We start from the raw sequence: 143639 nt of genomic DNA on the forward strand, positions 1-143639 counted from the left end.
ACTTTGTTCACAATTTAAAGCTATTTCATGAGAAATGCAAACCACCTTTCAAGTAATCATGCAAGAGTGTGTGTGTTATGACATGTTTTAGGGGAACAATTGGTTACAATATTCGATTCATTCAAGATTTATTAATGTCACGGGAAATCCCCACATTTACCAGAATGTTCACTGCATTGCACAAGATGAAAATCCATTAGCTATTTAGGGTTTTTGTTAGTATATAAAGAAAAGGAATATATGTATCTTCAAAATAGAAGTACCTGTGAGCCAGTTATTTTGCATAGCCAAATAATGGGCTATTTATACAGCAATAATGAAGGAGATTTTGAGCACATGAAAGTGTTCGTCCTCCCCAAGGGAATAATATCCTTCTGTCGACTTGCTGGAGTCTGGTTTATAAAGGTCTGGTCAATAAAGTGGATCAGTGCAGAAAAAAAAGCATATTTCCTGGAGAAAATGATTGACTGGTTAAAGCAGCGCCATTTTGGAAATTGTCATCTGTGCGAGGATTTTATACGCAAAGGATATATAAATTTAAGTCTACAGTAGACTTCCGCTGAACAGTGATCTTCGCAGGACAAGTTTGAATTAGGAATATACATCAGTTGTCCGGAATATTGAGTGCAACAGAACTTTGTAATCTGCAAGAAGAAGACTGTCGGATAAGTAATAAGCGTTAGAGTGATTTATAAAGTGAATACATATAGTACATTATATGTTTATGTTGCAGAATCATTGTAAATCATATTATACTTTTCATTAAAGATTCAGATTTTGTTAACTTAATCAAACAGTGTATTATTGTTCTGCATTCGTGTGATTTTGCCCTTGAGTCATTAATCCGCACGCCTCAGCATGCTTTATAAGCTTTTACAGGAATTCTCTGACCACTTACTGTGGCCCAAGACCCACCATAAATCAATTATCAAAAGTCACCCATATCACGCAAACACATCTACTCCTTCCCCCTGGTACAAATGCGCGAAGTGCGAGAAAGGTTTGCCATATTGAAGCTAAAATGGTAATATATGGTGCAAAAATAGAACAAATTCAAAATAGAAAAACGTGTGGAAGAAATCACTTTCTTCATCCCTGTTCTACCAAATCACACCACTATACGCATTTATATCAAGAAATTGTGCTCACAAGCTCGGACGGACGTTGGACGGACTGACTGCCAACGGAAGAATGACGGACAATCAGGAAACGTAATAATGAAACAGTTTGATTGATACAGTCCTAGTCATGGACCAAAGGGGAGGGTGAACTTATTCTGTCGCCAAAAGGTGCTGAATTCACAATACTTCAAGAAAAAATTTCCAACCCCTGCATGTTAAAATGAAATCTACGTCACTGTCCGAAACCATTGACTTTAAAATCAATTATCCATTGTAAGTCCATACTGAACATAGTTGTCCAGTTTCGTCTTATGAACTCTATAATATTAATAATGACTTGCAATCCGTGGCATATATATTATGACATCATAACGATAAAATTCCTGCGGATCTATCTATATTTATTCCTGATCATTATTTTTCAAAACCAGAAAAGTATATACATGTAGGTAAATGCCAGCAAAGGACCGTACCAAATTCACTGACCCATATAACTCTATAATAATGACTCATCATGCGTAGTAATTATAAGTATAGTATTTTGTTAAAGTTGTAGCTGAACAATGAACTTGAAAGCTTATAGGCATGTATCATCGCTGTTGTCACTATAATACCAGGCAGACGATCACATCAGCAATCTTAAATTGGATTAACAATTCGCGCAATTATTTTGGATTTATTTAAAAGGTAAGTATGATAATGGTATTATTATTATTAGTTATGTTATAATAATATAGAACTTATATATTGGTATGACTCTGGTAGCAGGATCAAATTTAAATGCGTGGTAGAAGCCCGGGTAGAAGATACAACTCTGAATGTGTGATAGAAGATAAAACTCTAAACTAGTAAATGATTAAACTCTATGCGTAGGGTAAAAGCTTCAAATCTAAATGCGTGGTAGAAGATTCAAATCTAAATGTTCGGTAGAAGATTCGACTCTAAATGTGTGGTAAAAGGTTAAACTCTAAATATGTGGTAAATAATTCAACTCTAGATGTGTGGTAGAAGATTCTCTAAAAGTCTAAATGCGCAGTAAACCATTAAACACTATGCGCAGAGTAAAAGCTTCAAATCTAAATGTGCGGTGGAAGATTCAAACCTAAATGTACGATAGAAGATTCACCTCCAAATGTGTGGTAAAAGATTAAACTCTATACGCGTGATCGAAGCTTATACGGTATATCATTATAATGCTTTTAAACATAATACATTACAGGCCTACCGTTGATATTCTCACTATAAAATTGCGTTTTGTTATGATCATGATTAAGCTTTTGCAGTAAAAGCATTTTGAACGTTTACCTAACATTCTGATTTTGTGGGTTCTTGAAGTTGAGTGTACCTACACCAGGCACAAAAAGAAACTCGTCATCCTTGCTGTTCAACAACCTGATAATTTTGGATTAATACATTTTGTTAATTGGACTTTGTTTCCTCATTTGACACTCTGTTCGTGAAAATCAAGCAAGAATTGACCAAGATATGCGCCTCCCTCAAACCTCAAAATGAAAACTTGCAATTTTAACGATGCAATTGTGCATGTTACATTGTGTACTGGGAACGATGCGTTCCCAGTAAATTTTTGATTTTGGAATTTGAGGCTTTGGATGCGCATATCTTGGTCAATTCTTGTTCGATTTTCATGAACAGGGTGTCAAATGAAAAGGCAAAGTCCAATTAACAAAATTCATATTTCAGAATAATCCAAAATTATCAGATTGTTGAACAGCAAAGATGACTAATAACTGACGAGTTTCTTTTTGTGACTGGTGTATTCAATTGGCACCGTCCATGACGTCGACCAACTTCTATACCCTTGGCACTGTCTGTCTAAGGTTAGGTGATATGATTTAAGGTTAGGGACTTAGGGATAAGGTTTAGGATTAGGGTTAGGATTTATAGTTAGTTTGTTTGTTTGTTTACCCAGGTTGATCCGTGAGGAATGTAAGAGTTCTATTAAAAAGGGTATTCTATAATTAATAAGGGTCACCACGAGCTTCATACTAAAAAATAATATTTATTTTGTCAGTTTCGTCAAAATTGCATGTCATGGCGCAACAACAGCCGCCTCAACAGTTTATTGTCCAGTCTCCAGCGTCTAACCAACCTCAGTCAAGATCTCATGGATATAACCAGACTGGGGGAAAGGTTACTGGGGCTATTCAGCTAGTGTGCGGAGTGGCTACCATTACATTTGGCGTACTTTCTTTTCCTGGAATTTTACCCATTGAAGACCACATAGATGGTGGTAGTCTCTTTCTCGGTCTTGTTTTTACTGTTTTTGGTGTCGCCTTTTTGCCTATGATAGCTGGAGTGGTAAGTTATTTTGATTTTTGCATGATATGTTAGTTTACAAAAGTACATTACAATCAACAGAAAAAAAAAATTAAAAACAGAAACTTGAGGGCGTCCTCCTCAGCAAATGTTACGGCTTTAATATCCTTTGGTTTGAATGCTTTTGAAGTATACCCTTTGAGCATGTTGTGTTATTTTACTTGTTTCAATTTTCTTCTCAAGTTTTTCATTGTGTCTGGAAGTCTTGGTACTGCATCAAAGAAGGGCAATGGTTGTTTGGTAAGTTATAAATAAAAAGATAAATAAATAAATAAATAAATAAATAAATAAATAAATAAATAAATAAATAAATAAATAAATAAATAAATAAATAAATAAATAAATAAATAAATAAATAAATAAATAAATAAATAAATAAATAAATAAATAAAAATAAACATTTTTGCAAATTCATAATACACTCGTTCTTGATTCTCCTTCAGATTGGTACATACATGGCGTTTTCGATCATATCTATCGTTTTTGCAATTCCTCCATTAATATTTGATAGTATTTTGGCGATTGCGTACAAGTGCAGAGATAATGGATATGATGATGAGGATTGTCCACAGGTAGGAACCCGTAAATGTGACCCCTTCTCATAAGACCCGTAACAGGTCGGCAAACTTGTATAATGTTCGCAGATCTGTTACTTGCATGCTGTTTTAAAGATCGGTATTTTCAGAGCGAACGATGTGATACAGTTCTTGCAGTATTTATTTTTGACATTTTACCAGAAATTATCGTATGTGGTTTTGTGCCAAAATGTAATTTGTATTGGAAACTACGATGGTTTTATCATAAAAAAATCACTGGTGCGTTGCGCTACGCGCTAAATCGTATTTTAAAAGCTATGCGCGGGGTTCTGAGACAAACTTTTTGGCCTTATAATAATATTGTATTCTTCACACACAGATCGAGATTTTCTATGGTATGCACGTTGCGCTTGTCATCTCGATAGTGGTTGAGATCATTGTGGCATTAGCTGGGTCTATCATTTGCTGCCAAGGAGTATGTTGTTCTTCATCGACATCAAACGCCTCTTCAACAACTGTAAGTCTGCTAAGTAATGATCTAGGGCATTTAATTATTGTTTGCATTCATTAATTTACTGGGCGGGCAGATGTAAACGGGCATCCACGCATGTTGATTTTCAAAATGTAGTCCTGTTTTAGTGAAGAAATCGACTTACATTAAAAAGTAGATTTTACCCCTGAATATACATTTTTATATATCTTCTCAAAAAATGGACACTATGCGATTGTCAAATATTGTTTTCTGTTGACAAGGGGCGGTCTTCAGTAGACGGCTCTTTTACGGCCACCAAACCTTTAAATTTAGCAAATAGGCGAGGTCTGCTGGTTTTCAGAAGATAAAGGGCAGTCTTCAGTGAACGGCTCTTTTAACATTTTATGTTATTTTTGATAATTGGGTGTGAAAAAGATTAGAATTGATTTCAATATTTTGGTGTATGTGTACAATGTTTTCACTGTTCATTGCCAAAACATTTGCAAGATCTCCCGATTTAATATCCCCACAACTACAGTATAAGATCTTACAATAATTTGTCAACCGTGATTCTTTTAATGTGCAATCTTTAAAAAAAACACCTTTAAAACAGATCATTTTCCAAAAGAATAGGTCTTTGTTTATATTAAAGATGCTAGATACTGTATCTTATTTAGGAAGGGCAAATATCACAAAATGATCACGTGCTTGTTTCATCACATATGTAGGTGCAAACTGTGCAAACTGTGCAGTATGTTCAGTCTCAACCACAGCCTAATGTGCAACTTCAAACCACCTCATCATATCCACCATTGGACCAACCACCACGTATGTATCAGTATGCCTAACGAGTTTTAGTTTAGAGGTGGAGTAGATGCACTTAGCGGATACGTACGTCATATCGTATTCAACCAGTGTACTGGTGCGGATGCGAGTAAAAAACCTATGATCGATAACGTTATTGAAGCGTGACAATACTATCGCTGTCGAAGTGACGTAGTAAATCGGATTAACTATCATAGCAATAGATGAATACAATTTTGACTATATCGCCCCGCACTACAACGTTTACGCGGTACCGATGCATTGAACCATAGATGTCAAAGAAAGGCTGATCACTTGCACCTGTAAGATAAGTATCTTTGAAAAGAGCGGTATTGTATTCAATCTATGTTTGCTGACATACACAAATACAATCTATTAAAAAATTGTATTAATCTATTGCTATGGTAGTTAATCCGATTATGACGTCACTTCGACGTCGAACAGGCCCCTCCTTGATAGGCTATGTCTTATGAGTTGTTATACGTAATCCGTCATAGTACATCCACTACGCCTTTTAACTGAAACTCGTGACTAATCTTTTTGTTGTTACATGTATACTTCAAATAAGTTTGAGTGAGATACGAAATTAGGTGTATTAGGTCTACATTAAATAAAAAGGTCGGTAGCCACTTTGACTATAATACAAGCGATGTCAGAAAATAAGGAATAAGGAAAATGTTAGTAGTTGTTTTGCAAGATGAAACATACTTCAATGGGAGTATATAAAACGGGGACCTACTTCGGGAGTATATAAAACGGGGACCCCGAAAACGGGGACCCCAAAACGGGGACCTCGAAAACGGGGACCCCTAAAATCACCCCATAAAGCTACTGACAAATTTCTAGGGGTCCCTGTTTTTCAACTTTGGGGTCCCTGTTTTACAGATTGACCCAGGGACCCCTATTTTTTCACTCTATTTTAGGACTGATGAGTCTCCAAATCTCGACAAAATATTCACCATGGATATACTAATATTACAAATGTAATTTATGAAAGTAGTAAGCACTTCTTATATAATTGTCCAATATACACAATTTTGGGGTCCCCGTTTTAGGGTCCCCGTTTTACAGATTGACCTAGGGTAATCTGTAAAACGGGGACCCCAAAAACGGGGACCCTTAAAATCACCCCATAAAGCTTCTGACAAATTTTTAGGGGTCCCCGTTTTTGGGTCCCCGTTTTACAGATTGACCCAGGGTAATCTGTAAACAGGGACCCAAAAACTGGGGACTATTTTTCTATTTTAGGACTGATGGTCTCCAAATCTCGACAAAATATTCACCATGGATATACTAATTTTACAAATGTAATTTATGAAAGTAGTAAGCACTTCTTATATAATTGTCCAATATACAAAATGTTAGGGGTCCCCGTTTTAGGGTCCCCGTTTTACAGATTGACCTAGGGTAATCTGTAAAACGGGGACCCCAAAACGGGGACCCCTAGAAATTTGTCAGAAGCTTTATGGGTGATTTTAGGGGTCCTCAGTTTAGGGGTCCCCGTTTTACAGATTACCCTAGGTCAATCTGTAAAACGGGGACCCTAAAACGGGGACCCCAAAATTGTGTATATTGGACAATTATATAAGAAGTGCTTACTACTTTCATAAATTACATTTGTAATATTAGTATATCCATGGTGAATATTTTGTCGAGATTTGGAGACTCATCAGTCCTAAAATAGAGTGAAAAAATAGTGGTCCCCGTTTTTGGGGTCCCCGTTTTACAGATTACCCTGGGTCAATCTGTAAAACGGGGACCCCAAAGTTGAAAAACGGGGACCCCTAGAAATTTGTCAGTAGCTTTATGGGTGATTTTAGGGGTCCCCGTTTTCGGGGTCCTCGTTTTGGGGTCCCCGTTTTCGGGGTCCCCGTTTTATATACTCCCTACAATCCTTTAGTACGACATTTAACTGGGCATAAAAGTTAAAATTCACAATGATTGATTATTTTTCAATTCAAAAATATTAGTTCATCTGGAATGGGAACAGAATACATTACTATTATGAATTGAGTCAATTTGAAGATTGTAGGCCTTTTTGGGAAAATATCCAGAACTACACGTAGTCCTATGAACTAAAAATTTTCCAATCTTCCCCAGTACATTTTAATAGTACTAATGACACATAAACTGAAAAAATTTCCAAATAATTGTGCTTATTTTGTGTAATACAGGCTGTATCAAAATGCTTGGTAGTCATCGATTTTTATGTTTTCTGAAAAGCCTGTCTCTACCATTCTGCATTCATGTAACATTAGATACTCCTGAAATATTCAGAATGTATAGTATAGTTAAAGACTTGTTATACAATTAATCTACCAGTTATTTGGATATTATGTTCAATGAATTTATGGGTACCAATCATTTTGAAACAGCTTGTACGCTGAAGGATTCAATGTCTCTTTCATAAATATACAGTAGTTGGCAATTATGAGGAAAATACCCTTTTCATCGTTTCAATTCATTCTCAAAAAGGTTTGAAATGAATTGTACAAAAAAATTGAAATGAAAAAGGAAATTTCAACTTTACAAAGCTTTGCAAAGTTCAGATTTGTAATTGTATTTTTTGTGGTATACGGTATTTATTGTGTGATGTGCATCGGTCCAAATCGGTTTTGACCTTGACAGTGCACGGGACATCTTATTTTTAGATATTTTAATTTCAGTGGCAGGTGTATTCATAACAATTGTATTTTTAAGCATCATTTCCTGATTGGTGTTAATTATTTCACAGTGGTGGCACCAGGAAAGTTTTTGCGGGGGTGCAAAGTGAAATGGTGGGGTTGGAAAAAACGGTGTCTAAATTATTTGCCCAAAATAATTGGATTTTTTATGATTGTTTGTTCTGACCGATGTTTGTTCTGACCGATGGGGGATCAACTGGGTGTTTATGTTTAACTCAGGCGGCATAGGAAGCGCAACACGTGACGTACGAGGCTGGCGAAGATACAGGGCTGACAGTCCCATTCCAAATACACGGTTAGCAATTACTAATGGAATATTAACATGCGTACAGTGTGGTACATTGTCGTACCCCAACGGTTTTAGAGTAAGATAATTTTGCTTTGACGCCACATAACAAATTTAGAAATATTTGTGAAGATTTCATGATTATGTGTTAATCCAATGGCGACCTCAAAATTGGCGATATCGCTTCCATCACCGCCTGGTTTAACTGGCGGGTCCCGGCGCTAGATGAGTAAATGGGAGCGAATTACTGAACTGGTAGAATCATTGAAAAAGTAAATTTTATTTACTACATTTTTACTGATTTTGAGGCCAATTCTTACCGCACTCAACCAAATTTCGTCATTGCCGTCTCGGTATATAACCGTATATTCCTCGATCTCCCGTATGAATTTGGCGACATTTGGATCTACTCACCCACAAAGTCAGTGAGTCACATAGTCAGTAAGTCATATTATACATTTCGCTATATAATAAGATAGCGGGACACACGCGCTTCGCGCAGGTCCCCACTTGATGAGTAAAAGGGAATGTCCACTAAAACAGGAGGAATTGCTGAAAAGGTAGAATAATTGAAAGGTAAATTTTATTTATCTAAACCTGTCTCTTACATTTCCTTTTCTTTCTTTTCAGTTTCTTCTACATTTGCCTATTTTGTTCCCATTAAAAAATGTTTTTAGCTTGTGATTTTTCGTTTCCATGCTATTTATTTCAATGAGGCCTAACCCCATTTCTTACGTTTCCTTTTAGCTTCCATGTTATTTATTTAATTCTGTTCTCATTATGCTAGCTTTTTTCCCTCTACTTCCTGATTTGTTTATTATTTTAGATTTTTTTCTTACGTTTCCTGATTAGTTTCATTCTTTCCTTCTTTATTTTGCTCCCGTTTTTATTAAGTTACTGAAACCATAACCCATATAAAACCCGTACCCGTACCTTTTTTGTCTTTCTTTTATTTTTTTATTTTTAGTACCACTTTAATGTGGTATATACTTTTTACAAAACACACATCTTCTTGCCGTATTTTTACGTCCTCTTATAGCGTGTCTGCGGACGTGTTCACTCGTTATCATAACCCCGTACCAGCGTCATGTACCATTTTGTATTTTTCCTTTCCATATTATGATGTCCACTGTCCACGTAAAAAATGTGTGGCTCTGTGTCGTTTACGCGCGCGATGGCGCTATGCGCATTAAGCACGAGACGCCGCGCAAGTTAGGTACCCGTTTGATTAGCAACTAGTTTTATAACCAAAATCCCCGGTTTTAATCATATTTTCACTCATTTTGGGGCCAATTCTTGACCGTTTTCAACTAAATAAAGTTCCGTGCTCTTTCTGTATAGTCTCCGATCTCCTGTATTAATCTGGTGATATTTTGATTTAAACTGACGGAGCCTTTCATGGAAATATCCACAAACCCACAAACATACATTTCCCTATTTATAGTAAGACTAGCGGGACACCCGCGCTTGGCGAGGGTCCCTGCTAGATGAGTAATTGGGAGAGTTCACTCAAACAGGGGGAATTACTGAACAGGTAGACGCATTGAAAAGGTAACTTCTATTTTTCTAGACATCTGCCCCTTCTTGCATTGTGGTGATAATCTTTGCCTCTAATCATTAATTCTAAGCAATTTATTTCGGAAAAGATTAGTCTTGATTTCAGTATAATGCATTTTTCTTCTCTCTTTCATATAGCGTACAACCCGAATGCTCCTCCTGAGAACTACCAGAAGCATTATTAAACATGTTAAATGGAAACGACGAGACTTGATGTTTGAAAAATTATCCATACACAGGACCAGTAGCCTCCGTGGGGTTGGAGCTCGTGGTAATTCACTATCTCCAATTATCAGCTGAACTATTGCAGATCGCAGATAGGCTACACTTGCTAAGATGCTAATACTCTGGAATTGGTTTATATAAAACTTCCCATCTAGAACATTCGTTATGAATTTGGTAAATTCATGTTACGCATGAATTATTTTTGAATTAGCGAACAAGGGATTACCGATTTAGCTCAAGGGGGCAACATATCAATTTTAACGGTGATAATCGGCGACCATACTGCGCCGCACCGCACCGTTAGCTAACCCAGTATATGCCGCGTTTTGCTTACTTTTCACACTGATCACCGGTAAAAATTCGGCTTTTGAAAAATTCATGTTACGCATGCATTATCTTTGAATTATAGAACAAGGGATCAATGCTTTAACGGTTATCGTCGTTGACCGCACTGCCCTACGCTAGCGATGCACCGTTAGCTAACCCTGTATGCCGCCCTCTTTTGATTACTTATTATGCTGTTATCATTCTGATCTCCGTTAAGAAATTGATATGTTGCCATCTATTATGAATTGACCAAAAGTCGAATCCGGATTCGGCCGTCTGCCGAATTCATAACGATATAGTCAGTTACACCACATACATCCATCCATGGTATCTGAGTTTTTTGTATTATACTCAAAAACGGATTATATTATAAGAAAGTTATATAGTGCACGTAATCTCCTTCACAGCCGGGTTCTGTCGTGTATGTTTGCGACTGAGCCCCATGCAGTCTGGGCCGGTCCGAGACTACTATAGCTCAAAGTACCTGTTTTTGACTATAAAAATGTAAATATTAGCAAGGCTACCGGCTACCGGCTAGTACTAATAGCTACTGATAATTTATAGTTATTTATGGATGACAACTAAGGAAAACGCTATCAATGAAATAATATTAATATATATATTAAACATGTATTTTGTCAATCAATGCATTCAGAAAATACAAGATTGGATTGAATAATCAGTCTTTTTATTATAATGTGCTTGTAACTAATAGTAAATTATACATAGTGAATAAATATATTTTAAACAAAATGGCTTGCTTTAAGGGATTACAGGAGCTATATTTTTCACTTTTAGCCATTTAATTAAAAGTTCGGAGTCATATCACGAATGAGAGAGTTGACAGGAAGTTGTAGGAGTTGGATTATTATGGACAAGATGGGTGTAAGCGCGAAAATGTTGAAGGTCAGGTCAAGGTCATCTGAGGTGAATTGAGTATAGAATGTCCCCGCTCCCACTACACTGAACCACAACACTGGTGCAATGGTACCAACATTAAACGTCGTTTACTCAGAACAGCGATTTTGCGTATTCGTCACTCTGCCGCATTCATAACGATATCTATGATGCCACTATACTTTTCTTAATGATTTTCTTAAACTGATAAAAGCCAATTTTCAATAAAAAATAAAATCTGTAATTTAAACCATCATAGAAGAGTTTAACTTTAACACTACACTATTTTTCGCTCACCTGGATCGTTTTCACTAGTTCGACTAGCGTCTTCAGCAGATGGTGATGCTGTGATGATATCTTGTCTACAATCGGGATATCTTGTCTACAATCGTATATGTTAAACCATGTTTTACCTTAACAGTTGTTTTATTCTGATCGAAACTACAGTTTCTTAGTTTCCTCAAAGTGTATTAGATTTCGTTTCCAAATAGCAACTTGTAATTGTATTCAAACAACGTAAAATGACAAAACAATTGTTGAACATTATAAATCATGTTAAGTTGTTTTTATTCTAATCAGAACTAAATTTTGATTGAGTTTCCTTTCAAGTTGGAGTGGATGAATCAGTTGGTCGAAAGCTTCTTTGATCTAAAGATAAAGCTGACAAAACCTCTTTAGACACAAAGACACAGGAACCAAGAAACGCTTTTTATTGCTAAACAGAATAGAATAGCAACTTTTTACTTGGAATCAAAAAAGTACCATGGGATAGGATTTTCTCCTCACGCATGTGATGCTCAGCTGATGTTCTGTCTCATCTTTTGACCAAATATGGCTACATACGGTGAAGGAATATCAACTTTTGATTTCATTGGTGGATCGAAGTGTCTCTTAGCATATGCATGTTACTAATCTGACTCTAATCCTTTGTTTGGCTCCCCATTATGGTATAAATTATACAGTATCTTGACTCAGCTAAGTCATTTTGATTAGCTCCAGCTTGCAAGTTATAGCTACATTTCGTTTGCAAACACGCTTCAGTGGAACTAATTTTACTTCAATTTTGAAACTGGTTTAACCTAATTTTAAGAAAGTTTATCTAGAACTTCAAAGATACGACATTCTTCATTTGAAAGTCGCTATTGTAATCACACCACTTTTGTCAATCACCACTCACTGTGAAAGAAGCTTACCATTTGGACAAGAGTCTTCCGTAGAGTTTTTACTGAAATAGTCGAAGCAGGTAAGAAAACGCAATTTTTATTATTATGTGTGTGGCATGGCCTTGGAAGGCATTGCACATGGTCTCACCTCACCTAGGCTGTTTCATCCTCTGTAGTATGAAGCCCTATTCAAGAATTGTCCATTTTTCTCTGTTTTGCGCATCCCTTGCCCAAGTGGTACTTCTATAATTATGTTGTTAAGTCATCTCGCCATTTTCGTCTTTGCCTTCCTCTTCTACGTTTTCCCGTTCTTGGTTGCCATTCGGTGATTCTTTTTGTCCATCTATTGTCATTTTTTCTTGCCACATGTCCTGCCCATCTCCATTTCGCTTCACCAATCCTTTCCATGATGTCTTTGACTCCTGTTTTGCTTCTTAACTCACTGTTTCTGGCTCTATCTCGTAAAGTTATGCCGAGCATAATGGTCAATTTTTGGCAAATAAGCATTTTTGATTAGAAATAATCTGCACCTTCAGAATTCGAAAACTTTTTTTAATTTGTCAAAAACTAGAACAATTACGAAAAACATTTGTCTTTTGGCTAAAATATAAATATAAAAGCACTGAAACAAAGGGATAAAGTGTATAGGCAATGGACAATACGGATGTGTTTCTCTTTTTTAGTGCATTTGAGTATTGGATGCCTGCGCAACTATACGATCAAATTTAGCTCTAGTATACAGAACCTCTGCTCTGTACCCGACTATGGCAAGTATATTGCACAATAGAACAGAAAAACCTGTTTTTTCAATGATAAACCTGGTTTTTCAATTGAAAAACCAAGGTTTTCGAATTGGATTGTCATAGTTTTTTGAAAAACCAGGTTTCTCAGTCGATAAACTTGGTTTTTCAAAAACTATGACAATCCAATTCGAAAAACCTGGTTTTTCGATTGAAAAACCAGGTTGATCAAAAAACTGACAATCGAATTGAAAAACCCAAGTTTATCGGCGAAAAACCAGGTTTCTCGGTCGATAAACCTGGTTTTTCAAAAACTGATAATCGAATTCGAAAAAGGCATAACCAGATTTCTCGGTCGATAAACCTGGTTTTTCAAAAACTGACAATCGAATTCGAAAAACCTGTTTTTTCGATTGGAAAACCAGGTTTATAAAAAAACTATGACAATCGAATTGAAAAACCAAGTTTATCGGCGAAACACCAGGGTTCTCGGTCGATAAATTTGGTTTATCAAAAACTATGACAATCAAATTCAAAAAACCTGGTTTTTCGATTGAAAAACCACGTTTATCAAAAAAAAACTATGACAAACGAATTGAAAAACCAAGTTTATCGGCGAAAAACCAGGTTTCTCGGTCTATATACCTGGTTTATGAAAAACTATGACAATCAATTTCGAAAAACCTGGTTTTTCGATTAAAAACACAGGTTTATCAAATCGAAAAACCAAGTTTATCGATTCGATTGTCATAGTGTTTGAACCTGGTTTATCAACCGAAAAAACCAAGTTTTTCAAAAAACTCTGACAATCAAATTGATAAGCCTGGTTTTTTCGATCGAAAACCCAGGTTTTTCGATTGAAAAAAACCCAGGTTTTTTCGACGAAAAACCAGGTTTTTCTGTTCTATTGTGCAATATACTTGCCATTCCCGACAATGGTCGCAAACAAGCTCTCTCTCTCTCTCTAGGTGCCATATCCTAAGACGTTGACGATCATGTCATGCCACAATTCTCTGTTATAAGCCATCTCCAGAAGCTCTGGAGCGCAAACAAGCAGTAGCGTTGAATACGTGTAGCAAAATCCCCTATTGACAAAAATAAAAGAGAAAATCGGGAAGGCAAAGGAAAAGAAACGAGGAAAGGAGACAAAATATACGCCCCCACATTTTCAAAACTAGCGGGATACCCGCGCTTCGCGCGGGTCCCCGCTAGATGAGTAAATGGGAGCGATCACTAAAACAGGAGGAATTACTGAAAAGGTAGAATCATTGAAAGGTAAATTTTATTTTTCTAAACCTGTCCCTTCTTGCATTTCCATTTTCTTTTCAGTTTCTTCTGCACGGGCCTAGTTTGTTTCCATTAAAACAAAATGCTATTTAGCTTGTGATTTTCCGTTTCCATGTTATTTATCTATCTAGGCCTAACCCCATTCCCATTATTTTCTAAATCTATCCTTTCTTATACGTTTCCCTTTATAGCTTCATTTTTATTAGCTGCTTAGGTTGTGATTTCCCGTTTCCTTCAGTTGTTATTTATGTTTCTTATTTTTCCTGATTAGTTTCTAATTTTAACTTCTTTTTTCCCCTTAATTTTCCTGATTAGTTTCTTTCTTTCCCTCTTAATAGTTTGCTCCCGTTTCATTTAGTTACTGTAACCATAACCAGTATAATAGGCCTACCCGTATCTTTTTTGTCTTCTTCTTTTTTTTTTTTTTTAAATTCATTTATCTCCTTTCTTTCTCTTCAGTTTCTTTTGCATAGGTCTATTTTGTTCCCATGCTGCTTAGCTTGTGATTTCCGTTTCCATGTTATTCATTTATTGAGCCCCGTTTCCATGCATTATTTTATAAATCTACTATTTCTCCTTTTAGTTTTGGCTTTTTTCTACGTTTTATTCCCATTTTTCATATTTCCTGCTTAGCTTGTGATTTCCCGTTTGAATTTTATCTATTTAATTCTATTCTCATTATTTTAGTTTTTTTACATGAGTTATTTATTTATTTATTTATCTTTCCTCTCGTATCCTCACGATTTTTTATCATCTTGGCGGGTAATCTCTTAATCGAATCCAGTACCATGCATATAATCCACAACCCGACCCATCCATAGGCCTACCTTTTCAGTTTTGTCTTCCTTTCTTTTCTTTTCTATTTCTCTGGCACGGAAAGTTGGTCTGTGCATATTATGCACCCCGTACGTGCGCGTCACATTGCTCAGTACGCCGACGTACTAACGCCAACGCGCTGCTGCCATGCCAGTTAGTTACGGTACGCGCTACCACTGAGTTTTGACAACAAAAAATCCCGGGAAAAAACCCCGGTTTTAACCATATTTTCACTGATTTTGAGGCCAATTCTTGGTCTTGACAGTTTTCAACCAAATAAAGTGCAATGCGTTCCCGGTATATTCCTTAATCTCCCGTATGAATTTGGCTGTAAAACTAAACGACGATTCATAGGCCTAGAATAAATAATAAAATTCACGCGACGTAGCCTTAATCTCTTGGCTGCCAACTTCGGTGCAGTGGCGGAAAATGGGGTGCGTAGCTCTGCGTAGGGGCGAAAAGCTCGTAAGATCATTGTTAAAGTACGCGATGTTGTGCATCTAGATAGCCTGAATCATTTCTTGGCCACCTCGCAGTTGGCAGAAAACAGGGCAATGTTGCTCTGCGTATGGTTTTTTAATGGAAATATTATTACGCGGTTCACACTGTCCTTATTACCCACAATGCCACTGCATGCGATTTTGCATAGCAACACGACAGTTTTTTATGTTATTCTCTTAGTTACCATCAATTTTGCAAAATGAACCTCAGATGGTTTAATGGCAATATGTACCCGATCAATGTACGAATAAATCAGAGCTGAAAGTGAAATCATCTCTGAGTCTATTCGCGCACAAGATTTAGCGACTTCCTTTTATTTATATAGATAAACCCCTTTTTGGAAACTCAAAGTCAAAGTACCGGGTCAAAGTGATGTAACCGGGACATTTTTTTGTCTTTTCCCCCCAAATTCCCCCCTCCCCCCACCAAGAAAGAAGGCTACGCCCCTGCAAACAGGTTAAGGCAGCTGAGTGTGCATTCTCAGAACTTTAGCACGACTAGACATAATAATAAAGTATACATTTTTTAAAGTTAAAGACATCGAGGAATCTAAATGTAAATACAGATTTGGTATAAAAACAACAATTATGGAGAAAACCACAAAGATTTTTGGCAATTATGTTTTGGGTACATCATAACACACACAAATAACATTCTTTCCAAAAATGTTTGACGTTTTATTTTTTTTTCTTAATCTCGATACTCCATTCCAGAAAGTTTTTAATTTTTATTTTGATATTTGTATTATTTTTTGAGTTAAGGCATTAAAATTAACTTTTTAAAATCCACACGCGCCAATCTGTACAAAATCATAAATAGCCCCCCCAATAAATAACTCATCAAAAACATCATTTTGTGCTGATTGGCGCCTGTGAATATAAGGAAATGTCTTTTTTCTATAGTAATGTAGAAATTAGGACTTACTGAGAATAATACGACGCAAATGCATGACAGATATAAAAGTGAGTATTTGAAGTCACAAAAACATGTGATACCTCACGTGACCATGCATTATGGCGCCGTATTTGTCTGTGTGTTCATATTTCATGTCCTCCTCATTGTCCTGTGAAAAATATTAATTTTAATGGTATTTGACTCCCGGCATGAATTATTGATTTTATAGGTAGGTAACAAAATCACACAATAGTGACTACGGGGTTAGTAAAGCACAAATGGATCAAAAACGTCTGACTGAGGTCACACTGAGGTTGAAGTATTGACACACCACTCCACGCCATACATAAATTCTCCCAGTCACATTTCCCCAATATGAAATTTAAAAAAAGTTAAATTTTAATTTTACTTCTTTTAAAGTTTGGCAGAGGCGGGGTTCGAACTCACGGCGCACCACGCCGCTTTGGATATGCTCTATGAGCCTAGCGCCTTAGACCACTCGGCCACTTGTCTTGATGGAATCTATTATGAAACTTATTTGAAGATATAATCGCAACTTCAATATAGGCCTACCACGTGACAAGCAAAAGCAGAAAACGTACCATATTTTGGAATTTTATTTGCCTAAAAACATTAATGTGTATTAATAGCGCTCAATTGTTCTTAATCCGACAATAAACATGATAAATGCGCGTCTATATGGACAATACATTATATCGATAAAATACTATAGAGTAACCTACCATTTTTCTTGTATACACGTTCGATGTTTTTATCAATTACATGAAAAATCCATTTTAGACCCCAAATGTTTCTTCAGGAAATAAAAGATTAGATTACCATAAAAACGACACAGTAATCTTTTGCCGGGTCTAATGTTATTTATACATAGAATTTTCAACGTTTTTTCTATCCTTATTCTTGCTTAATTAAAAAAATATTTTGGCGTATATAAAATTGAAATAAAATTCTCTGCCTCATAAACGACCTCAAATGTGCCACAATTGGGTATCACGAATCGTTATATATGATGTGCATTGTGCAGTTAATATTCATATTTTCTTTTATACAGAGGATGCTTCAGTTTTGACAGGAAAATATTTTCTTGAAAACCCTCTCACTCGGTTATTTCAAAACGGTAACCACGCTTCCCTAGAATGTGCAATAATTTAGCATTAAATTTTTTCTTATTCTAACAGCAAGCGTTTCTAGAATGCAGTATGGCGAAATGTGGTGTAAAGTATTGACGTGTCTGGGATTGAAAAGCATGTGGCGTGGTCCAACCTGCAGTATTTTAAGATTGGCGGCTGGTTTACATTTAGTTCGTGTGTATACTCGATACTCATTTAACATAAATCGTATTTACTGCACACCTATCTTTTAGGCTTCAATATTTTTTATTATAATTCTATCATCCAGATGGGGTTGATGCAGCAGAATTTGACACTGCTAGATTCAGCTAGACTTCACCCGAGCTCAGCAATTTAGATGCTAAAAATCACATACAAATTGAAGTTTAATTGAACAGTTACATTTATTTTATAGCGATATAATAATGGTATACTATGGAAAGCTGATCATTTAACAGGTATTTAATCGCACATTTAACCCAATATAGAATTCGAGTCAAGCCCTGTATGTGGATATTATTAGCGCCCCTAGCAAGGTCACGACGTCATTTTAATAACAATATGCATCTAACGTAAGAATTGGACACATGCAAATTAGTTATTGCCACATCCTTGCCAATGCATTTTTGAAATGTCATTGCCACATCCTTGCCAATGCATTTGAAAGGTCAAACCTTATTGGGTCTAACGAATAATGACGCTGCTACACAAAAGGCTTCATCCGGGGCTTCGAACGCTACGTAAATTACATCGTAATAAAGTCTTAGCTAAGCTGACGTTATATAAAAAAAATGGCGGACGTCATAATTAATTAGCCCCCGTTAAGGGCTCTAGTTGCAACGTTTGCAAAGTATTTTTGTGGGACATGAGAGCACATCAGATCGAATTGAATTCTGACTACGATAAAATGTGCTTATGATATCAAATAATTTTGAATTTTTGACATTGGCGATATAATTTTATTTTTGTTCATATTTAACAGTCCTCGAAGTCAAATTTTTAAAATCTAATGATATGTACTTAGAGTGTATGTTGCTGGGAGGAAAAGCCGACAATCATTTGAAAATTTTGACATTTCGTTTGAAGATACACATTTTTGTCCCCAAAAGACCTTTTGGGTTAAGATCTTTTGGGGAAAATCTAGATCTTCAATACGAAAGATTTTTCTTCCAAACTACATACACTTTAAGTGAATATCATTAGATTTAGGAATTTTACTTCGAGGACTGTTAAATGTCAAAATTATCAATTTTTAATCAAGTTTGCCATAAAATTTGTATTATATATCGCGAATTAAAAAAAAAATCAAAATTATTTGATATCACAAGAACATTATTCATATGCAGAATGTAATTTGATATGTCTGATGTGCTTTCATGTCCCACAAAAATACTGCAAACGTTGTTACCAGAGCCCTTAGTAGTTTAAAATGACGCTGCAGCCTGCGTCGACTCATGGTCAAACGTGGCGTCACTGTCCTCAGATCGTACGTGCCAGTTGCCTCCACGCACTCAGTTTACATCATTTCACAGCATTCAAAGCCCGTGACGTTGGCTGTGAAGTCTGTATCCCTTTAACAAGGAAAATTCGATATGTTGGCCTACAGTATTGTATTTCCTTTAACTTGATTTAATTTGAACGCACCGTCGAGATGACGAGTGCCGTTGATGTAAAAGTGTTTGCATTAGACAAGACTCTGAAAATGTTCCTTTTTAGCTAATATAGATAATTTCAGTGACAAAATATCGACTTTTATTTTACACAGGGACGTGTATGGGATCAAACTGTCTCGGGAGGTTATCCGACGATTTCATCATTTTGATGGGGAAAAGTCACTGACCATTAAGCTATTATGTGGAGTGACAGTTTTATATTTTGCGTGCTTAGTGTTCCGGGAATGGCATTGGATGGATTGGGCACCTTGGGGCCGGCTTTTCCATGACAGCTGGTGTGGTAAGTTATTGTGACCTTGTAAGAGAGATTGCGATGATCCATACACCTTCCACTAGACCGACACCAACGTTTGTGTTGGCCACAACCCCGGGGCCACAACGCGACAAATAAGATATTTAGCGATCTTAGGGCTTATGTCCGGGTCTTAATATCTACTCTAACCCTAACGCTACTAAACCATACAAACCATACAGCAGGACGCGTTTGCAAGACCACGTGATCAGATTTGCTTGATCATGCCAAACTTTTACATATACGCACTAAATCGTTGGGGATGAAATGAAAACTTGACTGCCAGTTATCGGCAGTTGAACCGCATTCTATTGGTTAGAACAATAGAAACCGGCCCCAACCGGATGGAACCGGCGATCGACCGCCGGTCGAATTTTGATTTCACCAATGGGTCACACATGTGGCCTGCTATATCCGTTCTACTGGTTGGCACCCGAGGGGTCGGTATACCGGTATATAGGTCAAATCACGGGCTCAATTTTAACGTAGATCAGATGATAACAGCGTAAAGTAATCAAAAGAGGGCAGCATATAGTGTTAGCTAACGGTGCATCGCAGTACGGTCAACGAGGATAACCGTTAAAAATATTGATATGCTGCCCTCTATAGGTAAAACATTGATCCCTAATTTAAACATAATGCATGCGTAACATGAATTTACCAAAAGCCGAATTCATAACGATATCAAGACTTTATTTTCAAAATGATACTTTTTCGTAGGGAAAATTAGTCGCGATGCATGAATCACGTGACGCAGAACAAAACTGTCAACTTTAACGTCCTCTGTGCGTTACACATGGAAGTTTGTATGAAAGATGCAAACCGCAATCTCTTTTTTATTCTGCCGATCTCACGTATTTCAATGGACAATCTGCATGTATGAGCCGCAAGTATGAATGAAGTCAAATTTTCACACCTCACTTTTGCTTTATAATAATGTTTACTTTTGAATGGATCATATTAATAGTTAGCCTTTCCCTCGTATGTTCACATTCTTGACTGTCTTTAAGAGATACTACACCCATTGCCTGGACTAGAAGATTTGCCGATTCATTTTGCATACCACTTAGTCCAATTTTTTCTCATTTCTTCACAGAATGCACAAAAATGCAATGGATGAAGTACCCCCTTAATATCTTGTAAAACGGACAAATATGCATTTTTACGTTGCATACTGCAGTTACTGTCCGTTTTCCTATACACAATACACAGTGCTCTCACCATTGAGCTGTGACCTCTACAAATCGTGCCACGTTAAAAGGATAGGCATTTGCCTAGTTAACGTCAATGTGTGAAAAGTAACCGGCCAATATTAAAAGTACTCTCAAAAACTTCTAGCAAATATATTTCTCTAACATGACCTAAAATTACAGCTAGGTTAGATGTTCAGAAATATTCGTACTTTGGTAAAACAGTGAGTGAGGGCAAAGCATAGCTAGCCAAATCCCGTGTTAATTGAATGGAGATTTGACCGAAAATGTTGGTAAACGGACCGCTCACTTCTGAAGAATGCCACACGAAAACGGTACAAGCTACATTTAAAGTACTCTCTGTTCGATCATCATGATGAGTTTTTAAATAGTATGCCGAAATTTGGTACTGTAGGTAATTGACAAAGGGTCGTACTTCGCTGATGAGTAAGTGACAGTGAACATGAAAATCAGGGCCCATAACCCAAGTTAACTAGCTAGTTAGTGGAGGCCGTCACGGGACTGATTATTGATTATTGAAGTGCCTTATTAATAGATACGCACGATTTAGGGCAAGAAAAAAAAACCGGGACACTTTTGGAGACATCATCATCATCATCATCATCATCATCATCATCATCATCATCATCATCATCATCATCATCATCATCATCGACATCATCATCATCATCACTTTCTACATTTTTTCTAAACAACATAGGGCCTACCGTTTTAATAAGATTTTTTCTTGAAATGCATGTAACTATAATTATTGTTTAGAGCGTGATGAAATAAAACATCACGATTTTCATCACAAAACAAATATAATGCATAAGAAATCGTTTGTTTTAGAGCGTGATGATGAAATAAAACATCACGGTTTTCATCACGAAACAAAGTAATACATAAGAAATCGTTTGTTTTAAAGCGTGATGAAATAAAACATCACGATTTTCATCACAAAACAAAGTAATAGGCCTACAAAAGAAATACATTTTTCGAGAGTGATTAAATAAAACATCACGATTTTCATCACGGAACAAAGTAATACATAAGACATCGTTTGTTTGATTGCAATCAACCGCGACAGTTCGTCTCACACACATAACAATGCACTGCGATCAAATAGGTTGATGACAACATTTGATTGAATGGACTGCACTGCGCCATGATTACGTGCACCGGTTCAAATCCTTTGTTTGGAGCCAATCAATAATTTCACGTACAGCCTCTATGCAAATTAGAGTTTACACACGCTGCAGCTGGGGTAATCGACCGAAGCTGGTTGCCGTTAGTGATCGAATGCATGAGCTTATTTGCTTTATTGAATCGATTTACTGGATTAATTTCCTGTTAACTGGGTTTAATGCCACAAAGGTCGAATCGGGCTTGCCATGGACCATAAGTGCATCATGGTCCGATCGTTCTATTTGTACGTGCATAATCTTCAATACTAGCTAAATAAGCAATTTCGCAGGAGAGTGATTTTGAATAGATAGGTGGACGTACGATCACGGCGTATGGAAATTGCAACCTCTCTAATAACTTAATACGGACAAATGAACGTATTTTGCATTTGTCGTGTACGCATGTTACTACTATGCGTTGCTAGCGACGAATTGTGTGCATTTTCGTCATTACCCACACGTTGTTTTCGTACGTACAGAATCTTCAATACTGGCTAAATAAGCGACCCCCTCCGTCACCGGAGAGTGATTTGAATAGAATAGGGAATCGCAACCTCTCTAATTAAAGGAAATAATACGCAGTAAATTAACTTTGGAAATAAATACGCAATTATTACACATTTTGAACACTTTTTACTGTATTCTTTTTACAGTTATTTTTCCACTTTCTTTTACAGATTTTCTTCCTGTCTGACGTTAATGGTAATGCACCATGGAAGGACAATAAACGAAATAAAGAATAATAATAAAAAAAGTAAATAAATAAATAAATAAATAAATAAATAAATAAATAAATAAATAAATAAATAAATAAATAAATAAATAAATAAATAAATAAATAAATAAATAAATAAATAAATAAATAAATAGATAGATAGATGGGTTTTTTGCAATTAGATTCATGATAAAAATGCATTACTGACAAACACCCCAGCAAACACAAAAACGTTTTTAAAACGTTTTAAATAAGTTATATTTTGGCTTTTGGTTTAGGTAAAAACGTTTTAATAACATTAAAATGTCGGGTTATATAAAGGTCATGATAACGTTTTAAAACGTTTTGTATGAAACACACTACAACAATATTTTAAAATGTTCTCAAAAAATGTTATTGTAAACTATTTTTGCAAACATTTTTGCCAAATATTGTGTCAATACTTAAATAACATTATGTTAAAATATTTGAACCCAGCAAATACAGAAATGTTCTTAAAATGTTCTTTTCAAAACCTTTTAATAACATTTAAATGTCGGGTTACATATAGGTCATGAAAACGTTTCTAAAACGTTATTGAAAATATTTTGGGCAAACATTTTTCGCAAAATATTTTTTCAACCCCAAAATAACATTATGTTTAGAATGTTTTGTATCAAGTTTTCAAGAATGTTTTTGAAATGTTATTAAAACGTTTTTATACCCTTTATATAACCCGACATTTAAACGTTTTCTGTAAAACATTTTTGTTTGCTGAGCAGTAGATTATCAAAAATGTTTTTAAGGTTATGAAAACGTTCTATACTCTTAATATACCCTTTATATAACCCGACATTTAAACGTTTTCTGACAACCTTTTATAACCTTTTGCGAATGATGTCGAAAACGTTTTGTGTTTGCTGGGACCGTACCCATCATGACTTATTCTTGATATTGCTGCTTTCAGATTCGTACATACATGGCGCTTTCAATGGATTTTTGCAATTGCTCCATTAACTGGTAGTGGTTATGTGGCGTATGTGAAATATACGAGTATGTGGGTAAGACGAAGTATTAGAATCCATTAATGTAGCCCGTAAACCCAGAAAAGTAGGTATAGGGTAAAATGGGGTAATTGGGACACTTATATAATTATGCAAACACTTTGGGATAAGTGGGACACATTCTGGGTAGGGGTAAATATGACACATGATATTATTACATTAAATTAATTTAACTTGTGTTATTTTTTGAATCAAAAATTAATTTCAAGAACCACTGTCCCACCTACCCCAAGTGGATGGAGTAAGTGGGACACCATACTAAATAGGCACTAATTGGCTCTTGCCTAATTTCATCATGATTTTCTGTTATCAGGCTTGTAAAAAGCATGATTTTTTATGGTAAATGAAATATATTATCTCTCAATTTGTCTATAATTCTCAGCAAAGATTTTCAAATATTAGGTAATAAATAAGTATAATTCCTCATAGTTGGCCGCCACATCAAGGTAGTGTTGGTCTCAAGCATCTTCCGCAGCTCAAATACCAAATAAACTCCAATATTGAGCAGTGAAATTATAACATACATATTTGCAATGGGGTAAGTCACCATTCGGTTTCGTATTGGTGGATTTAGTGCTGCAATGAAGATACAGTATAGTAAGTGTCCCACTTACCCCAGTGTTCCACTTACCCCATCTTACCCTACCTAATTTTCAGATAAAGACATGTAGGGGTGTTTAGTACTGTGTATAATTGGAGGAATGGCTTTATTACTCATAATTACATTCCCATCAATTTGCAAGAAACCCTGGTCAAAATGTGTCATATCTTTAAATATATATTATAAATGGTACGAGAACAACATTTTAAATGTTGGCAGGTTCCTGGTTTCGTTGGAAAGGGACATAAATGTCATCATATTATTCACGGAATGGATGGAGTGGGTGTAAAAATTCGCATATCTTGTACCTTTTACTGGGATATTTGGGGATTTGCCACTTGGTCTAATACCATTTGGTCAAATATCCATTTCGTCTAAACCCATTAGGTATATATATCCACTACGTCCAATAATCATTTGGTCCTTTAACCATTTGGTCCGATAACCATTTGGTTCGATAACCATTTGCCATAAAATGTGTATTATATCGCGAATTACAAAAAATATCAAAATTATTTGATATCATCAGGACATTCCTCGTATTTATAATGCAATTTGATATGCCTGATGTACTCACAGGTCCCCCCAAAAATACTGTGCGAACGTTGCTGTCCGATTCCTTAACTTAAAAGTTTATTATTCTTATCAAAACTATCATTTCACAATTTCCTCAAAGTGCATTAGATTTTGCTTCCAAATCATTATGAGCCATAATGGCCTCATTCCCAAAGGCATAGCTCGATGAATTCCATTCAACAACCATAGCTCAAAATTTAACCTCAAGTTGCAGAGGATGAGTTTTTGTACCCAACACCCTCAAAGGTCATTCTATGCATGTAGAAACCTATTGGGGTTAAAGACAGATGAGCAGTGTGAGATCCTATTGCATTCAGACCACATAAAATGACCAAAAAAAATGTTGAACATAAATAAACCATGTTCATTTGTTTTTATCTATTCAAAACTAAATTTTGATTGAGTTTCCTTGAAAGTTGGAGAGGATGAGTCAGTTGGTAGAAAGCTTCTTTGATCTTAAGAGCTTTCGTCTGACAACACCTTACAGAAACAGAAACCAAGAAAAATGCAATGGTTTTTTTAATTATTACCAAACAGAATAGAATAGCAACTTATGATTTGGAATCAAATATCGTAAAATTTAAAAAATTTTAAACTACCCTGGGAATGGGATTTCCCCCTACAGCAAGTGATACTTCGCTGATCTGTCTCAACTATTGACCATGTATGGCCACAACAAGTGAAGAAAAATCAACTTTTGATTTGATTGGTGAATTGACCCACCCACCCACCATATCGTCATATCCCCTTGTTTGCCTCGTCATTCGTATGGTATAAAACAGTATCTTGATTCAGCGAAAGTCATTTTGATAGCAACAATTTTTGCAATCGCGGTTTAATTATTATAATTGGAACTGGTACTTCGAAGTTACGCACCATACCATTCTTCATTTAAGAGTCGACTCTCCAGCTGATAATCATACACCTTCATCATCATCACTGTGAAAAAAGCTTACCATTTATGCAGTAGTCACCAGAAGAGTTTTTTAACTGAAATACTTGAAGCAGGTAAGAAAACATCATTTATATTTAGCTGTACAAAATAGATAGATCTATAGTGTTTAGTACAGCTGGAATTTTTAACATTAAATTGTCGGTCACTTCACATACAGACCTATAATAAGTTTAATGCCATTTTAAACAAAATCGTTTCACATACAGAGCAGCCCAAAATACCTCAAAAAGTTTTTGTATTTTACCGGAATTCATTAGGGTTTCACAAATAATGGTGCATTGATTTAATGTTGTGCTGTCTGTAATGCACGCAGGATCACTCAGAGTGGGGAATTCTAGACATTGTTTTGCATCTTTAAAACTAATAATAATAAGTACATAAAAGTATACATTTTCATAAAGGAAATGATGCAAGGATTCCAACTAGCAAGGCAGATTTCTGAAAAAAGGAGCAGTATTTGAGAAAAGCGTCACATTTGATTTTCTATTCCAATTTTTTTCGTCCACCCTAACAACTTACCCTAAATTTCCAAATTGACGAAAATTGCATATTAATGTTCTGAAATCCCAGAACAACCATTACTTTAAAATATAAAATACAAAACAATGTTCCAACTTGAAGTGATCCTGCGTGCCATGCGCGTATTTTTTTACCCCCCCCCCCCCGGGGTAGGGGGCGGCAAAAAAGAAGGGGCGGCGGAAGATAAAAGGGGCGGCAAAAAGAGTAACAAAAGAAAAAAGGGCAGTGCTTAAGGGGCGGCAAGAATAATTATGAAGGAAAAAGGGCGAAAAATTATTGATAATTAATGAAAGTATACCGTTTAACTTTTGACTGTCAACAGGCTGTTGCTGCAAGGGGCGGCAAAATTTACATTTTTACGGAAAGCCATTTTCTTAGCCCCCCCGGGTAGGAGCAGCCACGGTACGCCACTGCGTGCCCCCCTAAGGGCAGAATAAGGGAAGATACATTTGTTCACGCTAAAAAGATTTATTTGAACGCAACGTTGATGTAAAAGAGCCTGCAACAGAGACGCTGAAAAGGTTGTTTTTTAGCCCGAATCGTAGCTAATGTAAATAAATAATTACAGTGACAAAAGGTCGAATTTTATTTTATTTTACACAGGAACACATTTATAATATGGGGATTGTCCTGTCTCAAGCCGCTGCCTCACGATATGAGCGATATAACCAGTGTTGTGGAAAAGTTACTGGAACCCTTCAGCTAGTGTGTGGAGTGGCTACCATTGCATTAGGCGCACTTACTTATCCCGGAAAGCCATTGGAAGCTCTCATTTATGAGCCTGATCAGAGGACTGTGGGTCCCATCTTTACCATAATAGCTGGTGTGGTAAGTTATTTTGACCTTATAAGAGAAATTGCGATGTACCATACGCGCGCCTTGTGAGGGACAGACCAACGTTTGTGTTGGCCACAAGATGGCGACAAATAAGATATATAGCGGTCTAGGGCTTATGCCCTTATGTCAACTTAAATTCGGCATGCATTTGATTTTGACTATAATAAGCCAGGGCTAACATGCCGCATAAAATTAATTGTATTTGAGTGATTCCCGAATATTATGGTTGCCTAAAATTTAATATTTGGTAGATTCATAACCGCTTCATGCATAATATCTTCACTTTATTTTCAAGATGATACTTTTTTGTGGAGAAAATTAGTCGCGTTACATGAACCGCGTTACGCAGTACAAAACTGTCAACGTCCTCAACTGTTAAAAACACCAACGTCCTCCGTGCGTTACACATGGAAGTTTGTATCAAATATGTATATGTAAATCGCAATCTCTCTTTTTATACGGTCGATCTCACACGCATGTCATTGGACAATCTGCAAGTACGAACCGCACGTATGTCAAATTTTAACACCTCACTGTTGCTTTATTAAAATGATTTCTTCCATGCAAAACGGATCATATTAATAGTTAAGTTCCTTCGTATGTTCAATATCTTTGACTGTCTTTAATATCTTGTAAAACGGACAAATTGTGTGAATTTTCTATGTTGTTCACGCGTTAATTTCGTAGTACAGAAACTTGCATACTATATACTGGCAAAATAAGCGACATCGCTCCGTCTCAGGAAAGTGATTTTGAATAGATATACGGGCGTACAGTTTGTCCACTCTGAAGTACAAAGTGACAACGCGCGCGTATACAGCGCGTAAACAGTGCGCAGCTATGCGTCTCTGCTGCATGTATGCGTGCCTTCAAAGTCGGCACAATGTGTGCGTCCGCGTCGCTACTTTGTACTTCAGAGTAGACTGACTGTAGGATAACGCCGTTTCGGAGTCAAAACTTCAACAAACAAAAAAATTATACGCAGTAAATACATTTCACTTTCAGAACATACGTATAATAATTTTGAGTACTTTTTAAGGGAAGGGGTATGAACGTTTGGACAGTATTTATTGTGGGACTTTAGAGCACATCAAACATATCGAATTGCATTCTGAATACGAAGAATGGCCTTCTGATATCAAATAATTTTTTGAAATTCGCAATGTAATACACATTTTATGGCAAATCATTAAAATTGATATTTTTGATATTTAACAGTACTCGAAGTAAACTTTATAAATCTGATGATTTCTACCTAAAGTGTATGTAGGTGGGATGAAAAGCCGACGATCAATTGAAAATTTTTACCTTTCGTATTGAAGATATGAATTTTTTTCCAAAACACCAAAAAAAATAGGTCTTTTTGGAAAAAAATCCATATCTTCAATATAAATGGTCAATTTTTTATAATATATAATTTGTCATAAAATTTGTATTATATCGTGAATTTCATAAAATGAAAATTATTTGATATCAGAAAGACATTCTTCGTATTTAGAATGCAATTCGATAGGTCTGATGTGCTCTCATGACCCACAAAAAATGCTGTCGAAACGCTCAAAACGCTCATTCCAGTTCCCTTAATAATACCCTTCTTACTTTTTTCATTTTCTTTTAAAGATTTTCTTCCTGTCTGGCGTTATTGGTTCTGCAACATGCAAGGGCAATATTTGTACGGTACGTTGTAAACAAACAAACACTAACTAACTAACTAACTAACTAACTAACTAACTAACTAACTAACTAAACTAACTAACTAACTAACTAACTAACTAACTAACTAACTAACTAACTAACTAACTAACTAACTAACTAACTAACTAACTAACTAACTAACTAACTAACTAACTAACTAACTAACTAACTAACTAATTAATTAATAGAAATGTATCACTGACTGACATTATACCCATCATGCCTTGATATTCCTTCTTTCAGATTCGAACATACATGGCGCTTTCGATCATGTCTATGGTTTTCGCATTAGCACCACTAGTTATTGGTGGTTATGTGATGAACAAGGTAAGAATCTCTACATGTGACCCGTTCTCAACAAAGCAGGAACAGGTCAGCAAACCCGATTTTGAGATAAAGGCATAGGCTGTTTATAGTTTGATCAGCTCGTAATCGGCGGGAATTGTTAGGTTCTTACCACTACGCCGAAAAGTAGACCCACGTTAAGAGTGATATAGATTGACTATCTGATATATTTTGTGCGTGTTAAATAAAGTAGATGAGTATAGGATTTTGAATTAATAATTTGTAATACTTCTGGCGATATGTCACAAAACAACTCTCAAAATAAAATACATTGATATGAATCCGCGATTATAAGGCCCCCGATTATAAGGCCCCCGATTATAAGGCCCCCGATTATAAGGCCCCCGATTATAAGGCCCCCGATTATAAGGCCCCCGATTATAAGCTGATCAAACTGTTATAATAGTGCTGTATATCAGAGGAATTCCTTGCTTTACTCGGAGTTGTATTAACATCAATTTCCAAGGATCCTCGGACAACATGTGTCGTATCTTTAAAAGTATACTATACACCGACCCTGATATATGACACGAGAACAACTTGATGTCATTTTAAATGTTGGCAAGCCAGGTTCCTCGTTTCGTTGTGACGGGACACAAATCTCATCATGTTAATCACGGATGCAGTGAGTGAGAGAGAAAATTATCTCTGTGTGCCATGTGGATGTGTGGCGGAAGCATTATAATTTAGAGGGGGGCATATATCTTAACTCATGTAGGTTAATTTTTGTATCTGATGAGCCAGTGCGCACGAAGTGGGCGAAATTGTGTACCCCATTTTGGTCCAAAACACGATGTTCTTTTTTACTAAAAAGGAAGATGCACAGTTATATCATTTATTTTTTTCTGCTATTAGGATTTTTTTTTTTTTTTGGGGGGGGACCATCGTTCCCCATGAAAAACTTAGGGGATGCGTGGCATCGATATTTTCTACTCTGTCTGTGGACGTACCTAACCTTATGAGCTCAGCTTCATGGTCTCATTAACGTACGCATCATGCGATTTTATTCTTCATAGAGAGTCAAATCAATATACTAAAAACATCTGGCCACAAAATGTGGAAAACCAAATAATTATTGGGTTCACAGGGATCCCGGGCTTTTGAAAGAGTTATACTATTTGTTAGCGAGTCGCAAAAAAATGGAAAGTGCACACTTCTGCAATAATTGTCATAACTTCTTATACGTATACTCTTCACAGTTGCATCCACATATCTGGCCACCGGTATAGCATAATTATCGACATACTTTTAAAGTATGATGTTTTGCATAGACTTTTTGTATCGAGTTTGGTGATAAATTACGTGTTCGGAACTATAAAAATATTTGTCAACTTGTGAATCAAATGTGAATTAAGAAATATATTGCATTATATCCTAACAATTTTGATTAACCTTTTGCGTGGTTCGCAAATAATTTGAAGAATTTTTGCAATTTTTAGGAAATATTCCACCCAGTTATGTATCAACACGTGGTCATTTTAATTCAAGGGCTTATACCACTAAATCAGACTTCTGCCAGCTTCTGCCCAAGTTTATCAGTCATATAGTGCCACCTTTACATTCAAAATGTGACAAATTGATATAATATTAGCAATTTTAGTGTTCAAAATCGTGTTTAAATACAATTTCTTAATGTGAATGTCACACAGGTTAAAAAGAAACGGAATACTCGGGCAATATTTAAGACTATCTGCGCATGAATACACAAGGGAAAAATGTAGTTAGCAGTCGTCAAATCGGTCTTTTATGTATCGCTGATTTTCTCAACAAGTAGCCGAGCAATGTTAAAGCTAATGCATACCATGGTATGCAAAATGTTCTTCTCTAAGATGATATACATAATTTATACTTTAAAACTGGGAAAATATCTACTTTTGCACATAAACGTGAACTCTACTTTCATAACTTTGCGTGTATAAAATCAATGCGAAGAAGGTTTTTGTGGTGTGTTCTCTTTATCATCACACAGCTTGTCTCCTTCGCAATGATGAACAATTTCCACACGACGGTGTCGCTAACGCGTTGTTTTGCAGTGTATTCGAAAACATTTCATTTTCTCAAAATTTTTGAGAATCTATTACAGTCAAGCCAGAGAAGTAATTGGTGTGGTTGATGCATTCCTAGCCTAGCCAGGTAAGCGTTTGAGTTTCTTTGCAAATTAGCTATTTTAAGCTCAGTATCATGTCATGACACGGTACATTGTGTACAGCTATGTACATGTACAGTACACCCATCGTATGGCTCGACATTACACAATTGTCACACTATGTCAGGCTGACGAGGCTGTGTCAGTGTTCATTCAATTGAAAATGTATCCTTGCTCGAGAAGTCAAGTCACAAATTTGTGCACCGCAGTGACCGATGAGCTTCACATTCGAGGCTACACTGGATTTCAGAGAACAACGTCAACGGCAATCCCTTGCTCAGATTGGTGCGAGCGCCCTGTTAATGATCGACGTACGCGGAACTTTGTGTTCACTTCAAGTTCAAGGGCGCCGATCTGCAATGAGTAACGATATGATGCACAATCAGCTAATCAGATTATCTGTCTGTTGCTACGATTCAGCCAATCAGTACCCCACCTCCGTAAATACATGTACTCAAGACTGTGCACACGCTCTCAAAATGTAAACAAGTGACATTCATACATTTGTGCTATATAACGGCGCGCGCGATTGGTCAAGAGCCGGGCATATTCAGCGTTCATACATTCACACTATGTAACGGCGCGCGTGATTGGTGTCCCGGATGTGCGATCGCCAGGTAGGAAAAATGAAGGAAAATCATGATTTTTGATATACGGTAATGTTGCTTGTACGTTTTTGTTATTATTTTTATGAAATAAGAATCACAAAATGTACTGGTATGTATGAACTGGGTTCATTCATATATTTTCATGACTAAAACCATTTAGTCATGAAAATACACGAATGAACCCCTAATTCATGCCCGGCTACTTCAGCGTGATGATTTCGGTAGAAAAGAATGCAAGAAAATCGTGTTAACAATCTTACATCTTATTTTTGTTATTATTTGATGAAAAACAATCACTGAATGTTTGGGAATGTATGAAAGGGGCTTATTCATATGCCTCAGGTATAAACAATCAATCATGCGGGCCCTCAATTTCATGAATGAACCCCTAAATTCTTCTCTGACAAAAACTTTACGAGACCATTGCATTTGAAATCTAAGCATGAATGCCATGTACATGTACATTGTACTAAGCGACAGTTCAAAATAGCCAATTCTCTCGGTCAGGGTTGTTCCATCCATTGCACTTATTGCGATTCTGTCGGTCAACATGACGTCACTTTTGCCATGATTGGGCTATTCCATCTTGCCCCTAGTGTGACACAAAGGGGACACTTACCGTTGCACTCAATGGGGGAAATCACAAAACATGCAACAAATAAATACTCTTGATGAAATAATTTTAAGCTCGATTTCTTATCAGGAAATCAACTTTTAAATAAATTACCATACTAAATTAATTGGTATTTTCTGTGCTGAGAAAATTTTCTTGAACTGAAAGGCCCTGTACAAACCAATAGGGATTTCGTGAGGGTGTCCGCTTTGACATACGTGGGAAGAAGTACATACTTTTACTAAATTCCAAAAGTACGGTATGTGTTTTTGTATACAATTTACAAAATTTATGTACATGCATACAAAAGTACATACTTTTGCAACATACTTCCATGTGTGTACGTAGTCGTTCTCCTGCATGCAATTTTTACATACCGTAACCACCGGGTATAAGCCCACCCCCATTTTTGAAGTGAAATCTGCCATCTAGGGGGTGGGCTTATACCTGAGTGGTTACGGTATATGCAAAAATGCATACTTTGTATAATTCAAGTATACATTTTGTATATTATGTCATTATTGACTGAAAACTACCTCATGTGCTGTGTGCAAAACTACAATGTACATAGTATTTAATACATACCCGGAACTTTGGCAAAAGTATGTGTTTTTGCATATATGTATGCAAAAGTATACAGTACTTTTGCAAAATACGCAATATATATAGGCCTATACGCCATATAATGCAATTTCTACATACATGTACCGTCTAAGCACCCAGGGCACTTAACAAAGTCATTTTGGGTGGACAGTTATTTTTAACCTGGTTTACCTAATCTTTCGCAAGGGGCGTTTATTAGAGACGAATTACGTATGTTATAGGTCCTGAGATGTTCTAGTAGCTTTTCTGGTGCAGAAAATGCATTGCAAGTTTACACTAGACTTGTAGTCCTCCAACTATTTCACTGTATTGACGACTTGACGTCTAACTGTCACTTCAACATTACATGTAATGTTACCCTTAATTTTGAAAATACCCTACATGTAGGTGGGTGCTTATTGGGGCATGGGAGCTTATTGGAACAAATTTATACGGTTTATGCAAAAATACATGCTAGTTTGTCACTTTTTTTTTGTTTAGCCAGGGCTGAGTATCCCCATTTTGAAGGACTTTTTTTTTTTTGCACCAATTTTCGCTCAAATTTTGGGACTTCAGGCAGGCAGAAATATGCCTGTACAGTGTTATGGGGAAAATTTTCAAGTTGATAAAAAATTTTTATGTCAGATTCAGTTTCTACACAAAATTTCGCCCTAGAAAATGTTCCTTTTTAATTAGGATATCTTTCACTTTAAGTTTCCACCATTCTGGCTGCCAAACGTATAGTCAAAGCTTGAATGCTGTTTTATGAATATTAATTACGGTACAAATCAATGCATCAACCAAAAACACGATGGCAATGGACTCTAGCATCGAATGCGTAACTATGTGCCAATTTGAAGATTCCACAGTTCACAAGTAACTCAGTTCAGGTCACGAAGGCGAAGCCCCGGGGGCGAAGCATATCACATGATATCAGTAATGCTAAGTGCACCTGTAGTCGTTCTTCTATATAGCCACACCACATGCAATCTACATGTAAAAAAAAATGCATACTGTGCAAAGTATTCAAAACTGCCTTATATCTGCATACAAAACCATGTACAGTTTGATGTACAATGTACTCACTACTAGCCTGTATTTATTTCATATTTTTTGCTCAGGTACACCTGAGTGAATATATACATTCAGTTTAGACCTTGACCTTTGAACCTAAGTAGCTCCAAGTCAGGCTTCTTCTGCAAATGCTTTTGCTTTGTCTTCACTAGAAATATTTTATAGTATAATATTTGATAGGATAATGCCTGGTAATGGAAATGCAGACTATAAATGCTAGCTACTAAATTAACCTCACTCCCTATGACATAGTTCATAATATATATGCAGCAGTGAGATATCTAACTTGAGGTGGACATAGAATATTAGCCTCATTTCCCATGAATTTATTTATAAAACTGTGTTCTGTAGCCCATAGTGGAGGGGGTTTTTTAACCTGGGGATGATATTAATCATAGGTGTTGACAGATTGATAGTGGTCTGGAAGTTCAAGTTAGTAAATTGAGGGCACGGTGGCTCAGTGGTTACGGCCTTGGACTCATAATCTGAGAGCTTGCTTGACGTGCGTGGGTTCAAGTCCCAGGCCACCGTGTTGCGCCCTTGGGCAAGGCGCTTTGTCACGCTTGCCTCACCCCACCCAGGTGCAATGGGAAGCTGTTAGGGGTAGTCACAGTCGTTGTACTGATGAACCCTGCACCATTTGTAGGCAGCAAACGTGGTTCCGACATATTCTAATAACGGCGGAATAAATGTAAAGCGCTTTGAGGCTGTTTACGGCATAAAGCGCTATATAAATATCTACATTTTTTTATTTATTTAAATTACATACTGCTCATGAACTTATCAGATTTTGTTTGCCAGCTAGGTCAGTGTACATGGCCAATACAATGTACAATACCAAATACCCATAAACTTTTTACTTAAATTTGCATTGAGAGGTAAGAAGGCTTGTTCTGACCAGGGTATGGATTTGATATAATCAGTCCAGCATTTAACAACATTATTAACAACATTGAATTTTAAGGCCAAATGTTTACCTTCTCCATTACATTGCACACAGTATTTTGATGCATTATCTGAATAGGTTTAGTTTCATTATTACCTTCAACTTTTACTTTTACTCTCTAGTTGAAAGTAAGTGGCACTAATGAGGTTTTCAGCATTTTAATAGATCCCGTTTTAAACCTTTAACTTTTACCTCATATCCCTGCTTTTACCCCCTTTCAAGTTGAAGTCCAGTGCATAATGAATATCATCAAAATGTTGTTTCCCTGTTTATTCTTCTAGATATTATATTCATACATATTCTAAGCTAACTGTATTCTAATTCAATATTTTCTAAAATAACACATTGCCTTTTGATTTATTCTAAAGACTATGGTAAGTTCTGATGTTAAAGCCACAATGTACCATCTTATACATGTAATATGAAATTGGTTAATATTTTTCAAACCTGACTTTTTTTTGCATATTTGTAATGTTTACACATGTCACAACTTGCACCTAAATGGAATCAGCCAAATTGGTTGTGTTTGTAGGTCAACAGAACAAAGTTTGACATAATGTCATTTATATAATTCAAAGAATTGTGACATTATGTCCTCCTATAGAACTGCGTGTTAAATGGCCAAAATAACTAACCAGCAGGGTTTCTTTCATTTTACCTTGTTATTTCAGCTCAAAATGGACAGAAACCCTTCCGATAATTATTACTAGCATTATTTCAGCATTTTGAGTATAAAACAAATTTAAAATTTGAAGGAAATCATCTTTAATTAAAGCCTTGTTGTTTTCATACAATTTTAATTGAGTTTGTATTAAATTATACACGTTTTTGGTTATTTCATGATCCCCTCCAGCTTCATCATAATTTTGCACTTCCCTACCAAAAACAAAACAAAAATACCAAAAACAGACTAAGGGATATTCATATCATTTTGGACAATGCTATAATCAGCCTTCTGGAACGTTAAAATTTTACTGTATTTCCTAAAACTATTTATGAATCATCCAAATCATAAGAAACCTTATCATTATCTATCACACATCATATCCTATATATACATCCCAACAGACTCTACATTAGTAGATATGCAGTCTCTAAATATTGAAGAGCTAATCACCTAGTGGAACGTATTTACCCTTTTAATCAAAATGCTTAAGGATCTTCACAATCTGATATCTTAATCTTATGTAGGCCTACATATAAAACAATATCATTAGCCCTAATTATAAGAAACGCGACATTATTCAACACCAACAACCTACATTGCACAACCATGTGTTCCAATCATGCCTGAGCACTCCCTTTTAAAGGGGTTTTTATTATACGGTATACATGTATGTACAATTACTTTTCCAAAAGTATGTGGTTTTGCATAAGTGTGCAAAAGTACATACTTTTAATACAAAATAGGCATATTCCTTTCCGATAGCCAAAACCCATGATTAGCGTTAGGGTTAGTAGGCCTACATTTTCCTTCATTGGGGCATGCTTAACTCTATAAAATCTTACAAAGAAAACCACTGCACATACATGTATGCATTGTCATACCCAGGGAATCGATGGCTGATGGGCCAGTGACACCACCGTAGCTACAAGTGGGTGTCTAAGGTTCGAATCCCAGGTTGCCAAGTGAAAAATTTGTTCATCTTCTCCTTTTTTCATTCCTCTTCTCCTTTAATTTCTGATAGCCAAAAACCATATTTAGCATTAGGGTTTATATTCATAAATATGCCAATAGTATATGATGCAAAACTATACAGCACATCGGGCCACCATGCATGTATACTATCGCAATATACCAAGAATGAAGTTGATTGGTTGTTGCGATGTTGTGTTAAATCTGCAGAGTGGATTATTAATGAAAATGTGGGTAAAATATGCAATAAAAGCTGCTGAGTAGATTTATGAAAATGTAGGCAAAATATGCAAATTAGCTTATTAATATTCATAAATATGCAAATAAAACATGACATAGAACTATAATACAGCAGATTAGACCACTATGTCCTATCACCATTTGAAGTTTAAGCTGCAGAGTAGATTAATGGTTTTGCTTCCGCCCGGACAAGCCAAAACAAACAACCATTTGGATGATAACACAAGCTCCACATATGTGTGGAGGCCAAAAATTCTAATATGGAGTCAACAGGTTTACAGAGAGAAACTCCTATCTTATAGCTAGGCAAATCAAACAGTCCGCTGCTGCTCAGAGATAAAATCAAACATGTATGAATATAGTTAAAGGCAAAAAAAAAATGAATGGAAGACTACAAACTGTGGATGGTAACATAAATATATGAGAAGTTCTTCTTCAACCTATTTTTTTTCTTTTCCAGATTTTGCTTGCTAAATATGTGAAAGGAGATTACAACAAGAGTGCTGTAACAGTTGCAAAAATACTTTTCTGTTCTCTCTGCCGAACTTCACAAGAGCTGCAATCAGACAATGTTGTACATTTTACAGGTGTTTGGCTCAGGTAAGGTGTTCATCTAAACACCTCAAATAAAGAAAGTCCGCAGTCATGTAACCCGTCCTACACCAAACCCTAATCTTGTTATGACAATTTGATTGATAAGGTCGTGTGCAGAATCTTGTTAGCTGCAATTTGGTACCAAATTTGCTACCGAAATCTCTAAATTCATAGAGATTGATAGCAGTATATGAAATTTGGTGCATTTTCAAAAGTTGCAAATTAAAAACAGACCACGCGAACCTGTAGAGGTGAATGGCAGAGCACGACCATTGACATATTGACATAGCCCGAAACAACCGCTAGGTCATATCGATCCCATCGTGCTCTAGTATTCATCAGTAAATCACTGTAGCAATCCATGCGTTTTAAATTGACAATTGAATAAAGCGTGCATTTGGGATAGTCGACAGGGGCCCATCGTGGGCAAGCAAGGTTGACCATATTGCCACGCTAAGCCATTTCGACCGCATGCTTCGTTTTGATTTGCAACTTTCGAAAATGCACCAAATGCCATAAACTGGTATCAACCTTTGTCACTTTTGAGTGTTTGGTAGCAAATTGGGTATCAAATTGGAGCTAACAAGATTCTGCATACGACCGTATCAATCAAATTGTCATAATAAGATCAGGTTTTGGTGTAGGATGGGTTGTATGACTGCGGACTTTCTTTATTTGAGCAGTTTAGCTCTATGAGCAGGGCTGCAAGTGGTCCTATATTTCCTATATTTTTAAGATTTTCCTATATTTCCCTAGAAAGTTTCAAAAAGCCCTATAATCCCTATATTTTCATATTTGGAATATTTTTTGCTGAAGGGCTTTGTATTAAATATAAATGCCTCCCTGGACCCCACCAATCAGGTTTATTTGTATCCATTTCTATAATTCCAGGTTGCATTTTTGCCCTGCAATTTCAGTTAATTCTCTAACTTCTTGGGGCTTTGCCATATGAACCTACACTAGACCTTTTCACAGTTCATGTTGAGATTTTGCATATAAAATAGAGATAATCAGTGTGGTGTTGAATGCTGACATCTTGTGGGTACACGCTGCGATGGCCGTTCGTCGTTCGATCTCCATGAGTGAACAGCAAAATCACTGTGTTGATGTGTGGTCGTGCGTCTTGAACTCGCCACTCAAAAAAGGTGGCAATGTTACATTTTCCCAAATTCGACTCAAATTAAATGATGATATCTCTGCCAAGCAAGAAGTTATTGTCACGCTTGTGGTCTCATTTTATTGCTAAATAAAATGCACTTTCAACCCAGTAAAAAGAATTCTGTTAGCCTTTTTAATACTGACACTGCTTCATAGAATTCAGAATTGGCAGAGTGGCGGAGGTGGGGGATGTGGAGGTGGGGGATGTGGAGGTGGGGGATGTGTGCACACACAAACTCTATGGGATTGATATTTTTAGTGCATAATCTGCTTCTGTAAAGACTGTAAATTGGATTTTTACTCTATTTAGCATCTGAAAGACTCATGAACTTACAGCTAAACAATTCTACTTATTGGTTTTGTCTAGAAAATACAAACTTTTCCATACAAAACTACCTGTTTTCATATCAAACACTGTAGGGTGTCTTCAAAATCTAAAAGTTACTGTAAAATTTTAATTACCCGTACTGACTTGAGTATAGTCCCACCCCGTTTTTGGGTGAACATTTTTCAAAATTGGGGGGTGGGACTATACTCGAGTTTCAAAAAAAAAATTTTTAGTTTTTTATTTTTTTGGTTTTGTAGTGTCCCTGGACCTAGACCTAAATGGTAGGATCATTCATGGTTGACCTAAAAAAAAAATTTCAAGATGTTTTGTATTTTTAATATGAAAATTGATAATTTGTATTCATGTCATAGTCTATTAATGATTTCAACCCTAAACTAGCAAAAGTATACATTTTTGGAAAGCTGGAGGCAAAAGCAATTTAAATATACACATTTCAACTCATTGTACAGGGTGACCTTGAAGTTATACAGGGTGGAATAAAAAAAAATCCAAATAAAAAAATGGGTCACTTAATGTATTGCTTATTACTAACTTGCAGTTATAAACTGAAAGTAAACAACATTGATTTGGTTAGAGGTTAGGAGGAGCCTACTGACTTTGGAAGAAAAAAAATCACAGCTGTTTGGTAATCTTGGAATACAGGGTGTCCCAAAATATGTTCAAATTTTTTTACAATTCAACATATTTTGAACTGAAACATTTTACCCCTAACCCATACAAAAAAAGTAGTCCATAATTAGATTCCCCATCAAATTTCCTCTCAGAAAATGTAAACTATGACTATGATAGGATAAGTAATTAAAAATTTAGGGCAACTTTTAGATTTTGAAGACATCCGCATTGCTTACTACAGTGTTTAGTATGAAAACAGGTAGTTTTGCACATAAAAGTTTGCATTTCATAGACTAAACCAATCATAAAGAGTTCAAAATGATTAAAAACAATTAGCAAAATAAATAATTTTTCAAAAGGCTCTTAACCATGTCTGTAGCCAATATGGATGCAAAGATATGATCAGTTGATTCAACGCGCACACACAAAATCTTTATTTCCCATAGACTTTGCAAATACCGCCACCGCCTCATCCGCCACCGCCTCATCCCCCACCTCGGTCATTCTGAACTCAAACAACTCTAACTCCACTATCTTAGCTGATAAACAATTCTCCTTTGGAGGTCTGTTAGGGCACACATTTAGCTACAACATGACACCAAACACACTTCAATACCTGTTTAAGCAGAGATATAACAATTTGAAGGAGTCTCAATTTGGAAAAGCGTAACAAAACCACCATTTTTGGGTGGCGAGTTCAAAACGCGTGGCCATAAATACTATTCATCTGCCAAATATGACAACTGTAACATGATTTGCACGATTGTAGTGCATGTAAACTGAAATCTCATTGCACTATTTCATGTCCTAAACCATAATCCCCCGAAGCTGTAAATAAAGTTTTAGCTCATTTTGGACTTAGCGTACATTATTCTCTTCCAATTTATTTAATATGGATTCCCCGGAAGTAAATGACTGCCCAATTTACCCTTTACTAAACGTTTGTTTTATAGTTATTGTTATATGCAGTATTTTTAACTTTTTATGGCCCCACTGAGCCCACCATATGCATATGGGTGACCCTGCCCTTCACAAATTTGTTTGTCTCCTTTACTATTGTAAGGCTTGCAGTCCTGAGATTAGGTTTGTATGTAGCCAAGACACATGGCTTTCATATGGCTCAGTCAGGTCCTTCTAACCTTAAAATTGACATCCCTAGACTAGTCAGAAAAAAGGGCAAACACTGCTCAGTCACCCCTATTGCACTATTTGAAGTTGCTTTGTCCAATAAAGCCTTGAAATTATTGTATTATTCTTATTCCAGTTATATTAGCAATTCTGTAAACAATATTATCCAGATACGCAACACAAATATTCATATGCATGTCATTTTAAGTGTCCATGTGCCATTTTCGAAAAACTAGGTGAATGTAATACAAAAGCAACCCGGTTCCAAATGCTTTTGAACTATGTTTATTCAAACAAAAGAAAGGAATTCCACTATTGCTGGAGTGTGGCTAACATGCAGTACAAGCAGATCAGGAAATAAAGTTACATTAATTATAACTGTTCCAAAATGCTAATAACACATTCATGAGTATCCACAGTCAATTGTACAAATGTATGTATTTCTTACTATCTTCTCTTTCTGTGACTCTTTTTATCCATAGAATCATTTGATGCCCTCGTTGATGCTACAAGGGAACAAGTGACAACATCCGCAGCGACACAGTCAGTCATGTTAGCAGAGGGAAACTTTCTCAATTGTCAACATCCACAGATATGCGTATAAAAATGAATGATACAAGCTGCATAAATATGATGAACAAATACATTCACTTTATCTATTTAGAAATGAAAGGCTTTTAAGACCAGCACATTTACATGGATTTGTTTCAGTGAGTGGTCATTTCATATTACCAGTGTTAGCAGAACTCATTGTAAAGCTGACAATGTGGCTATAAATTCAAGTCAAATCCCTACCTTATTAGAATGAGAAGCATGTTCTTAAAACATATGGAAACTATATTTGGCAAATAATGTGAACTATAATATAACCTTTCTTAAGATTTTGTGAATGATTAGCAATGTTCGAAATATGCCTCAAAAAGTTACAGGCCAGCCGGGCTTGACCTTAAAAAGTTACCGACCAGCCGGGCCGGCAACTAGATGCCAGTCAGAAAAGTTACCGGCCAGGCCAAAAAGTTACAGGCCAATGGCCTGCTGACTGGCCCTATTTCGAATGCTGATGATTAGCCAAGTCAAGTCCAGACAAGTCAAGTAATACTTTATTATACTATTCAGCAAATTACTTCAGCGGTGTTGATGTCCTTCTGCTTTGTCTGATTATCACATAAAAAACTACAATCTTAGAAATAATTATTCGAACACTTTTAAGGGCTTATTGGAAATGGTCGCCCTCTCTACCCCTGTATAATGTTTGCATGCCCAATATGCTCATCTTCACCATATCTTCTCCCAACATTGTTTGGTGGGGAAAGGGAAGGTACGTATGCTGAAGATGAACATTGAGATAACACTACTATAATCCTTAGTTTCCAGTGACTCGTATAGCGTGCGCACTGTACTAAGAAGAACAGGGGAATTGGGTGTTCGAACACATTTTGTCCGGGATTGTAGGTCACACGTTGCTATGCAGTTTGACTAGCGAATGAGGTGCCAATGTGATTCTAGAGTTCAGTCTTTGATCAAGTAATCTCAGGGGCGTAGCAAGAGCATCAGGGGCCTATGGACAAGGAGCAGTACGGGCCCTTTTAACCAGGGCGGATTTAGCCTACCTTATTGGGGCCCTGGACCAGGCCAAAATTTGGAGGCCCCGAACTCACATGCCGAGGAAGGTATATGCACACAAGTCAGTGGCCAAGTTTTGGTTTAACTGGGGGACTAACGGGGGACTAACATATTTTGTTGAATTCAATTTCAGACTATCTTGGCCCCAGATCAACATAAATTTCTGAATTTGAATGAGCGCGAAGCGTGGAAAATTTTACAATTTTGCCCTATTTTGACCAAAAAAGATGCTGTTATTGGGGTTACAAGAAAGATGCATAGGGCAATTTTGGGGGCCCCCCCAATGCCCGGGACCCGGGCCCATCTGGCCCAATGCTATAAAAATCCGGCCCTGCTCTCCATTATCAGCCCTTATTTAATTTTCGCTTTTGTGCTCGGGTCCCCTGAACCCTCTGGGCCCATGGACTTTGTCCATCCTGTCCCCCCACTTGCTACACGCCTGAGTAATCTTCATGTGTATGCCAATTGAGTTTGTCTGTCATCAAAATAAATAAATAAATTTCAGAATTTATATAGCGCTTTTTCCAGAGGATTCAAAGCGCTGTAATTTCGCTGTTTGGTGAATCATCACAATCAGATCGCATCAACTAGGCTAGTTGCAGCCGAACCTGGCGCAAACCTATCCGCACTTAGATTGTAACATCCACCCATTTTCTGCAGCTCCCCAAATTCCATTGGGTGAAGGAAGTTTTTTGATAACGAAACAACTAATCACCGATTTTGAAAGCAGGAGGAAACCGGAGATCCCGGAGAAAACCTGCGAGAGCAAACATGGATCGGGATAAACCAAGTGCACATGAGTCCTTGGGCCGCGCCGGGGCTTGAACCCGGGACCTCAGTGGTGCAAAGCGAGGGAACTACCGCTGCGCTAACTCGCCCTCCCTCAATCATAGTGCCAAGATATTTATATGAGGACACATGCTCCACATTACTACCCTTCACCACTAGGGTTTGGAGTTGTACTTGACGTCCTAAAATCAATTATCATTTCCTTAGTTTTGGAAACGTCTCAAGCTATGCAATGTTATTTTGCGTATGTATACAACATGTCACATTATCCAATTCATTCCAAGGCATAGATTTTAAAACCTTTAGACACATCTGCTTCTGCTTGAGAACATATTACTGTAGCACTGAGTAATTCAATTTGATCATTTATCTTACAATTTAAAGCTACTTCATGAAAGTTGGGAATTCCCTTTACCGTGTAATCACAGTAAACAAAGTCAGGACTATTTATGTACTCGGAATCCCCTAGAATGTAAAGTGGATATTACATCATTTTGGAAATTCCCAGGAAGTGGTGTAATATGAAAGGTTAATGTTTAAAATTAGTCTTGGGAATTTCCAGATTACATCTTATTTTGTAAAAGAGTGCTATAGAACAGGACATTTATTTATGTTTATGTATCAGAAGATTATCATGTTTTACTTTTATTTATTCAGATACTGTTAACTTTTCAAACAGTGTGTTTTCTTGTGCACTCTGAAGTGAATTTGGGTGAAAGGTGTGTTTGGCCTTGACGACTCGGTAACAATATTTGACTCACGTTGCTGTTGAATCGCACCTGCTGTCCCAAATCTACAGAGTGATACACATTATACACACATACAGATAATACAACTTCTTTTGAATAAATTAATGTAGTTTTAGCCGACAGAAAAAGCATAATATAAAAAACATGTTGTGCATCTTCAGTGTTTTAAGGAAATCCATTCAAGCTATTTTAAGTTAAGAGCAGTCCTTCTGATTTCATGCCATTGCAACTCAAGTTTTCAAATTTTTGTTAACTGCTCTGAAACATGGGAAGCATCATTACATAAAGGGTTCACAAAAATAACTCCCCCCCTTAAAATTACAAAACATTTCTTTGCTTAACTTGACATACATTTCGTTGATTTGAAAAATTTAAAAACATGTGAATAAAGGAATTATTTTCCTACCCTCCCAAAGTTCTTTTTAATAAAAATCTGTTTGTTTTGGCCAAAAATAATCACATTTTCCAAAAATGATGCTTTCAGAAAAAGTTGCACTTTTCCACATCCTATACATGTAATGTACAAAAACATTCTCGATATCAATGTTTTGATTGATTTAATGGTGTTTTTGTGTTCTTTCATTTTTATGTATACGATAACCCAGTCACCCATACAATCATCTTGCAATTTAAAACAATGATTTATTGACATGTACGGGGTATTTCTAGAAGCTTTTGAGCCGGTGTGTCCAAAATGGTAAAATCAATTACAAAACATTTCTTTGCATAACTTGACATTCATTTTGTTGATTTGAAAAATGTATAAATCTGTGAATAAAGCAATCTTTTTGCTACCCTACTAAAGTTATCCTTCTCAAATTCCTTTTTTTTTTTTTGGTAAAAATAATCACATTTTCAAAAATAATGCTTTAAAAAAATTGCACTTTTCAACATCCCATACATGTAATGTACAAAACTTTCTCGATTTCAATGTTTAATTGTTTTGATTTCCTTTACCTTTCTGTATCTGATCCCTTAATCACCCATGTAACCATCGTTTAGTGCAAAGTAATGATTCGTTGAAGCTAATTTTGACATAAATGAGGATGTTGAAAAGTGCAACTTTTTCTAAAAGCATCATTTTTGGAAAATGTGATTATTTTGGCCAAAACAAAAATATTTTTAAAAGAAAAAAACATTGGGAGGGTAGAAAAACGATTCCTTTATTCACAGGTTTTAAATTTTTCAAATCAACGAAATACATGCCAAGTTATGCAAAGAAGTGTTTTGTAATTTTAGGGGGAGTTATTTTTTGTGAACCCTTTATTTAACACTGAAGATGCCCAACATGCCACAATTACCATGATTACATAATCGGTTGAAAAAAACATTTATGAGGGGAAACTGTTAAAAGTTGTGTTACCTGTATGTACAAGGGCACTTGTCTTGGGCCATGTAAAATCACGGACGTCACTTCATTACCAAATACAAGGGGAAACAAAGTATTATTGTGATTTTTTGTCACATTGTGTCGATCAACAGTGATTTGAGAAATAAAAGTTATTAAAACATAATGTTATTTGTGAAGTGTTTACTTGTGTGATTCAATGAGTAACATTACAGCAGAGCATACAAGCTACCAGTCCCTGGTTATTTGAATACTGTTCTACTTGTCAGTGCTTTGAAAGAAATGAATAATATAGCTGGCTTAAATCTTTCAAGTGGAAAAATGCACAAGGAACATAATTTGTGAGAAGTGCAACTATGGATTAGCTCACAGATTTATTTGGTGTTTGTTTAGGCTAAAAAACGGCAAATTCATTTTTTAAACTTTTTGCTTACACAAACGAATATATAAGACCCCATTTTTGCCAAAACCATGCAAAATTACATACTTTTCCAAAAGTGTGTGCTTTTGCTTATACAACTTAGTATATACTATATTAATAAACGTATATAAGACCCAATGTCTTACAGTACATTATGCTTTCGGTGGTGGTTTATGCACCGCTTTTTACCCCCATTTTTGGCAAAACCACATACTTTTGCAGAATATGTCATTTTGCATGATTATGCAAAATTACATACTTTTCCAAAATTGTGTGCTTTTGCTTATGCAACTAAGTATATACTATATTAATAAACGTACAAGACCTAATGTCTTAGTACATTGTATTTCTGGCGGTTGTTTATGCCACCTCCCCCCCCCCAAAAACAAACAAACAAACTACATACTTTTTCAAAATATGTCATTTTGCAGGGTCATAATGGTTATACAAAATTACATACTTTTCCAAAAAGTGTGTGCATTTGCTTATGCAACTTAGTATATTCTATATTATTGAATGTATATAAGACCTAAATTAAATTAAAGTCATATAGAACATTATACTTCTGGTGGTGGTTTATGCCCCCCCGTTTTGCCAAAACCACATACCTTTGCAAAATATGTCATTTTGCGTGGTTATACAAAATTACATACTTTTCCAAAAGTGAAAAGTGTGTGCTTTTGCTTATGCAACTTAATATATACCCCCCCATTTTTGCCAAAAACACATGGGCTACTTTTGCAAAATATGTCATTTTGCATGGTTATACAAAATTACATACTTTTCCAAAAGTGTGTGCTTTTGCTAATGCAACTTAGTATATACTATATTAATAATAATAATAATAAACGTATTATAAGACCTTTCTTACACATTATATTTCTGTTGGGGTTTATACACCGATTTTACCCCCCCTCCCCGTTTTTTGCCCAAGCCATGTACTTTTGTAAAATATGTCATTTTGCATGAATATGCAAAATTACATACTTTAAAAGTGTGCTATCTGCATATATTATATGCAACTTAGAATATAATATATTAATAAATGTATAATAAGACCTTATGTCTTATAGTACATTACATTTCCGGTGGCTGTTTATGCAGCACTTTTACCCCTAATTATGCCAAAACTTAATATACCGTACTAAATTGCAAGATATGTCATTTTGCATGATTAGGTCTATGTAAATTTAACATATTTTTCCAAAAGTGTGCTTTGCATATGCAACTTGGTATAAAGGCCTACTTTATTAATAAACGTATCTTTGGCCTATAATAGTACATCATCGTGGTTTATGTACCCCCAACGTTTTTGCCCCGATAGTTTTTTACCCGTAGTCTTTCACACAGCGTGCCAAATCTAATTAGTAAAATTGGAATGAGAAAAGTATTACATGTGTAGCCAAATCTCAGTTTGGAAGGGATATAAGCGAGAGATGAGACTGTTTTGAATCGTTTCAAACACCAAATTGCCTGGAATACCTCCAGCTACCTGCAAAAAGCTCCGTGAAATGAATGGTAACGGCGCATTATTAAGTGGTGTGCTCCCGCTTTGGCAGTATGCGCCCTGATTCCCTATAGCCAGCCCGTGTGCTTTCTATACAAAACATCTATTTTTGTATACGTACTGTAAAGTACGGTAAAGTATGATGTTTTGCATATGCAAAACTACATGTTTTTCGTAAGTATGTGTTTTTGCATATGCAAAAGTACATACTTTTATAAAGTATGTAGTTTTGCATATGCAAAACATCATATTTTGCGTAAGTATCTGCTTTTGCACGCAGCACCGGGTCTCAGGGATACTGACGAATACCAGCTCGACCCGCTGGTAGTCCGCATCTACGGTGCGCACGCCGGACTTGCCAGCGTAGCAGTGGTGGAGATGATTGCGGGATTCGCTGGGACCATCTTATCCTGCAAAGCGGTATATTCATGTTGTGAGCAATGTTGTGACTGTACTGGATGTTGTGTTTCCGTCATAAATTAATACACTACATACAAATAGTGGCAATCTACCCCTTTTTAATCCTATGGGCTAAAAATAATTCCAGTGTTGCCAGTTAGACAAAAAACATACCTCTAGATCACAAAAAATATGGATTTCAAAATTAACGTTCATTTGATGAATTCCGTCCAATCCTCCCAACATTGTAATACTACTATTTTTTACCCCATGCAGTGTCCATATTAAATAATAATGCGCATTCATCCATTCTAAAAAATCCGCTTTCCTCTTTCATGTCTTTGAAAATACCCCTTATACATCCCAATATGTACTTCTATCCGGGACTTCTATACCCCTTTTCAAACGGGGGATACTCCCCCAGTCCGGCGAATGATTTATAATGTTAACTTGCTCTATCATACATTTATAGGGGCTTTTTACCCCTGTCCTCACTATCAATGTTGTGTACACTATATTAATGGGGACATAGATAAAAAGTGGCAGTGTCCGTAATATAAAGTTCCCTTCGGGCCTCTAATATAGAGAGCTTGCGATTTGCAAACGTGCGTATCATGCGGCCGTGCATCTATTCAAAATCCCGTCACATGAGAGTGATTTTGAATATATAGATGCACGGGCGTGTGATACGTACGTTTGCAAATCGCAAGCTCTCTATTAACGACATCAGATGAAACTGGGTATGACTTTAAATCGTTCATATTGTTGGGCAGATTTGGGCGGATTTTATCAAGTGATCGTTATAAATGTTTAAAGTGAAAAGTGATAGATTGCCCAAAAAGTATCCGTACATTTAAAAAGCAATATCTTAAATAAAGTAATTAATTATTAATAATAAGTTCTATTAATTCGCTGTAGAAGTAGTTATGTAACAGGATTAATTACCATAGCAATAGGTGAAAACATTTTTGAATGTATTGCCCTGCACTATATGTACGCTGTTAACTCTGCATCGCACCAAAAGAATGGGTATCAATTTAGTATTATTGTATTGCGGTGCCACAACATCATGCTGTGCGGGGAATAGTGGCATCATGATCCACTGCTTCTCATAATTTGAAATGTTTCTCACTGTGTTGTATAAAATACTAGTATACCGTAAAACCCCGTTTACAAGCATATATAGTGGGGTTTTTTTTATAAAAGCTTAATTAATTCGAATCAAGCGTTAATATATCAATACAATATATCGGTCTTAAAATAATACTTGTTTGTATTTGTTTGGATCCTTAATTTATTTGCTCAAACTCCATAATGGCGACTGGATTAATGTAGCTTTCATCAGAAGCACATTATATGCTTGTAGACGGGGTTTTACGGTATATTATTTTTTGTAATATGAGTGTATGTTTGTAATTGGATGCTTTGAAATAACACTTACACTAAAACTGAGTGACGAATACGCAAATTCGCTTTTCTGAGTAAACGGCGTTTGAACATTATGTTACCATTCGATTGGTCCTTCTAACAAAAATTGAGAACTAATGAGCAATCATTTCAAATGTAATACAAAAGTGCAGTTTTCATTTACAATACTTTTATGTTCTAAATAATTGATATAATAGCCATTAAAACCGGTATTTTCTGCCGAATTTCGGCAAATCCAAAAAGTACCAACGCTGCGCACAACGTTGGTATGCGGGGTCAAAATCACAGCACTCATCATTGATTTTGGTTTGTTTGTTTTGGGTGTTTTTTTTTTTTTGCAGAAATTACTTATATTCCTGCAGATATTGTCTGTAATCTTGGTGTTTAAGTTATATAGAGCCCGTTATATCAAAGAAGTAAATAAATCCGGTGAAAATCGCACATTTCTACGATTTTTAAGCATTTTTAGGATTTTTGAGCATTTTAAAGATTTTTTAAATAAAGGTACTGTAAATAAATACTGCGCATTTACTTCTATATTATACTTTTCAAATGATTGCTCATAAAATGTTCTCAATTTTTAGAAGGACAGAAGGAAACAAAATGTTCAAACGAATTCCGAAAGTAGAGTTAGGAAGAATCTGCGCTTTTATAGCGAGTTTACCGCACGACGATTTAGTTGCGGGTAACAGTGTGCAATGTTATGGCAGCACTTAGTTGTTTTGGGGTGTCATGGTGGGTTAAGATATATTCTGGTTGGGTAAGGGGTGTCACAGTGGAACCCGGCAGTGGAATAGGATTGGTTTAAGGATGTCCGGACAGTGGATGGTGTTATATAAGGGTGTCATGGTGGGGGTCAAGGATGGGTCATAAAAGTATAAAATATTTCTGATTATGTAAAAAACTATATGTACACGTGATGTAACTTGTATAATAAAATATGATTGGATTAAAAGATTGTGTATGATAACAAAATACTGGTCATTTTTTACAAGTATTGGTCTTTTTTTTTCGAATACCCTGCATTCCCTGATAAGTAAACCCCATTTACAAAGCTCTATTCTATCACATCAATAACCCATATAGTTTGCCAGCCCCCCCCCTCCAGTCATGACGGAAAATCACCGATACACTCATAGAAATGACTTGTTCGCCTTGTTGGCGCAATTCAAAAGGAGTAAGTTTGGACAACTCAAAAATAGTGTAAAAGTTGCCAAAACAAAATTCATTTTAGTTATCCGAACTTAAAAATGTTGAAAAAGCTGAAAAAGTTCCGTCAACTAATCAACTTTGTTGGCATTACTTAAAAAGTTGATGTAAGTCGTTGCGTCAACTTTTTAAGTAATGCCAACTTCTGAATTCAAGTTCAGGGAACTTAGAAAATAAACAAGGTTCAAAGAACCAATTAGTTGAATTATTGTAACTCAACATGTAAGTTGATGTAACTCGTTCATATTAAGTTACTGGTACTTATTGTTTTGAGTTATTCCAATTTGGTACTTTGTTACTAAATTCACGTAATTGGATCATTTTCTGCACAATTAGCAGTATTCAAATATCTATTTTTGTAATCAGTGCAAAATTTTGTATACTATAGCACACCTCTAGAAAATTATGCCAACCTAGTTTCATTTTCTGAGTTGTAACAACTCAATAAAGTAAGTGGAAATGAGTGCGACCAACATAATGATATCGAGTCAGCGTTATACTCAAAATTGTACGCTTTGGCATTACTCGGAAAGTTGACGCAACGACTTACATCAACTTACTGAGTAATGCCAACGAACAATTTCTATGAGTGTAACTATATTACATCAGTTATAAAGTAATCCTCTAATGTTAATGAAGAAAGGTGCAAAACTTTGAAGTTCTAGGCAAACCGACGGAATCCTTTCCAAAATTGAAGTAAAATAATCATTGAACCACGTTTGGAAAAAAAGGTTGCTATATTAACTTAATTGTAGACTACATGTAGTGCGCGCCTGATGGTCGGTTTCTCGAAGCATGGCTAGTGGTAAGGCCTCCTTAGCCACCAGGCTTAATAGTCCTATACCAGTGCTTACAATTTCACATTGTATGTACATCACCTTGAAATATAAATCAATAAATGGATCCACTTTGTACACTCTAATGACAGTCTATTCATTTTTTTGAATAGAAAGTCTATTCATTTTTTTTAAAATAGAAACTCATCAATTTGAATAGATCCCTTATCATTTTTAAATAGAATCATATCGTTTGATGCGATTTAGTATCAACATCGCAGAAAACTTTGAATCGACACACTCATCAAAATGACGTCAACGATAATGAGGGATTTCATTGGTCAAAAGTACGCACGCTGCTGTATCCGGGGTCTTGGTCGGCCGCCATTACACATTTGTACAGTACGGTGGGGACATAGGCACTAGTAAGAAATCCACTTTTATTGATATATTAATCTAGCATCTGTATTTTTGTGTTCATTATGTTTTAAAAGTACGTTAGAATCTCAGTTGAAATAATAGGAAACAAAACCACGGGTGAAGAACACAGGGCAAACGCTATTTAACACCATAGATTTTATATTTTCAAGCAAATACATTATAATTTTCTGCCATCCTCTTTTAAGACCGTAATTTTATAGATAATTTCTGTAATACGTGTCACCATGCTATCAAATACACTCGATGGCTATTTAACACCACAGTGTTGAGTCGTATAGTGTTCCTCTCTTAGCGTGAAGCGGACAAGAGATGACGCATTTACCCAAATTAACATGACTAGAATTTTAACCAGATTCTAGTCAAATAGATTCAAATAAATTGAATGGATTCTAATCAACTGCAACTAGTAAACTATTCATTTTTGATATATTACGTATTATTTTGATAAGGATCAAATCAAATTTGAATAGTTATCTAATCATTTTGATTAGATAACTTGTAAAAAAATGATTAGTTCGCCTCATCAAATATTTGATTAGACTCTCCGTATCATTTTGATTAGATTCTAGTAAGTCACCTATCGATACGGCAGTCTAATCAAATTTGATTAGTTTCTAATCATTTTTGATTAGTTTGTTTTAAGAGTGTAGGGCTAGCCTGCTGGCTTAAAAAGCCTGTCCACCAGCCAATCTTCGAGAAATTGGACCTAAATGAATTCAGCTGGAACTTTCTGAATCAAGATGATATTACCTTATACGAACGGGGCGGAGACAAATAGAGAGGATATGCGATATGGTGACGTGAGTAGGTAAGTTGCATAAGTTGTTAATGCTCTATGGTTGCATATTTATTAATGCGCAAAGAGACATTTCATTTCACTTCACCAATCAAATCAAAAGTTTAGTTTTCTTCACTTTATGTGCCCATATTTGGTCAATCAATAGTTGAGACAGGTGATCAGCTGAGTATCGCATGCTATAGAGGGGAAATCCCATTCCAGGGTATTTTTTTGTTGTTGAATTTTATAGTTTGCTTCCAAGTAAAAGTTGCTATTCTATATTCAAAATTTTGTTTTGATAGAATAACAACTTTCGTATGTTCAACCAGTTTTTCTGCCTCCGCAGGAGGTAGTATGCTTTGAAATTTACGCCTAAAATGCCGCACATTGCGCGGCATGTAGGCCGATTGTACAAATTTATATTCTGACAAGTACTCTAATTTCCGCCCAATATCGAGAGCCCAATATATATCCCCCACCTCTTTGCGCCATACATAAATTCGCCTATCGCCATTTCCGAATGTTCAAAAAGGTAATCACGCTTCCTCAGCATGTGCAATAAATTAGCATTAAAATTAATCTTATTCTATAGGGATTCTAGAAACGCCTAGCACGTGGCGCCAATGGCGTGGGTCTATCAAGTTAATGAATTATGCATTAGAATATTTTCAAACTCATATGTTGTATAATTGAAGACCGAATTAAAAAGACTAGCTTGCGTATGCCGTCCTGTAAACCAGACCAAAAATGCCATACTGCGCAGGTCAGCAACCAATCACGGCGCGCCTTTGTCATGACGTCAGATGCAAACTAGTCTTTTTTAATTCGGTCTTTAATTATAGGTTGTAGCCTCAGCGCTCATCAGCAGCCACACCACCTCAATGCCTTCGGTGTGATCAGCAGCTTTATCGTTGAATACAAGTTGGAAAACCGTTATGCTGTGGCAATGGGAATACACCTCAAACAAGGTTTAATTTCATGATTACATGAAACCTGATTATTAATGCAAAAACTTTGGCTGGAGAAGTTGAAGCTGACGTTCATGGCGACACTTTGGATGTGATAATTTGATATCATGGATTGTTTTGTGCAAAATTGGAGGTATTTTTGTGCCACGGCGAGTCAGCAGACCGACTGGCATGCATGCTAGGCTCGACTAGGCCACAATCATGATCCGATGCATTTGAACTGCAATGTATGGTATGATACGCCTAGCCGCGCCTATGGCCGGCTTCATTGCTGCCCGGGCATTGCTGTTCAAATACATGTACTAAAGTATTGCAATTTTATTGCGTTGATATAATTCGGAATAATTCGTTTTAAAGTATTTGCTTCCCCAATTCCCACGCGTGGTTGTGTTTTATGTTCTACTGAGTACTGTTGCAATATTTTTGCATGCATACCCATGACCGTTTCAAGACTTTGACTGAGAAATTTGCTTTTTGTTTGTTAAGATAAAAATAAAAATAAAATGCAAGAATCATCTTTCCCCACACAATACTTCTTACAAACAAGGTGTTGATATTGGCCCTTTCGATGCAAGACAAAGCACAAATGAAGGAAACAAAACAAAACAATAATGTTTTTGATTTTTATTCAATTACACATACAAAAGAGTAATGACCTATAAAAGACCCCCTAAATATAATAATATTAATATTATTTTAGTCCTGAATACAAAATATAATAAACAAGCAATAAAAAATCTGAAACGTTACAATCGTAAAAAAAAAAAAAAAAATCCACGAGAAATGACTCTTGATACAACTTGGGCATATATGCATTTAAAAAACAGAAACGGCTGCCTGCATCTGGAACTCTTCATATCTGAAAGTTTGAAGGTCTTATTTCATACATCAGAATTATCTGCAAGATTGCAAGATGGCTTTAGGTGACCGTGGCCCTATTGGCTAATGCACAAATTTAGATTTTCTTTCTATTTAAATAATATGTTAAAGCTTATGCCCTGTAGATTACATTCGGTTCTTGAGATATGGCCTGTCAAAATGGTGCGAACCCAAAACAACAAATTGGCAACAACTTTCTTTTTATTTTCTATATTTTGACAAGTCCAGTTGCCAGATGATTTTCTAATTACATGTATGAATTATGCAAAGTAAAGATTTCAGATACAATTAAAAGAGCTATAGTAGGCCTACTGAGGCATGGTACATGGGTAGAACACACACTGTAGACCTACTACAAAATTACGGTTGCGTTTTGGCAAATTTCAATTTGCATAATTAATTTGGGCCACTTATTAGAAAAGTTAATTAGGGCCCTAATTAATTATGCAAATGGAAATTTGCATGGAAAAAGGCATTCATGGGTTTTATATCTTATTTTGTAGCCGATCTGAACATTCTACTTTGTACAATTCTTGCATATATAATTAGAAAATAAGGCCTACCTGACATCATTGCATATCAAAAATAAAAGAAATTTGTTGCCAACTTCTTGGTTTCGCGCCATTTTGACAGGCCATATATTTTGGTAACCGAATATCCGATTAAAATAAAATTTTCAGTCTTGTAATCAAGAGAGAATGGACTCACATATTTCAATCAGACAAAAATCTATATCCAATAGCGTTACCTTAAAGCTAGCATTATAAGTGTCTCCTTAACTAATAACAAAAGGTGCCCACTGGTATCTTGGAGGCATTGTCTTTTTTAAAGACATTTCTTGTTTGTATAATTTTCTGTAGTTTTAATCCAATAACAATTGCTATTGTACTGTTCAGAGGATGATTTAAGCACTTCCCAGCAAGTCTTGCGGTTAGCACAGCTGTGTGCGTAAACATGACACCACTGCCCGCCCACTGCATACACACGTGCATGGTTAAATTTGAATTTGGACAGATATATTTACAATAAATACACCTTCAAAAAGTTGGTCGATTTCACATTTTATGTTATCTACAGAGGGTGTGAATTATCATTCATGCATACATCACTTTAGATCTGAAATCGACCAAATAATGACGACACACGGGCAATTCTAAAACAACATCTATTGCACAGAGTTCAATGGGATTTGAAAAGTAAAGTGGCAGTTGAAACTCTAGTGATAACACATTTACAGTGCATGATGGGGCTTCCTTGAGCGTAATCGGATGCACCTGGACGAAATACGAACATTTCGTTTCGATTTAATACAATACAAAATATTTTATCATGTTCAACAAGTTTTGTGTCATTTTCTGTAGTTTGAATCCAATAAAAAGATACTATTGCATTCTATTTGAAAGCGAAAGCTGATGCACCATGAGGAAACTAGGAAAATGTAGTTTCGATTAGAATAAAAACAACTTAAAGCCATTATTTACAAGTTCTGGTGTAAGAATCTAAAAGTATTTCGGTACAACGATTTTAAACACATAACCTCAATGACGTTTTGTACTACACCGTAGTACTTTCTCAAATTGACTGATCAACTCTCACTGTCACTCTTCGTCTGTTTCCTGTTGGAACTCGACGTTGGTGGCGTTTAGGAGTGGAGTAATTGGTCAGGCGGCATAGGTCACGCGACACGTGACGAAAATACAAGGCTGACAGCCCCATTCAAAATACACGGTTAGTATTTATAAATTGAAAAATAACATACGTACAGTGTGGTACATTGTCGTACCCCAACGGTTTTAGAGTAAGATAATTTTGCTTTGACACCACATAACAAATTTAGATTGTTTGTGAAGATTTCATGAGTATGTGTTAATCCAATGGCGACGTCAAAAATTGCGATATCGCTTCCACCACCGCCTGTAATTGGTCGTAAATGTGGGAAGTGGTTGCCTTCGTATGGTCCCCTTTTGCCGGATCATGACATGGCTTCCTTTATGTGTCTTCGCTTTCTGTTTTGTTCTTTGTCTCTGATTTTTGCGTCTTCCCAACCTATGACAGGGTTTGAGATCTTGGCAAATTAGATTGAAATTGAAGTTAAAGAAAATGAGCTTAAACATCTAATAAGAATGTTGTGCAGAATACAAATAATAAAGTCAACAATGCAAAATACCCCGGGGGGGGGGGGGGCACTTCAATATGAAATGGATATAGGTGTAGGGCTGGCACTTTCGCACCAAGGGGCATTCGGTGAGAGCAAAATGTAAAAATATGGGGTCATTGGGTGAGAGCATGATTTTTGGCATTCGGTGAGAGCAAAATGTAAAAAATATGGGGTCATTGGGTGAGAACATGACCTTTTTTTAAATGGAATCTTTGGTGAGAGCCGAAACAGCGCCAAAAAAACTCGAAAATCGAATTTCTAGTTCTAAATGGCTTCAAATTTCATTGTTTTTCAAAAATCAGTGAAAAATGAAAGTTGCTGTTTAAATTGAACTTGTAAGGGTCTTTGGGTGACAGATCAACTAGAAAAATAGGGGGTCTTTGGGTGACAGAGCATGTGTTCGTAAAAAAATATGGGGTCTTTGGGTGACAGCGATGCTGAAAAAGGGGGTCTTAACAGCCCTACATACGTGTCACCTCCAAAGTTGAAGTGCCCCCCCCCCCCGGGCAAAATACGCGACGCGCGACCTGTATATACACTCATAGAAATGACTTCTTCGCCTTGTTGGCGTAATTCAAAAGGAGTAAGTTTGGACAACTCAAAAATAGTGTAAAAGTTGCCAAAACAAAATTCATTTTAGTTATCCGAACTTAACAAATGCTGAAAAAGCTCAAAAAGTTCCGTCAACTAATCAACTTTGTTGACATTACTTAAAAAGTTGATGTAAGTCGTTACGTCAACTTTTTAAGTAATGCCAACTTCTGAATTCAAGTTCAGGGAACTTAGAAAATAAACAAGGTTCAAAGAACCAATTAGTTGAGTTATTGTAACTCAACATGTATAAGTTGATGTAACTCGTTCATATTAAGTTACTGGTACTTATTGTTTTGAGTTATTCCAATTTGGTACTTTGTTATACTTAATTCACGTATAATTGGATCATTTTCTGCACAATTAGCAGTATTCAAATATTTATTTTTGTAATCAGTGCAAAATTTTGTATACTATAGCACACCTCTAGAAAATTATGCTCCTAGTTTCATTTTCTGAGTTGTAACAACTCAATAAAGTAAGTGCAAATGAGTGCGACCAACATAATGATATCGAGTCTAGCGTTACTCAAAATTGACGCGTTGGCATTACTCGGAAAGTTGACGCAACGACTTACATCAACTTACTGAGTAATGCCAACGAACAATTTCTATGAGTGTACGTGTACCCATTTTCAGTTTTGTAAATTTGGGGCATGTACAATGAGGGAAATTTTATACATTAATTAAATTATTTTAAAATATCGTAATTATTTTGTAAAGTGAAGGGGGAAATAGTAGACTTTTCCTATAGCAAATGTTATGATTGGGCTGAAGCCAAAAAATTGGCAGTTTTTGTAACTACACAGTCAATTTTGAACGACGGATACAAGCAAAATATGCAATTATTTCTCTAAAAATTGTTTTATTTGAAGGATAACATCACGATGTAATGAACAAAAGATGTAAAATTTAATTTTGAAATATTTTATGAGTACAGTGGACATTTTTGTGGTTGCATCATTTGGACCCGTAATATTGGTGGGATATAAAGCGGTTTTTTGAAAACAGAACTTTATGTGGATAATGTGCGCGAGTAGCGCGCGCAGATTTTTTTTTTTTACAATATTTTGACCCATGTTCGTGGTGAATTTTGGTGGAAAACAGGCTCCTAGCACTTATTCTTTTCCTTTGCCTTCGCGATTTTCCCTTTCATTTTTTGTCAGAGGGACACTTTTCTCTTTCAGTTTTTGTCAGGGGCACCCTGCCCCCTGGATACGCCACTGGTTATTACGTACATGTAGGGAAAGTGGGGTAATCCCGGCACCTTTCGTTAAGGCTACACAGGTACAAGATTAAATAAAGTTCATCAGTGAAAATCATATCAATGCAAAGTAGGAGTAATGTTCTAACTAGCAACCAGTTTTTAATAACTCAACATCTATTATAGTTAATAAGTTATAATTAAAAAACAAAATGGAAAAAAAATGACGGGGTAATGCCGGACACGGGGTAATCCCGGACACATGATTGTTGCTAAGAGGGAAAGTGGAGTAGGATGATAATACCCTAGAATGTATTAGGTACTTCTGTTACCTCAAGCATACAACTATGGGGGCTGTTGTTGTTGTCTATATTTTCGAAATAACAAGTGTCCGGGATTACCCCATCTGTATAGAGACGCATGTGTGTCCGGGATTACCCCTCACGGTCTCGATTTATTTTTTCAGTGCTTGTTCTACTAATCCATTTTTAAGATACCAGAATTCATACATCCAGCTAACAATCAAGTATATCAAACATAATTTTCAGCCATACTTCATCTGTGTCCCTTGTCGTATTAACTGTCATCCAGCTAATAAATCACTTTTCAGATAAAAAGTCAAAAATGACAATTTCTGTTTTTTCGTAATTTTTACATAGAAAGACGAGACCCAAAGCGCTGGTAGTAGTACACGTGAGGTACACCTTGAGGTAGCTAATACCCTAAGGTAGTATAATAGTGCCACCCATCTCCGTTTAGCTGCAATCGACGTGTCCGGGATTCCCCACAGTCCGGCATTACCCCACTTTCCCTACCATGTACAAAATGACAAATCGCTGCATCTGCGCGCAATATCTCGTTCTTTTCAATAACATATCCGTAGAAATATCAGCAATTTCTGAAGAAAAAAATTAATGATGAGAACTATTATGGTTTATACGTATTTCATAGTATTTGCTACTCCCCTCATTTCAATGAATGAAGATTTTACAGGGATTCCTAGCCAAAATTAATAGCTTTTATTGATGTATAGGCGTTCCCAAGAATGTCATTATATGCCATCACTGATGACATTATAATGACATTGGGAAGCGTTCCCAATGTCATTTTAATGTCACCAGTGATGCACATACGACCGTATAATGACATTGGGAACCCCTACAACAATAAAAGTTAATTTAATGGTATTTGACTGTGATCCTGATTGGACTTTCAAATCTTTTAAGGGGGTATACTACACCCTTGGCCAATAGTAAGAGGAGAGCGTGGCCTAGCGGTTAATGCATAGGACTGTGAACCCAAGGGTCAAGGGTTCGAATCCCAGGTCCGGCTCTTTGTGTCCTTGAGCAAGACACTTCACTCTACTTGCTTAGTGCTTCGGAGGGCACTTTAAGCTGTCGGTCCCGTGTACATGCATATTTTCTCACATTAATGTAGTGTGCACGTTAAAGAACGTCACAGGCTATTCGAAAAGAGCAGGGGATCATCCCGGTCATGTTGACTGTACTTCAAAATACACTCATCTACTCTAGGTAGTCCATACAGGACCAACGCAATATTTAGTACTATAATCAACGCCGTCAGGCGTTGGTCCTTATAGATCCGACATATCCTCCCTTGGAAAGTCAAGGGAAATGTCAAACTGACTAACCACGCCTACTGACAGCTACTGACGATATTTAGCCAATCAGATTAGACTTGCCTTCCACCTGCCAACTACTAGCTTCCAGCTTGGGATCTAACACCACTATTGCGTAACAATATCGATAATCATGTCCATTCATTCATTCATTCATTCATTCAATTTATCTATGTCCTCTTCAATTGGGAAACTATTGAAGATTTTCCCCGGGACTTTTGATAGAGGTTATCCACTTCACTCATGTGTGACTTCTAACAAAAGGCACTGGTTCCCGTAGTATTCGTCATTCAAACTAATTCAATGCACGACCTCGGAGTTACCTGCATGACTTTGGCGGGCTATTTTGAAACAGTCATGGTTGCACATGCAGGTACTTCTTTAGAATGTCCTAAACAAGGTATAAGCAGTCGTTGATAGGACATGCATCTTAGAGCGTGTTTATAGTGAGCCAGATTATGCGGTATTTAGCTGGACTGCCACGCAGTCTATATGTTTATGTTTTACTAACCATTGCAAATCTAGACTACGCGGTAGTTTAGCTAAATAACGGAAAGATTGTCTCACTATAAACACGCTCTTAGAGCGTGTTTATAGTGAGCCAGATTATCCGGTATTTAGCGTATAAGTACATCTTATACGGTATTGGTCGCCACTATAAACAGACCAATAGCGCTATTTGCCGCACATATTATACGGAACTGATATCCTTCGAAATCGATGGATATTGCAGTATATTCATTCCGTATACGGCCACTATAAACAGACAAGGATTAACGATACCGTTATTCAAGGAAGTGGAGTAGGGTCATATAACTCTCCGAGCTCAAATTTGTCACTGTAATAACACATCAGCTACAAATATGGTACGGTACTGTAGCAATAATGTTAAAAAGTAGGCCGGTATCGTTTCGACGGCAAACTATTTGAAACTGGCACCATATCTGTGTCTCCCACATTGCATTGCGGTGACCTCGAACACGCTGAGTTCAACCACCTCGGATTCAGAATAGCGCTATTGGTCGCCACTATAAACAGCCGAGATAACGGATATGTCACATTCCAGCCTAATCCCATATGCGTATAAAGATACCGTATAAATACCGTACACCACTATAAACACGCTCTTATAGAACATGGATAACCTCTATTCCTGTCCCATATAAATCAATGGTTAAGAAGATACTTGGCGATTATTTGACCCGTGACTCGGGCTGAAATGTTCTTTTTCAAGTTCTTCACTTTGTAGGTTGCGCACATTATACAGGGTTTTTTTTTTTGGGGGGTGGCCATCGTTTCATTTCATCATTAGGCCTCAGTTATTATTATTTGTTTTCCAATACTATAAAAATGGATGACGCCGCTATTTTGCATGCTTCGAATAAACTAGGAATTCAAGAGGTTACCCGCCAATAGACGAAGGGAGTTTTTTACATGGACATGGTTTTCCGACAGGATATGGGAAGAGCTTTATTTTCCAGTCAGCGCCAATTTGTGTTAATTTTCTTTAAAATGTCGACATCGCCATAAAATGTAGTCATTTACTTGATATAGTTTAGTCCAATTCCTATTAAAGTGAGGTAGGCCTATTCACTTTCTTTACTAACACAATATTTCAAGAGTTTGTTTCCAAAAGGCATTAGTTCAATAGCTGCCTTGTGTAACATTTTGCTGGAATATTTTTACATTCTAAAGTTTAATGACATTTAACGATTGGAATGGATATGTTTGCACATCTGGCTTATTCTCTTTCAATAATAGATTTGTCCCCTAAAATTGTCAAATCCAAGGTTTTAAAATGGCTGTCATTGCACTTGATGCCTTTTTCTTCTTCGCACGTGGGAAGTTAAAGGGATTTGCAATTATTTGCCAAAATTGTTATAACTATAATACGCCAATGTCATTAGAGTGGCAAGGTTACTGCTACTCAATATTTTCAAATAAAAAATCCCACAAAACAGTCTTTGGACTTAATGCCTTTTGGAACCAAACTCTTCATTTAATGATGTTCAAATTTTCTCCATTATTTTAGGACCCTGAATAAGGCAAAAAAGACCATCGCTTAATTCAATACAGTTAATTAATGGGTAAAAATGGCATTTTTTGGTGATTTTTGTTCAGTTTTGACCAAAAGAACAAATTTTTATATGGGATTTTTTTTTGAAAATTGACATATACATCTTGCAAAGTGTATCAGTTTACTAAGATGGATGTTTGGATCAAAAACGTCAATCATAACATTTTTCTGCGACCTATGGTTTTTGACCTATGACCCCTTGGAATTCATAAGTAGGCCTAAAACGGGTGTTTTTAGTGATTTTGGTGTGGGGGTACAAAATATTTTGGTGTATACAAAAAAAAAGATCCAAAAAGTTTTGAATCTATAAAAAAAAGTGGTTCTAAAAGTTTAACATGTGTAGGGGGGTCAAAAAAGTTTTGACATACCGAAATCAAAATTTTCCAGCCCCCAAGTATTTATGAACGTTCCCTTAGCTTTTTAAGTACTGTATCTCTACCAAATATGGCAAATTAGGCCTATAAACATTTCGATTTTGCAGTGTTCCTTTTTTGGACCTCGCCTCAGACGGCTGCCAAAAATTGAAAAACGATGAAAGCAGTGCACTTTTTAAAATTTTGTCTTGTCTTGTCTGTAGTTGTTTGTAACTTTGAAATGAAACAAAGACCAGGAAAGTAGGCCTATTACTATCAACGGAGCGGAGAGCCGTTGCCTCAGCTCCGTCCGTGAATGACGTAGTTAAAAGTGATGGATCCCATGCCCCTCGGTTAAAACAAGACGACCATGTTTTTTTTAAAGATTTGATATTAAAATAGTTTAAATCAAAACCCTAAATTCAATAGTAATCACAGGCCCTTTCATGCCTTCGGGATTAAAGAAATATACTGTGATTTTTTTCCGTGCCTTTTTTTTCACATGCATTTGAAATATCAACACATTCAACAGTAGGCCTACTTGCGAGTGGTATCGCCTTTTATTTTATTTTACTCACTCTGTTATTTCCAGTTTGGTGTTAAAGGGTTTTTAATTTGTCATTATATATTCAAAATGCTGAAATAATACCAGTAATAGGCCCTAATTATCGGGAATGGCTTCTGTCCATTTTGAACTGAAATAACGAGGTAAACACTGTTTGTTATTTTGGCCGTTTAACACGCAGTTCTATTGGAGGATATAAAGTCATAATTCTTGAATTATGACTTTATGTCGAACTTTGCTCTGTTTACCTACAAACCCAACAAATTTGGCTGATTCCATTTAAATGCAAGTTGTGACATGTGTATACATTACAAATATGCCAGGTTTGAAAAAAAAAAAAAAAAAAAAAATAACCAAATTCATATTATAAGATCGTACATTATGACTTTAATAAATCAAAGTTCAGTTCCAAATAAACGGTGTGTAGAATTGATGTTCTTTTAGCTTTTTTAATGGTATCACGGTTAGGCCTATCGACAAATGTGACAATATATTAAATAAAAAAAGAAAACAAACCTAGAATCATACAAATGACTTTTTGTTAACACTGATTAGGCCTACATTATCTCTGCACTGATATAGCAACAAAAAACTTTCATTTACTTCATACCAGCCCGATTTACACTGGTCATGGAAATAGTAGATATCTACTATTTCCATGCACTGGTAGCCGACCTCAAAAGTTTGTATTGCTTTGATTGCATTATCAAAATCAATCGATTGGGATACCAAGTACTTGAGATGACTTGAGAGTCCCAGTTATGTAATAGATGCGGTTGAATGATGGCCCGAATGATGGGCGGGACTATTTCCCATATTTGGATTCATGACGTAACTTATCGACTGGTTTGGTTTTGGTCACTGTTTATTATAATGAGGGTGCACTGCTGGGGGTAGCGAACGGATTTGTAAGGACCAACGCCTGACGGCGTTGATTATGGTGCTAAATATTGCGTTGGTCCTGTATGGACTAACTCTAGGTTCCAGAGTAAAAAATAAGTACAGCTTGTCTGTACGCAGTGCGACAATACTCATACATATGAGGGAGGCACTTATAAGGAAGAAGAAGAAGTAAGATATGTATATAATATAAGACTACAACTAGGCCTACTGCACTGAAAATTCAGCAACTCAAGGCAAGTAAATATTGATTTATTGATCAAATACTGGTTTTCCCTCATTTTTTACTGTAACTTCACAACTATTGTCTGTGCTAAAATAAAATTTCCAGTGCAGTAATCGTAGTCCTATAATATACATATCTTACTTGTCACCAATGCGCTATAATTTTTGAGAAAACTGCAAAATAGGCAGGGGTGTAGTACACCCTTAAAGTACTTATTAAAAAAGAGGTTTATTTAATCAATAAATAACAGTTGAACTATTCAATCCTGTGTAAGGCAGGAAACTAATTGACCCATTACTCAGAATAGCAATTTTGCAAAAATATCAAGGTATCATTTACAAAATTATCCATATCTTGAAAAGTATTGATGCTTATATAATTTTGGTATCAATCTAAAGCTTAGTGCCTGGTACTTACAATTTTATTCAAATCATGAAATGTCAAAAATGCGACTTGTTCCTGGTTTTGTAAGAACGGGTCACAAATGTCATTAGGTATTGAAATTAAACATTTGTTAAAAAACGATGAAAAACAGCAGTAGGCCTATTGACAATGTTGCAGCCCTATTCAAATACATGTAGCTATTAATTTCCCTACTTAAATTCAGAAATGACAGATTATTATGTAAAATGTCTTATTTCGTCTATAACCAACACACACAGATGTGTAAACGCTTGAGGACGCTCATCTTTAAAATAATGCAATAAACAGGTGGTGGAGGATACGATATCGCCATTTTTGACGTCGCCATTGGATTAATCATGAAACCTTCACAAACAATTCTAAATTTGTTATGTGGTGTCAAAGCAAAATTACCTTGCTCTAAAACCGTTGGGGTACGACAATGTACCACCATAGACTGTAAAAGATTTCTTTTACAGTCTATGGTACCACACTGTAAAGTATGTTGTTTTTCAATTTATAACTGCTAACCGTATATTTTGAATGGGGCTGTCAGCATTGTATCTTCGCCAGCCTCGAACGTCACGTGTTGCGTGTCCTATACCGCCTGGCAATAAATATGTTCCATGCAAAAATGATTTTTACGAACCTCTGGATGATTATGAGCAAATCACTGCATGAATGGGTCTTTGAGATGCAAGAAATAAAAAACACAGAAACATAGAAAAAAGAAAAAAAGATGCAAGTTAAAGTAAAATGTCATATTTTATTAACCGATTCTAAAGAAACCAACCATGAGCGTCATCTTCATAAGCTAGCAGATCGATGTATGTTTATTTATTTATTTATTTATTTATTTATTTATTTATTTATTTATTTATTTATTTATTTATTTATTTATTTATTTTTTATATTTTTTTTTATTTGTATTTATTTATTTATTTATTTATTTATTTATTTATTTATTTATTTATTTATTTATTTATTTATTTATTTATTTGTTTATTTATTTATTTATTTGTTTATTTATTTTTTATTCCATTTATAAAATATGTTTTTTGATTATAACGAGATAAGAGAACCTTGTTTTATTATTATGTATTATCAAAGACATTTTTGAGATGCTCGTGTATACCGACATGCGGGATTTATTCAGGCCAACTCATCATGTGATGTATTATATAAAACTCTTTCAACATTCTCTCGAAATTCTATTGAATAATGCAACATGTTTTAGAAATATTATGTGTTTTAAATAGAAGGTAATTAAAATTTAGTTCCATTTTTTTCTCTTTTATATGCCTTCTTTGACAAAACCCAAGATTATGTGTAGGTCTACATATTATGTAACGTACTCTTTCATATCAAAATTTTATAAATTAGTGTAACCTTGTTTTAGAAATGTCATGTGTTTTAAGGGGGTATAATACCCTGATTTTCATCAGCACCCCTCTTCTTTTTTTGTTGCAAATTTAAGAAGTATATAAATATGTTCATCACCTCATGTCCTGAACTTATAAAATATCTCTACATACAAAGTGATTTTAAACCATTTTAGAAAATCATTTTAGCCCTATATATTTTTTGTTTACTGCATCCTAGTAACTCAGATGTGTGTTTCATAACAAACCATAATTTATTCTATTCAACATGTTCAAGTAGTTTTACATGAATAGAATACATTAAATCCTTTGTTATACTATCTATAGAAATGTACTCACTGAAGCACGCAAAATAACCATAACACTGAATAAATTAAATAAGCTCGCCTCTTCCACATGTGGATGCATATAGACAATTTAATACTACACCATGTATGTATCTTCTATAATGTGTTGTTAGGAAAAGAGATATAAAAAGGCTATAAGGTCATCAAAGGTCAGGTTATAGGTCACTTGGTTCAGGTCAAATTCAGGCATCCATTTTGAATACATGTGATAGTCTGTGATATCATACATGTCATAATGAGGCATCAATTTTGGTATTTTGTCTGTTACTGGATATATATAATGGAAATGTGTGAGGTTGATATACTAAAATACCTTGGGATGTAAATGGTGAGTACAATTTAGATTGCCTAGTTGAGATGGATTGGGCAAATAAAGTATAAAATAGTTACCAAAATCACAAAAATGAAGCTTACGGAAAACTACCTAATATGGTGGTATATATAGGTGACAAGAAATACAATCTTTTTCAACATTGCTGTAGTCTGGTAGTGTGGATGTGGTAACCTGTTACCTATGGCTTAATTAGGTTTCAGTGAAATAATGTCGCAAGTTAAAAATACAAAATATAGCTCAACATTGAAAATAGAAGCATTTTAACCAGTTCGTTTTTTGATAGTTGTGGAGCACCAAGTTCATGAAGTCATAAAAGAAATCAGGAACCACTTTATTCCCATTTTACATATCAACATTATTTCCCTAATGTGTTAGCAACACATATCCAAAATTTTAACGAAATCCGTTGATAGTAAGCTTTCCCAAATGAAGTGAATTTAAAACATCAGTGATGTACCACCTTTTGGTTTCTACCTTTAGAAGCATGTACGCTACATTGATACCGATGCCACCAATTGAACGAGCAGATTTGCCCCTTTATTTTGCATACCACTTTGTCCAATTTTTGTTTCTCATTTCTTCACAAAATGCAAAAAAATGCACAAAAAATGCAATGGGTGTAGTACCCCTTAAGATAATTAAAATTTAGTTCCGTTTCTTTCTATTATTGAATAAATTCATGTATAACCTTATCTTAGAAATGTCATATATTTTGAATAGACGGTAAAAGTAATTCAAATTAAGTTCATCCGTTTTTTCTTTTATACTAAAGATTGCGTGGTTGTCTGCAAAATATTATTGTATTATACTTATAGTCCAGAGTCCACGGGGGAGAAACCATAGTAGAAACCTAACAACACTGTGTGTTTCTGTCAAATGAGAAAGGAACACTCCAAATCATGAAGCCTGTTTGGGTTTCTGTTGTTCGTAACATACTCGCGTGTATATATAATGCTACCGCATCATAGAATGTTACCACATCATCTTGAAAGCAGTTTGCATGTATTCAAGTTTTATTGATCAGTCGAATTCTGTCAAAGCTAGACTTGCTGAAAATGGAACAGAGCAACTTTACCGACAACGAAGATGGAAAATTCAATCAAGTCGTTCGACCTAAACTATATCAAATGCGTAAAAGAAGCGGGTCAACAGAGGACGAAAGTCCTGAGGACGAAAGTCCTGAAGAAATTTTAGATGTGACTAAAAATGAAGCACACGTGATGGTGTTAGGTGCGCCAAAAACAGGAAAGCGTGCACTAGCAGCTCGTCTTGTTGGTCCACGCAATTGCGTCACCAGGCGCTTGTCTTTGAAGTCAGAAAGAAAGAATTCTTTAGAATTTCGACGGGGAAACGAATTCTTTCGTATCAAATTTCACAGTCTCGCTACTGACATACAAACTCCATTGTCTTCAGCTGAAAAGCGTGATATCACCCAAGCTGATGCTTTTTTGCTGATATATGCTGTGAACAATCGACATTCGTTCGATAGGGCGTTGGAATATCGAGAACAAATCGGAGCCGTGAGAGGAACTCCAGACATTCCTGCACTGCTTGTGGGTAACAAAATTGATCTATTGGAGGAGCGTGTGATTACACCAGCGGAAGCTGAGCTACGAGCGTTGCATTGGGATACTGATGTTTTAGAAGTCTCGGCGGAGTCATCACACAATATCGGGGATTTGAAACGCACTATCTGTCAGATGGTCAACGTGCCACCAAGCCTCTATATGCATGATATCCGAAGGCGTAGATCCAGCATTCAAAAACTACTAGTAGCTTGCATTTGCCCAGGTGATTCAAAATGATTTGAACCCGGGACCTCTTGCACCATAGGCGCGTAGGTACCCAAACCACTGCACCACACCACGCTCTTATTTATAAATTTTCGTCTCGGCTCGGGTAAATTAACAGGTTTCATATACATACATAATTATGGAGGACTAGCTGACTATCTGTCCGCGACCAATGTAGACATAAAAAGAAAATGAAAAGAATCTACCAGTTTTAATATGGACCTGACAATAATATTGTATTTTACTCAGATACAACAATAGAGAACAAGTATAGAAACAACATGGGAAACAGGAGAAACTTGGTAACAGAGTAAAGAGAGGTATACTGGACTTGGAGTTCCGAACAAAGGACGGGAGCTAAGACTGAGAAACGGAAGGGAGAACAAATTTGCATCTAAATTAAACAAGGAGCAACATGAATTTGAATTATATTTTAATATTCAAATGACACAGAGTGTAACAATTTCATGATGGTATGTACATGTAATTTACCTTTTGACTGAACATCACGGAGAAGAATTATAACTAATTATACGTGTACGTGTCCCATGATCAGGTCTAATTGCTGACATTATCTATTTAAACCGGAACATAATAAGAAGCTTAATAAATATATTTTACCAGCTCATCACCCCTCTACGGCTGTTCCTGTCGCATATCTTACTATAAATAGGCGAATGTTGTATGTATCTATCTATCTATGTATGTATGTATGTATCACTATAAAGGCTCCGTCAGTTTCGATCCAAATGTCGCCAAATTCATACGGGAGATCGATGAATATACGGGAACGTGTTTAAACTTTATTTGGTTGAAAACGGTCAAGAATTGGCCTCAAAATCAGTGAAAATGTGGTACGTTGCTATGCTGGGTAAACAAAAAAGGGAGTCAGTTGTCAAGCTAGCCCGTGCGCGTCGTACGGGCGTATCTAATGCCAAGCGCAGCGATAGCGCGTGGGTAACGCAGCACTACGCCATGTCGCGCGTAAACGACGCAGAGTCGCGCAATGAATGATAATACGGGTGAACGACCGACCGTATAGGCGTAATAAATACGGGGAAAAGATGTGTGTTAAAAAGTACAAACAACATGAAGAGGTAGGCCTACTGTAATTAAAAAAGAAAACAAAATGAGGACAAACAGGTAGGCCTACGAGTATGTGGGTTAGCCTATAGTTAGTCACAGTAAGAAAATGAAAATGGGAATAAAATAGGCTGAAGAAGGAAAGAATAATAAAATCTAATAAAATTAGATGATTTAAATAAAAAAAGCTATTAAACTGAGGACAGAACTAAATAAATAACATGAAAACGGGAAATCACAAGCTAAGCAGCAAATAAAAAATGAAGTCAACAGGGAAAGGGCAGATTTAGAAAATAATGGGAACGGGATTGAGTAAATAAAAAACATGGTAACGGAAATTTGCAAGCTTAGCAGCAAAATGTTTTTAAAAAATGGAACAAAATTGGCCCATGTAGAAGAAACTAAAAAGAAAGAAAGAAGCTAAAATGGAAACTTAGGCTTAACGAGGGTCAGATTCAGATAAATGAAATTTACCTTTTCAATGATTCTACCTGTTCAGTAATTCCTCCCGTTTTAGTGAACGCTCCCATTTACTCACCTAGCGGGGACCCGCGCGTAGCGCGGGTGTCCCGCTAGTAAAAATAAACAGTCAGATGTGACGGTTGCCAGTTTGATGAAACCATGCACTATATACCGTAAACGTTCGCCTAATGGCGTACCTGGGCTCCTTCGCCTTGGGGTAAATTTAATGTACAAAATAAAATAGAGAACTCCCTCCTCTAAAAATCCCAACAAGAATTAAGGGTAGGCCTATGTGCCATTATTTGCTGGTGGGATTTTCATGGAAGGGCACTTTTAGTTTGTGTCTAAATTTCCAGTTATGTCAAAGGAGCCCATAGCGCCATCATGCGAACGTTTACGGTAGTGTAGTTTTGAAACGTAACTAAAAATGTTTAACTAAATTTCCGCGCCGAAATTGTCTAGAGCAATGACGTCCCAATTATTCAATGAAGCCTGGCGACAAATGAGCACAACATTCCATTGCGTCATTGCTCGAGACAATTTCGGCGCGGAAATTTAGTTAAACATTTGAATATCGCGAGTTGAGAGATGGATGTTTTTATTCGTTTTTATGGTTAATATGAGTTTGTTTTAAATAAAACCATGTGATTCGTGCTTGATAATTATTTTTCTAACATATAAGACATAATGTTGTTATTGCCGGACACTTCCTTTCAGATAGGAATATTCAAAGTAAACGTGTTTTAAAAAGAGTACTTAATCATAACTGAGATAAGAATACAATAAATAATCTTTGAAAGAAAACCTCTCTGAATGCTTTTATCATTGCAGTTTTGTCTGCTCTGTTGTTAGTATTAATTGAGGGGTCAGCGCAACAATAATTGAACTCCAAGTCTGGCAAAACGGAGATTTTGATTTTAAAAGGAGGTTATTAATTTTGAGATTTTTACATATCTTAAATAAAGATATATTTTGCTCCACAACGCCGTTTTCCACAATGAAATCGGACAATCCTAAGCGAAGATATTGAGTTCGTAAGTTATATGGTATCTTAATACTAATTACGGCGTGTCCGTCCGTCCGTCCTCTGTCCGCGCGCATTCGCGTTCGCGTCCGCGCGTTTCGCGTTCACGCGGTGCACTATCGCGTGCTCGCGCTACACTATCGCGGAGTATCAACGGGAGTGTGCGCGGAGTACAGTGCGCGCATCGGAAAAACATTACAGTGTGACTAACAGGTGCATCTCATCGGACCAATAGGCCTATTTTCAAGACAGGATTAACATAAAAATCATCAGTTATGGTATAACCCGTTTGGGTTGTATTTCGGGGTATTTTGGGGTCCTCCAATGTGGTAGCAGGACAGGGTTTGAAAGAGGCGAACGATGGGTTTTCAGATTATGGGTAGCCTACCGAAGTAAGCGTCACAGCTACAAAACATTAACAGAGTTGATTAATCATTGAGACCGAAGTAAGCGTCACAGCTACAAAACATTAACAGAGTTGATTAATCATTGAGCGACGCATATCGTAGTAGTTTGAAAGGTTAGGACAAGTATTATGGGTAACGGGTGTTGGGTAATTAGAGATAGGCCTATCACGAGAACCGCCCAACCCGAGAACCGCGAAATCTAGTTATATATAAAATTGGAAATTGAGATATCGGCCTTTAAAAATATTATTGACAGTGTTGAGAGTAGGAATAACCTTGAAAAATGTCTCAAAAAATACAAGATGCCAGTTATATTCCGGTCTGAAACTATCAGACAATATTTTAAACATTAATACCATCACAAATTCGCAACAAACCCAAACTGTGAAAAAATCACCGCCGGGCAGATTTTTGGCTATTTCTCCATTTACGATCCTGCCCAAAAGTGTCTCCTTTTGACATGACACGTCACAATTAAGCTAGCAATGTTGTCCATATCATTTAGCAGCCACAAAATCTTAACTTCACTATGGTATATTCACACAAGAGAGTTGAAAGCAATGCTTTGGAGCAATATTATGTGACACGATCTGATTCAATCGTGGAGGCCAAAGGCGTAAAAAAATTATAAAATACAGAAGAAAATAGATATTACAAATCTCCAGAACTTTCGGGACCCAGAAAGCTATACCTTTGGTGTTTTCAGTATATGAAAGCTTCATGTTTGTATTTCGTAATAATTATAGGAACTGGCTTTTCAAAAATGCTTCCCTTGGTCTCCATAGAACAGATCGTGTCACATGTCATCTTAAATAAGACCAAATTAAACAAGAAATGTCTTTAAAAAGACAACGCCATGGATGAAGATCATGTTTCATAATTATTTTGCATTGCAAGTACTTGGAATGCTAGTAAATTTGAATGTTTGGCACAACTAACGTCCTGTCAACCCCCGGCCCCCAACTCAATACAAAAGTTGACAACCATGAGAGTTTAATACCAAATTGCGCGGAAAAGGGTTATTCTTTAACCAGTAGCAAGGACCTCGAAATTGGCAAAATAGGGGGTATCTAATTTGCGCTGTCCGTGAAATTTGACAGTGAAATCAGCAAAATAGGGGTATTTCATTTGCACTGTCCGCGAAATTTTGATAAAAGGGGTACTTGAGAAAATCCAGAAATTTTATGTCAATATTTTAGTGTCATTGATAGGGGGTGTTTGAAATTCTAGTTATTGAAAACCACAAAAAAGGGGTTGTTTTTGGCCAAATTTTGTCCTCGATTTTGCATAAAAAAGGGGGGTAAATTTGATGAAAAATCATTGCAAAGGGGGCTTTTGAAAGATTTGGTAACTCTCATGGTTGTCAACTTTTTTGTTGAGTTGGGGGACCGGGTGTCAACCAGACCAAAAATGCTGTAGGCCTACTGTGCAGATCAGCAACCAATCATGCCGCGACTTTGTCCTGACGTCAGACGCAAACTATAGGCTTTTTAATTCGGTATTCAATTATAGCAGGAGTTACTTTTCCCCAAGTTTTAGCCCATTTAAAAACAAACCTGCAGCGGGTACTTTTAATTATGGCAAAAAAATTGCAAAATGTCGGGCGTTTTCCCCCTCTCAAGAAAAATAATACAAATGGGCGTATAAATGACATCTCTTAATCCTACACCATGATCTCCTTTATATAACTCATACCCTTTCTCTTGTGTGTCAGCTTTAGTTGTCTCAATATTTGAGTGCAAAAACCGCTAACATGCTACTCTCCGACCCTTAAACCAAAAGGTTGACATTGTGTGGAGTGCAAAGCGAGGAAAAGACACTGAGTTGACAATGTTGAATGTTGATGATTGGAGGTGAAACTTTCGAACTGGAAACTGTGCATGGATAATGCATTTCCAATTTTTAATTTTAAATGTCCAAAGTTGGCAAGTGAAACGACTGATTTAACTGCTGATTCAAACTTGCAGGGAGGGATCCTGGGGCGCGCTTTCGTTTATTGGACGTCGTCGAACTTTCGATTTGTTCCTAAGAAACTGAAATATTACAACATTAAGGGGTGTGGTATGAACGTTTGGACAGTATTTTTTGTGTGACATTAGAGCACACCAGACATATAGGATTGAATTCTGAATACGAAGAATGTCCTTCTCATATCCAATAATTTTGATTTTTGAAATTCGTGATAAATACACATTTTAATTTGTATGGCAAATGATTAAAAATTGATATTTTTGATATTTAACAGTCCTCAAAGTAAACTTTATAAATCTAATGATATGTAAGCCTACTTAAAGTGTATGTATAGTTGGGATGAAAAGCCGACGATCAATTGAACATTTTGACCCCTCGTATTAAAGACATGGATTTTCCCCCAAAACACCAATAAAAAAAAAAAAAGTCTTTTGGGGGAAAACGAATATATCTTTAATAAAAAATAAAAAATAAATAAATGTAGATATTTATATAGCGCTTTATGCCGCAAACAGCCTCAAAGCGCTTTACATTTATTCCGCCGTTATTAGAATATGTCGGAACCACGTTTGCTGCCTACAAATGGCGCAGGGTTCATCAGTACAACGACTGTGACTACCCCTAACAGCTTCCCATTGCACCTGGGTGGGGTGAGGCAAGCGTGACAAAGCGCCTTGCCCAAGGGCGCAACACGGTGGCGGGACGTGGACTCGAACCCACGCACGTCAAGCAAGCTCTCAGATTATGAGTCCAAGGCCGTAACCACTGAGCCATCGTGCCCTCTATGATATGAAAGGTCAAAATTTTCAGCTGATCGTCGGCTTTTCATCCCAGCTACATACACTTTAAGTACATAATTATCACAGTTTACTTCACTGCTAAATATCAAAAATTTAAAAAATATCAAATTTTAATAATTTGTCATAAAATTTGTATTATATCGCGAATTAAAAAAAAAAATCAAAATTATTTGAAGGACATTCCCCGTATTCAAAATTCAGTTCGATATGTCTGGTGTGCTCTCATGTCCCACAACAAAATACTGTCGAAACGTTCATACCAGACCCTTAAAAGGGCATTTCTGATCCACAGCCTCATCCCCCACTTTTCTCAAAAAAGTTGAGATTTTTATATCACTGGAAACCTCTGGCTACATAATGTTTATGTACAAAATATTTCTTGCCGATTAATTCGTTTAGCAAAGATATCGTGAAATTTGAATTTCGTTCTGGTGCACCAGAACGAAATTACAACGAATTGTCTATGGAGCAGTGTAATACACATAATCATGCATAACTCGCGAACGCAAAATCGGAATCAACTGAAATTTTGGGAATAGTTTTTTTTCGTGGATATCTACTGAAAAATGACATAAATAGAGGATGCTAGGATCACGAAATACTCCTTTAAGAGATCATTGTTTCGGCCAAACCTGGGGCCAAACTTCTTTAACTTTGAAAACATCAGTATTTGCAAGAATATGATAAGGTCCGTTTTTTAACATTCCTAAGAAAATAGAAACAATGTGACCGATACAAATGATGTCATAGTTTTAAAAAATTGGCAACATACGGGTATTGACAAGTATACTACCGTGGACATCGCTTAAGTTGCAGACATTTTAACTCGTCTTTGGTAGATAGCATTCACTAATTTGGCGGCGTTGTGGTACAATCTCATTTTCGAATATATATAAAGTCTTGATCTCAGAAGACACCGGTCCATTAAGATTTATTTGTTCGAGTTAGTAGGCCTACATGTAGCACTGAGAATCTAACTGAATCCATGATTGAAGTAAATATACTGCGCCAATAAAGTATCCTTACAGTTGGAAAAATAATCACTATTCCCAAACTGAACAATATTGGGGTAAATTTGTTTTCTTAATAGATGCACTAGCTAATCCTGCACATTATGACACCACATTGAATCCAATGTGACTTCAAGAAGCAAAGTTACAAGCATTTGATTAGACGAAGGTCCAGTTTTGAAAGTGACAAACTGGCCTATTCAAAACTCCACAGACTAGACATCTGGTTTGAGAGTGGTGAATGGCTAATTTATGCGTTTGGCTTTAATTTAAAACAAAAGGAACAAAGAAAACTGAAACAAAAGAACTGACAAATAAAATGAAAGTTATGAAAAGTACAGAGAAGTAAAAACTGAAATAAAACTGCTTTAAATAACGCTTCATTGAAGAAACTGTGTTGTCTCTTTGTTTCGCTTGTTGGAATCTTTTTGCGCCTTGTATAGGCCAATTTGTCACTTTTAAAACTGGACCTTCGTCTATTCACTTGCTTGTAACTTCTTGAGGTCACATTGGATTCAATGTGGTGTCATAATGTGCAAGATTAGATAGTGCATATATTAAAAAAACAAATTCAACCCAATATTGTCCAGTTTTGAAATTGTGATTATTTATCCAAGTGTAAGGATACTTTATTGGCGCAGTATACATACCCATTATAGGCCTACTGAAAACCGATGTTTTCACCCGGTGTTTTCACCTATGGAAACAGTATGCTGCATGCAGCAAACCTTTCATGAGTAAACTCACGCATGACAAATTCTCGAGCCGGTTCGTTACGCAACCACATTTGATATGTAATCACAAAATAACAAAAGGCTCTTATGTTTTCACAGAGAGTCAAATGACCTGTGAAGGCTATAGTATGCTATTCATTCTAAAAGCAAACTCAAGGATCAAATATGAAGTATTAACATTTAATTTAGGCCTATACGTGTTGTTGGTCATGCATGTTAAGTTACATGTCAGATGGAGAAGGAAGTCATTGCATGGAGTGATATATATGTAGGAATAATATTATCAAGAATCTAAGTCTGTTCATCGGATTTTAGTCATTTCCATCTCCTCAAGATCGGAAGAATGTTATGAGGCATCAGAGAAACATACGTTTGCATACATGTATTATGATGAGCTCAATACATGTGTAAGTGGGCATCATCTATCAAGGAACTCATCGTGTGTGTAAAATGGCCTGTAGCTCCTAGTCATGCATGCATGTGACTACAATTCGCTACAAACAATTAAAATAGAGCATCACAGAGCATAGTCCATCTCTTCAGCATCTTGAGATCTAAATTTTATAGCCGCTCAGTGCTTCATATATTTTTCTATTGATCGTCAATAGTGTTATCTGCCCGTTATTTTGGATCTTCGAGATCTTCTCCAACATGTCCAAGGATCTTCTCTGGTAGAACTGGTAGAATGTATAGACTTCAGGGATAGACGGTGGACATATCGTTCTCAGTTTTAAGGCTATGGTAAGCTTGGGATTGGATCCGATGCATGGATGTCATCTATTTAGGAGGCCATAATAGTTATTAATACTGATATTATCATCGTCTGACATGCATGAAAAGATTGATTCTGAAAGCAGGTAGTTGTGTTTTCCAGGCAGCATCGAACTGATAATCTTGTTACACGTACCCGCCAAGATGCATCGATCATCAGAAACTTTCTCCATTCCTCATCTACGCCATGTACCAGGACCAAGAACTTTATTTCATTTCAAATATATAGCAATTTTGGCTTTTCTATTTGCATGTCTGTTATTATCTTTGCACGTTGCGTCATTTTTGGGTTATTCACAATCTGCACCTGCTGAATACGTTAGGAATTGCGACGACGAAGGTGTCATAAATAAGGTCGTTGAAGGTAAGTTTAATATCAAAAACCCGGATGTAAGAAATTAATTATTGGAAAGGCTTTTAACACGAGTCTCCACGTACACAAATTGAAAAAATTGAAAAAAATCACTGACCATCCAGGATTTGAACCTGGGACCTGTTCGGATCACCGGACCGATGCTCTACCATGGTGCTATATAACGAATCACGTCCTTCCCCAATTGACTCATTAGCTCAGTTGATAGAGCATCGGTCCGGTGATCCGAAGGTCCCAGGTTCATATCCTGGATGGTCAGTAGAATATTTCAGTGGATGTCATTTATGTATGGAGGTGGAGACTTGTGTTAAAAACTTTCTCATAAATAATGTCTTATTGATGTGTTTTTTTTTATAAATAAATAAGTAAATAAATAAATAAATTTAATGTTACAGAATGGAAAGAATGAACAAGAGAAAGAAAGAACATATTGAAAGAAGAAATACGATCGAATGGAAACAATATAAAGGAATCATACAATAAAAATTATCATGCGTTTTAATTTATACAATCCAGAAAATGATGGATGGAAAAATAGGAAAGAAACAGGAAGAAATGACGAAAGTTAAAGAGAAAAGAAACGGACTGATGACGGAAAGATTATTTAGATGGAAAGAATAAACATGAATGTATTTTATTCTATACAGCCCAGAAAACTTGGTTGAAAGGTGAATTGAACAATGTCATCCTCCACATTTCTAACTTATCGCGAGAAGGCATCAGAATCGTTGAAAAACGTGACCAGCCCATTATTAGACATAACGAGCAAGTTGAAGATGTTGAAGATGGGAAAGCTGTGAAAACAGGAGAGTATGGCAATTTTGCATCACACTCGAATGATTATCAACTGGTGAACAAGGATTATGCTCAACCGGTTGATGACAACGGTAGGTTTAAGGTTGTTAATTATTTTAAAGTGTTGTAATTTGGTAGTTCACAGCATCGTACGAATGGTGGTGAGCTTTGGCAAAAACTGCATTGCTCAATTCATAGCGAGTGTATAGAAGAATTAAAATATCACAGATATACTTTTATAGGTGCTGCGGTTCTTGAGTTACGTTGTAAAGAAGGCTGAAACAACAACACTTTTGTAAAACGTACATAACAACAATAAATTAAGCAAGTTTGCAAAGTATTCAATTTGTAGAATGAACTTTTGCAAAACATCAAGATGTTATTTTTCAATAATATATTGATCTAGATAATGAAAATCGATTTTTAGGTTGCTTCGACCAACAATACCTCGTCTACCCTTAAGTTTAAGTTTCTAAGAACGTGTAGTGAAAAAAGAAAGTAAAAAAAAAAAAGTTTAATTAACAAAATTATGCTACTTTTAAATAAGAATCGCATAATCTACTCCGTCAACGTGAGGTGCTCATGCGTCAAACTTTAAAATAATATGTGTGCCTCCCACATACACACTACTAGCTTCAGAACAAATTGACGCCCCTACAAAGATCCTTTTATGATTCCTTTAATAATATTAAGGTTTATCCAGATGAACCTTTTGGGACCTTGTTTTTCTTTCTTGGAGTGTACTTATATCTTCATGCTTCCTCCTACAGATCTAGATGAACCACGTGCTGACAGTGGCAACAACGAGGTATCAATGAATGTTGAAGACGAAGAGCAAGCGGCAGAATTTAAACTCTGGAAGAAAAAGGACAAAGATAACGTGTTTGGAATCTTCAAAGATTTAAGAAATGTACTGAACTCAACCATCGACAAAATACTTCCACCTCCAGGAACGATTGCCCGCGATCCAATTCGACCATTGACGATTCTATCATCTGTGAACGCTGGTTTTCTCGATTTCACTGTGAATTGGATAATGAGCATGAAACAGATTGGTATACGTCACAATGTCACTTTGATAGCGGAAGATCCTGTGGCGTATGAATATCTGGCAAAACGTTACAAGCGTAGCTCTACAATTAGTATAGTCAACACTACGAAAAAATTCACTTCTTCCAAAGTTTTAGGGTTTTTCACCAAAGAGTATCTACAACTTGTGAATCGAAGAGCAGAATACATGCTGCATTTTTTAGAACAAGGCATAGATGTGTTGCACGCTGATGTCGACGAATACTGGTTCCGTGATCCGGTGTCTTTTATACATGCCGAGTATGATATCTACGATGTATGGTCATCGCACGGCAAAGATGGTCCATGTCCATGTTTCTTGTATTTGAAAGCTAAACCAAACGTGATATCAATGGTAAAAGATTGGTCTCTTCGGATACAACGAAAGCATGGGTCTGAAAACGACCAGCAAAGTCTTGCACATGTGTTATGGAGATATCGCGTGATGCCATGGCAAAATGGCAAAAGGATTTTTCACAAAAGATTAACTGATGATCTTTTTCCAACAGGGACGGTATTTTTCACGCCATCTTGGTGGAAAGTAAATGGAAGAAGGATTTATGTTGCTCATGCCAACAGGTTAGGGAATCATAAAAAGAAGACTATGTTTTTTAGAGAATACAGATTGTGGCTCGTGAACCCCTACACGCTTAATCTTCCTGTTACTCCTGATCCCTTGTAGACAGTGTACAGACCATGCAATAGGTCTCGTATGACCAACTCATCTTATAAGGAGAAGTCGGTTTTTTACGGCAACTAGATCATCATGCAGCACCGGGAAGTTTAATTTCTTCTGCAATACCATCGACCCTTAGGGTTAGGGTTAGGGTTAGGATTTATGGTTAGGGTTTAGGGCAAGGGTTAGGTTTATACGTATTGCAGTTAATTATGGTTACTTAATAAACACGCGAAATACAGACCGGGGGGGAACATACCTCCTTAATTTATCATTCCTCACATTTCTAGCTTTTCCAACCAGAAAGCCGAGAACGACCCTTAATTTTGACTGTTCACAGCTCCGAAATACCCCTCCCCCCCTTTTTTTTTACCGGTATCCACCAAAAAGTGATGACGTGCCCCTCCCCGGGGTTCAGAATTCAGACTATAAGTGAATACCTCATTTTGGTCCATTATTTCCATTATGGGAAAAAAGCCATATCTTTAATACGAAAGGTCAACATTTTCAATTGATCGTCGGCTTTTTATCCCACCTACATACACAATAAGTAGGCCTACATATTATCAGATTTAAAAAGTTAACTTCGAGTACTGTTAAATATCAAAAATATCAATTTTTAATCATTTGCCATAAAATGTGTATTATATTGCGAATTTCAAAAAATTCAATTTGATATTAGAAGGACATTCTTCGTATTCAGAATGCAATTCGATACTAATGTCCCACAATAAATACTGTCCAAAGGTTCATACCCCGGGTTCATACCCCACCCCTTAAACCTTTTTACATTAAAAAATTTTTTTTGCCGTATTAGGCCGAGGACACTAATACAAATTATAAATGGTAAACCAGAGGATGTACTACCCACCACCCCACTGGGTTTACTGTGCAGCAGGCGAGCAGTGTGAGTAACATGACACCACTGCTTTGCTATGCTGCATAGAAGTGCATGGTTAAATTTGAATTTGTACAGTTATATTTACATAAAAAACGCTGTGAAGATGCTGGTCGATTTCACATTTTATGTTATCTACAGAAGGTGTGAATTATCCTTTAAACACACATCACTTTTGTTCCAAAATCGACCAAGTAATAATGACACATGCACGTACAATTCTAAAACAACATCTTTTGCACAGAGTTCAGTGGGATTTGAAAAGTAAAGTGGCAGTTGAAACTCTAGTGATAACACTTTCGCAGTGCATGATGGGGCTTCCTTAAATCATCCTCTGATGGTAAACGTATAGTGGATGACAAATTCATTTCTACATTTCAGCATATTGCTGAACACGGTTCATAACAGAAGACCGACATAACCAGAGTAAACACAAAACGTTTACGTAAACACATGTTAATGTCGCAGAAAGGTTTCCAGATAACGTTTCAATGTCGAGTTATACGTAAAGGTTATAAAACACATTTTTTTAAATTTTGCTATCAAAACATTTTATAAGTTGTAACATAATTTTATTTAAATGTTGATAACAGATTTTTGAAAATTGCAAAACATAATTTTACAATGACATTTCGACAGCATTTAAAATGTTTTAAAATGTTCTCCAAATATTTTAATAACTGGGCATAATTATAAACATTTTGTATAGTTTAAACATTAAAAAAGCATCTCTTTCTCAAAATAAATCAAAATACGAGGATATTGCAAACCCGGGTGCAAACCCAACCCTTAAAGGAGTATTTCGTGATATAGCATCCTCTCTTTATGACATTTTTCAGTAGGCCCCTAGATATCCACGAAAAAAGATTATTCCCAAAATTTCAGTTGATTCCGATTTTGCGTTTGCGAGTTATGCATGATTATTACTGCTCCATAGACAAATTTCACGATATTTTTGCTAAACGAATTTATCTGCAAGAAATTTTTTGTACATAAACATTATTTAGCCAGAGGTTTCCAGTGATATAAAAAATCTCAACTTTTTTTGTGCAAAAAGTGGGGGGATGATGCTGTGGATCACGAAATGCCCTTTTAATAGAGTTAGGTTTACAATCTACAGAATCGATATGTAATAATTTAAACACTTGATCTTATTTGGGACATGAATTGAAGTCGATTGACAAATGTTTACGGATGGTGTGGGTGGTTGTGGGGGGGGTGTTTGTTAGGGGTGGGGCTAGAAACAAGAAATTATTTCTTGCTCCTATCAGGCATTTTTTATTAAAAGTCGTGTTTGCTGGGATCGTATATTGACATTTTAATAGTTGCTGCACTCCTTTTTATACATTTTATAATGGTGAAGGGTCAGCACCTTATGGGCTTATGCACACCCCTATATTCGTTCGGATTTCCGTAAGTCATTGCATATCATTGTATATTGGTTTAAATCTAGACTTTTTAAAATGTCTAAATACAAACAAAAAATCTAGCAAAAATAGTTCACAATCGAAAATACTAAATTTGAGGGGCACATTTTGAATAGGCATACATTTTATTGCATTTCCCAGTTTTTTCAGTAACATTGTCAAACGGAAACTTATAAATAGAAATATAATTGTCTGACTCTTGTCTGAAGATACAAGCTAAGATATAATACTAACTGGGACATGTCTTCCACCAAGTCCAAAGGGAAGACACAATATTAAGTCGTGTCTCAAAACCGGCTTCAATTGACACGTCTTTCATTTTTGACGTTTCTCTTGCATGGAGTCTTGCCATAAGACATGCCTTGGACAATATAATCACGTGTCTTGCCTGAAAATCCAATTGAAGATAATTATGTCCTGTGAAGCAGGTTGTGAGATTCTTGCATGTACCTATTCCCCAGTACTAAAGGCATAAAGTCAAGTCTCTATGCAAGACATTTCCAAATTTAAGACATGTATCGATGCGAGACACGTCCAAAATTTAAGCCGTGTCAATTGAATCCGGGTTTGCCGGACACGTCTAAGTGATATTCTGTCGTTTTGATGGATATAAATAACTTGTTGGAAGACATCCCAATTGAGCGTGTCTTTGCTTCTTGTCTTCAGCCAATATATACATTTCTATTTGTCGACTCGAAGACATGTCTTACATGTACAAGACACTATCGCGAAAAGTTTGCCAAGACGGTAATAGTTAAGTGATATTCATGTGAATATTGCCTATGTAGGCCTACAGTGCTTGTCAGAAGTATTGGGACACTTTTGAGGGTAAATTATGTAAATAAGGCGCCCACTGCACTCCCCGATCGATGTTGAATCCTATACTAAACTCCTCAACAAAAGTTTGGAAAGTTTTTTCAAGCATCTGTATCTCCCAATTATTTGTAACATATTCATATCGTGTTGCATATCACTGGATAGCTACAATACTCCCCTTTACAATGACACCCCATTTGAAACAATAACATTTTCCACGGCTGAGTACACGCCTTGTGAATGTAGTGGGGTCTCAAACAGAATTTGCCGAATTGACCATTATTCTGTGCGCAAACAACGCTAACCATTAACATCAATAGAGGCCTTGCATGTGACGTATCATCCCGTAAATATGGCGGACAACTCAAATGCATTCAACAAAAGCATGATTGCAATCTACCGTGACAGTTCGTCTCACACACATAACCTGCACTACGATCAAATAGGTTGATGACAACATTTGATTGAATGGACTGCACTCCGCCATAACTACGGTGAAGGACACCGGCTCAAATCCTTTGTTTGGAGCCAATCGATAAAATAATGCAGGGCCTCTATAGTGGGTGGAAAAACCACAGGCAGCCACAATAGTCAGGCACCTTCTCCTCTTCAACAAGGACATGACAAGGATTCGCCGCAGGTCATTCAATGTGGCTGCATTTGGGCGTCTCTGGCACGCACAGCACGATCAAGCTGGTCCCAGTGTTCAATCGGGTTGAGGTCTGGCCCCGGGTCTGGCCTGATGGCTATGTGGGGCGAGCGGTGTCATATTGGAGGATTGCATTAGGTCCCAGATTGTGAAGTTACGGATTCCCGAATTTGGCAAATTCTTTTTGAGACCCCACTATATTCACAAGGCGTGTAGGCCTACTCAGCCGTGAAAAATGTTATTGTTTCAAATGGGGTGTCATTGTAAAGGGGAGTGTTGTAGCTATTCATTGATACGTAACACAATATGAATATGTCACAAATAATTTGAGATACAAATGCTTGAAAAAACTTTCCAAACTTTTGTTGAGGAGTTTATAATGGCGGCGCCAGGCTCGTACTATTATAGTAATTGATTGGTCCGTGTGGAAGGGTTAATGTTAGAAAAAGGTTTAACACATTTTGACGAGGATTGTACGCTAGGATATTAGTGTTAGAATTTTACAATTTCTTGCCATGAGAAAGTAGAATAAACTTTGACAAACTTGCCACAAAGCTCTTTGCTTCGGGTCGTAGATAAATATACATGTGCCCTTCGATTTCACACTGGTTCCATACTTACAGGGTGTATCAAAATGATTGGTACCCATCAGTTTTCAGTTATTATGGACAAGACTACCACAGCAAAATGCATCATAGGACATACCTTATTTATAGATAAATGTTATGAAAGGTCATCAAACTATAAATTCTTGACATTCTAAGAGGATCCAATGTTGCATATTGAAGAATCAGGCTTGTCAATAATTCACCAAAAACAATGGGTACAAAACATTTTGATACAGCCTGTACATTTTAATTTTCTGTAGTAAGTATCTTCCAGAGAAGTGTAAAATTTTTTCAAATAGAACAAATGAATAAATATCAATACATGTATAGAAAACATTAAAAGGTGAAACATTTGTACTTGTTTTCTTTTGTAATATGTTTAAAGCGGGTCTGTGATAACATGTACGCAATAGAGGCCATGCATTATTTTATCGATTGGCTCCAAACAAAGGATTTGAACCGGTGTCCTTCACCGTAGTAATGCGACTGTCACACTATACCGAATAGGTCTTCCGTACAAGAAACGGATGGTATTTTTATAGTAAATCCGTTGTTGTTCGTCAATGATCGTTTTATGTTCTTTTTATGTCCTGCTATCATCCGCCAAATGCGTTTCATGTTAGGTGATGTTCGTTAAGTCCGTCGGCAAGTTTTGTGCATGCACAAAACTTGAAACGGAGTGTACCGAATACACATGTTCGGTATTTATCCGATGTGTGTTCGTATGGTGCTGCATATTGCCGGAGTTTGTTCGCTCTCCTTTCGTTCATGTTCGTTCTTTGTTCGTTGCACTCGGCCCGTGTTCGTTGCAAATACGTTCCTGTGAGGCCTTCACCACCGGATAGCATATTTTTGCCTTCGGTGATGTACGTTGACCCAGACCGTGTTAGTGTCACACTACACCGGATCGGTCTTCCGTATAAGAAACGGATGGTATTTTAGCAAATCCGTTAGTGTTCGTCAATGTTCGTTTTATGTTCTTCATATGTCCTGCTATTATCCGCCAAATGCGTTTCGTGTTAGGTGATGTTTGTTTAGTCCGTCGATTAATACGTTTCAAGTTTTGTGCATGCACAAAACTTGAAACGGAGTGTGCCGAATACACATGTTCGGAAGTTGTCCGATGTGTGTTCGGACTGTTCTGTAGGCCTATATGGTCAATTCCAGCCAAAGCGGGCCAAAATTCTCTCTGGGGCCATTTTGAAAATGTTTTCCTTTTCAATTCTAGACTTATCAAATGAGACGATCATGTCTAGTGAATCATCAGGTGGAAGTGCCATCGGATTGAAAAATAACTTTTCTTGCTAGACCAAATAAAGTGTTAAATGCGCATATGCATGTTACCCACGAATTCAAGCATTTTTCACCTGTTATACGCCATAAAATTTCACTTTCTTTAATATCTTTCAATATTTTATGTGTGACTCATATACACTAGAAACCGGTGAAGACTTTGAACGTAAAATAGAATTTTATTACATATATCTACAAAGAAATATTTTGGTTATTACAAATTTTAAGAAAGAACCAGGTGTACAGTTAAGATTGTGTCAATTCTTCGAACTCTTTCCAAAGTGGCTGTCATTTAACATTACTGTATTATTTCGAAAGATTAGAATAAATGCTTCATATAAATATAAAGTTAGATTTTGTATCTCGTCGCAGGATGAGGATCTCGGATGGATTCGTGGGTAACAGCGTCTGGAAAATAGCAATTCCTATTAATTTTTTTAATAAAAAAAAAATACTTTTCCGTATGTCAATAATTCAGGCTGCAATGGCACTAAAATGAATTTTAATCAAAATACAGACTACATGGAATATTTAGAATGGATCATTATGGCATTTTGGGTATAAAAGTTTTGAGAATAATGAAGTTGCCAAATTCAAATAGACAGAGCAAACAGTTTTATATTATTATTTTAGTAAAATCATTCCATATTTTCATGCAGCAATATTCTATTAACTCGTGTTTGACAGTTCCTATGAACTAAAACACTATCAATACATTGTTAACTATAATTTAAGTAGGGATTCGTGGGTAACCAAAATGTTCGTGGGTAACACATATTTGAAGGTATGTATTGGTAAGCGGCAAAATAGAAACTATTACAGAAGGTTGGAAACCACCATGCGGTTATTCCTCCATTGTGTTTCAATGATTCCCGTTTCTCTAACTAATTGCATTTACCCAAAAAATGGTAATTTAGGATAATCAATCAAAACTTCATGATGCAGCTTCAGTATACCTTCAAGAGGACGCTATTAAACAGGACTGTTTTGGAACATATTTCGCATGTTTTCAAAATGTTAAGATGCATAAGAAACATATAATTTACGAGTAAATCCTTGGATTCGTGGGTAACGCCGAATTCGTGGGTAAAGCTATAAGTACTATCGTACCGTTTGGGGTTTGCGTTTCTTAGGTGTATAAACTGTAAGTACTGTCAAAATTATAGCATACCCATGGCTTGAATATGTGCTGATTTAAACTTAAAATAAACAATCTCCTTATTTTTCAAGGTTAGCATCTATTCGGGATTCGTGGGTAACAAAAGTTTAAACCGCCGTAGATTCTTTTTTAAAGCGGTGAACGTATTTTTACGATTTACAATTTTAAGCGCTTGTCAAACTAAATTCAGTGTCCAAAGTCATTAAATGTTAATTTAAGTTATGGCGATTATATTTGCTGGACTCGTGGGTAACAGTTGATACGTGGGTAACTTCAAATTTGATTTTATGGAATTTTATGGGTAAAACGTATTTGCATAAAATAATCACTTGGACCTCAGAATTATAGAACGAAACTTCGTTTCATGATATAGTCATTTATGGCATATTCACTTAACATTTTTCAGAACGATCATTTTATTTTTGATACGCGGGTAACAAAATTGTTAGCCAAATTGACTTAATGGCCTCTAGAGTCCACAAACTTTGGTGGAATTCAATCGTTTTACATATGATGAGAGATCATGCAAACGTCTTTCTAACGGTAATAATTTCATTTTGATTGAAGGACATTCAATGACATATATGGTGCTTTATCTTTGAATTCGTGGGTAACGCCAAATCATTTAAGCTATCATAACTTGTCCCCTGGTATGACTTGCTAGTAAAGGCCTATATGCACAAAGAGAGCACATTGGACGTGACATGATATGCTCCATCAATAACGTGATTTCCTTTATTAATGACATTTTAAAGTGGAAAGTTAACATAGAGAGAATTTTGTCCCGCTTTCGCTGGAATTGACCATATATACCCTGGGTTTGTTTGTTATTCTTTCGTTTATATACCGCAGGTGTTTGCAAGGTTTCGCAGGCGCTTGTGCCGGATGTAGGCCTATGGCGAACATGTGCATCGATCATGGGGTGGGGGGGACTTTCTGAAGGGTGTGTGACGCAATATCATATTTCCCCCAGTACTTTAGTGACTGACAAGTAGAAAAAAGGGGGAAAGGAGAGAAAAAAGAAAAGAAAGTGAGAAAAATTGAAGAGAGAGAGAAGAGAAAAGTTAAATTGCACGTAATTTAGTAGGCCTATGCATGTAAGTAGTATTGGGGGAGGGGCACTTTCTGAAGGGTAGAGGACGCAATATCACATTACTACCAGTTAGTGATTGACAAGAAAGAAAAAAAGAAGAAAAAACATGGAAAAGGTTTTAAAATTGTACGTTATTGAGTAGGCCCAGGATAGTATATAGTAAGTATAGGCCTGTGATTATTATAGGCAGTGCTTAGATGTGGTTCCTTGGCCCAAAAGCCTGTGAAAATTACTGCCGGCCCGTCGATATGTAGGGCCCGTGACATTTTGTCACCAAAGTCAGTATTTAAGACGGACTTAGGTCTATTACTGACTTTAACATATCAATCCATGCATGCTTTACCTGAAATTACGAGTCTGAAGTCTTATATCTAAGTGTCAGTGGATCAGTGTAACATTTTAAATTTTGCAAATTCAGTTCGGGCCTTCTTTGTTTTTTGTTTAAGGCAATAATAGTGCATGTAAAAATGATGCACCAAAAACAATTTTCCAAATTTTCCATTTTTAAAACTAATTTTTTACACAATAGGCCTAGGCCTAATAATTTAAATAGGCCCTACAGTCCCCATGCAAATGGCTTCAATTGGACCTTCATTTTGAAAAATGGACAAGTCTTCCTTTTTGCTTCTGCTATGGACATCCACGTGTTATTTTTAAAACAATTGTTTATATTATACAATAATGGTGAAAACTTTTCAATGGCTTCAATTAGGCTTTCGTTTCACCAATTTGCGGCTGTTTCAAACTAAAATAGTACCCAATAATAGTGCTAAAATTGGTCCAAAAATGACAAATGGCTTCAATTGGGCCTTCATTTTCCAAAGGTTTCTCACCTCTATTGCCCCCGGACGCTGGTTGCCCTGATATATCAGATTTGTAGCCCTTTTGTACTTATTAGCCAATGTTTGATCATTTTCGTCAAAGTTTTCCCCCTTAAAAGTTGTCTTTCCCCACTTTGTTCACCCTCTGAAAAAGTGCTTGCTACGTCACTGCCTCTAAGGGGTCAAAAACCCTCTCAAACACCCTCTCCTCCGCCACTTTTCTGATAGGGCGGACGTCCCTGTTGGTGCCACATGCCACGGATTCGCCGGTCATTTGTCGGACGTTGAACGATTGAATATAAAACGCCTGCAGGATTATTAGCGGCCACAACGCATAGAGAGACGAACGGGAATCGGACCCCCAAATCCGGAAATTTGTCGGACGTTGACCCCCAAATCCGGTCATTTGTCGGACGTTGAACGATCGAATATAAGACGCCTGCAGGATTATTAGCGGCCACAGCGCATAGAGAAACGAACGGGAATCGGACCCCCAAATCCGGTCATTTGTCGGACGTTGAACGATCGGATATAAGACGCCTGCAGGATTATTAGCGGCCACAACGCATAGAGAGACGAACGGGAATCGGACCCAAAATCCCACCGAATCTTCTGCCGGACTGGTGATTTTTCCACCGAATAAAATATTTTTGTATTCGGTGATGTACGTTGATCCAGTTATTGTTATTTCACTCCAGAAAATTGATTTCAATTCTATTCAAATTCAATTCTTTCTACACCTGGAGTCTTGCTATTCGATTCCAATTCAATCCACCTTGCTTTAGAATTAATTCAATTCTATTCCAATTCAATTTTTCAATTTCAAAATCATTTAATTTCAATTCCAATTCAATGCAGTGAAATTAACAGCTAATCAATTTCAATTCAATTCTGAGCATTCATTTCAATTCCAATTCAATTCCAATTCCAATACAGTGGCAGTTTGTGTTAATTGAAAGGCATGCATGTTTTAAATTTTACTACCAATTTTATAACACTTGTCACAACACAAAGTCAAAATCAAATACTAGTACACTACTTGTCACAAAAGCATTTCAACAGAAGATACTTTATTGTTATGTTAACTCACTTTTCACATTCAAACAATGCGAGTGATCCTTGACCTCTGGGTCCTATTTTATGAAACCTTGGAACTTCTTAGTTCTTAGGTGACTGACTTCCTAATAATTGTCTTAACTTCTTGTCCACCATGCACGTTATTTTCTAAACTTAAAGGAGGATTTCGTTATCCTAGCATCCTCTTTTTATGACATTTTTCAGTGGATATGATCCACGTAAAAAGCTTATTCCCAAAATTTGAGTTGATTTTGATTTTGTGTTTGCGAGTTTTGCTTGTTTATGTGTATTACACTGCTCCATAGGCCACTGTTGTAATTTCGTTCTGGTATACCAGAACGAAATTCAAATTTGACGATATTTTTGCCAAACGAATTAATCTGCAAGAAATTTTTGGTACATAAACATTATGTAGCCAGAGGTTTCCAGTGGTATAAAAATCTCAACTTTTTTTGGAAAAAAGTGGGGCGATGAGGCTGGTGAACACAAAATGCCCTTACGATCGATAATGGGATCCTGTCCCCACACTGTCTCAAAGATGTCCAAAATCAAGGTTATGATACTATTATATAACCCCTATACTTGTCTCCTGCTCCTCCTAAGATTTTCACCCAAAATCCTTGTACTGCTGCCAAATATAAGCATTTTCTCATAATTTGTTCAAATGTACAATGACTTTTGAGCATAATATTATATAGGAGTTTGAGAAAAATAGGGGCTTTGTGATTAGTGCCAAATGTATCAGAATTCAGAACGGGGAAGGGCACTTTTTACAGGTGGAATGATCTGGAATCACAGACATCTGCTTGTGAATTGAAATGCTGAATTGAAATCAAAGCTGAATTTCATTTCAATTCCACTTCATTCTTCATCACTCAACATGATTTCAATTCCAATCCAATTCAATTCTTGATTGCTCACGATGATTTCAATTCCAATCCAATTCAATTCATGCCCAAGCCCACTCATTTCGATTCCAATTCAATTCCAATGCATTGAAATGAAAATTGCCCAAAATTAATTTCAATTCAATTCGATTTCAATGCATTGAATTAACATTAGATCCAGTCCGTCGTAGTGTGACAGGCCTATTATGGCGGAGTGCAGTCCATTCAATCAAATGTTGTCATCAACGCAACAGTTGAAAATATTTTAGTTACAAACCTTAAATCGAATGCATGCCATGAATCTTTGACTATGATGAGATCATTCTCCAGATTCAGTTGGCATACTGTCAGGTATTTAGCGACCGAATCTTAGGTTTGGTTAAATATTATACACTAATCAGGCATCTTCCATGATGATGATTTGACTTAGGATAACATATACATTCGCAAACCGATTCAATTTTTCTCGGGAAAGCGATAATTTGTAGGATATGCAGTGGTTTCTCTCTGCGGGGAACACAATGTATGGGTCATCAGTTCTGAAAAAAGCAAATTTGTTATTGCTGTACAGTTTCTTTCCAGTAAAATGCATCTTGTTGTGCCAGTTTTAAGGTTTCTCGATGCAAGATATTCTCGATGCATCTGAATTTGTTTCATATAAAAATTTGTTGTTATAATAATTCCTATAAGAAGGCCTATCACATCGGTATATTATATTGCTGCAGATGGTATTCCAATGATGTTAAGGGTATAGACGCGGTATTGTTGGTCGAAGCGGTCAAAATATCGATTTTCATTATCTAAATCAATATATTATTTAAAAAAAACCACTTTGATGTTTTGCTAAAGTTCATTCTACAAATCATATACTTTGAAAACTTGCTTGATTTATTGTTGTTAATGAGTTATACGTTTTACAAAAGTGTTGTTGTTTCAGCCCTCTTTAGAACATTAACTCAAGAACCACAGGACCTACAAAAGTATATCTGTGGTATTTAAATTCTTCTACACACTCGTTATGAAATGATCAATACAATTTTTGCTAAAGCTCACTACCATTCGCAAGATGCTGTGAACTACCACTTGTATTCGTTATACAATCTGTTTCAAGTTATTGAATAATTGGCAGCGATCCTATTCACCACCAAAGGACAAAGGGACATGCTATTCGGCACCCCCCACTTTTGTTGGTCATTCGGGGGACGGTGCAAAAATGTCAAAATTTGTCCCTCAAAATAGGATTCCTTAAGGGCTGGGGTATGAACGTTTGGACGGTATTTATTTTGGGACATTAGAGCACATCAGACATATCGAATTGCATTCTGAATACGAAGAATGTCATTCTGATATCAAATAATTTTGATTTTTGAAATTCGCAATTTAATACACATTTTATGGCAAATCATTAAAATTGATATTTTTGATATTTAACAGTACTTGAAGTGAACTTTATAAATCTGATGATTTATACTTAAAGTGTATGTAGGTGGGATGAAAAGCCAACGATCAATTGAAAATTTTGACCTTTCATATTGAAGATATGGATTTTTTTTCCCAAAACACCAACAAAAATAGGTCTTTTGGGGAAAAAATCCATATCTTCAACATGAAAGGTCAAAATTTTCAATTGACCGTCGGCTTTTCCTCCTGCTACATACACTTTAAGAATATATCATTAGATTTATATAATTCACTTCGAGGACTGTTATATGTCAAAAATTTGAAAAATATCAAATTTTTATAATTTGTCATAAAATTTTTATTATATTGTGATTTTCAAAAAATGAAAATTATTTGATATCAGAAAGACATGCTTCGTATTCAGAATGCAATTTGATTGGTCTGAGGCAGGCCCGTAGCCAGCCCTCGAAGTTAGGGGGTTCGTTTTTTGAAAAAAAAATTAAAAATGATATAAAACCTAAATTTACTGAAGGAATGGCCGCGAAGCGGCCATCGCGCCGCGTGTGCGCGGCGCAGGGGGGTGTCTGAGGTTGAAGAATTTTGAAAAATCGAGCTGCAATTGAAGGCATTTGGTGCACCATTTTTGCATTATTTTCAGGATTATTTGGGTTCATGATGCTATAGCAAATAACAAATTAGTGCGGTTAAAACAGGAAAAAGTTGCAAATCGGTTGTGTTATTTCATCACAAATAAATAAAATCAATTATTTTCTTATTTTCCTTTGTTATCTCATTCTTCATCTTTGAATCTCTTGCCAAGCTTTCTCGGTCATCATGTTTTTCACACCAAATAATTAAAAAAAAAACGTCTTCAAAGCTAATAGATGACTGATTTATTTGCATATATCTTTTCAACATACAGAAACACACGTTATGCTAAGGTTAAGAAAGCACAATTACCATTATGACATAAGAATTACAAGTTGACATATTTCCATGTTTCTCCATTTTGTTAAGCCAGCATAAAACTTCTCATCGTCTCTTCATGATATCAACTAATTTACTGATACATTATAGCTCGGTTTCTTTAATCCTCTTTATAAATATATTAAACACTTTACATCAATGTATCATCAAATAAAATTACATTTTCATAATCGCCAAGGTACAAAATAAATACATGGAACGGATGATTAATATTGTGTTTTAAGCTGATTGAATGTGCCAGGTTTAAAAGGAATAAAACAAACAAACAAACTTTAGGAACTTGAAGATAAGCCTGAACTGCATTGCAAATAGGGACATAATTATCTTCATCCTATACTACCATGCTAATTGCCTAAGTCATTTGTTTTGTAATTTTAAGAACAAAGTAAATAAAGATGGTTCATTTAAACATATTTATTCACCAACTTTGCACAAGAACAAGTGATAATGAGACAAATGAAAGGGAATAATCAGAAATAATTAGGGTGATTACGTAACAGACGTATGCTTGAATCATCTTTTGTCCTTTGTTCTCAAAATTATAAAAAATGAATAGGAAATAATCGCAGTGTCCTTTGTTTACTATGAAAAAACAAAACAAATATAGTTATAATCAACAATACTGATTGGAACAAAAATATGTTCATGGAAATATCTATTAATTTTTAAATATCTTAACTTTGTGGACATGGATATTTGGAAAAAATCCTCGAAGCCATCTACAATAAGTTTTATACCAGATTAAAAAAAAGACCATTGGAAGATAGTGATGAGAATGCTGGCGTATCGTGACTTGCGTTTGGAGTAGATACCTCAATATCAACAGACTCTTGTGAACAAAAGTCATCAAAATGACCATTATCAAAAATAATATAAAATATTAAAATTATGAGCTAATCTCTGCTCAAGATTTTGTGTCAAGTCTCAGAATTTTCCGATTACAATTGTAAGAAAAAATGAAACATTGCAATTTTGTGTAGAAGTTGCAAAAATATTAAAAAAGATAATGATTTATCTTTGTTTCGCAAGGTAGTATTTGTCAATAAAAAATAGTGAGTAAGTAAGCAAAAAGATAAATGAGAGGGTGAGCATTGAACATGTTGAATTAAGGTTGCAGTACGCTCTCCAATTGTAATTTCCTTGGACATTTCTTAGCAAATACATCTACTATACTTCATCAAGTGAAACTGTAGCACTGTAGTGGATATGAATTAGAGCCAAGGAGGCGAGTCTCTCCTCTGCCATGCTGGCACGCATCCAGGTATTAAGTCTGCGTAAGGTGCTTGCATTTCGCTCGCATTCGCAACTGGTCACAGGAAGGGTGCAAGCAATTTGTAAAAGAGTGAAAATGTTTGGAAATTCATCTTTGTCACATTTGTGAATTGCTTGGGCACAAGAAGATGGTCGTTCTTCTTCACTTTGATCTGCAAACTCTAGTCGCCACCTGGTAAGTTCCTGTTCAAGAAGCTCTGGTGATGGAAGGTCTTCCTCATACTGTTTTGCAGCTTCAGTTATATCCACGGGAAATTCACCACACGCGACCGAGGGTACGAGACCAAGGAGCCTTGTGGAAGTTTGAGAAAGCCCCGAAAACTGGGCATCTAACTCTGAAATAATGTGATCTAAGAATGGAATAGTTGTGTTACGTAGATACCACTGTTCCGGACTAAGCGCTTCAACGGTTGGCCTGTGCCTTTGATTGATGCAACGTCGTGGCATTGTGATGGTGACATTAACGCTTTCGGCCATATTGGTGGCTTGTCGAAATATCTTTCCAAACTCTTCTTCTACATTTTCTCTAAGCTTGTTGTAAACACTCTTTACTTTGTTGATGCGTGTGTAGGCTTCTAGTATATCAAGTGTTGTTTTCTGTAGCTTCTTAGTGATGCCATCCAAGTGGGATAAGATTTGGTAAACTGTAATGAAAATGACAATAAATTCAACAGATGTGACGCTGTGAAGTAATGAATTGGCATCAGATTTTGATGAAGCACTCCAAGTCACGTCTCTGAAGTCTTCACCGTAGTCATCACTTTGGACCCCCAATGCAATACACTCCAAGGCACGAACAATGAATTGGTATGATTGATAGAAGTGTTGATACGCTTCATCTCTCTCGGCCCACCGAGTTTTACATAAATCTAAAAGTGGTTTTCTCTTTTTTTTATCTGGTATAAACTTATTGTAGATGGCTTCGAGCATGCCGTTGCGCTTTGGACTATTTTCAAAAAACAAACATACTGCCTTCAACTTGTCAATCATGTTTCGCACAGGTTGAAGTTTGCAAGAGTGTGCGATTACTAGGTTTAGGCAGTGGCCACTACAATGAATATAAACTGCTAAAGGGGATTCTTTTCGTATTAGTTCTTGAACGCCAATGCGCGCGCTCGACATTGATGCTGCCCCATCATACCCTTGTCCCCGAATGGGCTATTCCAGATAAAACATGCACCCCCCCTATAGAGGGCAACGGAAATCCAGATTTTTTGGTGGTCTTTGGGGCTCGGAATTCCAGCCTATTCTACTTATGCTGTTCCAAATTCCAGCCTATTTTGCCTATGCTTGGCACAAAATTTCCAGATGTTTCCACCATTTTGTTAGTCTGAAGGCATAGAGGGTTTTGGAATTCCAGGTTTATTGTGTTTATCCTTGGTTGGATTTCCAGACTTTTTTGCCTCTGGTCAATAAAATAATCCATATTTTTGTCCATTGAGGTGCTGGAATTCCAGATGGTTTTGTTAGTAATTTGTCGGGATTTCCAGCCTTTTGTGCAAATAGATATCAGGAATTCCATTCTCTTCCAGGTTAATGCAATTTGTCATTATGTATGTGCATAATTTATGTTGGGGGGCGTTTTCTCCCCCCCCCCCCCCACAAGTTGGTGGTACTAGTAGTTATAATCATCATGATTGACAGCCCAAGTGACCATGACAACCAACATTCTTCAGTTCTTGTTGAGTAAGCCCTAATTATTAGTAGGAAAGAAAAAGAGGGTACACCAACTTGACGGAAAACAAGTCGCAGGGTGGCGAATCAGACCCCTCCCCTGCTCAGTTGACAGATATGTTGTGACAAAATTTACAATTTGCATCTCCTTTTGGCCTATTTTAGACCAAATTGCCGCGCTTTGCGCGCAATCTTAGTAAAGCCATTTAGTGAGTAGATCTGCGACAATCATGTTGCCTTGCCCACAGGACCATCAAAAGGTAAATCCGGCCATATACCAGGTATATGATATACACATTTTAGGCTATTCCAGTTGAAAGACATACACCCTGTATGGAAGACATTACTTTAATCTCTCACACAGGGGGTGTAGATTCCAAATGAAGTCACCCCCAAGAAAATGGTTGCCCTGAAAATAAGCTGTTTCTTTACTCAATTAATGAGAGTTTCATTGAGTAAAGAAACAGTTTAAAGCAAGTGCACTATCTTCAATGAAAACAAGTTCACAGAAAGCAAGCACACTTCGCGAGGGGTTTATTTTTGCGGATTTCGCGAATGGAGTTCCATCCACGAAATTAACACCTCGCGAATATATATAATAATGTATTGCAAGTATAGGGCAAAACTAAGCATCGCGAAAATAACAATTGCAAAAATGTCTCTGTAACTCCAAATCGCGACAATAACTGTACGCGAAAATTACCACTTAAACAGTAATTTAGTACGAGCAGAGAAACTCTCTGAACTGACCTTTCACAAGTTCAACAAAAGTCAATACTATTACGTAATTGTTTGTTCATGGGACATTGTACACATAGATATAGTGCACACACACTTCATCCATGCAGTACAAAGTGTTATCTGTTTCCAAATTTACTGTGTGCTTTATTTTAGCAGATTTGGGTAGCTACCGTATTAATAAACTGAGGAAAATATTATTCTGTGTATTAAAAACAAATCAACCCATCGTGGCTTGGGGTTTTAATAACAGGTTTAATTTCCGGAATTGATTGATTTTCAATGATGGATACAAATTTTAAGTTTAGCATCAGTTTTTGTTAATATTTTGTTAAGTTTTATAAAATGTTGCAAATTAAAAAAAAAATTAATAGTATCAAAGGCTACGAAAAAACCCTTCTCTACGGGGCCAACCAACCCGGAATTTGTGTTTTTGAGAATTAAAAAAAAAAAACATTTATTTTGCTTAAATCATAGAAAATATGTTGGTATTAAAAAATTCTTCAGATTTTGGTGATATTTTAGGGTAATTTCAAGATAGCCTCTCTCTAGAAATACAAGTACAAAAACACCCGACCCTATACTTGAAGTTGAAAGGTCCGCCCGTAGAATAGGGTGGGTTTTTCTTTTTTGTCGCCAAAAATACAATAAATAACATGACACCAAAACAGAAATTTTGACAATAATAGTTTTTTTCTGATCATTTTAATGTAAATTTTGATATAGCTAGATTACACATAAATATAAAATTTGAAAGAGGGACTCTAAATATACATTTAAAAATCCAAAAGCATAAATCAAGAAGTGCATATTACTGGTATTAGGCCTACTATTATTAAAAATGATTTATATTAAATGATGCTCCCCGTCTAAAAAAATCCGGACATTGAGTTTTTTTTACATGTTTTGCATTTGGAAAATGTTCCATTACACACCAAATGTCAGACGAATTCGTCTCTACGGATTGTCTGAGTTGATAACATCTGAGGGATAGGCCTATATGAATCCAATATCGTACTAGCTAAAACTACTGTTCTTTGAATGGAACAAAATGCAGATGTTCAATCGAAATACATGTGAAGATGAGCTCATCTTCTCTGATGTTATGCAAAATATGGTAATATCAAATATCATCCATTTTATTGTTTTATTATTTTATTATTCACGGGATGTGATTAATTAGCATATTATAAATTTGATGAGGAATTTAAATATTTATATGCCATTGGGTTTTGTGTATAGGGGATGGAGGAAAAAAACTTTGATTGATAATGTCATTAAAATATTAAGATACCCTGCATCTCGTTTCTACTACTCATTATAATTATCATTAAAGTTTTGCTTTTGTAAAGCCTACAATGTTCTAGCACATCTAAAATTCTCCTGCATGCTGAGTGAACATAAAAAGGTTGAATAACACATGGAGATTAAAAAAACGTAAGTAAACAAAATCAAACAAAACTGGTAATTTGCACAACCTAAACCACAGAGCAGTACATGTATTAAACAGAACAAGATCTTGTTCATGGTTGTTTGTTTAACCATGGATATTAATTATGCTCTTCAAACACATTTTAAAAGGTTCCATGACTTGGCAAACAAAGTTATACACACTTGTGTTTATAATACATGCAGTCTTCACAGTCACTCCAGGCTGTTTTGGATCGGGGGGTCTGCTTGATCAGCAAAAGAGATATTTCTCCCATCTTCTGGTATTACAGTAAAGCTATCATTTGCTGCATATTTTGCTCAAATTTGCACTTCTTACATGATTGTAATTGCCCAATGCTATCTGAAATACCATGTAAAGGACTAAGCCTCCAAAGTAAAATTTAGAGGTTTTATAATAAAACTGGGATCCCCAAAGCTCCACAGTTAAGCGGCTAAGTCGTTTTTTACTTTTTACCTCATTATTTTCGCTTAGTTAAAACTGAGACTAGTAAACCTGAGACTGTTGGTTTACTAGTCTCAGGTTAAAATGATCAGAAGACCCCCTTGACAGTAGACTATGCCATAGTCGAATTTTATTTAAAAATATGTTATTATTACTAGTCATGATGAACCCATTTCGTTGAATACAAAATTATACTGATGTTTATTAAAATTAAAGTATTCAATAGTAAAATGGTCATAAAGAGTTAAAAATATCAGATAATTAGTGACAATAAAAGTAACTGAATGCAACATTATCTTGCATAATTATAATGGCTGACTTTAATACTGAACAATTCTGATTTTGGAAGTACCAGTTTATTGATAGCGAACCCTGAAAATCCTGGAAGCTAACAGAGGGAGTGCGGTGACTGAAAATATCAGATACAGATGTGAAAATCTATCAGTTGCACACAAATCAATATAAATCAGAGTTTTATGCTTTAAATGTAATGGCCAGAGTATATGCAAAATGGGCAAGTGGACTACGGAGAAGTCTACCTTGACAGATAAAGTGTTACTAGTACCGTATCAGTAATATTATGTAATCATAGTAAATTTTGACAAAAAAGAAGAACAAAATTAAAATTTTACCAAAATCGTACATTATGTCTTTTATAATCTCCAAAATAGGAAAGATAAATGGTGTATGGTAAAACCAAATTTATCGAACGTAATCAAAACAATAAAATTATTATTTGGCCAAAACAACAACAACAACTCTGTCCCTGCCCCTTTGAGGGATTCTGATTTTCGCCAGCTAAGAGCTGGCTATCTAATTCGGAGATCGTCTTTGTTTGCTACAGAGATTACGGGGTACTAGCATTGGTTTGAATTACTTTGCGGAACTTTTTATGGTGAAAATATATATATAAGACCTGTTATTCGATTTGTAAGAAAAAGAAAGTATGCTTTGCCGTTTCAACGAATGAAAACGAGTGAGAATTTCAAAAGTTATGGTTTGAAGGAAATATAACATTAAAAGTTATATATATGCCAGGCCTATAATAGTTTCCACAGCATATCAACGAAAGAAAATGATAGTATCCTTGTTATCAGGCGTTCTTAGATTTACATTTGCAGACCTCCTGGAGATCAACACAGCATGAGATGTGAGTGTATTGATAATAACATGATTAAAACCTTTATGGACCTAAAAGTCAAAGTAAAAATATCCTATATCCTGTATCGTTTTATGGATAAAAATGACTCAAAAATGTCATTTATGAAATAATTGATATCTTAAACATCAGTTTTGTCTTTTCAACAGGAAAAATTCGATGTAATTTCAAGGCCTATTTTTGATATGGGTACAATTGATATACATGTAGGCCTATTGAACAATATCAGTCTTTATACATTTTATAATGTGCTATGTATAAATTGCGAATTAATATATAAATTAATATAAAATTAATGTGCATGTATAAGGCAAGTAGGATGGCAGTTTTAGCCAATTAACTAAAAACTGCAGTGTATTTCTTTATATTAATAATGAGCTAAGGGTGGCCTAAAAGGCAGAAAAGACAAAAAGACAGAACAATTTGGAGTTGACAGGAAGTTATAGGAATTAATGTTTGGTTTTTCTGTGTGCATGTTCTTATCATTGATGGTTTGGAGCAGGCGGCGAATGGCATGATAGAGCCGGCAGCTTGTGAAACGGCCCGGCCGTATGGCATTTTCCAAATACTCGGTTCAAGTTCAAGTTCAAGTTCAATTTTATTAAATACAATCAGGCCTTTGGCCCATAGTATTACAAAATATTTTGCATTATAAAACATCACAAATACACAAACAACACCACAAATTATTTTAAATAATTATATAACTTGTATGAGAAAAACAGTATACTGATGAATAATTTTTACATGTAAAGTATTACCATTAACATGATTAAGTTTTAACTACACTATTTCTTAGACTGAATGCATGATAAACAAATGCAGCTAAGCTTGCCAAAGTGTTCGAGTCTTGAGTATTTATTAAAGAATAAAACTTTTGACGAGTTGGACGAGTCAAAACCCAAACAGGCAGGTATCTTAAACGCAAGCTGGTGAAAAAATTGCAAATGAGAACAAAATGGAATTCGTCCTCGATATCCCCTGTTTCACAAAGGACACAAATACGACACTCTCTATCAATATTTTGAATTCTACCCGTCTCAATAAATAATGAGTGACTCGAACACCTCAACCGGCTAAGGGCTTTTCTATGAGATGAAATTTCAACAGAAAACAAATATATTTCAGGATTAAGGAGAGTTTTGAATTCTCGGTATGTACATAATTTATCAAGTGTGCAAACATCGGCGAACCACTCTTGCCTGGCTGTGTCTCTTAACCTGGTGGAAAAGGATATTAAAAAGTTTTCAACAGAACCAATATCTTGAGTAATCCAGACAATACCAAACCCATAATTAAAAAGTAAATTTTTAATTTGAGTAACCCAAGTAATATGACCCTGGTTATCAAGTGCATACAACATTTTGTAACATTTGTATGGGTAACGCCCGGGGGAGGCACTCCCTATCTGAAATGGCAGGGATGTGCCTCGGCCATGTTAAAAGTAGGGGGCATTCAGGTCAAATGTACAATTACAAAAATATGGGGTCATTCAGTACACAACCTGAATAAAAACGGGGTCATTCGGTATGAAACTTTGAAAAAAGGATGATCATTGGGGTAACAAAAAGTAAAATGGGAGTCATTGAGTACAGGTTTGCCAAAAGAGTATCATTAAGTACACATAAATAAGTGCCAAACTGCGTAAAAACAACTTGGCCACCTTGGAAATGTGAAAAATCTCATTATTTCTGGAGGAGAACACAAATACCACCTAAATTTGGGAATTAAAAGGGGGTCATTGGGTATAGCAGGAGATAGAAAAATGGGTCATTTAGTACATGATTTTTTTATAGGGGGTCATTGGGTAATAGGTAGGACCATAACACAAAAAAGGGGGTCATTGGGTACAAGCCGGCTTGAAAAAGGGGGTCTATCCCGAGGCACATGATGCATATCTGTCATGGAAGTGCCCCCCCCCCCCGGGGGTAACGGTGATTTGACATACATAATAGTTTACACCAATAATTAATACAACGGTAGGCATTCATTACAAAGAGTGGAAATCTGCCACATTCTCCTAAAACAGCAACAGTTGTTGTCTTGCTGCCGACACCCAGATATTTCTTACAAGCCTTTACATGAACCCTCTCGAGATGCGTATAAGACTTGTAGCCCCATAATTCTGATCCATAAAGAAGAACGGGCAATAAAGACGAATCAATTATCTTAAAATAAGGAATAAAAGGCAGACCACCAACTTTATATGAAATCCCTCTGATTGCAGCAAGTGTTTTCTCACCCTGCTGGGCTAAAATTGAAGTTGCTTTACCCCATGAATTACCTGTGGAAAATGTTATACCAAGATACTTATATGAACTAACACATTCAATCTCATTACCATTCAAAAACCATTTTTCGTCACGCCTCAAACGCCCTCCTTTGCGAAAAACAATAACCTTTGTCTTATCCATATTTACAGACAATCCCCACTCTTTACAGAATGTTGAAAGTGCATATATGTGTTGTCTCAACCCACTGGGATCATCTGACAATAAAACAACATCATCGGCGAACATGAGAATTTTAATTTCTTCATCAGCAGACAGTTTAACTCCTTTACCTCTATACTGGAAAACTATATCTTTCAACAATGAAATAAAAATAGAAAATTGTAATGGGCTACACATACAACCTTGTCGAACACCCACAGGACAAACAAACATTTTACTAATACAATTACATGACGTTACGCACGCACAGACCGTCTTAAACATGCTTTTGATTATATTAAAAAAAATTTCCACGAATACCAATAGAAAAAAGTTTGAATAAAAGTTTATCTCTTGGAACAGAATCAAAAGCTTTTGAAAAATCAACAAATAAGCAGTAACATTTACCCCGTTTTTTACTGAAACACTTTTGAATAATACTGTGAAGCACAAAACAATTATCAATGGTGGAATATCCTTTACGAAAACCTGCTTGACATTCGGGGATTTTATTGTTTACATCACACCATTCAGTTAACCTTTTACTCGGTTAGTTTTGGGGGGTTTATTATCGAACCCCCATGGTTTTAGCTTGTATTTAGGCCTATTTGTTTGTGAAATTTCAAGCGTTTTAAATTTTCAAAATAATCCCATTCAATTACACGGTTGACGATGAAAATGCAATGCGACCACCACCTGGTTTGGTGGACTGTCATCCCGGACTGTCATGGAACATGATGGATCATAAAAAGGGTGATCCTAAAAATGCCTTCCACCTAAACTAATTACAAGACCTCTTCTGCATTGAAGCTGGCTTCCCCTTTTAAAGGGAATTTGTATCTTCTTCTTTTATTTCTTGCATAAAAGTGGAAAATTAAAGTTAACATACGGTATTGGCAACATAATTTGCTTCCTCCTCGTAATGATCAATTTTGCATTGTAGAAAAAAATAAAAATGAACAAGTTCTCCCCTTTTTAAAGTTTTTTTCTGTCAGTGTCGTTTTTAGCTGTGGGCCTACTATGGAGTGCAGCCTGTAGTGTAGAGGTGTATCTTACTGACTTGCTTTTAATACTGACTTTCTAACCTTTTATAATTTTATAATATATAGTTACCCCTTTGGCTCTAAAATCATAATTGCAAGACTCTGAATTTGTAAAGCTATGTAGACCCTACCGAATACTGGCCACTCGTCCTTTATACCGTATTTAAATAAAAGTCTCCCCTCCATATACCACGGGGCAATTCGCAAAATAATACCATAACACATGTGATATGCTGAGGAAGCCTGATTACCTTTTTAAAATAGCTGAGTGGGAGGGTTTTCAATGAAATATTTTTTCATGTCAGTGGAATGATGCCATTTGCCCCCACATCTCATATGCATAGTTTATCCCTTACATACCCTGTGTCTTGAATAGCTATATAGCCCAACCCTGTGGTTAAGAGGCTAGGAAATAATTCCTAATATCTCATACCCTAGTTTGTATGCCTTTATCTAATCTTGCCCCACATGACAACTTACTATTTAGCCCTTAAACCCAGCAAAGAGTCTGCTCAGTGTAGGAATTTTTTAGCCTTTTTTTTATAAATATGTTTGCAATTGGCTTATAGCTATCACATGCTGACAATGCACATAACTGATTGGTTAATCAAACTAGCAGGTCATGGTCAGGCCTAATCACAAAGTAAACATATCATCTGTAAATAAAACTATGCAGCAGGCGACTTACTTCAGAAAAGGTTCAATATAACTACATTGCATAAAACTAAGTCCATTATCTATAGTTAATTGGTCAAATGTTTATTGACTCTTGTAATAACCCATGTGTAGTAACCTGTATAATATTAGTGTTCATAAAAGCAGGACTATGAGACAAATATCCCTGACCCTGACAAAAACTAGCAAGAGTAATTTGTTTACTTTAGTAATAAGGCATCTTGAATACATGTACAATTTTCATTTTATTTTATTTATTTATTAGACTTTATACTTCGTAGTTTATAGCCAAATTTGTTTCCTGGAGGTGGCTTAATAAAAATTCCTTTAAAAAGGAATGGGGCGCCCAATGTGAGCTTGGTCGTGATGTATTGAATTTCATGGTGTTTAGATTTGGTATTATTATCTCATGAAACCCGGTGACACCTCATTATAGAAATCAGACCTGTTGATAGGTTGGAAGAGGGGATAGCCTTTTCCAGTCACGAATTGGGCCAGAAAGTTTTGCTACTTTGCAACGCAATAAAACCCTAAATGCAAAATGAGATCCTGTAGTGTAGGTGGCTTCGAGGTGGCTTAAAAAACTAAATGCAAAATGAGGTTTAAAAAAATATTGTTTTTCAGAGTCAAGACACAGGTATCATTATTAAGCCTCATATCACTTATTTATTGTTGAATAAGTGCAGAGTAGGTTAGATATGAATATTAAATGTTAGACCAAAGTAGCTCAAAGTATATGTACTATACACCTGATCCGTGAACTTATCTTTTTAAAGACAAATTCTTGTTTGTGTAAAAACTGAAGCATCATAATGTGTAAAAGAATATTTGAATATTAACTGTACATCATATATAGCGATTCGTGATACCCAATCATGCTTCAGTTTATGTGGTTTAGGAAGCAGAGAATTTATTTCAATTTTATATACGCCAAAATATTTTCTGAATAATAAAAATTAACACTGAATTGATGGCGGAAATTTTATGTAAAATTTACGTAGGTCCCACTAAAGATTACTGTTTCGTCTTTATGGGAATTTAATCTTTTAATATCTGAAAGAACTTTGGGGACCTACGTGGACTACGAATCCAGACCGTCTTACAAGAAAAAAATGGTAGGCTAGGCTCCCTACCTTGCAGGGCACGTGCATGCACGAAATGAATTGTGTATGTATCATAGGCCCCTCGTATTGTTTGTATGCGCCTGAGAATTCAACAATATTAATAGGCCTAATGGTAGCTCTACACATTAATGTTTTTAAGCAGATAAAATTCCAAAATACGGTACATGATGCAGTCATGTCTACAGTGGAATTCACCACGACCTTTGCAGGACTTAAACCCCATTAAAAGCTATTAAACCAAGATAACACTCATTGAAAACAGCTCAACTGATTAAATCATATCTTCTCTGGTTAAATACACGCAACATATGTTTCTGCTTTACATGTACAATGGAGCAATGAGCTGGTATTATAGTTTCAGTTGGGTGAACGATTATAAAGCGAACGCTAGAGAACAATTCTGTGTGGGCTTTTGTTTACGAAATGAGACAATACTCTGCTTATTGTTAACCAGCGTTCTTGAAAATGAGAAGCATGGTGGTTTGCAGACTTAACACAGGTTGGAAATAATTTCTTCATATTTTTGGTGTTATCTGTCGTTTACATATCCTTCCTAAAACACCAAAGTACGAATATTTCCAAACATCTAAATTAGCTAAAATTTAGGACATGTTACAAAACTATATTTTCTAGAATTGGCCGGTTATTTTTCACACACCGACGTTAACTAGGCAATTACCCATACTTCTAACATACGCTATTTGTAGAGGTTACGCGTCAATGGTAAGAGCACTGTGTATTGTGTATAGGAAAATGGACAGTAACTGCAGTATGACGTTTTCTGTCTTTGCTTGTCACGTGGTATGTTGAAGTAATGAAGTAATTGAAGTTGTGATTATATGTTCAAATTTTCAAGATGGCCCCAACAAGTCAGTTGGCCGAGCGGTAAACAGGGTACAGGCGCTGGTAATATGTCGATACTGTATACATGATAGCGGTGCAGCGTGGGTTCGAGCCCCACCTCTGCCGAACTAAATTTCCTTTTTTTTAATTTCATATTATGTTAGGGAAATGTGGCTGGGGAATTTATGTATGACGAAGAGTGGTGTGGGTCGATAGGTTTATCCCCTGCAATGGTGATCCCCAGCCCGACTTGGGTCTTCACTCTTCATTCTAGCTTGTGCGAAGATTTTGTTTTTATAGGCCTATTTGTTTAAAACAGCATCACACTCACTCCCACAGCCCACACCCCCACACACAACGCATGCGCATCACAGTATAGACATATGATATCCCTATTATCATTGATTAAATATTTTGAGCTCAAAATGTAGAAATATACACTTTGAGCTCATCTTATAATAATAGCTATAACAGGGCAAGGAAAGAAATAGGTCACTTTATTACTTGATTCATGTCGTATTTTATTCATAGGCTACATGTCGTATGTATACGGACGTTGAAACTTTAAAAAGTAACAGTCCCCAACGAATTTAGATATGAGCTCTTTGATGTCCACTCCCCAATCAGGGAATTCCCTTTTAACAAAGGAGCACCTGCGTAGTACAAGGTACTGCGGCAAGGTTGCACTCGTTCTACTTGATGTGGCTTCATGTATTTATCATGCAGCCTATTATAAATATATCTATTTCATTCAAATACAGGTATGTATTTAATATAAAAACAACATTTGAGGCTTTAGGTATTTTAGTCTCAGCTCAAACCAAAGTAAGAAAGTTTGAATTCTTATGTACCGTAAACGTTCGCCTAATGGCGCACATGGCTCCTTTGCCTTGGGGTAAATTTCATGTACAAAGAGAGAGCTACCTCCTCTAAAAATCACAACAAGAATTAAGGGTGTGTGCATGCCCTTATTTGCTGGTGGGAATTTTGTGGGAGGGCGCTTTAAGTTTGTGTCTAAAATACCAGTTATATCAAAGGGGCCCATAGCGCCATTAGGCGAACGTTCTACGGACTTCCATTGACAATACAACAATATTCGTGTTGTAAAGTAGGGTAAAAAGATCTAGGCCTCAAGAAAGAAAGAACAGGAATAAATAAAGAATAATTAAGGACATAAAGAAAGAATTTTGCCCTAATGAATTTTTAGAAAGAGCTGAAGCAAGAAACTGAGTTTCACAATACAATCCTTTTATAGTTCGAAATGTGTGCTGCCGACAGAGTATGCGTCCCTTTGTGTGGTTCAGTTCATGGACCTAAAGACCCGGTTTAACAAGAATGTTAAAATTATGTTACGCCAATCAAACATTTTTTAGGCCTAATATACATTATATTATCATTGATTAAATATTTTGAGCTCAAAATGTAGAAATATACACTTTGAGCTCATCTTATAATAATAGCTATAACAGGGCAAGGAAAGAACTAGGTCACTTTATTATTACTTGATTCATGTCGTATTTTATTCATAGGCTACATGTCGTATGTATACGGACGTTGAAACTTTAAAAGTAACAGTCCCCAACGAATTTAGATATGAGCTCTTTGATGTCCACTCCCCAATCAGGGAATTCCTTTTAACAAAGGAGCACCTGCGTAGTACAAGGTACTGCGGCAAGGTTGCACTCGTTCTACTTGATGTGGCTTCATGTATTTATCATGCAGCCTATTATAAATATATCTATTTCATTCAAATACAGGTATGTATTTAATATAAAAACAACATTTGAGGCTTTAGGTATTTTAGTCTCAGCTCAAACCAAAGTAAGAAAGTTTGAATTCTTATGTACCGTAAACGTTCGCCTAATGGCGCACATGGCTCCTTTGCCTTGGGGTAAATTTCATGTACAAAGAGAGAGCTACCTCCTCTAAAAATCACAACAAGAATTAAGGGTGTGTGCATGCCCTTATTTGCTGGTGGGAATTTTGTGGGAGGGCGCTTTAAGTTTGTGTCTAAAATACCAGTTATATCAAAGGGGCCCATAGCGCCATTAGGCGAACGTTCTACGGACTTCCATTGACAATACAACAATATTCGTGTTGGAAAGTAGGGTAAAAAGATCTAGGCCTCAAGAAAGAAAGAACAGGAATAAATAAAGAATAATTAAGGACATAAAGAAAGAATTTTGCCCTAATGAATTTTTAGAAAGAGCTGAAGCAAGAAACTGAGTTTCACAATACAATCCTTTTATAGTTCGAAATGTGTGCTGCCGACAGAGTATGCGTCCCTTTGTGTGGTTCAGTTCATGGACCTAAAGACCCGTTTAACAAGAATGTTAAAATTATGTTACGCCAATCAAACATTTTTTAGGCCTAATATACATTATATTATCATTGATTAAATATTTTGAGCTCAAAATGTAGAAATATACACTTTGAGCTCATCTTATAATAATAGCTATAACAGGGCAAGGAAAGAAATAGGTCACTTTATTATTACTTGATTCATGTCGTATTTTATTCATAGGCTACATGTCGTATGTATACGGACGTTGAAACTTTAAAAAGTAACAGTCCCCAACGAATTTAGATATGAGCTCTTTGATGTCCACTCCCCAATCAGGGAATTCCCTTTTAACAAAGGAGCACCTGCGTAGTACAAGGTACTGCAGCAAGGTTGCACTCGTTCTACTTGATATGGCTTCATGTATTTATCATGCAGCCTATTATAAATATATCTATTTCATTCAAATACAGGTATGTATTTAATATAAAAACAACATTTGAGGCTTTAGGTATTTTAGTCTCAGCTCAAACCAAAGTAAGAAAGTTTGAATTCTTATGTACCGTAAACGTTCGCCTAATGGCGCACATGGCTCCTTTGCCTTGGGGTAAATTTCATGTACAAAGAGAGCTACCTCTCTAAAATCACAACAAGAATTAAGGGTGTGTGCATGCCCTTATTTGCTGGTGGGAATTTTGTGGGAGGGCGCTTTAAGTTTGTGTCTAAAATACCAGTTATATCAAGGGGCCCATAGCGCCATTAGGCGAACGTTCTACGGACTTCCATTGACAATACAACAATATTCGTGTTGTAAAAGTAGGGTAAAAAGATCTAGGCCTCAAGAAAGAAAGAACAGGAATAAATAAAGAATAATTAAGGACATAAAGAAAGAATTTTGCCCTAATGAATTTTTAGAAAGAGCTGAAGCAAGAAACTGAGTTTCACGATACAATCCTTTTATAGTTCGAAATGTGTGCTGCCGACAGAGTATGCGTCCCTTTGTGTGGTTCAGTTCATGGACCTAAAGACCCGGTTTAACAAGAATGTTAAAATTATGTTACGCCAATCAAACATTTTTTAGGCCTAATATAGAAACTAGTAGGCCTACATACCACATATTGTTATTGAAAACCTGTAAGGAGAACAGCAACCCTTCACAAAAGAGAAGCTTAATTTTAGTGGTTACCTAGGATACCAACACCAGTGGCGTGCGCAAAGGGGACAGGGGGATGTGCCCCCCTTTTGTCAAAAAGATCGGGGAAATAATGCACCCAATCGGGGGAAACTGGGGAATTAGTTATTAAATTTTAAAACAGTCAGAGAATCGAGACCCCTGAACCAGACTTTGAAAACCTGCGTACGTTACTGCCAGGCCCGTACGCAGGATTTTTTTTTTGGGGGGGTGCTGATTTTGAAAAAGTGGACTTTTTCCAAAGGGGGGGCGATTTTGTGAAATGTGGACTTTTCCCCCCAAATTTGGACCTTTTTTGACCAAAAAACCATAAAAAACCTGATTTTTTTTCTTGCTAAAAATGCTTCAATTTTGGGACTTTTTGAATACTTTTGCAAATTTGGGGAGGTGCAGTCGCACCCCCGCACCCCCCCTGCGTACGGGCCTGGGTACTGCCAAACACACGCCTTGGTGGTGGGCCTATATTAGGCCTATACATGTAAAACATCATAGATGACTTGGAATAAATGCAGATAAAGCAAATATAATGTAACCTTTACAACAATAAACACCTATACACGCCTAAAATAACTCTAAAAACCCTAACATGGAATTCAAGACTTTTTGGTAGTCAATTGAAAAATTCCAACTTATTTGTGTAATTTTAGATACCCTCTATAGAGGGCGATGGAATTCCAGATTTTTTTTGGTAAGTCAATTGAAAATTCCAACTTTTTTTTGATAATTTTTAAAAACCCTCTATACCCCTCCATGGAATTCCAGACTTTTTTGCTAGTCAATTGAAAAATTCCAACATTTTATTTGGGTATCTTTAGAAACCCTCTATAGAGGGCAATGGAATTCCAGATTTTTTTTGTTATTCAATTGAAAATTCCAACTTTTTTGACAATTTTAAAAACCCTCTATACCCTCCATGGATTTCCAGATTTTACATGCACTAAACAGGGCCGGAAATCCAGGTTTCTTCCTCAAGTATGCTTTGGAATTCCAGACATTTTAGAAAAAAAGAATTTTGCCCTCTATAGGGGGGGTGCATGTTTTATCTGGAATAGCCCAATGTTGCTTATGTCTAAATCAAGTCTTAATAAATCTGACTTAATTCTATCTGCTATGGCTTTGCCAGTAACACGCGTTAATTGCGAAAAATGTAAAAATTCCTCACGAATTGTTTTGCTGCTGTCTACAAATCTTACGCAAAGGGGCATCATTTCTTTGTTGTGAGAAGTAACCTCATCCACCATTATTGCAAAGTATTTGGCATCTCGTACTTCTTTAAGAATACTCTTCTGTATAAACTCCTGTCCAATTATATCTATCAACTCGTTTTGAATTTGTGGTGATACGTATAACGCATTTCGAAGACGCGGTTTGTTAAGATGCCTCTTCAACACCACGTCATGATTTGCCAAAAGTTTTAATGCGGCAAGAAAGTTCCCCGGGTTACCTTGTTGATCCCTCTTCTCTTTGTCCCCCCTTAAACCAATACACTGCTTTCCACAAAACAATATGCACTCGGCGGCACATTTAACTATATGTCGGTTTTCTTCGATTTTCTGAATGAGTTCTTTGTTCAAGCAGACATCGATGTGTTCTTCTGGGTGTTCGTTGGACCGCTGGAAAATTTTCGCATCTCGGTAAGCATCAATATGATACTTGTTTTCTCCATGTCCACCAAGAACTTTACTCACCTTTGTCCATCGAGTGAATGGTTTGTTTACCAAAACACCAAGCTTTTCCCGTTTCTTAGCAAATAAGGCACAGTACTTACAAAAACCGCCGTCGAGGGTTTTGCTATAAACGAGCCACTTGTACTTTGTTAGCCAATCGTGGTTAAATGACCGGTTGCAGCCGTTTATATAAACTGTTGGAAATTTAAATTCACTCTCCGGTATCACGTGGTCCCGTAAAAGGGCATACTTTTTGGCAGACGGAAGGGCATTGATAGCATTTTTAACATCTTGGTTAGTCATGGTGGCATTAATGATGGTGCCAATGTCGTTGTAAATGTCATCATGTACCACTGGCTCTGTAAAATGATAATGTAAATTTAAATTATTATACATTACTCATTCTGAAGCGTGCATGATACCCCGGTTTATAAGCATGACGTTGAAAGTTATTTCATTGCATTTCAATACATACAGCATCCTGTTCTTTTCTTGAAATTTAGAGGACATAACTTCTCAATGCACGTGATATCTACTTTTCCGATCATTTAGGTTATATGATCCAGCAGAACTTGTATCGTTTCGGTGTAATGACATTATCGGCAATGACAGATATCATGGTGTTCCTACCTGCATCATTGAAAGATAGTGATGAGACTGGTGTGTCGTGACTTGCGTTTGGAGTAGATACCTCAATATCAACAGACTCTTGTGGTGAAGCGCTGCCTGAATGTTCATAATTGAAATAAATTTGAAAACAATCATTAGCGTTTTAATTGAGTCGCACCATAATGTCTTCATCGTCAGCATCATGCATCTTCACAATCATCATCATATAGTTATCATTACCATCACCATCATGAGCACGCACTACCATTATACCATCATCGTCATCAACAACATTATCGCTGGTATCTCACACATTCTTTGTTTCATTACCATGATTATAATATAATTATTTAGCCTTCGTGATAATATGATTTAAATTTTTTAGAGCATGAAAGAGGAACAATACTTTCTAAGGTTTGTTCATGTTTGATCAAATTATAAACTATATAGCTACCTGCACTTGCAATTGAACTCTCATCGGTAGTAGGTGACAAAGTTGCTGGACTGTGCGTCTCTGTGTCCGATATAAGTGATGTTGTAGAGCAAGACGGATCTCGTGACAGGGAAGACGTCAGTTCCGAAGGGTGTCTTGATTGGGAGGTTAGATGACTTGAAACAGTAGCCATAGTTGTGCTGGATGTTGCGGGAGCAGGCGTTGCTGTAAGAGCAATTGGTGCATCAACTGGAAGACACGAAAATGGACATTGCATTTATATAAAAGTTTGGGTAAAAAATATGGTTGGAGGAAAACAAAGTAGATCCATGTTTGTTAAAGTCTCCTTGATTTGGTATCAAATTATGAACCTACCTACACTTGCAGTTGAACTTTCACTGGTAGTCACGGTAGAGTCAGACAAAGTTGCTGGAACCTCTGCGGCTGATGTAAGTGCTTTTGTACAAGACGGGTCTGGTGTGAGGGAAGACGTCAGTACAGGAGGGCGTATTGGTTGGGAGGTTAGCATGGTTAGATGACTTGAAGCCATGGTTGTGGTGGGTGTGTCAACTGGAGCAGGAGTTGATGTACGAGCAGTTGGTGCATCATCTATTAAAAACAACACGATGATGGTCAATAGTATTTGCATGTTTACCGTTTGGGTTTTTGATAACATCAATGGTATGATCGGTGACATAATATTGTGCTATTCAGAATGTTTAACCTACAACATCATTGGAAGTTGCTGATGAGGATGTCATCATCGTCAGCGTCATCGTTATATTAATCACCATCATCATCGTCACCATCATCATCTTCATTAAATGTTACCAATTTATCATCTCATCAAAAACATTATCCCTGATAAGTCAGGAATCCTTCATTTCATAACATAATATTTAGATGAAAATAAAACAATTCGCTGTCGTATATAGTGCACGTTAGAATATGACCGTGCTAGGTAAACTGGATCACGCTTTCTTTGTGACGAACCACTAATCGAAATGATCACAACACAAAGCCTATTATCGGAACAGGTGTACATGAGCCCAGGCTTGGAGCATGAGCAGTAACCAATGGTTACAAACGAGCACTATGACAGCGAATATAAAAACACGAAAGAAGAACCGTAATTTGTTCATATTTTATCAATATTGAACTAACTATACCTGCACTTGCAGTTGAACTCTTATCGGTAGTAAAAGACAAAGTTGTTGGAACCTTAACGGCTGATGTAAGTGATTTTGTGCAGCAAGACGAGTCTGGTGTCATAGATGTCAGTACAGACGCGTACGTTGGTTGCGGTGGCAGATGAATGGTCGCGGTGGAAGTTACAGGAACAGTGCTAGTTGGTACCTCAGAATCTGTTAAAAATTAATGTTCGTATATGAGTATATTACTATTAGCACTTAACTTGTAGTGATGATACAGTTGAAAAACAAATTGCATGGTGGTGGTGGAACAAACTGCTGGTATTGTTTGTGGAAACACTATACTTAACCAATTATATAGGCTTACTCATAACTGAAGCTTTCAAATGCGAAACTCTTACCTAAAGGTATGTAGTGTTCCCCTTCTACAAGATGACCTATGCGGAAAGGTTCCAAATGTCCTGGATTTCTACACTCTATCTTGAAAAGCACAGAAGTAGGTCCGGTGCGGCTTGAGGTTTCTTTGCTGCTGACCACCATTATGTCTCTCTCAAGTAGAAACGCCGTTGCCAGAATTACCCATGCTTCTGCATACTCTCCGTGTTCCTTCATTTTCTTAAATCCCATGTCACCAGGTAACTCTCCGGTCAGTTTTAGATTAATCAAGATGGGATCACTATCATCCTATAAAATGTAGAAAATGTTTATGTAATAGGGGGCCTACATATATAAAACTATAGGTACAAAAAGTGTCTTGTACGACATCGACAGGCTTCATTGGCTTTATTATTAAGCAAGATTATTACCAGAACAAGTTAACTTGATTCAGGATTATAGTATATAATACTAGGCTATATATTTCGTGAGTTATACGTTTGTATATAGTGTAAAGATATGGACTGATAATTTTTGTTTAATTATTAAAAATACAGTCATGATTTAGAATTATATTTCTACATGACATACAGCTTTGAATAAATAAAATCACAAAATCAATAGGGCAAGGGCTTAAAATTAAACATAACATTTATCATGTTTACCATCACTATACCAAATGTAATCATTCTTGGAAATTAGACATATTGCGCTATGGTTATTGCATATAATACAAACTCATATAGGGCCAAATCGGAGGCCCGTTAATAATAATCTCTTGCTGATTCGGACCTGATTGAATGCAGGCAAGAGTAATCATACTGGTAACCATAACAATCAAGTCTTAAACCACTAACCAAATCCTGCATCAATTGCACTGCTTCTCTTCTCAATAGGAGCGACTTTCCAATCACCGATGACGACGTGCTGTACTTGTTGATTCCAAATTTACCAAACTGGGCAACAATCGAGTGGAAAAACACGACCCGTCTCCTGGAACATCATGCATTATCTTCATGCCCAGAGCAGTGGCATTTTCTTGAAGCTGCTCTTTTTCCGTCTTGATTCGCGGTTTCTTAACAAAGTGAAGGATGCTCGATTGTCCAGTCTTTTCGGACTGACGTTTCTTTGGTACAGGCATCTGAAAATGAAATTTAGTCATTAATATTAAATGTTTTATTCATTAATTGACAAAATTTAGAGAACGAATATGTAATCGCATTTGTCTCGTATCTTGAAGCCTTAATCCTCATTGTCATCTTCCAGCCATCGTCATCACCAGCATCAGCATATTCTATATCTTTATCTTTTGTATCTTCGTTGTCATCAACATTTATTTATAAAAGATTTTGATACCTCATTCGGTACGATACAATTTTATTTACCTAAAACTTATAGCAGTTTTAATAAAATGCCGTGAAGAGCTTTTCAGAAGTGACCAAACTAAGTTCGGTTACTTTTTGTGCGCAGAATATTTACTCCATAGGCTACAAGATCCGAAATGGGAGAGCATAATGCCTATCGGACAAGGCCTATTAAGCTTATCAAATATCGATATTATCGATAACATTTTGGCCTAATACATTAGCGATAATATGGGTACAAGGCTTTAAATAAAAAAAATAAATAAAAAAAAACGCTACGTACGTTCTGACCACCTCAAACAAGTCCTTCAATACAATGTCAAATACATTTGATTAAAAAAAAGTACTGGGGTTGTGCATGTTGGAAGGAATTATCAAAAGACCCCTTCTTTGTTTTGCGAAAACTTCTCGAAGTTCTTTTTCAAAATGATTTAGACCAGGCTTTACCCAGCAAACAATAAAACGTTTGAAACTAATAATATTTTGGGGTTTGGTTTAGGTAAAAACGCCCGTAAAAACGTGCGCCGCAAAAGGTTATATAATGATGTCGAAAACATTTAGTGTTTTCTGGGTATAATCTTCATTTATTTATTTATTGCATCATATTTACCCAGGTTGATCCGATCAGCTAAAATGATGTTCTTACACGGGGCCCTGCATTTAAAAACCATACAGCTAGGCCTACATGAGAATCTTAGAATATTCGCGATCTCAAAGAATAACCGTAAGGCTATCATAATACTAAACTAGCCTACTTTGCTTACAAATAGGTACATGTGATCTTTCATAAATATAAAACCAAACCCATCATTAGAGACGTGTTGTACTCTACATACAACAAAATAGATTTTTCACGTCCCTTCTTGGGATCAGCTCATAAGAAATATTTTTAAATGTTTATATTAAATCCAGGTGTGCATGTGGGGGTAGGCCTACTCGAATATGAAAGACAGGCCTACCTGTGCCTACCGGAGTACGGCACTATAAAAGGGGTCTATCGGTACATTGTAGGATTTTTGTCATTTTGTGTGAGAAAGCTAAAACCTTAGGCCTAACCGTAAAAATAACTTTTGAAGCTATATAAAATTGCTAAAAATGTTAAATTTGTTCAAAATGCGCGCGCCAAAATTGCAGATTTGGTGAAAATTTCTAAAAATATGTGACTCCTTTAGGTGTAAGCTAATGAAAAAAGGGGGTCATTGGGTGTAGACTTCGCTTCAACAACTGAAAGGCACATGACGCGTATGGGGAAGCATCCCACCCCTCCTTTTAAATTTCAGTTGTGATACTTCAGTAAAACTGATGCTGCTATTGAATAAATAATAATCAGTCAACTTGAATAACATTAAAAGTGTTTTTGTGGAATTTGATTTGCATGAAACATTTTTTCACGTATCCTTAAAATAATTCCGGTTAATAGACCTAGGCCTACCCTTTAATTAAATTGTTTACAAACACACTTACCACGGAATGCTGATACTCTAATAGTTGCGTTCTGGTTCCCGACAGTCGCTCCCTCCCTTTTTTTTAAATCGTGTGGAGTTTTGTATGCCTATAAGTTAATGCTAACCGGCCGAACGCTTCTCGTGAGATGGGTGGACCAACTTCAAGGTTTTGGTTATAAAGTCTGCACAAAAAGTATTAAACTCAGCTGCTATAAATACGCCTAAAAATTCGGGTATTTTTCTGTATAAAAGGCGCACAGTAGTTGTTAATATTGAACGACATTTTGACAAATGGGGTATCAAATGCGTGTAAATAAATCATGCTTCTCTTTATGTTGAAATATTGTGAAAACAATTATTAGTTCTGAATCTATAGGCGTATTTATAACAGCTAAGTTACTTTTTGTGCAGACTTTATTTAGAGTCTGTTTAGGATTTCGAATGAAAAGCCCATTAACAGTGACAGCGGCATCACTATCCAGACAAAGTTCTTGATTGTTATATCAAACGATGTTTAACTCCATTCCCTTGATCTGAGGTTACTAGACATGGAGATAGACATTAACACACCTTATACTACCGGTACTTGGCCTATTTTAACAAAAAGTAAGGAAAAACGAGTATGATTTCATTCACATATCAGAGAAGAGATTATTAGGCCTTGGCGTTAGGCCTACGTTTCATCAGCCTATTATAATAATACACATAAATGTTCGGTTTTAAAGTAGAGATTGCAGTGCCAAAATACAAATCATGAAGGCCCAACATGCATTGGGCTTATATACAATATTGAAATGGTGAGTACCATCTTACAAGTTCATATCATTTGATTTAGAACTGAAAGCAAGTTGAACAAGAAAATATACACTTTTTTTTATTTAAATGAGCTTACCTTAGGATTTAATATCGATCGTCCGATGTAAAATACTCCTTCAAGTCTAACGTCCACACTGAGAGGATGAAAACGATGCCAAAAAGCACAAAAAGCAGACAGAAGAAGCGGGCGAAGAAGTCACCACTCGTGAAACACATGCACGATGACTGCATATGACTTTCTCACGTGCCTGTAGGGTAGCCTAAGGGACGCACCCAAGGATTCTTGAGTAAAAATACGCAGTACGCACCCATACCCATTAGATTTCAAGGGGTGAGTAGGAAGTTTTTGAAAAAAAAAGCATGATAAAAAAGCTTCACTCACTATCAGTGGCGGCACTACCATGGGGGAGGGGAAAGGGGGCACCCCGCCCCCAATATTTTTCTTGCCCCCCCACTTTCGAGGCCAAACCTCCAAAGTGACGTAAATTTCCACTTTTTGCGGCAATTTTGTGCCAAATTTATCGATTTTTCCACCCTGAAATTCACTTTGCCCCCCCCAAAAAATCCTGGTACCACCACTATCACTACACTAAAAAAAGCTTTGCTCACCAGTAGCGGTGGGGTGGCATTTATTTTTCTCCCCACCCCCCGTTTGCCACCACCACCCACACCCGGGGAGTCACTCCCATTGTGGCCTGTACACCATCCGCGATAATCAACTTTTGAAAAGCACCCTAAAAACAAGGATTTAACCCAGGGCCGTTCCGACCATTAGGCCAGGTAAGGCGGTCGCCTAGGGCGGCAAACGTATAGGGGCGCAAAAAAGGGCTAAAAAACAAAACAAAAACGGGAATGGAGAAAGAAAAGTGAAGAAAAATGACAGTGCCTCCCTTAGGGGCGCCGAATTGACCAATTCAATATCGATTCTGCGCCCCTCCAAGCGATAAAAGTCAAAATGTTCGCGCGCTTCGCGCGCATTTCCACAAATTCATTTGCAATATCAATTTAAGACCGATATTCAATATCATTATAACGAAAATTAATTAGAGGTAAGTCCTATTTGTGCACATTTTTGCTCGCTCCGCGCGCAAATGTTTAAAGAATTAGGGGGGATGTCATTATGTATCCTTAGCCCAGGGCACCACAAACCCTAGCTCCGCCACTGGAAAACAACTGATTAGTTTTAAAGGGGGTAACCCTCTTAACAGTTTTTTTGGTATGCTCTGGTGGGGCGGCAGGGAGAGGCTTTGCCTAGGGCGGCAAAATCCCTAGGAACGGCCCTGATTTAACCCTTGGCTAAAACGATACCCTAAACATGGATTTTATTCCTTGCATCAAATTTCATACCCTTTCATTTCCGGGTATTAGCAATTGCAAGTACCCTTTTTTTCCATTTTTCATGTTGACACCCTAAACACGATACGCGCGTATCGTGCATACCCACGAAAAACTACCCTTTTTACGCGTTTTCATTATCGCGGATGGTGTACAGGCCACAATGGGAGTGACCCCCCCGGGCACCCACACTCTAAATTACAAGGATTTAAAAATAAATCCTTAAGGATTGTAATTATAGGGACCAATCAATTTTAGATTTAAAATGAATCTTATAGATTTGAATTTTAAATCTTAAAGATTAAATCTTAAATCTGTAAGATTAGATTTAAAATGTAATACTTGATTGGTCCCTAATCACAATCCTCAAGGATTTATTTTTAAATCCTTGTAATTGTCCCAAAATTACAAAAATTTCCACTTTTTACGGCAATTTTGTGAACAATTGGTTGATTTTTCCCGCATGAAATTCACCCCCCCCCCTGCCCCGAAAAAAAAAAAAATTCATGGTGCCGCCACTGTCGCTAACTATAATTACTAAAATTTTAAAAAATGACGTGCGTATGTAAGTCGTGAAATATGGTGGGATTAATTTAGCGAACATTTAGCGAACATAATGGGCCTAAGTGCAGGGCCGGATTTACCATTGGGCCAGATTGGGCCACAATCCTTCACGCTATTCCAACACTAACAGCGCAAACACACCGACGACCGTGCGTAGTTATTTGGAAGACCGACGGGATCCAGTCTAGGGCACGCCCCTCCATCGTGGAACTGGGACCAGTTAAAACGATCCTATAGATGGGGAGTGGGAGATATATTTCACCAATATTCAATGCGGTGTTCTCCCGGAGTTACAGTCATATCCCCCTGTTGTCATTCGTGTGTTGACCAAATTAACATAGGCCGAATTCCCGGGCCGAATTAGGCCTATTTGACCAATTTAGATTTACAAAACTGCACATTTGTGTTCGCTTTACGCCGGTGCTTCACGCTTCACATTAGTTCCAATATAGGCCTAATGCATGTGATAGGCCCACATCATAGCAATACCAAGCAGAAATATGGATACAATCAACTCATAATACTATCATAATTATTACTTTTTAATTTATTCAACTAACTGAAATGCAATTTTGAATTTGTCAGAAAAGTTTTGGACAATCTTTTTCTTTTACTTTTATTTTACAAAAAACAATATGGCTTTCAGAATTTAAGAGCAAAAACTAGGTGTAGATTCTAGTGGATATTCGACCCAAGTGACGTAACAGGCAGGGGCATTTACCTTTTTCAGGGACTTGGGTAAGACATAATTTAGGGCCCATTGCTCTTCGGATCAAACGTCACAACCCATCCGATACTTTCGGGTTTTCTACTGTACCCTTTCTCTTCTTTTCTCCCTCTGTTGCTTTCCCTTTCTCCGACTCTCTCTCCATTACTCTATTATTGGGGAAGTCGTTCCCCTGTTTTCCCCGACACCACCCTTGTTTTTAATGACAGTTAAAGAACCGGGGGGCTTGGGGGAGGGGCTGGGGCTGGAATACCTTTCAGCCCCCCCCCCACCAATAATCCTAGGTGAAGTTAAAGCAATGTGATAAAATAGAGGAAAATGGGTGTTTGTGACCTATATTTTGCAAAATTTTCCCCCTTGGACACCTCCATGCAGGGTAGCCCACTAAACCAAAAAAAATTTCAGCCCCCTTTCTTCCTAAGCCAATCCATGCGTCGCACAAGCGCTACGGGGCCGAGCTGTCGCGCCGCATCATCAATCTCTCCAAATTTAATTAGTCTTACAAATTGCGTCGCCTGATCGCTCCCATCAAAATATCAAAATTTATGTTTTGCAGGTTTAGCGCGCGTTCATTTTAGTTAAATGTCATAATTGATATAATTTATATTATTCTGTTGGTGTGTTCGTCGCGATATCACTTGTCAGAGAGGTCTATATCCCGGGGATCTATCTTTCAAACATAGGGGCCTCATTTTACTCCGACATTTCCCCTTTCCTACTTCTTCATTTTTTCTCCTTCTTCTCTCTTAAAGTCTTAGTTCCATTTCGCCCATTTGTGAAAATTTTAGGGGGTTCGATCGAACCACTCGAACCCCCCCTGGCTACGGGCCTGTGAGGTGCTCTCATGTCCCACAAAAAATACTGTCGAAACGCAATAAACGCTCATTTTAGATCCCTTAAGCTTGGCCTTTTAAAACGCTAAAACCCCAGAGCTTCCCCGGGACCCCACCAGAGGCCCCGAGGCGGGCCTCTGGACCCCACCCATGAGGGACTTCGCGGCAATCTGCTCGCAGCACTCCTAATCAGACTCCATTCGGGGAACTGAACAACCTGCCCCCGCCACTTTCAATGTGCTGCGCACGCCACTGATTCGGCCCTTCATCAAGCTGCAAGGGAAACCCTCGCGCAAAAGGTTCCTGGAAAATAGTAGGCCTACAATTAAATGAAGCACCGGTTGCTGGTTATCCTAAACACAAATGAAAGACATACGTATTCGTTATACAATCTGTTTAAGGGCTGGGGTAAGGGCAAACTTAAAGTACTGGTAACTGGAGAGAAGAAGCGACGAGGAATCCCAAATCATGGCGCAATTGAGGTAATGACCTGGCCACCGAGTGCAAATGTGCATATATTTTGGAAGGTTCATGTTTGTTTAAAATTTTGGGGCGTTTTTTTCCAAAATTTGATATTTTGGTGATATTTCAAGAAAGCGACATGCCAAAGACAAATCTTTTGGCACATACTTTGTTATTGCTAGTACAGCTCTTCTCTGCATACCTAAGTTACAATTCGTTTTGGTGATTTAGTAATATTATAATATTTTGTGACTGCATTTTGGTGTTTTCAATTCGTTTTAAGCTTAAATATTCTCTCTTTTTTTTTGTGCTGCTTTATTGTTCCAGCGTATAGAAACTGATTTATATTAATTTTTGTATTATTAATTAATTAATTAATTAATTAATTAATTAATTAATTAATTAATTAATTTATTTATTTATTTATTTATTTATTTATTTATTTATTTATTTATTTATTTATTTATTTATTTATTTATTTATTTATTTATTTATTTATTTATTTATTTATTTATTTATTTATTTATTTATTTATTTATTTATTTATTTTTCGATTGATTATTTGAATGATGTGATGATTGAGTAAGCAGATTGATCGATTGCTAGACTAGGAAAATTACTGCAGTAAGTTTATTTTTCGCCCGATCTCAGTTAGTCATTTTCTGATGGCTGTGGCTCTTACAGACACCCTCCCTCTGGAATCCAAACCACGGTTCACTCTCTTCACATCCCTTAAAGTCTAACGAATTTTTTTTGACATAAAATATTCCCGGGAGGGGGATCTTTGAAAAAGATTTACGGGGATGTGCCACGCAGACCTTCGGATGCTGACTTTCTCTATACCTACTTTTAACTGTTTTTACTACCCATCAATATACCAATTTTCAATAAAAAGCACCCAAAAGTCACCAAAATGTGCCCTAATTGGGCGCTTTTAAGGGCACTTTTGCCAAAACGCACCCAATTGGGCGCACTGGTCGGAGTGGTCTCCACTGAGTGAAAACCCACCCATCGATATACCAAAATCGCTGAAAAGGTACCCCCAAAACCGTGGCACATATGGTCGAATCCAACGAAAAGTGTACACGGCATGTTCAGGGCCAAACTTAAAAGTATTAATCAATTGGCATTCGTTTTTGTATTGTGTTTATTCGCCTTGATCATACGCTTCGCGCCATATATAATAAGACCCCTTCTGTGAAAAACTTAGACACAGAGACCCCAAAACATGCTATTTTTACCCATTTTTTCAAAATATTTCTTAAAGTATTTTTAAAAACGCCTAAATCAGTTATGAAAAGAAGTCATTGGATTGAATCTAAATTGATTTCCTGAAAGGCGTGTATTCAAAGATTGCCTGTTCAATTTTTCACATATTTGTACATAATTATGAATTTTTTGTGATCATTTTTTGAGTGGTATTTCTTTACATTACCTACGAATACAATTTTTCATAGCACTAGATATATCTTTAAAAAATGGAAATCACTAATAAATGCGCAATTGATACAAGCTTTGATATGTCCAATACTGAAATGCATTGCATTCGGGCATCTTTATTATTGTGTTTAGCTGCCAGAAATTCTAAATGGCACAAAGGTAGGTTTGGTAAAAAATATGCATTACCTCCGAATACATGTTAAAAGCTGTGTCATTTCCACAAAGTGAGAGAATAGTAAACAATAGTTAAGCAATAGGTGCAGGGTAATACACTCTTTATTTCTACCAAGTTTCAATAGCCTGCGTTTAAATATTTCTGAGATGTCAACAATAAAAGCAAGTATTCGTAGGTAAATTTCGGTAACCGAATGTTACCTACGAATACAATTTGACATCATGACAGTATTGTGAAACACCGCCATTCATGCCAATGCCCATATTGGTACATAACGAAGGCCTGTATGTTTGCTATCAAATCATATGTCAATGAAAGTTGCGAATTCACATACATGCCCACCATGCAAAACTGAATACGGCTTAATTGTTGAAAAATATGTACTGAAATAGACGACGGTCTGCTCATTTGAAAGAAAAATCAGATTCAAAGAAGATTAGAAGGGGATAAATACTTGGATTTGTCAACTGTCATGTGTGCTTCATTTTAAATGTTTACCGACCTTCTGGTGTCTGAGTAATTTGTGTCCAAATTGATTTATTCGAAGGTAACTTTTGACGTTTTCGCTAAGGTTACCTACGAATACCATGGAAAAACGACTGTTCTCATTGTCTCATGATCTAGACAACATAATGATGGACCCTGGTATAAAGCTAATTGTAGTTGCCCTCAAACGAAAGGCCACAAGACGTAACTGACTCCAAGATGGACTTCACAAGTCTCCAATAACGGTTTTAAGCGAGTTGTGTGCAATTAAGCAAATTAAAGTCACTTTAGTGCCTTTGTTTCTTACTTCAATACTCTTTCAACCGCTGTGAACCGACATTATTAATACATGATAGGGTCTAAAGTATCAATAAACGCACATAAAGAAAATGATACATTCAAAGTGCTTTATAAAATGAAGTTTTGATTGGGATATCCACCAAAAGTCTAATTCTTACCTACAAATACTGAAATGTTACTTACGAATACAGCATAATACATGACATGTGTAATGAAGTGTCGCTACCAATGGAAATTAATTGTCAAAACTTTAAGCGGTACCCCAGGACACTATTATTACCCATATACGGATTCATTCAACAATTATTTATTATGTAAAATTGCTGATTAACTACTTGTATATCAAAATGAAGTGGTCAAAATCTTGCTAAAAGCATCAAAAAAATTTGATCTAAGGTAATAGCATTTATTCATTTGGACGTGCCATCTGAAAGAGATCTAAAAACTACCATTTTATTAATTCATTACCATAATAGCAAACTTTAAACCTCTAAACTCAATATAGATATTGATAAATCGCTCATGTTACCTACGAATACCCGGGTTTGTTCACCTTTTCATTGTATAAAGCGTTAGGTGTATGCTTATAATTCCTAATATTCTTGAAAACATATATCCTACTCGTTCTTATACAATGTGTAAATTGATTCATACTCATTTGATAAATAAAATACAGAAACTGACCTAAACTTCATTTTCAAAAATAAACTAGCATAAATTGACTAAGATCATATTGATCGCGTTATAAAAATAAAAACAAATATTTTCTGGTTGAGCTAGCATTTTCCTGACACCCTGTGGTCTACATTACACCAAAAACCCGTTAATGGGAATATTCCATTTGTTTTAGGTTGATTAGTATTGCGATAGTGAAAGCATCCTAGTGGTATTCGTAGGTAACATTGGGTTTTGATATCACATTTACTATCACACGTCCTGGATTTATTTTTCAAGATTAGTAATGGCACTTTTGGTTCCTATAAGGCCAATATGTCATCAATCAATGGCCAAAAGGAAAAAAATGTGGAGACATTTTTATTTCGGACTTTTATTTTTGGCCCGTGGACACTTTTGGTTGGATTCGACCATATACGTATACCTTCAATCAGGGAGAACCCCGTGTATGGCAAGCTAAGCGGCTCAGAACGTGGGACTAGCTACGCGCAGCTTCTTTCTCGTTACGTGTAGCTTATTAACCAATCAGATTCGCGGTTTTAAACACGTGGAGCTGATGTAAACATCCTCTCTCACAAATATTACGTTGTTAATTTTTGTAAATGAAAATATCTGTAGTATATCAGCAAAAAATGGTATAGGTGCTATTAAAGTAATATCTGAACAGAATGATGATTGTTCTATATTTAGGGGCTATCATTTTCTTCGGAAGGGGATCCCAAATATAGGGGTCATACTTTTTGGAAAGAAAAATAAGGGGAGGGGGGTCATAAATTGATAATGACAAAATGTAGGGAGTCACAAGATGACTACAGATAGTGTGTTTATTGTATTCAAAAGACTGATTTCAATACAATTTTAGCCTGTCTAGGGGGTAAGGTGTATCGGTGGTGGGAGTCGGGGGTCATAACATTTTGATGCCGAAATAGTGAGGGCCGCAATTTATTGACGCCGCCTTTTTGTAAATTTAGGAACCCACCCCGTTCCGAAAAAAATGATGACCCATTTTACTCTCTCCATATTTACACAGTGGCATGTGATATCGCTTTCCCTGCAATATCTTTACACAGCGCTTTACATCAGTAGTAGTTGTTGTTTGACCTTCATATCCCCTGCACCGCTAATACAGCACGAGTATAAAGTTACTTGCTATTAAACACGGTGTAAACTTGGAAACACTAAATAAATATGCTTTGTGTCATTTTAGCCAGGCATTAGCAACATGTTCTCTTGACACGTGCTGTGATTTGGCCTCCTTTACCCGTTCGTTATCTATATGCTAATTCCGTAAATTAATTACAAGACAATAATTGTGAAAGAGGATACCTATAACTATACTACGCGCAGCTAACGACCCAACCACGTGATTAAATTTGACTATTTTGATTGGTGAAACAGCTGCTCGTAACGAGAAAGAAGCTACGCGTAGCTGTTCCACGCTTTTGGTCCCCTTGGCTTGCCATACCCGTGCGGCGTTATTTCTTTCTGCAACCATAATGGGCCGCAATGCGATAACACGTAGTAAATACATGTAATTGTAGGCCTATGAGGCTAGATATAACACGAGTTTATTACCATTATTATTTCCTCTTACTTAATAAAATAAAAAGAAATTACAATTCTACAAAGGTTTACCTGGGGTTCGAACCCACAACCTATGTATCCATAGTCTAATGCCTACACGACTGTGCTGTGATTCGTTGTGCCAGAATTCTGTTTGTTTATGATAGATTACTTATTGATTACGGAATAAAGTGCATACACACAATATACTATTACTAGTATATTAGTACTAATAAATACGAATATAATCCTAACCCTAACCCTAACCCTAATCCCTAACCCTAACCCTAACCCTAACCCTAACCCTAACCCTAACCCTAACCCTAACCCTTACCCTAACACTAACCCTAAACCCTAACCCTAACCCTAACCCTAACCCTAACCCTAAACCTAACTCTAACCCTAACCCCTAACCCTAACCCCTAACCCTAACCATAAGACCCTAACCCTAACCCCTAACCCTGACAATAATGAACCTTGCCTCGGACTATGCGGTTAGTGATATATTGCGGCCCATTATGGTTGCAGAAAGAAATTAAGCCTCCGGGAAATATTCGTCATGATTGGTAGCGAATACTATTCACCGCTAAATGCCAAAAGGTTGCTAAAGTGCCATCGACCCTTCATCAAAGGTCCGGGCAAAGGTCCTCGCGCAAAAGGTTCCTGGAAATTCAATTACACTTTACGAAGAACCGGGACGAAGAACCAGTAAAGGTGTTGCCGGGTTTCCTAAGCACAAAATAATGAAGATATTTTGAAACCTTATTTTGAAACCTTATTCTAGACGCTCGCATTGACGTTATACGGTAAATTACGTCTATGCATAAAGACATGCAGCAACTCCTAAATTTGACACGTGCGGGGGGGGTGGATTATTAAGATAATATGTCCACGTCAAAATGGAGAAGGGAACTCATTTTTTGCAAGTCAAAAACTCAAAACAACGATTTTTGAGACGATTTTTAGAATTTACATTCTCATGACAGAAAATTATTTGCACAGCTCCGATATGGGTAAAAAATAGTGTAACATTCTAGGATATGTTTTTAAGACATTTTTGATTGATTTCGCATTTTCTATTCTTTTCAAAGTTTGACACGTTTGCTGCAATTTGGCAAAGAAGTAGTCACTACTCCACTACAACACTAATTTTTATGAATTACAAAAATATTATCCTGTTTTGCCAAATGAAACGTAGCTAAATCCTAATCCTTTATTTAGTTCAAACTGGCAATGCAAGTTAAATGTTTGGTCAAGTTTTGGAACTAAGCGCCAAAAACATGCATTTTTACTGTGTTTTTCGTATGCTCGCAGCAAAACGAAATGCGTATGCTCGCTATCAAGCCAAACTTGTACAAGTACAAGGACTAATTTCCCCTAATTTCAAGTAATGCATTCTAACTTTTCAAAAAACACATTTTCTAATATTTTCCATATTCAATTATCAAAATTAACCGTAACATATTAAAATTCTCATTCTTAGCCTACAATCAAGGTTTTGAGTGTTTTGAGATGTGCCAAGTCTTAGAATTTTGTGACCAGAATTGTATGAAAACATGCAAAATTCCCGGCAAAATTGCATGTTTTTGGCCCATTTTCCCTCAAATTGTGCCAGTTAGAACTAAATCGGATAAGGATTTAGCTTTCAGTTGGCAAAACAAGACAATATTTTAACCCCCCAAAAAAAAAACCCCACCTATATCAGTGCTGTATGATTTCATTGGAATAGGTAGAGTGAGCCACTCATGATCAGAAACAATGGTCATGGCCATGGGGAATGTTTAAGGCAGAAGGGAGTTTTATCATGTTTATATTGACAGGCACAATACGCGTATAATGTACCAGGTATAGTCCCCCTTCCCCGGATGTTAAATACGTCTCTTTTAGCACAGGTATGCGATCAAGTTCCCCTCCCACGGATGTTAAATACGTCCATACACAGGTATGCGAGTCCCCCGGATTTTAAATACGTCTACACAGTTTAGTGTGTTACCATGGTAATTGATCATCAATTCTAGTTTACATTTTATAGGGAAAGTTCGCTGACCGAATAATGTACCAACAAATTACAAAGTCACTTAAAATTAGTTCACGATCATGGCCGTGGGTGGAAACTATATAAACCAGGAACAAATAAAAGCAATGTACTCGCTGATGTCATGGCCAATTGGCCCGTGACGACTACTGCCGCAAGTTAAAAATTGCGTCAACCCTAATTTACATTAGACCATGATTAGGGACTGTGCAATAACTACCTCCCGGCAAAGAGGGAGGAAAGATATTTTGGTAAAGCAAAAAAGAGAGAAAAAAGTGAGGGAAAGACATTTTTGGCAAGTCAAAAAAAAAAAAAGGGGGGGATATTTTTGGTATACGTTCATGGGATATTTTTTAAATAAAAGGCTTCAAATCCGCTCGCATTTTATAATAGGTTCGCCATGAGGTTTGCAAATGGGTAAATTTGGTTCCAAAAAAATAGACAAGCCGAGGGGTGGGGGGCAAGGTTTTTTTTAGCATGTCGAGAGGGGGCAAGCAATTTTGGCAGGCTATTTTGAAATATTATGCCCACCCCAGAGGGACATAGGGGGCCTATACTTATTGCACAGCCCCTTATATTCATGACTGCCGAAATTCCTTCTTTTTACGTGGGAGTTGAACGTGGGGTTACACTTGGTGCTTGGGATTGAGGTTTCTTTCAACAACTCACACAGGACCAAACGACCAAACCATGCACAACGGTCACGCCTAACTTCCTGGAGATAGACGCGGTTTTAGTTTAGAAATTGATAGTGACACTCATAAGAGGGAAACTCACTGTCAGTTCTGAATCCTACGGAAGATATGCAGCTATAGATATTAGTCAATACTTGTAACTTGTTAATAAATTTGGTTAATTATAAACAGGACATCATTGACTTGGAATAAACTTGATAACACGACCACAGGCTTTCCAGTGTTGCAACTATAACTATGGTGAACCCGTTTCCCGGGACTCGTTTCTGAGAGCAGTGAATTCAACCAGACTCACGAGAGAATATTTAATTTCTACATTTTTATTTTATACTATTTTATCCTCACTGAACAAAATACAATGGCTGGGTTTGTTTCAACGGGATATTTATTTCGGATTATTCTCATCTTGGTGTCAGTGCTGAACTTCGTAGCTTCGGTTTCATTGAATCCAGGTAAGATAGTGAGTTCAACTAGGCCCACTACTCCCTATTCCAGAAAAATACAGCACTAATTTTTTGGGATTAAACAAAATATTATCCTGCTTTGCCAAATGATACACAACGCTAAATCCTAAACCTTTAGTTAGTCCTAACTAGCAATAAAAGTAAAATTGTAATATTTGGCCAATTTTTGGAAGAGCCAAACATGCGTTCGTATGCTGTGCACAATCAAGCCCAAAGACTTGTACTAAGACTAATCAGTTTATGCATAATAATTTTTTGGAAAAGACATGTTTCATTCTTATATATCCTTAACCAACCATTTAATTAAAGTAACACAAAAAAGTGAAAATTAGAGCAACCAGTGGCGTAGATTTCTTTTTGACATGGGGAATGGGGGGGTGGAGTTGAAAAAAATTCTTCAAGTATAGTGAATCCAACACCTTTTGGCGACAAAATAAGTGTATGGTACAAATGAGCGTGAAGCGCGCGAAAAATTTTGCTATTTTGAAGCAAAACTGATGAAATATGGTCCCAAAGGGGAATGAATGCGCGCGAAGCGCGCGAAAATTTTCATTTTTGGGGCTAAAATGGGCAAAATGAGGTTAATTTGATCATAAACCCATATTTAGGCGTCAACATTGGGGGGATGATTGTATGGACCACCCCCCTGGCAAAATATTGGTGGGGGGGGGGGATAAATACCCCATCCCCGGGATCTACGCCTATGAGAGCAACATTTCGGCATATAGGCCTACTGAAGATTTTGCGAAAATGCATGTTTTTGGCTCATTTTACAAGAAATTAGTAAAAGAGTGAACTTTTTCTTTTATCCCAGTCAGAACTATAAATGAATGATTAGGATTGAGTTATGTTTCTTTTGGCAGAACTTCATAATATTTTTTTAATCCCAAAAAATTAGTGCTGTATTTTTCTGGAATAGGGAATAGTTGTTTATTGTTTGTTCACGGTCAGGGTCGTTCATGTTTGATATCACCAACATGTAGTTTTGTATACATATTTCTATTGTGAATGAGCAATCTAATCTGATTAAATGAAATCAATTTTTCATATTAGCTCATCATTGATGTGTTCTTTTGTTTTGCGCCATTTATATATTTTTATAGCGTATGGCATGCAGCTGTGTATCCGGGGGAGCACCGACTCACAGTTTGAATGAGACATGCTATGCCTGTCAATAGACCCCCTTTTTTCTCAGGACGTACAGCACGTATATCTCATGCCATCCGAATGACTCCCTTTATGCGTGTTTAATATTATCTGTACCCCTCCTTTCGCCACGCCCAAAATAAAGGAGCGAAATATCTGAAAACGATAAAATGTACTGAATTCTCCATGTGATCCCTCTTTTTTTAGATTATACCAATAGAGACGAGTGCCCCCGTACCCTCAGATTTATATCAATTTATTTTGGGATAGGTCTATTTATATAAATTTATTATCTGTATACAATTCCGGATTGTCTGTCGCAGTGTTTATAGCTGAAATTTGTGTAAGGGATGGTGCAGTAATTATGTGTGGTGAAATCTCAAAATGGTCTGCCAAAAAATCGCTTGCCCCCCTTTGACCGTGCCAAAAGCTTTGCCCCCGCCCTTTGACGTGCCAAAAATCCCCCCCTCCTTTTGGCCTGCCAAAAATCTTTGCCCCCCCCCCACCTACAATTCACCACCCCGGGGGTATTATTTATGTGGCGATGTAGACAAATATTGTTGTAATATTTCATAATTTTCATTTTTCCAAATTGACGGTAAATACACCCAGCAAGCAAAGATAAAATTTGTGTCAACATAACCGTGAGCAGCAATTATTTAATACTTGGTCAAGATAAATTTGAACGGCCAAAGGTTCTGTAGGTGAATAAAGGTCGCATCAAACATCAATCACTTCGGTTCACTATCTGCAGGATTTGTATTGCCTACACAGTCATACTGTAATAAAAATTGTCTTTAAAAGGGAAACTGGTCTTAAGGTGGTACTTGGGGCATTTTGGAAGTGCTCTAATATGACTTGAATGTTCATAACATTTTTATTTAATACTAGAATATTGGTTTCAAAATTGGTAAAAGTGTTCCTAATAACCTCCAGATAATTTATGCATAATTGATTAGCTAGCCGTCCTAATTTGCATAATTAATTAGCTAATTATGTAAATTAGCTAATTTATTAGGCAAGTTAGAGGGTGGCTAGACTATATAACATGTCTAAATGTAACACCTTAGATTTAAGATAAAGTTTTACATACTATAAATGGATATTGATTTGGAGTTCAGGTATAGCCTATTTCGAAATAGGACATTCAAAAAAAAAAAAAAAAAAATGAATATAATAGAAACTTATATACTTCTTTTGCTTCTTATCACAGTTGAGAATGTGAAAGACCAAGCCGAGACGATATGGAATCTGAGTATAGCGGCATTTATTGGTGTCATTATTGCCATAATCATCGTCATCATACTCCTATGTACATGCCTATGTTGCTGTTGCTATCATTGCTGCTGTAAGAAGAGACGTAATAAGAATACGACAACAACAACAACAACTGCTGTCACGTATACGGGAGTAAAACAACAGGCTAAATGAGTTAACTCGATTCTTAGCACATGAACAATCAAGACAATTTTCTAGTCCGTCTAGATGGACTCCACGCCACCGTCAGGCGTGCCGGCGAGGATGATATAGTCAGTTTAGATCGAAGGACTACAATTTACCCACCTGAAAACAAACATGAGTCGTTTTAACGACGGAGTTGAACTGTATTCGACTGCGTGTTCAAAAGAGTAACACGTTACAATATCTTCAAAAAACTGTATGAAGACTGCTGAACCCCGAAGTGGAACACCCCTCTAGCTCCAGTTCCACGCCCCCGCAGGCGTCCCCAACACATTGTAACAAAAAGTGCCTTTTTAAATTTTTTTTTCGGAATTACACAAATATAAACAAACAAACAAACAAACAAACAAACGATAAACAACAACAACAATATTTGTTTACTACCAATGACAGTCATAGTTCAATGAACTGTATCGCGAGGAGATAATAACCGAAGTGCATACCATGAAATACTGGAAAAAATTGATTCATTGTTTTGAAAACGAAAAGTTAAATGGCTCCCAGGCCAAATTGTAGGTCATCTCTGCTGTAGGCGCGCGGCGTACAGTCGGTGTAAAAACTTGTAAAGCGATTGTAGGCCTACTGTGGAAGTGCCGTTGGCCCTACCGACCGACTTGAAATACCAAGACGTATGTCAAAAAAACTAATGCGATGTTTAAGATCAAAATTACTTTCTTAAGTGTACTTGGGCAAGTGCTTGTTGCTTGTCTCGCCCACCTCAGGTATATAATAGGGAGCTGTTGGGGGGTAATTACAATCGAGGTGCTTCATACGATGAACGATTGCGCCTTTGTAGACGCAAAATCATGATTCTAAGGTATCTGAACGACACGGAATGGCAACGGAATAAATTGTTAGAGTGTTCCCTTGAAAGTGCACGTTAAATCGGCACATTTATTTATTTAATTTGTTTTAATGTAAACTATCGTTATTCCGAAAATTTGGAAATGATGATACAACCTTGAATTCATATATAGATGCACTCTAAATTTTGCAACGGATAATGCAGTTGTGAACAAATAGTTGAACCGTTTGTTGCACTGTCTTGATGATACGTCTCGTCCAATATTTTACAACTCATAGCGAGACCAATAAATATTGGGTGTAAAGCATCATTTTATCATTATTATGTGTTGGATCCAATATTTTCACACACTTGGATCCATCAAAACATAATAATGATATAAAATTGGATCGATTGAGCTCATATGTATTGGTCGAGCTATGAGTTTTAAAATATTGGACGTATAGTCGAGTCCGATATTTTAAAACTCATAGCGAGACTAATAAATATTGGGCGCAAAGCATCCAATTTTGTCATTATTATGTTTTGGATCCAATATTTTCACACACTTGGATTCATCAAAACATAATAATGAATAAACCTGTGTAGTCTACATACAGTGCCAATATGACAACATACGACGTACATACAATAAAACAGCCACAGGTGTCAATTGTCTTTTGAAAAAGGGCTCGTAGTATATAAAAGTAATTTCTTGGCTATTTATTGCACTAACACATAATTGTCCCGAAAATACAAACACATAGGGGAGAGCGGGGAGTGTTCGCCCTATTTTTTTCTGACCAGCCTAGCGATGTCAATTTTAAGGTTAGGGATGACCTGATTAGCCCATGTGAAAGCCCTATGTCTTAGCTATATACGGCCACAATCCCAGAACTATAGGCCTTACAATAGCAACAGTATAGAGCAAACAAAAAAGTTTTGCAAAGTGGCGAACTTGCCCCATATTGGGGCAGGTTCGCCCATGTGGTGGGGTAAGTTCACCCTAATCACAAAAAAGGTTTAAACATTGCATAACAATAACATATTCAATGCAAACATTTAGCAAGAGTATACAGGGCATTCATTCTCTTCTGGGGAGTCACTAAATTTGTTGCAGGGGTCGGGTCATGGTAAAATGCAGGGGTCCAAAGTGAGCTTAAACGTATCATGTTTACAACTTCGGGGAGATTATGGATTAGGACATAAACGGTGGTATGAGTAATACTGATACCACATAACTTTAAAAAACATGCTTTTCAGTAGTTTTACCTTGTTTAATGGTATAATTATCAATATTTTGCATAATACGCTGATGGGGCAGGTCCGCCCTCCAGTTTGGGGTAAGTCCGCCCGGGGAAGATATAGGGCGAACATGCCCCATCCTCAAAAGGGCGAACGTGCCCCTTGTGCACATTTTTGTATTTTCTTCCGGGTATGCAAAATACAAATCGAATAAGGAGTTTATAACTGCATTAAATCTTTGACAAATCCCACATGTTCCCAACACAGATTTCCATTAAAACCATCTGTATTTATGTATCAATGATAATACAACATTATTAATGCAACAAAAAATTACGTTTTGGTGTAATTTTTTTGTTTTGGCTGCAGTTCGATGAACACGTCCCTATATGTCGCGTAGCTAATATGAGAAGTTTATAATGACCTATGTCACCTAATTTTGCCATCACCAAATCCCCGATAGCCGTAGTGCTGAGAAACAAGGGGTGGGCGAACCTGCCCCTAGGGCGAACACTCCCCGCTCTCCCTACTTTCGGGACAAGTATGTGTCAGTGCACTAACACATACAGGGTGTCCAAAAAAAAAAGAGACCCCTTATTGCGCCCTCTTCTTCTCCTATTTCTGAAAAGTTAATTTAATATATTTTGGTATGTAAAGAAACCTTTAATCGTTAGCTTTAATAAACCAAAACAATTATTTCAATCAGCTCACAACTTTTGAAGATATGCTATTTTGAATAAAAGTACCCGTTTTTCACTCTGTCCACGGATAGCAAACAGAGTGGTTGGGATGGCTCATGCTGTGGAGTGGCCTGCACGATCACCAGACCTCGCACCACTTGATTTTGTTTCCTTTGTGGCAAAGTCCAAGATCTTCGCAAACGTATTACTGAATGCATTCGCAAGTATCCGGCGCACAAGGATGGTACGCAACGCAATTGGTGCAATGAGGACCAGGGCTGAAACCTGTATTCGCCAAGGAGGCAACCAGGTAGAGGGCAGAGCAGCACAGCAAACTCACTTCAGAAGAACCAAAGACAAACCAAACAGCCTTTTAGGGCTACCTTTTATCCTAAAAAGAGAAATGACTTATGTTGTAAATAAAAAAAGCAAGAAACAACAAAGTAAGAAAGTAAGAAACATAATAAATCAAAAAGGCATAAATAACCAAGAAAAAATAAGTAATTGCAAGTAAAGCAAAAGAAGTCCCATTCGGCATCCATTTTACCCACAAATTAATGACACTATTAACAAAATCCATTGCCCATAAACCCACCGGTAAAGCCCATTCCATAAATAAAGTTATTTTATAAAGTTATCATTGAGGAATGTTTGATATTCATGCATGGTATGTGTACTCCTTTTCAATCTTTGAAGTAGCCAAACCTTCTCCGTGGACAGAGTGAAAAACGGGTACATTTCTTTAAAAGAGCATATATTCAAAAGTTGTGTCGTGAGCCGATTGATATAATTGTTTTGGTTTATTAAAGCTAACGACTCAAGGTTTCTTTACATACCAAAATATATTTGCTCAACTTTTCAGAAATAGGAGAAAAAGAGGGCGCAACGAGGGGCCTCTTTTTTTGGGACACCCTGTAGTTGTCTCGAAAATACATGGTGTAATTTGTATAAAGAGCAAAGAAATTGTCTTCTAATAATTACGAGCCCTTCACCAAAAGACTAATTTTGACACATATGTCCATTTAATGGTAATTATATCATATAAGCACTGGATGTACACAGTATTCAAAGTACGTACAAGCTGTATCAAAATGATTGGTACCCATCAATTTTCATCAATAATGGAGGAGCCTGACACATCAAAATTCAACACAAGATCCAAATAATCTGTAGATTAATTGTAAAAGAAGTCATAAACTATACATTCTGGACATTTCAAGAGTATCCAACGTTAAACTTGGAAGAGGCAGGCTTTTCAATAAACGTCAAAATTGATGGGTAGGGCCTACCAATCATTTTGATATACCCTGTATATCACATCTACATTAACCGTTGTAAAATTTAGAGTGTGGCCGAGACAAATGATCTGTTCAAGGAAATTAATCACCCATCCTCTATAATAAAACACAACGAATGCAGGTGCATATCAAATATTAATACCTAAACCCTCGGAGTATACCCAGCAAACACAAAAACGTTTTAAAAACGTTTTAAATAAGTTATATTTTGGCTTTTGGTTTAGGTAAAAACGTTTTAATAACATTAAAATGTCGGGTTATATAAAGGTCTTGATAACGTTTTAAAACGTTTTGTATGAAAACACACTACAACAATATTTTTAAATGTTTCAAAAAATGTTATTGTAAACTATTTTTGCAAACATTATCGCCAAATATTGTGTCAATACTTAAATAACATTATGTTAAAATATTTGAACCCAGCAAACACAGAAATGTTCTTAAAATGTTTTTTCAAAACCTTTTAATAACATTTAAATGTCGGGTTATATAAAGGCCATGCAAACGTTTTTAAAACGTTATTGAAAATATTTTGGGCAAACATATTTCGCAAAATATTTTTCCAACCCCATAATAACATTCTGTTTAGAATGTTTTGTATCAAGTTTTCAAGAATGTTTTTGGAATGTTATTAAAACGTTTTATACCCTTTATATAACCCGACATTTAAACGTTTTCTGTAAAACATTTTTGTTTGCTGAGCAGTATATTATCAAAAAATGTTTTTAAAGGTTATGAAAACGTTATATACTCTTAATATACCCTTTATATAACCCGACATTTAAACGTTTTCTGACAACCTTTTATAACCTTTTGCGAATGATGTCGAAAACGTTTTGTGTTTGCTGGGTAATTATAATTAGTATAAAAGGATTCTGTTATTCTATTCTAAGCCTTAACAAAAAATACGCATCTTAGTTATAATGATTTTAAATAAAAAGTTGCGACTTTGTAAAATAATGACGACTGATAACAATCATGTTAGTTTCTTCTCCTAATGCAAAAGACTGAGTATTCATGCACTCCAAAAAGAGTGATCAGTCCAAAAGAGTGAAAATTTCACTCTTCAAGGAGCCATATAAAACTACAAAACGAGTTGTTTCTCTCATAGCTCCTTAAAGAGTGGGTATATTCACTCTATTGGAGTAAAATTCACTCTTCCGGAGTGAAAATTTCAAGCTAAATCGGTATTGGAAGTTTGCAATGCATTGTGGGACAGTTTTTGCAGTTTTGGGACACTTTGCCCTCTGACTTATTGGGAAAATTCAGAAAAATTGGCTTTTGTGCGTACAAAATATAATGTAAAATGTTTTATAAGAATGAAAACAAACCCTCAAAAACATTATTATTGTATACATTAATTATTTAAATATTTTTAATGATAACATTAAATGACAATAAGAAATAAACTAGTAATAATAATTACAGCAATTTCCTTGATATGTCAGATGTCAAAGTGTCCCAAAACTGCCCTCAAAAAACCGGAAGTTACAGTGGCGATTGGGCTTATTGCACTCAAGTCACTCTCTATTTTATTAGCCTATACGCCATTCATTACATTGGCATTGTTTTAGAGTGAAATGTCTCAAAATTTTTTGTACGAGTTCCGTTGGCAAGTTGTTATGCGAATTCACCACGAGTTTTGGGATGACAGATAGCCTGAATGTGCCTGCGTATATAATGTCAATGGTGTTTTAAGTAACCATGTAATGCTAACTCAAGATCTTCAGTATATAGATAGCAGCATTCACATAAGCTATCTTCAGTAGATAGCAGCATTCACATAATATACCATAAGCTATCTTCAGTAGATAGCAGCATTCACATAATGTAACATGAGTTATCTACAGTAGTAGCATCATTCACATAATGTAACATAAGCTATCTTCAGTAGATAGCAGCATTCACATAACGTAACATGAGCTATCTGCAGTCACGGTAGCAGTATTCACTTATAATGTAACATGAACTATCTTCAATAGATATTAGATAGCAGCCCAGCAAACACAAAACGTTTTCGACATCATTCGCAAAAGGTTATAAAAGGTTGTCAGAAAACGTTTAAATGTCGGGTTATATAAATGGTAGGCCTATATTAAGAGTATGAAACGTTTTCATAACCTTAAAAACATTTTTGATAATCTACTGCTCAGCAAACAAAATGTTTTACAGAAAACGTTTAAATGTCGGGTTATATAAAGGGTATAAAAACGTTTTAATAACATTCCAAAAACATTCTTGAAAACTTGATACAAAACATTCTAAACAGAATGTTATTTTAGGGTTGAAAACATATTTTGCGAAAATGTTTGCCCAAAATATTTTCAATAACGTTTTAAAAACGTTTTCATGACCTTTATATAACCCGACATTTAAATGTTATTAAAAGGTTTTGAAAAAAACATTTTAAGAACATTTCTGTGTTTGCTGTGTTCAAATATTTTAGCATAATGTTATTTAAGTATTGACACAATATTTGGCAAAATGTTTGCAAAAATAGTTTACAATAACATTTTTGAAAACATTAAAAATATTGTTGTAGTGTGTTTTTCATACAAAACGTTTTAAAACGTTATCATGACCTTTATACAACCCGACATTTTAATGTTATTAAAACGTTTTTACCTAGACCAAAAGCCAAAATATAACTTATTTAAAACGTTTTTAAAACGTTTTTGTGTTTGCTGGGAGCATTCACATACATGACATAATGCAACATAAGCTATCTTCAGTAGATAGCTAGATAGCAGCATTCGGATAATGTAACATATTAAGCTATCTTCAGTAGATATCAGCATTCACATAATGTAACATGAGCTATACCTACACAGTAGATAGCAGTTTTTACGCAATATATATTGAGCTATCTTAAAATTACTTGGATCTTGAATTCTGATGTGTCAGACTCGACTCAGGCCAAAAAAAAAATGTTTGCTTGCCCTCAACCGACCGACCCTCATTTTGGAAATCAGGAAAAAGTTGTTGTTTTCTATTTCCCATGTTTACTGTACAAAAGAATACCGACCCTATTTTTGGAAATTCCTGAAGATATGTAAAAAAATGTATTTTATTTAGAGCTTGTGTTCAACATTTTAGTTGTTTTGTAATGTTAGTTTGATTCAATTTGACACCATAATTGTCAGATTTTTCATATTTTGAGCCTTAATTAATACAAATTAGTAATTAAAAAAAAAAGACAAAAAGAAAAGAAATCCCGACCGACCGACCCAATTGTTAAAATTCATTTGAGGGCAAGCAAACAATTTTTTTCTTGGCCTCATGCATTATCAATGAAACCTTGATGGATACCAATTATTAACAGCTTGCATGCCACTGATCCTCAATGATCGTGGTATGAAATATTTATACATGTAAGAGCTGCTAAATATACGATGGTCATTCAAAAAGTTCTACTTCCACTCTCATAACTCAGTATCTGCATAATAGTCCTTTCATATATTTCCATGATTGTAACCTACGTATCTTGCTTGTGAAAATATTTTGGTTTAATATAATTATTGCTTTGTTGTAGGCGATGTAAAAATGGGGGAGGAAATCTGTACACATATCTACAACGAAGACATAATTAGACCAAATTGAAGTGACCATAAAATACCATTTGATAGATATTTTATTTCCATGCCAAAGTAATACATACATAACATTACATACATTTTCATTGATTATTTTTAGATTAATAAATTTCTTAAAGTGAATAAGTTAAATAAAATGTCACTAATTACTAATTAGGTATGGCGGAGCCGTCCTAACACTGCCTAAAGGCCAAAAGGAGGCCAGAGGTGGACAACACCTTCCACCTTACATTACATTACACATAATGTGAAACCAAAGTACGAGAGGACACAAGGACAGAACACATAAAATTATGCCGACAAACATTTGAAATAACCCTCACATAACTTAAAACATGCCATAATAATAAGTATTTTTGAATAAATATATGAAGTATATGAAGTAGGTATTTTAAAATGATTTGAAAATGTGTACCTTGCTCATCTTACTATAAATAGGGAAATGTTGTATGTATCTATGTATCTATGTATCTATCTATGTATGCTATAAAGGCTCCGTCAGTTTCGATCCAAATGTCGCCAAATTCATACGGGAGATCGATGAATATACGGGAACGTGTTTAAACTTTATTTGGTTGAAAACGGTCAAGAATTGGCCTCAAAATCAGTGAAAATGTGGTACGTTGCTATGCTGGGTAAACAAAAAAGGGACTCAGTTGTCAAGCTAGCCCGTGCGCGTCGTACGGGCGTATCTAATGCCAAGCCGCTCGCGTAGCGCAGCGATAGCGCGCGGGTAACGCAGCACTACGCCATGTCGCGCGTAAACGACGCAGAGTCGCGCAATGAATGATAATACGGGTGAACGACCGACCGTAGGCGTAATAAATACGGGGAAAAGATGTGTGTTAAGGATGCACACAGGATCACTGAAGTGTTACATGGCCAAAATTGAGTTTTCATCACTAATGTCATCTTCAAACCGTATTTTATCTTGTCATTAATAGATTTTAAAGAAATCTTAACATTTGAACCATAAGAAAAGCTATTTTAAAGACCCTTTTTCATTAAAAATTCGTCAAAATGCAATTTCCCGCATTGTTTTCCCGCAATAGATCGCGTTCTCGTAACGCGTACTGTGGCGCACAGCTAGCAAAGACACGCACACATGGTAAACTGGATGGGCGAGGTGATTACTGATTGAGGCGCTGGAGTCGCCAATCGCGATCACTACCGTATGTTATCGTATTGATCCCTTCCAAGGTAGGTAAAGCTTGCACCATTGCATTGCGAAACTGCGGGCCGACAGACCACCACCGTCCCCGTCCCAGAATCAGTAGGCCTACTCGATATATTTCGCCAAAAAGTGCTCATAGTGGTATAAATTAGTCTTTTTTATATGAACATAATAGTGAATTTTTTGTTTGTTTTTGTTTTGTTTTTCAAGTTTCATTCTGAACTTGAAAAGATGAAATTTATCTGTAATACCGAAATGATCGATCACGAACATGAGGCTCAAGTAGTTACCCGTAAGAAGCCCTGTAATGATGACGCAATCTGGTAGATACGATAGAAAACGTAGGCCCTAAATATTTTGCTAGTAGGCTAGACTTAGCCCGTATAGTACATCATTAGGCTTATTATTTTATGTTTAAAGATTTGTTTTATTTTATTCATTCATTCATTCATTCATTTCATGACCATTAACGCAATGTCAAAAACGTTGACATTTCAATACATCATATCGACCATCTAGGCATCATGGCCTACAACTCTATGTCAAAAATGTCTATATTTGAAATCGGCATAGCGAGCACGCGTTTATGAAAGCATTTTCATGAATGTTTTAATGTTAAATAATAATTTCAAACGAGAAATATAATCGAAAACGCAAATTCGTGCTTTTTTCATAACCCATTTTAACTACATTTCCAATAGTAGGCCTATTAGGTCTACCATATGCCATGATTGCGATAAAAGCTTTTGGTTTTACAACACTTTTTGCGAATGTTTTGGCCGAATGCCTTTTTATTTGCAATGTTTGTCTGGCTTTCAACTTTCACGTTTATAATGTTTTCTGCATATGCCTACTTTAAAAGGTAAACTGCTTTAAAGCATTTTTCGTGAATGTTTTCATGCAGTGTTTTAAAACGCTCTTTATAGCATGATGCCTATATCCTACGGTAGGCCTACTGCATAAACCCCAATCTAATTTAAAGCCATAAAGTGTTCCGTTTTCTACTTTTGAAATTCGGTTTTGTTAGGCTATGTCAATTTCCGTGTTTTTCAGTTTTCTTGTGACCTCTCCGTGTTTTGCCCGTTTAACATTATATATAGGCCTACTTTTTGTCCGTTTTACAAGACGTTTATTCAAGACACATTACAACTTTTACCCCACTTTTTACACGTTTATTTGATTGAAAACAACAACAGACACTTTTTTTAAATTTTTGTTGTTGTATTTTATTCACTTTTTATGCGGTACAAAATATTTTACAACTTTATTGTGGCTTTAGGCCTATAATAGGCTTATGACTTTTGTACGTGTTTGATATTCCGTAAAAAGTTAAAAATAAAATATGATAACAACAAACAATTACAATAACAAAAACGGAATATTGAGTAATGACACATCAGAATTTTTTTTAATTTTACTTGGGATTCCTGTGGTGTAGGCCTATATAAAATGCCTATCTTTGGCGCGGACGGGCCGCTGTGGTGCCTCTCAAGCACCAACTAAAAAGAAAAAGCAATGAGAAGTAACAACATCATGTTTGCGGTTCAGAAAAGGACAATGAACATAAAAATGCAATATTTGTCAACACCAAAAAAAGAAAAAAAGAAGAAAATCACCAAAAACGATCAATTAAAAACATTGCATTTTTAAAGCAAAATTATGAAAATTAGGACAAAACAGAAGTCGCAATTATCATGGTTATGTCTCAGTTTATTCTTCATTTCATAAAACTTCCTGATTATCTGCAAAAATAATTGCTTGTCAGTTATTCTATGCTACTTTTAATGTTCTGATGTCCGCAAATTTTAATACAGAGCATGATCTTTTTTTAATACGGAACAGGACAAAATTGTGCTTAAATAATCATGGTTTCGTTCGCGGCAACACGACCATGCACTGTGCAATTTATTCGCGTAACCTGTCTGTCTGTCCGCGCGCCCTGTCGCTCCTCAAACGCCAACGCGACGCCGCGGCCTTGCCGGACGCTCTGCTGCACCATGGAAACAAGACTGCAGTAAATAAAATGGCTGCTCCATGTGGATAAACATCTGCCGAATGTGCACGGATAATTTTGTCATATTGTATATTTTACCTTCTAAATCACCAAAAAAATGCCAATCTGCTGCAGTTGGACGCCCCTTCTCATTTTCTTACTTGACCAAACGTCACAAGTCACCGGATTATATATATTATGGAATAATCTTCAAAATGGACCTAAAATCCGCTGTATTTTTCTAAATCGCGATTTTCGGCAAGTTCACTTTTAACCACTTTTAACCATTTTTGGACCGCCATAGCGTCTCAATGAAGCATCACTGAGGTAAGTTTTTAAGTCGAACGTTTAGATATGGCCAAAATCTAGATAGTGTTTTTTCATTTTTTAAATTAGGGCCTAGAACTTTTTTTATCACCCATGATTCAAAAATTTGAACACAGGTCACACGTTTTTACTGATTTTTTGCCTATATTTTAAAAACTAAGCAAAATTTCGAAAAAATAAAAAAACACTTTCTAGATTTATTTGTCTAAATTAATAAAATTCATGTTTTACAGTTTTGATTTTCAAATAATTTTTTATGGCGGACCAAAATTTTTGGTCAAAAAAGCCGTTTTTTGGATTTTCTCGAAAATTGTACTTTTTGACCCAAAACTGACATTTTAAATGGATGTATGAGCTCATTTCCTTTCAAAAAATGTATACTTTTATATACTTTACATAAATAGTTTTCGAGTTATGATGTGAATAATAATGGATAATTAGTGATCCTGTGTGCCTCCTTAAAAAGTACAAAGAGGTAGGCCTACTGTAATTAAAAAAGAAAACAAAATGAGGACAAACAGGTAGGCCTACGAGTATGTGGGTTAGCCTATAGATAGTCCCAGTAAGAAAATGAAAACAGGAATAAAATAGGCTAAAGAAGGAAAGAATAATAAAATCTAATAAAATTAGATGATTTAAATAAAAAAAGCTATTAAACTGAGGACAGAACTAAATAAATAACATGAAAACGGGAAATCACAAGCTAAGCAGCAAATAAAAAATGAAGTCAACAGGGAAATGTAAGAAAGGACAGATTTAGAAAATAATGGGAACGGGATTGAGTAAATAAAAAACATGGTAACGGAAATTTGCAAGCTTAGCAGCAAAATGTTTTTAAAAAATGGAACAAAATTGGCCCATGTAGAAGAAACTAAAAAGAAAGAAAGAAGCTAAAATGGAAACTTAGGCTTAACGAGGGTCAGACTCAGATAAATGAAATTTACCTTTTCAATGATTCTACCTGTTCAGTAATTCCTCCCGTTTTAGTGAACGCTCCCATTTACTCACCTAGCGGGGACCCGCGCGTAGCGCGGGTGTCCCGCTAGTAATTTTAATTTGGATTTAAATATGTTAGCAGATTTTGAATTTTGTGTGTCATGAGATATTTTTGTTTATTTGTTTCTACTTCAGTTGGCTCAAATTGAAGCTGACATAAAGACAAATATTTTAAATTTTGTAAATGACAAAAAACCGTTGCTTTTAGCAAAGAAAAGATAAGAGCAGATATATCAAAAGTAATATTTTTCTTAAAAATGCCCAAAAGACATTTAAAAGACAGAAATTGTGTGTATTAGAAAAAAGGTTGATTG

General features: G+C 36.3%; 5 protein-coding genes and 1 long non-coding RNA gene across 8 annotated transcripts; 4 read left to right on the forward strand and 2 right to left on the reverse strand.

Annotated features, from left to right (window-relative positions):
- The first annotated feature begins 1661 nt into the window (after window positions 1–1661).
- Window positions 1662–79301, forward strand: LOC140159069 (uncharacterized). 2 transcript variants are annotated; one of them, XM_072182399.1, is made up of 8 exons: window positions 1662–1808; window positions 3154–3440; window positions 3642–3698; window positions 3902–4030; window positions 4374–4507; window positions 5200–5294; window positions 9957–10004; window positions 79292–79301. In XM_072182399.1, exons 2-7 carry the CDS (start codon window positions 3174–3176, stop codon window positions 10001–10003), a joined length of 729 nt encoding a protein of 242 aa, XP_072038500.1. In that variant the 5' UTR covers window positions 1662–1808; window positions 3154–3173; the 3' UTR covers window position 10004; window positions 79292–79301. The 2 variants fall into 2 exon arrangements, with proteins under 2 accessions (XP_072038500.1, XP_072038499.1); XM_072182398.1 differs by having other exon boundaries at window positions 1665–1808; window positions 4374–4511; window positions 5195–5294.
- LOC140159564 (uncharacterized) lies at window positions 25891–30655 on the forward strand. Its single transcript, XM_072183056.1, has 5 exons — window positions 25891–26083; window positions 27153–27377; window positions 29007–29063; window positions 29325–29408; window positions 30626–30655. Exons 2-5 carry the CDS (start codon window positions 27168–27170, stop codon window positions 30653–30655), a joined length of 381 nt encoding a protein of 126 aa, XP_072039157.1. The 5' UTR covers window positions 25891–26083; window positions 27153–27167.
- Window positions 31410–42235, forward strand: LOC140159066 (uncharacterized). Its single transcript, XR_011859847.1, has 3 exons — window positions 31410–31559; window positions 37732–37871; window positions 41595–42235. It is a non-coding gene; the product is annotated as an uncharacterized lncRNA (long non-coding RNA).
- Window positions 76539–80028, forward strand: LOC140159067 (uncharacterized). Of its 2 annotated transcripts, none has more exons than XM_072182397.1 (3): window positions 76539–77023; window positions 77680–77919; window positions 78604–80028. In XM_072182397.1, exons 1-3 carry the CDS (start codon window positions 76804–76806, stop codon window positions 79575–79577), a joined length of 1434 nt encoding a protein of 477 aa, XP_072038498.1. In that variant the 5' UTR covers window positions 76539–76803; the 3' UTR covers window positions 79578–80028. The 2 variants fall into 2 exon arrangements, with proteins under 2 accessions (XP_072038498.1, XP_072038497.1); XM_072182396.1 differs by having other exon boundaries at window positions 76540–77023; window positions 78598–80028.
- Window positions 80029–92688: 12660 nt separating this feature from the next.
- LOC140158271 (52 kDa repressor of the inhibitor of the protein kinase-like) lies at window positions 92689–95109 on the reverse strand. The gene has a single exon (XM_072181378.1). The coding sequence runs from the start codon at window positions 95079–95081 to the stop codon at window positions 93855–93857; it is 1227 nt and encodes a 408-aa protein (XP_072037479.1). The 5' UTR covers window positions 95082–95109; the 3' UTR covers window positions 92689–93854.
- A 14924-nt stretch (window positions 95110–110033) lies between these two features.
- On the reverse strand, window positions 110034–114391 carry LOC140159565 (uncharacterized). The gene is made up of 7 exons (XM_072183057.1): window positions 114107–114391; window positions 113276–113558; window positions 112893–113087; window positions 112099–112332; window positions 111745–111972; window positions 111312–111407; window positions 110034–111040 (listed from the first exon to the last, which is right to left on the reverse strand). The coding sequence occupies exons 1-7, from the start codon at window positions 114116–114118 to the stop codon at window positions 110034–110036; spliced, it is 2055 nt and encodes a 684-aa protein (XP_072039158.1). The 5' UTR covers window positions 114119–114391.
- Window positions 114392–143639: the final 29248 nt, after the last annotated feature.

Source organism: Amphiura filiformis, chromosome 8, assembly GCF_039555335.1.
Source record: "Amphiura filiformis chromosome 8, Afil_fr2py, whole genome shotgun sequence".
Taxonomy (NCBI): domain Eukaryota; kingdom Metazoa; phylum Echinodermata; class Ophiuroidea; order Amphilepidida; family Amphiuridae; genus Amphiura; species Amphiura filiformis.

Bases quoted from the DNA above. Each gene is read 5' to 3' on its own strand.
- LOC140159069 (XM_072182398.1), top strand. From the start codon at position 3,174: ATGGCGCAACAACAGCCGCCTCAACAGTTTATTGTCCAGTCTCCAGCG. The intron at 4,512-5,194 runs GTAAGTCTGCTA...TCACATATGTAG, and splicing joins CAAACGCCTCTTCAACAACT to GTGCAAACTGTGCAAACTGT. The intron at 5,295-9,956 runs GTATGTATCAGT...TCTTTCATATAG, and splicing joins ACCATTGGACCAACCACCAC to CGTACAACCCGAATGCTCCT.
- LOC140159564 (XM_072183056.1), top strand. From the start codon at position 27,168: ATGGGGATTGTCCTGTCTCAAGCCGCTGCCTCACGATATGAGCGATAT. The intron at 29,064-29,324 runs GTACGTTGTAAA...TCCTTCTTTCAG, and splicing joins GCAAGGGCAATATTTGTACG to ATTCGAACATACATGGCGCT. The intron at 29,409-30,625 runs GTAAGAATCTCT...TACTCTTCACAG, and splicing joins GTGGTTATGTGATGAACAAG to TTGCATCCACATATCTGGCC.
- LOC140159067 (XM_072182396.1), top strand. From the start codon at position 76,804: ATGCATCGATCATCAGAAACTTTCTCCATTCCTCATCTACGCCATGTA. The intron at 77,024-77,679 runs GTAAGTTTAATA...TATTCTATACAG, and splicing joins CATAAATAAGGTCGTTGAAG to CCCAGAAAACTTGGTTGAAA. The intron at 77,920-78,597 runs GTAGGTTTAAGG...TTCCTCCTACAG, and splicing joins TCAACCGGTTGATGACAACG to ATCTAGATGAACCACGTGCT.
- LOC140158271 (XM_072181378.1), bottom strand. From the start codon at position 95,081: ATGTCGAGCGCGCGCATTGGCGTTCAAGAACTAATACGAAAAGAATCC.
- LOC140159565 (XM_072183057.1), bottom strand. The intron at 111,408-111,744 runs GTAGCTATATAG...ATGAACATTCAG, and splicing joins GAGTTCAATTGCAAGTGCAG to GCAGCGCTTCACCACAAGAG. The intron at 111,041-111,311 runs GTAGGAACACCA...ATCATTTTACAG, and splicing joins ACTATCTTTCAATGATGCAG to AGCCAGTGGTACATGATGAC.